Below are 144,179 nucleotides of genomic sequence, written 5' to 3' on the forward strand. Positions count from 1 at the left end.
TTAGAAATACATTTTTTTTCAAACAGATTCTTCCTTACAAATTTTAATATATAATTGTAGTTAATTTTCAAATAACATAAGAAGATAATGTTTATAGATCACTTACTGGTTTCCCAATGCTTATATACAATATGTTCTGTATAGAACATGTATGCTCATCCTATTTTATAAAGGAGGAACCCAAAGTTTAGGGATATTTTTAAAATATGAGTCTGAACCACATGGCCTGACCCAGAGCCTTGTCACTAAATACTATTTCCATTATACCCATATAGAGAGAGTAAAATACACTCAAATTTTTTCCTTTGAATTTTAAGTTAATCTATCAATGTCCCTTTTTAACTTTTTATTTTGTATTAGAGTTTAGCTGATTAGCAATGCTGTGATTGTTTCAGGTAGAGAACAAAAGGACTCAACTATATATATATTCATGTGTCCGTTCTTTCTCAAACTCCCTCCATCCAGGTTGCTACATAACATTGAGCAGAGTTCCTTGTGCCATACAGTAGGAACTTGGTTATCCATTTTAAATATAGTGGTGCGTACATGTCTTTCCTGTTGTTATCGATGGAGAACGAAGGCATTTATACAGTTAAATGAGTTGAGTGTGCATATGTTATAGTTGCTGTGGTGGATACAAAAATTCACAGAAACTTCACAGTTTAGTTGATAAGAAAGAACATGAACATAAAAAAAAGCCCACTGAAAAATGCCATTAAGTTTTGAGTGACACAGATAAGAGATTTAGGAATTTAGACAGCTGAAGAGCTGTGAGCCTATTGTTGCAATAACCGCATGGAGGAGGGCAACTCTTAGAGTTTGTCTTGAAGGTCAGAGCCTCCGATAAAGGAGAATAAAGGTGAAGCAACTCGGATGGAGGCACTGCAGAGGCACAAAAGTACCTGGTGTGTCCAGGCATCAGCACATAAGCATCAAAAGTTTCTTTTTTGATCTTTAACTTAGTTTAATGTCTTTGAAAGTTGTGACCTTTTATTATTCATATATTTTAAAGAGCAAGAACTAATCTGAGCTGTTCCTACAGTGTAATTTGAATGGAATAACCAACACAATACTTGGCACCCAAATATCACACCCCACACCGATCTTTATCATTGCTTATTCATCTATTTGTTAGAGTCCTTGATTGCTCTAATAAATGCCAATTCTCTTTGAAATGCATCTGCCTCAATACACTGTCTTAAATTAACAGCTTATTTTGAGCTAGTTTATGTATTTCCTCCATACTTTGTTTTAGAGTATAGGATATGCAGGAATATGGGAAAAAAGGGAAAGAATCCCATGAGAGACATAAAAACACACAATGACCAGACCGTGCGTAACATCGACATCTTCTGAAATTGGCCCAGAGCATCAGGACTTGGTCAATGAATGCCAGCTTCTCTTTTTTTGCCACTAATAATTCAGGACTAGCACAAGGAAGCCAAATGTGCCTCCCAAACCAATGCCATGTATGCTCTGCTTTTAGATAGCCTATGTCTAGCTGTCCCATACCAACAACCATCAATCAGAGTATAATGAAATCTTTTCTTTTTTTCACTATTAAACTATCCCACTCCCTTCAAAACCTCTGCATCTTTGCCAGACACAATGGATGGTGGCTGACTCCCCAGCTATAGCACACACTGAATAAATAGACTCTGGTTTTTTTCTAATGTGGATGAGCTTAATAATTCATTTCCATATGGGATCTATGGTAAGGCTAATGGGACCCTCTTTCAAGAGGATTTATGCCAACATGCTACACCTCCCAGGACAGCTGCTGCCAGTGCCCCTGACCCCACAGCAGGCCACTGTTGGCCCTCGCCTCTGCTGGAGAATCCCAAACACTCACAGAAGAAGATAAGCATATGTCCTTCTACTCCGCCATCTGGCTGGCCAGAATTGAGGAAACTTCATCCTCCCTTATCCACTAGGAAAGGGACAGGAAGTTGGATCACAACCTGTGTAACTCAATGAAACATTTCCATATAGGCTGATGAGAGGCAAACGACATGTTTATTGAGATTTTAGGTGCTGAATACTCTGTACTGTGCTAGAATCTGAGGAGTGATGATGAAAGGTCTAGAAATAGTTCCTGTCCTCATGAGTGGAGCCACAGTCTATTGGAGAGACAAGACTCCCACACACATACAAGGAAAGAGAAGGTAAAGTGATGTAATGACATAGGAAAATCCTGAATTGTGGTAGTTAAATAAAAGGGTGTTTGCAGTGGAGAGAGGAGTGGCTTCTTAGGCATGCTGGTCTGGAAAGATCTCTCCAGAAGTATGCTTTTGGCTGAGACTTGATGGAGAAAAAGGGAAGACTCCTAGAATAGAGCTGGAGAGGCAAACCGGTGAGGATGAACTGGGAGGGACTGCGTGTGGTGGGCTCCAGGTATGAGGGAGAATTTTGAAACAAGTGTTCTTCCATTTTACAGATGGAAAAAGTGAAACTCTGAACCACTGAGATGTCCAGAGTCTCAAAGCTTGTGTCAGGTTTCCCTTTAGGCTTTTCCTCCAGTTCCTGCCCCTTCAGGGCTCCTGGGGCAGCTCACCTGGCTGTAGGTTAATAAAGGGATTTTCACTACTGAAGAGGCTTCTCAACTGCCGGAAAGTTCAACACTTGACTCTGGAAGGAAAGGAAGCCAAGGGCTCTTAAAAGTGTACAGAAAAAAAGTGATGAAAGTTGAAGAAAGGAGCCCTGCAGGCAAATGCCACAGACTTCATGATTTTGCCTTAAGGCAGCTTTGAATGAATAAGGAAAGAGAAAAAAAAATTAATGGAAGCCAGTGTCTGATGTTGCAGAGTAGAAAGGTTTGACTGAAGCATTTTCAGGTTTGACAAGTCTGAAAACTTTTTTTCAAATGTGTTGTTGAGCATGAGGAAGTAGTAAAAGAATTTTGTAAACGGATTTAATTAAGCCTGAAGCCAGGATTAGGTACTGTGCTATTTCTGTCGTCATTACTCAACACAAACAAAATTATTTTCATGAAATTTATAAATTTATTTTGGACTGTTTTGACCAAGTTTCATCAGCTTGAGGCCAAAAAAAAAATATATGAAATGGAATTATGGATGTTCCCTTTCTGGGGGTGGCGAGAACAATATCCCTGTTGGTCTCAGGGGGCTGTGAGGAGCAAGCCACAGGAAGAACCAGGCCATTCTGAAAACAGGATTGTCCCATGGCCACCTGCCAGTGGGTCTTTTGGGGGCATTGCTGCCATTAGAGATATCTAAGGATATTAAAATGCTGACAGGATCCATTAAGGGAGAAAATAAAGACTTCTTAGAGCATTGCAAGACTCCCCAGGAGATGTGGTCTTCAGAATCCCACGCTGCGGACTGCCTTTACACTCTATTTAGGGAGCTGTCTATTTTTAGTTTTCCTTAGTTGGTTCCTGGAAGTGTGTATCATTTATTTAACTTTCCTCTCTTCCCCGCCTGCACCTGAATTAAAAATAAAAAAGAAAGAAATGACAAACCATACAACTACTCTCCCTCTTCTTTTACCTTGGTGTCATGCCTGTGACAAATCCATGTTCTGAGAATGTCTTTGTTATCCATGGAGGACCTGTTGTTATCTGCTAGTTCCCCAAGCAACACTTATCATCAGTTGACACCATTACCCTCCCTTTGATTCAGATGTCCACAATCTTGGGGGACACCCTTGGCTGAGAATCCACACTAAGGTCATAATATTTAGGTCACACTAAAGTGAACACAAGTTTTTATAGAGTTGATTTTGTTTTTGTTGTTTTTGTGAGTATCTCCTGCTAATTCAGTGATTCACTGATCTCAGGGTTTCCTTGATTATAACATTTCCTTAAAATTATAAATACCCACAGAGTCTGCTGTCTCATAAACCTGCTTCAGCAGCCCAGCAAAGCTGCAGAAGGAAGAGTGGCCTCAATTCTCTGCTTGAATGGAAGAATCATCAGCTGTCATCATGTTTCTCGGAAGTGTCCTCTGATGCAAGTGAGGAGCTTTAAAGACAAGCTTGAGGGTCCCATCGCCCCCACTGATAAAGAATATACACAAGAACAACATTTTTGCAGTGAGTTGTCATATGGGTCAGAGTACACTGTCAAACTCCTGGAGTGTGGGTGTGGGTGGAGGGGTGGTACTTGAGGGTGAAGGACCACATCTTTTCTCTGTGTGGAGCACAGTAGCTAGCTCTGTGGTTGTTCTATGATGTTATGTTAACATGGAGTGAAGCAGAAGTGGAATTATGACAAGATTGACTCTCATAATGCCTGTTACAAGTTTATTAAGCAGCTATTTATCTCTGGCCAACTCACAACACGTTATATAATAATACTGTTATATACTGGGAGAGTAAATTTTAAGAATTTAAAATACTTTGAAATATCAAGTCTACTGAATGTTAGATATAATGGGTATGGGACTGTGTAAATGGTTTTGGGGATTCCTCATAGGGAGTCAGAAGTGGAAAGCCTTGGACCCTTTGAGAAGTTAGAAGATGTCTTAAGAGGCACATAAGAATTAATGCAACTCTTGGAAGTATCAGCGCCCAAGACATAGCTGTAACTCTGGGATTGCTGGCCTCCAACATCCTTTATTTTTGACAGCTGGTTGAATAATAGGAGTACACATCTCATTAAGAGGCTGGGAACTCTAGGTCCTAAAGGGTAAACACTTTGACCAAGGTCAAAAAATTAAATAACATCTCTTTCTATATGTAACAATACTGGACAAAACTGATGCCTTGATTCTTCTGAATTGTCAACATTTTAGAGTTTCCTCTGAGAACCCTGGAACAAGTAGGTCTTTTTGCTTCATGTTTTTCCTTGAGAATCAAAATGATTAGCTCTTCTGGCTACAGTGATTTAACCACATTCCCAAAGACAATAGATTTAGTGGCACATACTACCTTTCTTCAGATTTCAAAACTTAACCTCTCTTTACATTTAACTATAGGCTCCCATTGTGTCATGCTGGTGGAGACATTTATTGTTTCTACCTGTACAGAATTTCTTTTTCTTTCATTGATAACAAATCCCTTCCCTTTTCCTTTTGTAAATTGCCCCTTCACCTCCCAGTGGAATTGTCAATCATAGTCTCATGAATGACTAATAACCATATTCCAGACCAAGGGCATAGTTATTGGTTTAGGGTCGGTATGTGACCTGAGTGAGGCCAATCAGTCCTTCAACATAATCATTTTGGATGCTCAAACAAAGGAGATGCACTCTCCTTCTGACACGTGAACCCGGAGGTACTTGAGTCTATTTTTGCAACCATATGGAGGGATCCTGCTTAACAATAACACCAACTCATAGGAAATGGGAGAGCAGACAGAGAGGGACAGAGAGAGGAGAGAAGGAAGAGAAGGAAGAGAGAAAGAAAGATGCTCTGATGGCATGTTTTTAATTCCTGAAACATGCAGCCACTTGAAGCCACTAACCTATCTACCTATCCATCTATCTATCTAATTTTGGCACAGTTTGAGTTGGATTTTGCTAATGTAAACAAACATGTCTTGACTAAAATATATGTCTGCTATAACAGACAAATATCCATGTTGAATTCTCAAAATAACATACACTAAATAACATGTTGAATACACATATTTTTTCAACATATATTGAAAAACGTGATAAATAATAGAGCATCTAATATATACGTGACAGGTACTCAGTAAAGCTGTGTTGAATGAATGAATGAAGCCTACTCAGTGCAGAGATGATTGTTATAAGTTTCTTCAGAGTTTAGTGAATTGGACTGAGAAAGGCCATCCTCTGAAATGGAAGCTACTAAAACCCAGCCTGCTGTGTATAGAATGCAACACATACTAACATATGTTTTAAAAGTGTAACTGATGAGATTAGGTGTACTGAATACAGCGACGAAGACAGCGCATTTTCATGAAAACCTGCTAGCAGAACAACAGGATTGTAACATAATGGAGATTATGTTACAACCTGCCTTCCTCTTACAGAAGAGAAATGAACTAAATAAGGAAGGAAAGACAGCAGGAAGTGCTAATGTGTTCCCACATACTTTGTTACAGTTGAAAAGAGAAATTTAACCAGCATTCTCAGGAATACAGGTGTATGACCAGATCCCTGTCTCTAACTCTATACTCACAAGCAATCTTTGGTAGATATACGAGTTTAATCAGGGTTAGCTTCATGGGCTTGTGACCTGTGCAGTTATGCAAGGCCCTCACTGTTAGGTGGGCCCTGAGCTTGGCTTAATGCTGTACTGTTGCTGCCTTGACGTTCTTCATTATTTTGAAAAAAGGCTCTGCATTTTCATTTTGCACTTGGGCTTCCCCGGTAGCTCAAATGGTAAAGAATTTGCCTGCAGTTCAGGAGAGTCAGGTTCAGTTCTTGGGTTGAGAAGCTTCCCTGGAGAAGGGAATGGCAACCCATTCCAGTATTCTTGCCTGGGGAGTTCCATGGACAAGAGGATCCTGGTGGGTCACTGTCCATGGGGTCGCAAAGAGTCAGACATGACTAAGATACTAACACACTTGTCGATTATGTAGTTCATCCTGAGTCTAATTTGTGGCTATGTTTCTCATTGAAAATTAATAAAATGGAATTTAGTATTATCAGTAGTCTTCAGTTTATTTAATTAAAGGTGGTTTGCCACCAAATATTAAAAATCACAAGATAGGTTTATACAATTGTTTCTGAACCTTTAGAACTGAGAATCAGAACTCAACATGTGGCAGTGTAATATGTCCATAGTACGTACAGTTACAAGAAAGTCCTATGCAAAAAGGCTAAACCTTTAGTAGCTGTTTAGCCTCAAAGTAAAGTATAAATATAGGTACCACTAGCTTATGATGAACAGAGAGATAAAAATTATCCCTTCAAAACAGCAGAGTGATTGCAAATAGATATGTTGTCTTCCATAGCTTTATATTATTTTATTTTAAATTTTATAAATATAGCTATTTCTTAGGACTTTAGGTTATTTCTAGATTATTTGCAAACAACAAACAAACTAAAAGCAAAAGCTCTCCTAAGAAGATGCTTCAGGAAACCAAACATTTGTAGACAATATCACGGTTTCTTCAAAAAAAATGAGCTCACTGATAGAGGGTCTCTATCAAGAAAATGTTTTGACTCAACACTGATTAGATTTTAAAGGTTTCTTTATAGCTTTGTTCTATACAGTAAGGAAATCATCACACTTTTGGTTCAAGATGAGAACCTGACCAACAACTATAACCTCAACTATTGAAATACATTTTTAAAGATGTATATGCATTATTCAGTAAGCTACCTTGAATCAAACATGTAAAAGCCTGTGAAACAAAAAATATAATATATATCCAATGTTATCATCAGATGGTAGACTTTATTTGTTATCCTAATTCCATTTTACATTTAGAAAATAAATATCAGCATGAATATTTAATACATTTGCTATAACAGAGGCAAAAGGCCAACATTATTATTGTAGGAATGTAAAGCTCAGAACTATTTAACTTTAATGGAGCTGTTGTTTTTATATTGCTGCACCATCTTTTTTCATTGGAATGGGCTAAAATGTTAGCAGATTGTTGCCAAGAGTCTGAGATACAACTCTGTTTCTCTTTGAATATACTGTTCTTAAGTCCAATACATTTGTTTGAAAACTAGATTCTCCAATTTTTGTGGATTGCTTGGTCATTATGCATGTTGTTCATTCCTTAGAAAGGATTAATGTGTTCACATATGGAAATAGCAAATCTTCAGCTTTTTAAAGTAAAACGCAAGCTAAAAACAAATATGCAACACAAGATTTACCTCAGTTCACTTCCCAGTAGTTCATTTATTTAGTCTTACAGTTTTTAAAATATTAACGAATGTCTACTTACTCTGCAAGTATTTAAAGGAGATATCAATGTGTTCCAAGCGAACGTGTGAGTCACTCAGTCGTGTCCGACTTTTTGAGACCCCGTAGACTGTAGCCTGCCACACTCCTCTGTCCATGGAATTCTCCAGGCAAGATTACTGCAGTGGGTAGCCATTCCCTTCTCCAAGGGATCTTCCAGACTCAAGGATAGAAACCAGAGACCACAAATTGATGCATTAGGAACTGATGTTTATTTGTTTCCTTGTGTTCTTATACGCATTTGAAAGGAGAACTGACCTCATTAGAGGCCTAGCTATCTTGTTGTGCCTTCAGGAGCAGGTTTCTGTAGAAGATGAAGGAATTTTAGCCCATAGATTATTAGCCATGGGAGCCATGGTGAAGAATTTTACTATGGGGGGTTATATTTGGGGAATCAAAGGAAACTAATCTGGTATAGATTTCCTAGCTTGTTTTGCTGGTTCTTATTGTAGGATTTAAAAGGGCATTGATTTTGTTTGCTTTTTTTATATGCTTCTGTTTAAGAAAACATAATCATCCATTAGTTTATGCAATATATATAAACATTGAGTTCTTGTCCCAAAGGATGCCAGTGATAATGAGGAGAAATAAATGCTCTTCTGGCCAGCATAGTTCAATCCAAACTATCTTGGAGAAGTATGATTTCAAAAAGCCCAGTAGAAGCATGGGTGTGACATTGTATTCTATAGCATATCTGAGTATGAAATAGAATGAGAAGTTTCCTCATTTCTAATGTGAGAACATAATTACTTATTTCATAGTATTATTATAAATATAATAAAATAATTAATAAAAACAGAATAAGCAAAACAATTCAATGAATTGAGCAAATATTTGTGTTATATAGGATTTCCCAGTGGCTCAGACAGTAAAGAATCTGCCTGAAGTTCGGGAGACCTGGGTTTGATCTCCTGGTGAGGAAGACACCCTGAAAAAGGGTACGGCAATCCACTCCAGTATCCTTGCCTGGTGAATTCCATGGACAGAGGAGCCTGATGGGTTACAGTCCATGGGGTATCAAGGAGTCAGATAGGACTGAGTGACTAACACAAACGCACACACTCATTCAGTTCAGTTCAGTCGCTCAGTTGTGTCCGACTCTTTGCGACCCCATGAATCACAGCACGCCAGGCCTCCCTGTCTATCATCAACTCCCGGAGTTCACTCAGACTCATGTCCATTGAGTCAGTGATGCCATCCAGCCATCTCATTCTCTGTCGTCCCCTTCTCCTCCTGCACCCAAACCTTCCCAGCATCAGAGTCTTTTCCAGTGAGTCAACTCGTCGCATGAGGTGGCCAAAGTATTGGAGTTTCAGCTTTAGCATCAGTCCTTCCAGTGAACACCCAGGATTGATCTCCTTTAGAATGGACTGGTTGGATCTCCTTGTAGTCCAAGTCTTCTCCAACACCACAGTTCAAAAGCATTAATTCTTTGGCGCTCAGCTTTCTTCACATCCAACTCTCACATCCATTCATGACCACTGGAAAAACCATAGACTTGACTAGATGGACCTTTGTTGGCAAAGTAATGTCTCTGCTTTTTAATATGCTATCTAGGTGTGTCATAACTTTCCTTCCAAAGAGTAAGTGTTTTTTAATTTCATGGCTGCAATCACCATCTGCAGTGATTTTGGAGCCCCCCAAAATGAAGTCTGACATTGTTTCCACTGTTTCCCCATCTATTTCCTATGAAGTGATGGGACCAGATGCCATGATCTTAGTTTTCTGAATGTTGAGCTTCAAGCCAACTTTTTCACTCTCCTCTTTCACTTTCATCAAGAGGCTTTTGAGTTCCTCCTCACTTTCTGCCATAAGGGTGGTGTCATCTGCATATCTGAGGTTATTGACATTTCTGCCGGCAATCTTGATTCCAGCTTGTGCTTCTTCCAGCCCAGCGTTCCTCATGATGTACTCTGCGTATAAGTTAAATAAGCAAGGTGACAATATACAGCCTTGACGTACTCCTTTTCCTATTTGGAACCAGTCTGTTGTTTCATGTCCAGTTCTAACTGTTGCTTCCTGACCTGAGTACAGGTTTCTCAAGAGGCAGGTCAAGTAGTCTGGTATTCCCATTTCTTTCAGAATGTTCCACAGTTTATTGTGATCCACAGAGTCAAAGGCTTTGTCACAGTCAATGAAGCAGAAATAGATGTTTTTCTGGAACTCTCTTGCATAAAGACATTTATATCCACCGATCAACAAAATCAAGCTATCTCTGAATAACAATATACTATAATGTGTGTTTTGGAGACCTCACAATTGAAGACTACCAAAATTTCAGTCCTGCTGAGCCAATCCATGATTTTGAGAACTCAAAGAATTTCATGAGAACAGTAAGTACCCAGAGCCCAGGGAACCAAGCTTTGTTTGAGTTTAATGCTAAGTCCATTCTTCAGCCACATAAAAATAAGGAAGGCATTTTTTCGCTTGCTAATGCCCAGAGAATGGTGAATGCCCTGTAGCACATACAGAAAGACAGGGACCCACTTAAACTCATCACCATCATTGGGACCCTAACTCAGGGTTTCCATAGAGACACGTGTACCCTGAGCAAGGCCATGGTATTAGCAACTGCAAATCATGCAAACAGTAGAGGAGTTGAGAAATAAGTTTCATTCTCAGCTTTATTGGGGAATACTTGACAGATAAAATTGTAAGATATTTAAAGTGTGCAATGTGATATTCTCTTTCTCTCTCTCTCTCTCTCTCTCTCTCTATATATATATATATATGTAATTCCTGCTGCTGCTGCTAAGTCACTTCAGTCGTGTCTGATTCTTTGCAACCCCATAGACTGCAGCTGACCAGGCTCTGCCATCCCTGGGATTCTCCAGGCAAGAACACTGGAGTGGGTTGCCATCTCCTTCTCCAATGCTTGAAAGTGAGAAGTGAAAGTGAAGTCGCTCAGTCGTGTCCGACTAGTAGTTAATCAATACTTTCACCATTTCATGTATTTTCCTTTTTTTGTGTGAGAACATTTCTCTTAGCAAATTTCAGTTATACAATATAGTATTATCATTTGTAGCCACCATGTTATATATCATATCCTCAGACTTTATTCATCTTTCACTAAAAGATTTTACCTTTTTAATAAACTCTCCCTATTCCCCCCACCATTCCTACTCTCAAAACCACTTTTGCACTCTCTGTTTCTATGAGTTTGACTTTTAAAAAAGTACTTTTTAGATTCCACAAATAAGTGATACCATGCCCACATTCACCCATGCTCTTATAAATGACAGGGTTTCCTTTTCTTTTAAGGCTAAGTAATATATATATATTGGAGAAGGAAATGGCAACCCACTCCAGTGTTCTTGCCTGGAGAATCCCAGGGACGGGGGAGCCTGGTGGGCTTCCGTCTATGGGGTCACACAGAGTTGGACACGACTGAAGTGACTTAGCAGCAATATATATATATATAATATATTTATGTATAATATGTATATGCATATATATAGCACATATATATATATGTATATGAGGATGAGCTGGCTGGACAACATCACCAATGCCAAGTACATGAACTTAGGCAAACTCAAGGAGATGGTGATGGACAGGGAGGCCTGGCATGCTGTAGCCCATGGGATTGCAAAGAGTCAAACACAACTGGGTCATTGAACAGCAACTATATATATATATATATATAAAACATTTCCTCTATCTATTTATCTGTCAATGAATACCTAGGTTGTTTCCATTTCTTTGCTATCGTAGATAATGCTGTTATGAACATGGGAGTACAGATACCTCTTTGAGAACATTTCATTCGTTTGCATATATACCCAGAAGTAGGATTGCTGGATCACATAGTAGGTTTATTTTTAAATTCTCAAGGAACCTCTGTACTATTTTTAGTTGTGGCTGTCCAGTTTAACTTCCCACCAGTAGTGCACCAGTAGTCTCTTTTCTCCACATCTTCTCCAGCATTTTTATCTCTAGTCTTTTTGACATGATATTTTATTCATGTTGTGATTTGTGGTTCCCTGATGATTAGTGAGTCAACTCTTCACATGAGGTGGCCAGAGTATTGGAGTTTCAGCTTTACCATCAGTCCTTCCAATGAACACCCAAGACTGATCTCCTTTAGAGTGGACTGGTTGGATCTCCTTACAGTCCAAGGGACTCTCAAGAGTCTTCTCTAGCACCACAGTTCAAAAGCATCAATTCTTCGGCTCTCAGCTTTCTTCACAGTCCAACTCTCACATCCATACATGACCACTGGAAAAACCATAGCCTTGACTAGACGGACCTTGTTGGAGGGATTGGGGGCAGGAGGAGAAGGGGACGACAGAGGATGAGATGGCTGGATGGCATCACCGACTCGAAGGATATGAGTTTGAGTGAACTCTGGGAGTTGGTGATGGACAGGGAGGCCTGGTGTGCTGCGATTCATGGGGTCGCAAAGAGTCGGACAGGACTGAGCAACTGAACTGAACTGATGATTTACTGATGTTGAAATAATTTCATGTTACTGTTGACCTGTTGTATGTCTTCTTTGTAAAAAATAAGTCTCTTCAGGTCTTTTGCCCATTTATTTTATTTTATTTTTATTTTTTTGGTAATTAATTTATTTTTTATTGGAGGCAAATTATTTTACAATATTATATTGGTTGGTTTTGCCATGCATTGATATGAATTCGCCCCTGGTTTACATAAGTTCCCCCTCCTGAACCCCCCTCCCACCTCCCTCCTCCCTTTATCCTCCCTCTGGGTCATCCCCGCATGCCAGCCTCGAGCATCCTATAACATGCATTGACCCTGAACTAGTGATTCGTTTCACATATGACAACATACGTGTTTCAATGCCATTCTCCCAAATCATCCCACCCTCACCCTCTCCCATAGAGTCTCATAGCCTTTGCCCATTTTTTAATTGTTTTTTTTTTTATTTTTTGCTATAGATTTGTATCAGTTTTTAATCTTCATACTAAAATTATACGTGGTTTATCTACTACTATTACAACAGCAGAAAATTTTGAATTTAAATATATATTTACCTTGACCAATGAGTTTCATACTTTCATATGTTTTCCTATTAGTAACTAGTGTCATTTCATTTCAGCTTGAAAAAAATCCCATTAATATTTTTGACAGCTGGTCTAGTGACAATGTATTCTTCTTGCTTTCGTTTGACTGGAAAGCTCTCTACTTTTTCTTTAATTCTTTCTTTAACTCTTAAGGATTATTTGCCAGATAGAATATTCTTAATTGGTTTATTTTTTCTTTCAATATTATGCCACTTTCTTTGGACTGTAAAGTGTGATTAAAAAAACTGCTCGTACCAAAAAAGAAAACTACAGGCCAATATCACTGATGAACATAGATGCAAAAATCCTTAACAAAATTCTAGCAATCAGAATCCAACAACACATTAAGAAGATCATACATCATGACCAAGTGGGCTTTATCCCAGGAGTGAAAGGATTCTTCAATATCCGCAAATCAATCAACGTAATACACCACATTAACAAACTGAAAAATAAAAATCATATGATTATCTCAATAGATGCAGAGAAAGCCTTTGACAAAGTTCAACATCCATTTATGATAAAAACCCTCCAGAGTAGTGGGAATTCAGACTTAAATTGAAGAAAGTAGGGAAAACCACTAGACCATTCAGATATGACCTCAATCAAATCCCTTATAATTATACAGTGGAAGTGAGAAATAGATTTAAGGGACTAGATCTGATAGATAGAGTGCCTGATGAACTCTGGATGGAGGTTCGTGACATTGTACAGGAGACAGGGACCAAGACCATCCCCATGGAAAAGAAATGCAAAAAAGCAAAATGGCTGTCTGAGAAGGCCTTACAAATAGCTGTGAAAAGAAGAGAGGTGAAAAGCAAAGGAGAAAAGGAAAGATATAAGCATCTGAATGCAGAGTTCCAAAGAATAGCAAGGAGAGATAAGAAAGCCTTCCTCAGTGATCAATGCAAAGAAATAGAGGAAAACAACAGAAAAAGAAGAGATCACTTCAAGAAATTTAGAGATTCCAAGGGAACATTTCATGCAAAGATGGGCTCGATAAAGGAAAGAAATGGTATGGACTTAACAGAAGCAGGATATTAAGAAGAGGTGGCAAGAATACACAGAAGAACTGTACAAAAAAGATCGTCACTACCCAGATAATCACAATGATGTGATCGCTCACCTCGACCAAGACATCCTGGAATGTGAAGTCAAGTGGGCCTTCGAGAGCATCACTACGAACAAAGCTAGTGGAGGTGATGGAATTCCAGTTGAGCTATTTCAGATCCTGAAAGATGATGCTGTGAAAGTGCTGTACTCAATATGCCAGCAAATTTGGAAAACTCAGCAGTGGCCACAGGACTGGAAAAGCTCAGTCTTCATTCCAATCCCAAAGAAAGGCAATGCCAAAGAATGCTCAAACTACTGCACAATTTCACTCATCTCACACGCTAGTAAAGTCATGCTCAAAATTCTCCAAGCCAGGCTTCAGCAGTATGTGAACCGTGAACTCCCAGATGTTCAAGCTGGTTTTAGAAAAGGCAGAGGCACCAGAGATCAAATTGCCAACATCTGCTGGATCATGGAAAAAGCAAGAGAGTTCCAGAAAAACATCTATTTCTGCTTCATTGACTATGCTAAAGCCTTTGACTGTGTGGATCACAATAAACTGTGGAACATTCTGAAAGAGATGGGAATACCAGACCACCTGACCTGCCTCTTGAGAAACCTGTACTCAGGTCAGGAAGCAACAGTCAGAACTGTACATGGGACAACAGACTGGTTCCAAATAGGAAAAGGAGTATGTCAAGGTTGTATATTGTCACCCTGCTTATTTAACTTATATGCAGAGTACATCATGAGGAACGCTGGGCTGGAAGAAGCACAAGCTGGAATCAAGATTGCTGGGAGAAATATCAATAACCTCAGATATGCAGATGACACCACCCTTATGGCAGAAAGTGAGGAGGAACTAAAAAGCCTCTTGATGAAAGTGAAAGAGGAGAGTGAAAAAGTTGGCTTGAAGCTCAACATTCAGAAAACAAAGATCATGGCATCTGGTCCCATCACTTCATGGGAAATAGATGGAAAAACAGTGGCAGCAGTGTCAGACTTTATTTTTTTGGGCTCCAAAATCACTGCAGATGCTTGTAGCAGCCATGAAATTAAAAGACACTTACTCCTTGGAAGGAAAGCTATGACCAACCTAGATAGCATATTAAAAAGCAGAGACATTACTTTGCCAACCAAGGTCCGTCTAGTCAAGACTGGGGTTTTTCCCATGGTCATGTATGGATGTGAGAGTTGGACTGTGAAGAAAGCAAATTGCCAAAGAATTAATGCTTTTGAACTGTGGTGTTGGAGAAGACTCTTGAGAGTCCCTTGGACTGCAAGGAGATCCAACCAGTCCATTCTAAAGGAGATCAATCCTGGGTGTTCATTGGAAGGACTGATGCTAAAGCTGAAACTGCAATACTTTGGCCACCTCATGCGACGAGTTGACTCACAGGAAAAGTCTCTGATGCTAGGAAAGGATGGGGTGGGAGGAGAAGGGGACGACAGAGAATGAGATGGCTGGATGGCATCACCAACTCTGTGGACATGAGTTTGAGTGAACTCCGGGAGTTGGTGATGGACAGGGAGGCCTGGCGTGCTGTGATTCATGGGGTCACAGAGAGTCAGACACAATTGAGCGACTGAACTGAACTGAACTGAATCTCAACATAAAAGCTATATATGACAAACCCACAGCAAACATTATCTTCAATGGTGAAAAACTGAAGGCATTTCCCCTAAAGTCAGGAACAAGACAAGTGTGCCCACTCTCACCACTACTATTCAACATAGTTCTGGAAGCTGTGGCTACAGCAGTCAGAGCAGAAAAAGACATAAAAAGAATACAAATTCGAAAATAAGAATTAAAACTTTCACTGTTTGCTGATGACATGATCCTCTACACAGAAAACCCTAAAGACTGTATCAGAAAACTACTAGAGCTAATCAATGATTACAGTAAAGTGGCAGGATATAAAATCAACACACAGAAATCCCTTGCATTCCTATACATTAATAATGAGAAAATAGAAAGAGAAATTAAGGAAACTATTCCATTCACTGTTGCAATGAAAAGAATTAAATACTTAGGAATATATATACCTAAGGAAACAAAAGACTTATACATAGAAAACTATAAAACACTAGTGAAATTAATCAAATTGGACACTAATAGATGGAGAAATATACCATGTTCATGGATTGGAAGAATAAATATTGCAAAAATGACTATACTACCCAAAGTAATTTATACATTCAATGCAATCCCTATCAAGCTACCAACGATATTTTTCACAGAACTAGAACATATAATCTCACAATTTGTATGGAAATACAAAAAACCTCAAATAGCCAAAGCAATCTTGAGGAAGAAGAATGGAACTGGCGAAATCAACCTGCTGGACTTCAGGCTCTACTACAAAGCCACAGTCATCAAGACAGTATGGTACTGGCATAAAGACAGAAATATAAATCAATGGAACAAAATAGAAAGCCCAGAGATAAATCCACACACCTATGGACACCTTATCTTTGACAAAGGAGGCAAGAATATAAAATGGAGAAAAGACAGTCTCTTTAACAAATGGTGCTGGGAAAATTGGTCAGCCACTTGTAAAAGAATGAAACTAGAACACTTCCTAACACCATACACCAAAATAAACTCAAAATGGATTAGAGAGCTAAATGTAAGACCAGAAACTATAAAACTCCTCTAGGAGAATGTAGGCAAAACACTCTCTGACATAAATCACAGCAGGATCCTCCAAGACCCACCTCCCAGAATATTGGAAATAAAAGCAAAAATCAACAAATGGCACCTAATTAAAATCAAAATTTTCTCCACAGTAAAGGAAACTATAAAAAGGGGAAAAGACAGCCTTCAGAATGGGAGAAAATAATAGCAAATGAAGCAACTGATAAAGGATTAATCTCCAAAATATACAAGCAGCTCCTGCAGCTCAATTCCAGAAAAATAAATGACCCAATCAAAAAATGGGCCAAAGAACTAAACAGACATTTCTCCAAAGAAGACATAAAGATGGCTAACAAACACATGGAAAAATGCTCAACATCCCTCATAATCAGAGAAATGCAAATCAAAACCACAATGAGATACCATTTCACGCCAGTCAGAATGGCTGCTATCCAAAAGCCTACATGCAATAAATGCTGGAGAGGGTGTGGAGAGAAGGAAACCCTCTTACACTGTTGGTGGGAATGCAAACTAGTACAGCCACTACGGAGAACAGTGTGGAGATTCCTCAAAAAACTGGAAATAGAACTGCCATATGATCCAGCAATCGCACTCCTGGGCATACACACCGAGGAAACCAGAATTGAAAGAGACACATGTACTCCAATGTTCACTGAAGCACTGTTTATAATAGCCAGGACATGGAAGCAACCTAGATGTCCATCTGCAGACAAATGGATAAGAAAGCTTTGGTACATGTACACAATGGAGTATTACTCAGCCATTAAAAAGAATGCATTTGAATCACTTCTAATGAGGTGGAGGAAACTGGAGCCTATTATACAGAGTGAAGTAAGCCAGAAAGAGAAACACCAATACAGTATACTAACGCATATATATGGAATTTAGAATGATGCAAATGATAACCCTGTATACAAGACAGCAATAGAGACACAGATGTATAGAACAGTCTTTGGGACTCTGTGGGAGAGGGTAAGGGTGGGATGACTCAGGAGAATGGCATTGAAACATGTATGTTTTCATATGTGAAACGAATCACCAGTTCAGGGTCGATGCATGTTACAGGATGCTCGGGGCTGGTATGCGGGGATGACCCAGAGGGAGGATAAAGGGAGGAGGGAGGTGGGAGGGGGGTTCAGGAGGGGGAACACATATACACCCGGGGTGGATTCATGTCAATGTATGGCAAAACCAACCAATATAATATTGTAAAATAATTAGCCTCCAATAAAAATAAATTAATTAAAAAAAACTGCTCATAGTCTTATTGGTTTCCCAGGCAAATAATGTTGTTTTTCTTTTGCTGTTTTTAATATTCCCATTTGTCTTTAATTTTTGACCATTTCATTATAATATTTCTAAGTGTGGATCCTTTGGATTCTTTCTTTTTGCAGTCTTATGAATTTCATATCTTTTTCTTTTCCCAGATTAAAGGAGTTTTGAATCATTATTACTTTAAATAAGCTTTCTGCCTCTTTCTCTTTTTGTTTTCCTCTGAGACCATTGTAATGCATATATGGGACCATTTGATGAGTCTCATGAGTCCCTTACTATCTTTATTTTAATAGCTTCTTCTTTTTGCTATTCTAATTGGATAAATTCCACTGCCTTGTTTTTGAGTTTGCCAAACCCTTTATTCCATTTGATCTAAACTGTTTTTGAATCCTTCCACTGAATCTTCAGTTCAGTGACTGTATTTTTCAGCTCTATGATTAACTTTTGGTTTAATATTTTCTGTTTATACATTGAAATTTTCACTTGGTTCATGCATTGCTCTCCTGACTAATGTGAACATCTTTATGTCCATTATTCTAAAGTGTTAGGTAAAGTGCTTATCTATATTTTATTAAGATTCTGTTGTTGTTCAGCCACTCAGTCGCGCCCAACTCTCTGTGAATCCATGTACTGCAGCACACCAGGTTTCACCGTCCTTCACCATCTTCAGGAGCTATCTCAAGTTCATATCCATGGAGTTGATGATGCCATCCAACCATCTCATCTTCTGTTGTCCCCTCTTCCTCCCGCCTTCAATCTTTCCCAGCATCAGGGTCTGTTCAAATGAGTCAGTTCTTCCCATCAGGTGGCCAAAGTATTGGAGCTTCAGCTTCAGCATCAGTCCTTCCAGTGAATATTCAGGATTGATTCCCTTTAGGACTGACTGGCTTGATCTCCTTGCTGTCCAAGGGACTCTCAAAGATTCTTCTCCAACACCACAGTTCAAAAGCATCAATTTTTCAGTGCTCAGCCTTCTTTATGGTCCAAGTCTCACATTTATACATGACTACTAAAAAAAACATAGCTTTGACTACGCAGACTTTTATGACAAAGTAATGTCTCTGCTTTTTAATATTCTGTCTAGGTTTGTCATAGCTTTTCTTCAAAGGAGCAAGCAGCTTTTAATTTCATGGCTGCAGTCACCATCTGCAGTGATTTTGGAGCCTCCCAAAATAAAGTCTCTCATGGTTGCCATTGTTTCCCCATCTATTTGCCATGAAGTGATGGGACCAGATGCCATGATCTTCAATTTTTTAATGTTGAGTTTTAAGCCAACTTTTTCACTCTCATCTTTCACCTTCATCAAGAGGCTCTTTAGTTCCTCTTTGCTTTCTGCCATAGGGGTGGTGTCATCTGCATATCTGAGGTTATTGATATTTTTCCAGGCAGTCTTGAATCTTATTAAGATCTATTTCTGGATATTTATCTTGCTATTTTGTTTGAAACATATTATTCTGTTAATTTTTGTTGACACTTCGTATTGGTTAATGCACATTATATAAAACACATATCTTTCCCAATCTTGACAGAATAGTCTTGTGTAGAAGATGATGAACTTTGTTGATCAGCCTAGTCCAAGCTTCTAGTTATCTCTCAAACTCTTATACTGTTCAAGCCTTTTTCTTTGTTCTCTGTGAATCCAGTAGCTGTGATTATGCTAAGGCACATCAGTATCCCAAAGGAGGACTGCAGTCAGTATGTAGATAAAGCTGACTAGAAGCTGAACTATAAGGCAGCAGCTGGGAAAGTGTATAGTTAAGCCCCTTCCTGGAAGAAACTGGGAGATGCATATTTTTTGCTATAGTGGGAGGGGTTTTCTAACACCTACTAAGAACTGTTTCTTTGTTTGACACAGTGAATGCAATCTCCATTGGTTATTAGAGCCAGACTACTTGGGGCACCCATTTTTGAGTGGCTGCTGCAAAAACTGTGTTGCCGGATGGGTTGCAAATTACTTCAGGGAGATATTGGTGACTTGGTTTCATTATTGGAGCAAGCAAGAGAGATAAATTGTTAGAGTTGTCCACCAGTTTCCCTATTCATGGGAAAGATCTTACCCTATCCAGAGATGACAATTAAATTAGAAGCCTAACCCTTGGAGCAAATTTTATGGTATACAGATAAGCTTCTTTCAGGGAAACATTGGAAGATAGTTGACTTTTCCTCTTCCTTCTCCACAAGCCCTGGCTGAAGAACTGGTTAAGAATTGCTTCTACATTCACTACTCTCCTGTGGGACTCATGAATGCAAATCCCTTTGGCTATCAGAGTCAGGCCATCTGGGAACTCACTTCTGGGAAAGCAGCCATAAAACCTGGGGCACAGTCCTGTGCTCATTCCAGGGAGATGCTGGTGTTTGGGGTAGGTTATAAGGAGAAGGCAGTTGTGTTCTCTGGCTTCCCTGGTCTCTGAGGAGCACCTAGTGCCTGCCATTGCAATGTGTGCATTTTCTCATTTGTCCAACATGTAGGAGAAGCTCAGCTAGTTTCTGGATCTCTGTTAGAGAAATAGCTCTGTGTGTAGCTATATGTTCCTTGTATCCACAGGAGGAGGAGAACTTAGAAACTTCCCAAGTTTTTTCCTGATTAATTCCCCCACTGGAATAATTCTTAAAGAGAATGAAATCACCACTATATAATTATTGTTCAGTCACTAAGTCATGTACGATTCTTTTTGAACCTGTGAACCACAGCACACAGACTTCCCTGTCCTTTATTTTCTCCCGGGGTTTGCTCAAACCCAGCCCACTGAGTCAGTGACATCATCCAAACATTTCATCCTCTGTCATCCCCTTCTCCTCCTGCCCTCAATCTTTCCCAGCATCAGGGTCTTTTCCAGTCGGTCAACTCTGCATTGGCAATAGTCTAATTAAACATCTAGTTAGATTTTCTGACATTGAATTTCTTCTCTGTGAAGTTTACCTTGAGAAACAGGATAAACCAATTTCTTCCTTCAGTGAAGACAATTTGGTGCTTAAATTTATTTTAATTTAGAAATTTATTGAGTGCTTACCCTATGCCAGGCACTTCCCACAGTATATCTATGACTAGTACAATAGCTGATTATCATGTTCAAGGTTTGTTCCTACCCAACATTGTATTTAATGTGCCTATTCAGTTACATGACTTCTAGCCTGTGTAAATGTCCATACATGCATTTCAGATTTTTGCATGCACTACCAAGTTGGTAGGGTAGCTAAGATCTATTGAGGCTAGATCATACTTCCTTCTAATCATTGGCCTGTATTTACTGAGTTCTATTGTAGTCATGCTCTGTAAGTACCAAAGTTTAAACTAAAAATTATCTGAGCATTGTTCTTGCAGAAATTATGTCAGAAAAAAAAAAAACTGAATAGAGAATTAAAAAGGGGTGATGTTGGTGACATTTTGAAGTGCAGTGGTGACTTGGGCAACAGATTAGGCCGGAGGTGTGCTGGGTATCTATCAATGACATCCACTTGTCATAGGTGGCCATGGAGAAATGTTGTAGATGTGAAATACACATCAGATTTTCCATTAAAAAATTACTTGATATCTCATAATGTACTGGAGAAGACTCTTGAGAGTCCCTTGGACTGCAAGGAGATCCAACCAGTCCAGTCTAAAGGAGATCAATCCTGGGTGTTCATTGGAAGGACTGATACTAAAGCTGAAACTCCAATATTTTGGCCACCTCATGCGACAAGTTGACTCACTGGAAGACTCTGATACTGGGAAGTATTGGGGGCAGGAGGAGAAGGGAATGACAGAGAATGAGATGGCTGGATGGCATCACCGACTCAATGGACATGAGTTTGAACTCCGGGATTTGGTGATGGAAAGGGAGGCCTGGCGTGCTGTGATTCATGGGGTCGCAAAGAGTCGGACACAACTGAGTGACTGAACTGAACTGAACTGAATAATACATTATATTTTAAAAGTTGAAATAATATAATGGGTAAAATAAATATTTAAAACTGACTTCCTATATTCACCAGGAAAAAGTAATGAAAAAAGCAAAACGGCTGTCTGAGGAGGCATTACAAATAGCTGTGAAAAGAAGAGAAAAGAAAACAAGGAAAGATAGGAAAAGAAGAAGGAAAGATATACCCATTTGAATGTAGAGTTCCAAAGAAGAGCAAGGAGAGATAAGAAAGCCTTCCTCAGTGATCAGTGCAAAGACATGGAGGAAAATAATAGACTGGGAAAATTAGAATCTCTTCAAGATAATTAGAGATACCAAGGAAACATTTCATGAAAAGATGGGCTCAATAAAGAATAGAAATGGTATGGACTTAATAGAAGCAAAAGCTATTAAGAAGAGATGGCAAGAATACACAGAAGAACTGTACAAAAAAGATTGTCACTACCCAGATAATCACAATGATGTGATTGCTCACCTAGACCAAGACATCCTGGAATGTGAAGTCAAGTGGGCCTTAGGAAGCATCACTACAAACAAAGCTAGTGGAGGGGATGGAATTCAGGTTGAGCTATTTCTAATCCTGAAAGATGATGCTGTGAAAGTGCTGCACTCAATATGCCAGCAAATTTGGAAAACTCAGCAGTGGCCACAGGACTGGAAAAGCTCAGTTTTCATTCTAATCCCAAAGAAAAGCAATGCCAAAGAATGCTCAAACTACTGCACAACTGCACTCATCTCACACACTAGTAAAGTACTGCTCAAAATTCTCCAAATCAGGCTTCAGCAATACGTGAACCATGAACTTCCAGATGTTCAAACTGGTTTCAGAAAAGGCAGAGGCACCAGAGATCAAATTGCCAACATCTGTTGGATCATCAAGAAAGCAAGAGAGTTCCAGAAAAACATCAATTTCAGTCTTATTGACTATGCCAAAGCCTTTGACTGTGTGGATCACAATAAACTGTAGAAAATTCTGAAAGAGATGGGAATACCAGACCACCTGACCTGCCTCTTGAGAAACCTGTATGCGGGTCAGGAAGCAACAGTTAGAACTGGAGATGGAACAACAGACTCGTTCCAAATAGGAAAAGGAGTACATCAAGGCTGAGAAACACGGGGCTGGAGGAAGCACAAGCTGGAATCAAGATTGCCGGGAGAACTATCAATAACCTCAGCTATACAGATGACACCACCCTTAAGGTAGAAAGTGAAGAACTAAAAAGCCTCTTGATGAAAGTGAAAGAGGACAGTGAAAAAGTTGGCTTGAAGCTCAACATTCAGAAAACTAAGATGATGGCATCCGGTCCATCACTTCATGGGAAATAGATGGGGAAACAGTGGAAACATGGCTTACTTTGTTTTTTTGGGCTCAAAAATTACTGCAGTTGGTGACTGCAGTCATGAAATTAAAAGATGCTTACTCCTTGGAAGGAAAGTTAAGACCAACCTAGACATAATATTAAAAAGCAGAGACATTACTTTGTCAAAAAAGGTCCATCTAGTTAAGGCTATGGTTTTTCCAGTGATCATGTATGGATATGAGAGTTGGACTATAAAGAAAGCTGAGCACCAAAGAATTGATGCTTTTGAACTGTGGTGTTGGAGAAGACTCTTGAGAGTCCCTTGGACTGCAAGGAATTTCAACCAGTCCATCCTAAAGGAGATCAGTCCTGAGTGTTCATTGGAAGGACTGATGCTGAAGCTGAAACTCCAATACTTTGAGCACCAGATGCAAAGACCTGATTCATCTGAAAAGACCCTAATGCTGGGAATTATTGAGGGCAGGAGTAGAAAGGGACAAGAGAGGATGAGATGGTTGGATGGCCTCACTGACTCAATGAACATGAGTTTGGATAAATTCCGTCAGTTGGTGATGGACAGGGAGGCCTGGCATGCTGCAGTCCATGAGGTCACAAAGAGTCAGACATGACTGAGTGACTGAACTGAACTGAACTTTATGTATTTCTTTTTTAACATGGTCATTACAATACAGAATACAAAGTGTTAGTCATTCAATACGAAGTGTTAGTGACCTCATGAATATAGGCCACCAGGCTCCTCTGTCCATGGAATTCTCCAGGATAGAATACTGGAGTGGGTTGCAATTTCCTTCTCTGGGGATCTTCCTGACCCTGGTATTGAGTGCCGGTCTCCTGAATTGCAGGCAGGATCTTTACTGCCTGAGCCACCAGGAAAGACAACGCGGTCGTTAGAAAATTTCAATTGCTCACATTATGCTTCTAACAGACAAAGTTGAATCCCTTCATGAGTCTTACCTGCCCTGGAATCTTCCAAGGGTCATGACATCATTTCATATGGATTTTTGGGGAAAAAGTGAAATATATTCAATCGATATTTTTTTCTTACTCACAAAAGATGCTTTGGGGATGAGCTGCTGCTGCTAAGTTGCTTCAGTCGTGTCAGACTCTGTGCGACCCCATAGATGGCAGCCCACCAGGCTCCACCATCCCTGGGATTCTTCAGGCAAGAACACTGGAGTGGGTTGCCATTGGGGATGAGATTAACCATCAATTGTCCTTAAGCTTTAAATGTACTTGAATAAGTTTGGATTCCTTATATTTTTATTTTTTAGTATCAGATTTATTTGAAAATTGACATTAAAATGCTTTGACACTCAAACAGTTTCCTGTACAGCCACAAGGGAGAAAACAAGATCACAAAACTGAATGGAAAATTCAAAAGTACTAAACTATAATTCAGAAAGATACATGCACTCTAGTGTTCACAGTAGCACTGTTTAGCCAAGACATGGAAGCAACATAAGTGTCCATCGATAGATGAATGGATAAAGAAGATGTGGTATATAACCACAATAGAATATTACTCAGCCATAAAAAGAATGAAATAATGCCATATGTAGCAACATGAATGGGCATAGAGAGGATCATACTAAGTGAAGTAAATCAAACAGAGAAAGACAAATATATGATGTTGCTTTTATGTGGGATCTTAAAAAAATGATACAAATGAACTTACTTATAAGACAGAAATAGACTCACAGACATAGAAAACAGACTGACAGTCATCAAAGGGGAAAGGGAGAGAGGGGATAAATCGGGAGTTTGAGATTAAAATATGCACACTACTATATATAAAATAGATAACCAACAATGTCAAACTGTATAACACAAGGAACTGTGCTCAATATCTTGCAATAAACTATAATGGAAAAGAACCTTCAAAAGGTTCTTTTCAATATAACTGAATCAATTTGCTATCATCTGAAACTAACACAACATAGTAAATTAACTATATTTCAATAAAAATTTAAAAAGTGAATAAGCAAAACAGCAGCTAAAATGAATCATGGATATCAGGATATTGAGCAGAATCCCTGCTACTGCTCTGGAATGAGTGGAGTGTAGAGCTGAAGACAAATTGACACCAAATATCACAGGTTTAAACAGAATGAATAATTGGGATGCTATTTCCTTGTGTAATTACTAAGAGGTTACCAAACAGGTTTTGTTGTCTGCAGACATTTTATTCCTTCTCTTCCCTCACTCTTTAAAGAGGAGGAAACATGGAAGAACGAGAGAGGAATCATAGAAGCATTAGGTGTAAGCCAACTGAAGTGAACTTGGCCTTTCTTTCCTTTCTTGTGGTAGAAGGGAGCTTGCTACTTCTCCAGGAGAAGCCAAATGGAGAAGACTCTCATAGAATCACTTCCACAGAGACATAGAAACAATGACAAGAAGGGAACACCGGCATCTCGTGTCCCATCAGAATTTTGTATCTGCCTCTCACCTATTTGCACAGAAGTAAAAAGAGGAAGTAGGGGGAGGTGGCAAGGCCAAGAGTGGCTGCTAAGAACAGATAATTGCATCCATTTTTGTTAAATGTATGATTCTTACCTGTACTCAACAGAAATGGTTTCCTCCTATGTTGGAGTCAGTTGCAAGAGGAGGTGCCTTGTACAGTGGTAGTGGACCGGAAAGTCTGAAATCAGGGTATTATTCCAGGGGCCTCTGTTCCCTATTAGTCTCCCCTTAAATGCCCAGCAACACACACACACACACACACACATACTTCACTAGTGATCCATATCCTTATAGCTTGCCAATTACCAGTCAACACTGGCCAGGAAGTAGGTACATCCAAGACAGTATTAAAATGTGATCTCAATTTAATTAAAAAGACTCCATGCCTTTCTCCTAGACCGCAAGACCAGAAGAGCTTAAAACAGCAGGAGGAAAGAAGTGAAGAAGCAACTTGGACCATATCCTTACCCTTATGTTCATCATGTTCAATATTGGCTGGGACTTGGAAAGGCAAGAAAATAAATATAAACTAGACATGAGATTGACAATTTTACCTGGACTAATCTGGTCTAGAATTTTTCATAAATGAAAGTCACCGGAAAGCTGTAGGACAAGTGGCAAATATCATAAAATTTCAGGAAAAAAGTTCTTACAGAGCTGATGCAAAGGCAGTGAGAAAAATAAAGCAATTTTAATTTAGAATCTGACTGACTTCAATGAACAAGCTGCAAATAAATCATAAATGTCTGCTTCCCATTAGCTAAGGCCCTGGACCACAAAGTGACAGAGACGTTAAGTAGCTACTCTCCAATTCAAGGAAATTGTAACAGAACAAAGGATCCTAAGAAAGATGAATTTAAGTAACCACTATTCCCAAGGACTTTCATCATAGAAGGACCATCTTCTTCCTCCCTTTCAATTTCCATCCTTCTCCCTTTCTGTTCACTGTTTCATATGTACTCATCAAGGCATTCTTCTCAAATATATATGCATATATATATATATAATTTTACAACCAAATAATTTTTCAGTTAGTAAAGATGATCTTAGGTGGAAATTAGTATGAAATGTAGGAAAAAAGAAAAAACCCTTTATGGTTACCAAAGGGGAAACGAGGCAGGGGATAGATTGGGGGATTGGGATTGACAAACACACTGAATGTGTTTGTGCTCAGTTGTTTCAGTTGTATCCAACTATTTGCCACCCAATGGACTGTAGACTGAGAGGCTTCTCTGTCCATGGAATTTCACAGGCAAGAATACTGGAGTGGGTTGCCATGCCCTCCTCCAGGGGATCTTCCTGACCCAGAGATCAAATACATGTATCCAGCATCTCCAACATTCCCTGCATTGCAGATGGATTCTTTACCCACTGAGCCACCTGGGAAGCCAGACATATATACACTACTGTATATAAAAAAGATAGCTAATAAGAATCTACTGTATAGCATGGGGGGCTCTCCCTGATACTCTGTAATGATTTACAAGGGAATAGAATCTGAAAAAGAGATGTGTACATGAATTATACGTGTAATGTATATCAGTTCAGTTCAGTCACTCAGTCGTGTCTGACTCTTTGTGACCCCATGGCCTCCCTGTCCTCACCAACCCCCAGAATTTACTCAAACTCATGTCCATTGTGTTGGTGATGCCATCCAACCATCTTAACCTCCATCGTCCCCTTCTCTGTCTGCTCTCAATCATTCCCAGCATCAGAGTCTTTTCCAGTGAGTCAGCTCTTCACATCAGGTGGCCAAAGTACTGGAGTTTCAGTTTCAACATCAGTCCTTCCAATGAACACTCAGGATTGATCTCCTTTAGAATAGACTGGTTGGATCTCCTTGCAGTCCAAGGGACTCTCAAGAGTCTTCTCCAGCACCACACTTCAAAAGCATCAATTCTTTGGCGATCAGCTTTCTTCACAGTCCAACTATCACATCCACACATGACTACTGGAAAAACCATAGCCTGAACTAGATGGACCTTTGCTGGCAAAGTAATGTCTCTGCTTTTTAATACGCTGTCTAGGTTGGTCATAACTTTCCTTCCAAGGAATATATATATACACACACATGTATTATATATGTATAATTGATTCACTTTGCTGTAGAGCAGAAACTAACCTAACATTATAAATTAACTATATTCAGATAAAAATTAATTTTAAAAAAACAAGGAAGAGGGACAGAAATCAAACTAAATAAGACAATTGGATATATAGTTTTTCTGATAGTGGTGAAAAATTATATTTTTATTAGAATTGAAGTAATTAGAATGATCCTATATTCTCAGGGGTGGAAAAAATATATTGCAACCTTAGTCAGTATGAGGGCTTCACAGATGGCATTAGTTGTAAAGAATCCATCTGACAAAGCAAGAGACTCAAGGAACTCAGGTTGGATCCCTGGGTCAGGAAGATGCCCTGGAGTAGGAAACAGCAACCAGATCCAGTATTCTTGCCTGGAAAATTCCATGGACAGAGGAGTCTGGCAGGCTACAATGCATGGTGCTGCAGAGTCAGACATGACTGAGTGAGCACACACACACAGACAGTATGACTTGTGCTGTTCAGTTACTGATTCATGTCTCTGTGGCCCCTTGGACTGTACCACACCAGGCTCCTTTGTCCTCCACTATCTCCTGGAGTTTGCATGAGTTGGTGATGCTATCTAACCATCATCAGTATGACTAAAATGGATCTTTTCTGTTGAACTCATTCTAAAGTAATGGATCCTCTAAATTTAGGAAGTATAGGAACTACAAAAAGTAAAACACAAGTGATTTTAGAAGTTAACTATTAAATCGGGGAAGCAGAAGTGCTTTTAATCATATTAATATTTGATCAATAACTGCTTTGTACTAAGTGAACATATGATGGGTCAGGGTACAATTTAAATAAGTAATTAATTGTGCTATGAATGAATACTTTTATAAGAGAATCCATTTGGAGTCTTTCAGGGGAAAACTAACTCATTCTTTCTGAATTTGCACGCAAAGGATATATATTGTATATATATATTATATATAATCTCCGGGGTGATACTGACTCATTGGATAATTGGATCTCATGTCATAATAAGAAAGAGTAATTCCCTTGAGGCAATGATGCACTTCAACAAAATAGGTCAGAGATATGAATAACAGAAGAGGCAGTTACAAAAAGTCAGAGTCAGCTTAGAGACTGTTTGAAAACAATTTCTGTCTCTGGAGACAGTTTTGTTTTCATTAATAGCCAAATATTCCTAAACAAATGAAGGAAGAATGAAGCCAGATAATGTATTAAGACTTAAAGAAGGATACCAACATCTTACCCACATGATACTGAGTATACCAGCAGAACAGTACAGTGCAATCAGAAATGTGGGCTAATGGCTAATTTGTAATTCTCTTCTTGGTTTAGGAACAACTGATCTTTCTTTTGCAAACTGATTTTGCACTTGGCATCATTCTGGGACAACTGTATCCATACTGCTGATCTCAGTTGGCTGGTTCATTCCCACCAAGGCTGCCCTCACTCTCATCCCCATGCATGGACTCAATATCAGCATCTAAGCATGACTGTGAGAGACTGCTGATAAAGAATTTTGTGGTGTAGACATTGCCAAAGGGACTTGAAAATAAAGATGTTGTTTCATTTATGTCTTCCTGCTCTTGGTTCTATTTTGATTCTGTCTTGGAAAGACTTTATTGACAACGTTCTGGATAGCTTATATTTCTTGTCTCCTGGTTGAAGTTATCAGTATCTGATATAAAATCATATATAGGGTCTGAATTTATCCAGATGTTCTACAACATAAAACATTTTAAAACAAAGATCATGCATGCTCTTACTGCCAGTTCTCTTAACCTCATTTTCCTTTCTCTCTTTTTCTTTGTTTCTGAGAGTTAAACTGACCACCGTTCTCATTTTTCAAATAGGAAGACTATGATGTAAATGAGAAAGTTGGTAGGGAAGTACAAATTCGGATAACAGGGATCTAATTATTAGTCTTCGCATCATTTGGGGAAAGCCAAAGACCAAAGCTATAGAAACATCCATTATGAACATGAAACTATGGATAAGCATGTACTAGATTGTAGATTCAGTCTGTGATTCTTTACTGTTTCTCAACCCCTCCTCTTTCCCCTAGTTTATAAAATGGAATCATGGTAAAAGTGCCTTTGGGACTGCTTATGTGACTATATGCCACATTATACACAATTCTGACCATGAGGTCAGGTAAAAATTGCATTAAGCTATTTGAGGTTAGATACACTAGTTTACTCTAAATATAAGTACAACAAAATTATATCGTTTGTGACTAACCAAAGTGGGCACCTTAACCTTTGTCCTGGGGGAACATCAAGTTGGCAGGTGGTTAAGGAATCCTACTCAGTACTAAGAATTGTTGTCCACTATAGAATTTAGGTTCAAAGAGCAGTAAATATATAAAGATTGGATATAAGGCTGTGATCTTGGTTGACCATAACACTGAAGTGTAAATAATACAAAGGATTTATTGAGGCTAAGTTAATATTCCCTATTTTGAGTCAAAAGTTTAAGGACATCAGCAAAAATGAATTTGCAATCATCTACATAAAAAGAAGCTCAGATGGTAAAGAAACCACCTGACAGTGCAGGAGACATAAGAGACATGGATTAGATGGGTTGGGAAGATCCCCTGGAGTTGGGAAGATCCCCTGGATAAGGGAATTACAACGGGGAGCCTGGTGGGCTTCCGTCTATGGCGTCACACAGAGTCAGACAAGACTGAAGTGACTTAGCAGCAACAGCAGCAGTATTTTTGCCTAGAGAATCCCATGCACAGAGCAGCCTGGTAGGCTAGAGTCCATGGGATTGTAAAGAATCAGACACAACTGAGTGACTAACATGTTCACTTTCAAGTATAAAGTAGAGTTAGTTAATCGTGAATTTAATATGTCAGCAGCAATATCATGCTGCATTAATAGATTTCGTGAATTAAAAAGAGCTTTGAATAGGGAGACAAAGCATCTGGGTTTGAGCCCAGGCTCAGTGACCACTTGACCCACAACAACTCGGCGGTGCTTAGTTTTCACATCAATACACTGACACAGTTGGATTAAACTCTCAGTTTATACTAAATCCTGAATGTAGAGTCAAGCAGGCAAGAAGAGCAAGAAAGGAAGAAATGAAAAATTGATTGATTCTATAGAAGGAGAGATTTGCACTAAGTCAATAGGAAAACCTTGGGATATAAGATTATGTAGAGTATTGTTGATGTTAGTGCTAAATCAGACAGGAATTATAGAATCAAAAACAAAAACCATAAGTAAGCTAATATGGTGCAAGTGCTGGCAGAAGGAGATGTGACACACAAATAAGAATACTTTGAAGAATTTCCCGGTAACCCAATTATGATATTCTGTATAATTGTAACAACATCTCACGTTTTGGCTGGCATGGCTGTTAAGTATTTTATGTGTGCTATCTCATTTAAGAAGTTAATGTGAAGGACTTCTCAGTAGAAAACATTAAGACAGAAGGATCTGCTCAACAATCCAAAAGCTAATGTAAAAACTAGAGGCTTCCCAGATGGCTCAGTGGTAAAGAATCTGCCTGCCAATGCAGGAGATGCAGGTTTAATCCCCGGGTCAAGAAGGTGTCCTGGAGAAGGAAATTGCCAGTATTCTTGCCTGGAAAATCCCACGGACAGAGGAGCTTGGTGGGCTACAGTCCTTGGGGTCACAAAAGACTTGGACACAACTTACAGACTAAAACGATGACTTAGCAACTAAAACAGCAGAGGAGTAAAAACTAGTGAATCATGATACACAGTTTTCAGTCTGAGTTCTGCCCCAGTGATGACTGGCTGTTAAGTTCAGAAGAGCCAACTAATTTGGGAAGACCAATTCGGTGATAACTTGAGAAATAATTTGGTTATGTTCAATTTGAGAGAATTTCTCTAGGAAAATATGGAACACAGGAATAGCTATTTCTGAGCTACGCTATATAGAGATGACTATTCACATCCTGAAAGTAGATTAAATTTCTAAAGGAGCAAAAATAGAGGTAGAGAACCTGATCTAAAGACTTAGTCTTCAGGAAGAGACAATCATAGTTTGATGAAATAGAACCAAAGAAAGAAAAAAGGGAGAATGGAAGATAATCATCATAAATGCTAAGAGAAGGAAGAATTTCAAGATTGGAGGAAATATGGCTAGGGTAGAGGTCAGCAATGAAAATGCTATAGAAGTCAAGGAGGTTGGCTTGAGGTCTGGCACAAAACAGCTGGACTCAGCTAGAAGAACTAAATTGAAATTCCTTCTTCAATATCCACCAAGATATGGACAGTAGGCATTAATTTCCCTAGCAAGTGAACTGGGGCCTCACCTCTATTCAGTTCAGTTCAGTTCAGTTCAGTCACTCAGTCGTGTCCAACTCTTTGCGACCCCATGAATCACAGCACGCCAGGCCTCCCTGTCCATCACCAACTCCCGGAGCTAACTCACCTCTGTTGTGTTCAATAAAAGTAGACAAAATATTTACAGAAGTTGAACATTTTATAGCTCAAAATCTTTCAAAAGAAAAATGCAACTTTTTTTTTAAATATAATGAGAAATACAGAACCGATACTGGAGACCTAAAATCCAACTACTATTCCCTACCCCCACCTGCCTTGTTCATGCTGGCAGAGCCCTAAAAGTATTTAGATTTTCCTCCTCCTCTGCTCAGTCTTTAGTTTCATTAGGAAGTTGGCTCTATTGGCAGCCGCTGGGAAATTTCCTAATATACTCCTGGTGGTCCTACTTTGACTAATCACTGTTCCAGAAATACATATGTGACACAAATCTAGCCAGGGAGAAATAAAGAGAAGTTGGTTAGGGGCCTTCTAGAAAATGTTTTCCTGACTGATTGAAAAAAAAAAACAATAAAAAAAATAGACTTTGTCTTTCTTCCATAGATCTGGATGGGATGCCTGGAACTGCTGCAACCATTTTATAACCATGAGGAAAGTAGCCTCTGAGGGCAAATGGCTGAATAGAGAGTTGAAAGGAACTTGAGTCCTTGAGAACACTATTGAGCCATGCATCATACCATGCTGCATCTCCAGGATTTCCCTTTATTTAAGGTGCTAGAGTTTTCTGTTATTTGCAGCTAAACACAATCTATTGTAAAACTGTGAAGATTACTATCTGGCATTTTCCCCCTCACTCTTAATTTTCTATTATTATCTTTTATTCAGCTCTTTGTATTTCATGCCTGTGGAATTCTTTTTTATAGAAAATACAACTACTCTGTAAAAGTCCAAATTCTAATTCCTAGTTTTGCAATTACTGCTGCAGTTGAATTCTTAGCTGATGAGGTTGGGTGGTGCCAGGGTGCAAGGAGGTATAGAGAGTGTGTGAATAAAAGAATAGTCTATTATTTCCCAATTTTGCTCTCTTTAGTCATGGCATGGGTTTAAAAGGCACTGTGTATACCGTTATTTCAGGGGGATTACAATAAAAACTAAAATCTTTATATAACTTTCTCAAGCCTTTTGTTTTGGGCTCCCATTTTATGGCTTTTTACAGGCATGGCACTTTCATTAACATGTGCAAGCAAAGTCCCATTGTTCAATATGGCTCTCTAATGAGAAAGAATACGACTAAGTATTCAGAATGAACATTGTACATTTTTATGTGGTGGTTTATAGACTATTACTTTAATTGAAATTTGAAGTTCGCCTTTACAGTTAAGGTGAAAGCAGAAAATCACACATTATGTCCCCCTCTGACATAACAGACTCCAAACTGGAGTGAAAACTAGTCTTTGACAAAAGGTAATGCTTAAATATCAAAAGAAACATAGAGCTGGCACTGTCCTCAAAGGTTAAATTTGAATTAAGTCCAATGTCCATAAAGAGGCCATCTGTTGAAGTTAAGGACTTATGGCTATTGGAAATTTTTTGAGAGTGCTAAAAATGGAGGTTGAGGGGAAAAATCTATTAGAGAGCTTGTCCAGATAATGTCAGTGTTAAAGGATCCAGTTTTCAGATTGTTTCTTCTTCCCAACCTGAGAACTCTGCTGTGCAATTTTTTTTTGAAATGCTACAGAACAGAACTGGAGTGCTTATTTCAATCATTTTAACAACTATATTGGACAAAATTTATAGTAATTGAGCTTTATAAAGCAATATTACATTAGAATGCTCTGAATTCTGCTGTTTCAATCTGCTACTTTATCTCACGCCCTCTCAGTAGGTCCAATACTGTCCACATGTGTGTGTGTGTGTGTGTGTGTGTGTGCACACAGTCATGTCCTACTCTTCGCAAACCCCTAGACTATAACCTGCCAAGCTCTTCTGCCCATGGAATTTTCCAGGCAAAAGTAGTTCAGTGGGTTGCCACTTCCTATTCCAAAGGGATCTTCAAGACCCAGGGATTTAACCCATGTCTTTTGCATCTTCTGCATTGGCAGGTGTATTCTTTACCATTGCACTACCCAGGAAGCCCAATATTGCCCATGCATACTTCATGCTAAGTTGCTTCATTTGTTACCAACTCTGTTCAACACTATGGACTGTGGCCCTCAAGGCTCCTCTGTCCATGGGATATCCCAGATGAGAATACTTGAGTGGATAGTCATTCTGTTCTCCAGGGGATCTTTCTGACCCAGGGATCAAACCCAGGCCTTCTGCACTGCAAGTAGATTATTTACCAGCATAGAAGAAGCTAAGAGGATTTCAAAAGAGATCAAAACAGAGCATCCCTCCAATAGAGGGCTTTGAAGCAAAGATGTCACCCAATGGGCCTCTTATAGAAATCACTTATGTTCCTTCAAAACAGAAAGCAGGTATGGAGTTTATTGCCACCCAGAGGGGCATTGATGGCCACAGGAAGATCACAACATCCACTCGAAAATAGTTTTGTCCTTTTAATCTTTCCCACCATTCTTCCTAACCCTGAGAAGTTAAAAAAATAAGAGAATGAGAAAAGGGGAAGGGCAACTACAACCCTTTCCAAAACCAGAGACCAGGAGGAGGCAGGCCAAAAAAAAAGGAAAAAATGAATTTGCAGTTCAAGTTTTAAGCTGGCCCAGCTTCCATAATACCTAGACTTCCCTAGCAAGCTCTGAGCTCTGCCACAGAGATTAGAGAACGGAAATTTGACAGGGCATATTTGAAGACAAAAATGAAAGAGAGCAGTAATACAATTCCTCTTCACCCACCTTTTGCCCCTTACCCCAGTTTAGACCGTTCAAGAAATAGATTATGAAGGTCACTCTCCATCAGACTGAGGAGCAAATTTGACTCTACACAGAAACTTTTAGATTTAAAAAATGCTTGATTAGAATTTGGTGGCTTTCCTCTATATTTTATAGTTTCTCTTTCAACATGCTCTAAACCTTAGTTTATTATCAAAATCTTTGCCTAAGGATTTGTCCCCATATCATTAGACACATTCAACCACTAAGAATGGCAGTGTCCTTTATACAGCCAGAGAGTCATGTTCATTCTTCTGTACTGCTTCCCAGACTTCGCAGGGTTTCAGAATTATACAGAACTTTGGATGTTATTAAAATATATTCCTAGGGGTGTTACGAAATGAACGTCATTCCCTCAAAATTCATATATTGTTGTTGTTCAGTCAATAATTCATATCCAACTTTTTGTGACCCCATGGACTGCAGCACACCAGGCTTCCCTGTCATTCACCATCTCCCGGAGCTTGCTCAAACTCACATCCACTGAGCTGGTGATGCCATCCAACCATCTCATCCTCTTCCCTTTATCTTTCCCAGCATCAGGGTCCTTTCCAGTGAGTCAGCTCTTTGCACCAGGTGGCCAAAGAATTGGAGCTTCAGCTTCAGAATCGGTCTTTCCAGTGAAAATTCAAAGTTGATTTCCTTTAGGATTCACTGGTTTGATCTCCTCTCAAGAGTCTTCTCTAACCCACAATGTGATTGTATTTGGAGATGGGGACTTTAGAGAAGCAAATTAAGGCTAAATGAGACATAAAGGTGGAACCGTAAGCTGGTAGGACTGAGGTCCATGTAAGAAGAGGAAGAGACACAAAAGATTTCTCTATCTTCCCAGCCAATAGGAGAGGTCATGTGAGGACACAGCAAGGAGGCAGCCTTCTGCTAGCCAGGAAGAAAGCAGGCATCTTCATTAGGCACTTCTAGCCTCCAGAAAATAAATGCCTGTTGTTTGAGACACCCGGCCTGTGGCATTTGCTATGGCAGCCTGAGCAGATTAAGGGAGAGTTATTCTCTGAAGTTCCTAAGTTACTAAGTCTGAGATGAGTCCCAAGAATCTGTGTGCAAGGGTATGTGTGTGGGTGTGTATGCATATTTTCAGCATTTGAAATGATTATTATGATCTGGTGGATTTGGGAGGCACTACATTTAAGTTATTATCCTTATGAATATTCCTGTGTATACCTCTTTCTTTCAGAGTTCTCTTTCTTCTACTCTTTATGGACATTTCTCTATTTCGAGAAATATATATTGATCTACTGTAATTCAAGGTGGTGAAAATATAGCAGTGAATTAAAACAAAAAACAAAAAAAAACCCCACAGATATGGTTCTTCCTTTCAGAACTTGACATTCTAATAGAGATAAAGACAATATTGAATGGCACATACATTTATTACTTAGATGTCTAGTACTGATAAGTGCTGTAAAGTAAAAAGAATTGATAAGCTGTTAGAGAGTGAGTCAGGGTATAGCTCTTTCTTTAGGTAGTCAAGTAAAGCATCTTTGAGAAAATAACAACTGGGCCAGGACTTAAATGAAATAAAAAGAAGTCATGAGAAAGTGTTTGAGGAATAGTATTTCAGACAGAGGAAAAGAAAGTGCAGAAGAGCTTGCTATCTGTTAGGGACAGCTCAGGGTCAGGATGAATGAAGCCCAGGGTTTGAGGAGGAGGGGCCTGGGAGATTAGCTTGGAGAGGAAAGCAGGGGGCAGATCAGCCACAAGACTCAGTTAAGGAAGCTGGGTGATGCTAAGTAGTAGAAAGTGATGGTCTATTTCCAGGTGGAAAGAAATATTTTCTTGAGATAGGAGGTTACTGCAATTCACAGTGTGGCTTAATTGTGAATTAAGCAGGGTGTCCATAAGCAGTGAATTTAATAGGATGCCATGGTTTGGCCAAAAAGTTCATTTGGGTTTGCACACCATCTTACAGAAAACCTGAAAAAAATTTTTGGCCAACTCAATATTTAATAGGCAAAACCAGGTCCAAAACAAATCAGGATAACTGAGGCCTCCTAATACTACCTGGAGTATCTTATAATTTTGTTGTTGTTCTATTTAGCTTGAGATAAAATTTTTAACCTTTGAATAATTCTTCTCCTTCAGTAGGAGACCCCAGATTTATGGCTGTTTTTTATGCAAAAAGACACTTGGATCTTCCAGCCCTGCCTTCTGTTTCTGCGATCAAGGAAACATATAAACAACTGATTTGATTTTCATAATATGTTTTAGTAATAATGAGAACAGATGCATGGAACACATCCCGACCCAGTTCATACAAACTCTTTCAACATTTTCTAGTCAACTATTTAGGAGTTAGAAATAACTTCATTTGCATACAATGGAATTGCATCTTTAAAAAATTTACCTATCTACCAGCAGAATTTACCAAATATCTCAAACACAGAACTTTCAAATGTCTGTCCTTGAAGGGCTCATATCCTTTGCACAGAACCACATAATTTGAAGAAAGTGTTATTGTGTTTTAGATTGAGGTTTTAAAGTGATTTAATTATGGCCATAGAATGTTGGGTTTTATGTATCATACTGACAAATTCAAAACCATACTTCTGAATCTAACATTCTCTAAGGAGGCGTTAAGAGCATGCCGCCTGCTCTTTCTTTTGGCAAAAGCTTCACACTAGGTAAAAATGCTTCCAATGATATTTTTGAATGATTCTATTTTTGACCCTAATCCTTTCCTTTGCTGTGGTTATGGCCCCGAGTCCCTAAATTACAGGCTATCCTGCAATTTCAAAAAGCTAATTCACACCACCATGCACATTACGAAGGTGGTGTATATAATATTCCACTAAGGGAGACCCGGTGAACATTAAACCCCCACTAGTAACTGGTCATGAGTCAGGCTACAACGGACGCTACTCATTTTTCTTCACTGACAAGTTTTCATTATGTGGCTTTCCCAGAACAATTTAGAAATTGATCCACAGCTGAAGGAAGTTGGATGAATTGGGCCCAAACCTTCAGAGTAAAGTCAAAGCCAATGCCAAGACTCCAGCACTGAAACAAGAAGAGCAAGTCCCCCACCCTAATTTTCCAACCTCCCCTCCCCCACCTCCTGCACTCACAGCTGTTTGGCTCCTCAAAGAAGCTTCTAGCTCTGGGCTGTCCCCCAGGCCTGGAGAGGCGTGCAGACTTTTCTTTCATCATTTGTTTACTTACCTCCTGCCTAAATAGGTCAGAGGTTCACACCCTTGAGAAAACAATTCCCTACTTATGTGTCTGTTGATCCTAAAGAAAAGGTCTTTTGTTTTCAACAAAATTGCATATATCTGAGTGAAAATCTAGGACACTGATCTAATCTTGCTCTGTGTCATTCTAACGTGGATGGGGTCAGTGGGATTACCCAACAGAATGTGCAAAGGTGATGTCCTGCAAATCCGGGGACACTTTGGATCCAGAGATATATTATGGCTGCAAGGACAGTTAAGGGAGATACCTGAGACAGAAGCTGATGGAGTTTAGCCAGGTAAGCAGTTGTTGTCTGTGGTGGGGTGTGTGTGTGTGTGTTTGTGTGTGTGTGTGTGTGTTATAAGATGAACATAGGGGGCAAATTGTCTGGACTCAAGAAAGATGGAGATCAAAAAATAAACTTAGATCTACCATACAAATAGGAATACATTAAAGCCTAACTGGATTACCCATTTTCCCCCATACCATCCACTTTTTGTGAGCCAGCACCCACCCAATTCCCTGGAACTTGTGAAGACATCCCCTGGTGTGTCTCTTCCTATAACAATAAGGAGAGCAGCAGTCATTATTGTAGAGCTGTTTTGGGCAAGACAAAGTGCCAGAGACTTTTGTGATATAGTTAGGAGACTGCAGCTGCTGAACATTGACTTAGTGCCATCTCATTTTTACATTGTGAGGTAACTCGAAGTAAATAATGGGGGGTTTCACTCAAAATTTTTCTTGATGGAAGGTCACCCTTCTACAAAGAAACTTCTTGGAAGTGCTTCAGGGCACCCCGGCAAACCAACAGCATCCAGCTTTCAGGATGATCTATCCAGGCTGCCTCCATCTTGGGCAGGTGGTCAGCCAGTGTCTACAGCCCCTGTCTTTTTCTTTTAATTAGTTTATTTATTTTAGTTAGAGGCTAATTACTTTATAATATTGTGGTGGTTTTGCCATACATCAACATGAATCAGCCATGGATATACATGTGTCCCCCCATCTTGAACCCCCCTCCCATCTCCCTCCCCACCCTATCCCTCTGGGTTGTCCCAGAGCACCGGCTTTGAGTGCCTTCATACATCAAACTTGTACTGGTCATCTATTTTACATATGGTAATATACATGTTTTGACGCTATTCTCTCAACTCATCCCACCCTCACCTTCTCTCACATAGTCCATAAGTCTGTTCTGTAGATCTGTATCTCTTTTGCTGGGTCATCATTACCGTCTTTCTATATTCCATATATATGCGTTAATATAGTGTACCAGTGTTTCTCTTACTGACTTACTTCACTCTGTATAATAGGTTCCAGTTTCACTCACCTCATTAGGACTGACTCAAATGTGTTCATTTTTATAACTGAGTAATACTCCATTGTGTATATGCACCACAGCTTTCTTATCCATTCATCTGCCAGTAGACATCTAGGTTGCTTCCAGGCCCTTGCTATTGTAAGCAGTGCTGCAGTAAACATTGGGGTACATGTGTCTCTTTCAATTCTGATTTCCTCGACGTGTATGTCCAGCGGTGGGATTGCTGGGTTATATGGCAGTTCTATTTCCAGTTTCTTAAGGAATCTCCACACTGTTAGCCATAGTGGCTGTACTGGTTTGCATTTTCACCAATAGTGTAAGAGGATTCTCTTTTCTCTTATTGTTTGTAGACTTTTGGATGGTAACCATTCTGACTGGCATCTGATAATACCTTATCATGATTTTGATTTGCATTTCTCTGATAATGAGCATCTTATCATGTGTTTGTTAGCCATCTGTATGTCTTCTTTGGAGAAATGTCTGTTTAGTTCTTTGGTCCACTTTTTGATTGGGTCATTTATTTTTCTGGCATTAAGCTGCATGAGCTGCTTGTATGTTTAGGAGATTAATTCTTTGTCAGTTGTTTCATCTGTTATTATTTTCTCCCATTCTGGAGGCTGCCTTTTCACCTTGCTTATAGTTTCTTTCATTGTGCAAAAGCTTTTAAGTATAATTAGGTTCCATTTGTTTATTTTTATTTCCATTACTCTGGAAGGTAGGTCATAGAGGTTCTTGCTGTGATTTATGTCAGAGTGTGTTCTCCCTATGTTTTCCTCTATGAGTTTTATAGTTACTGGTCTTATGTTTAGATCTTTAATCCATTTTGAGTTTACTTTTGTGTATGGTGTTAGAAAGTGCGCTAGTTTCATTCTTTTATGGGTGGTTGACCAGTTTTCCCACCACAACTTGTTAAAGAGATTGTCTTTTCTCCATTGTATATTTTTGCCTCCTTTGTTAATGATAAGGTGTACACAGCTGTGTGGATTTATCTCTGGCCTTTCTATTCAGTTCCATTGATCTATATTTCTGTCTTTGTGCCAGTACCATACTGCCTTGATGACTGTATTGTTGTAGTAGTCTTATGACAGGTAGGTTGATTCCTCCAGTTCTATTCTTCTTGGAGAATTGCTATGGCCATTTGAAGATTTTTGTGTTTCCATACAAATTTTGAAATTATTTGTTCTAGTTCTGTAAAAAATACCATTGATAGCTTGATAGGGATTGTGTTAAATCTATAGGTTGCTTTGGTAGTATACTCATTTTCACTATATTGATTCTTCCAATCCATGAACATGGTATATTTCTCCATCTGTTTGTATTCTCTTTGATTTCTGTCATCAGTGTTGTATAGTTTTTTTACATAGCTCTTTTGTTTCTTTCAGTTCAGTTCAGTTCACTTCAGTCACTCAGTCGTGTCCGACTTTTTGCAACCCCATGAATCACAGCACGGAAGGCCTCCCTGTCCATCACCAACCCCCAGAGTACACTCAAACTCATGTCTATCGAGTCGCTGATGCCATCCAGCCATCTCATTCTCTGTCGTCCCCTTCTCCTCCTGCCCCCAATCCCTCCCAGCATCAGAGTCTTTTCCAGAGAGTCAACATTTTGCATGAGGTGGCCAAAGTATTGCAGTTTCAGCTTTAGCATCAGTCCTTCCAAAGAACACCCAGGAAGAATGGACTAGTTGGATCTCCTTGCAGTCCAAGCAACTCTCAAGAGTCTTCTCCAATACCACAGTTCAAAAGCATCATTTCTTTGGCACTCAGCTTTCTTCACAGTCCAACTCTCACATCCATATATGACCATTGGAAAAACCAGAGACTTGACTAGATGAACCTTTGTTGGCAAAGTAATGTCTCTGCTTTTTAATATATTATCAAGGTTGGTCATAACTTTCCTTCCAAGGAGTAAGCGTCTTTTAATTTCATCTCTACAATCAGCATCCACAGTGATTTTGGAGCCCCGAAAACAAAGTCTGATACTGTTTCCACTGTTTTTCCATCTATTTGCCATGAAGTGATGGGACCAGATGCCATGATCTTAGTTTTCTGAATGTTCAGCTTTAAGTCAACTTTTTCACTCTCCTCTTTCACTTTCATCAAGAGGCTTTTGAGTTCCTCTTCACTTTCTGCCATAAGGGTGCTGTCATCTGCATATCTGAGGTTATTGATATTTCTCCCAGCAATCTTGATTCCAGCTTGTGCTTCTACCAGCCCAGCCTTCCTCATGATGTACTTTGTATATAAGTTAAATAAGCAGGGTGACAATATACAGCCTTGACGTACTCCTTTTCCTATTTGGAACCAGTCTGTTGTTCCATGTCCAGTTCTAACTGTTGTTTACTGACCTGCATACAGGTTTCTCAAGAGGCAGGTCAGGTGGTCTGGGATTCCCATCTCTTTCAGAATTTTCCACACTTTATTGTGATCCACACAGTCAAAGGCTTTGGCATAGTCAATAAAGAAGAAATAGATGTTTTTCTGAAACTCTGTTGCTTTTTCCATGGTCCAGCAGATGTTTGCAATTTGATCTCTGGTGCCTCTGCCTTTTCTAAAATCAGCTTGAACATCTGGATGTTCACGGTTCCTGTATTGCTGAAGCCTGGCTTGAAGAATTTTGAGCATGACTTTACTAGCGTGTGAGATGAATGCAATTGTGTGGTAGTTTGAGCATTCTTTGGCATTGCCTTTCTTTTGGATTGGAATGAAAACTGACTTGTGTTTCTTTAGGTAAATTTATTTGTAAGTATTTTATTCTTTTTGTTGCAGTGGTGAATGGGATGTTTCCAATGAACAAATTCTTAGAAAAGTGTAGCCTTCCAAAACTGAGCCAGGAAGAAATAGAAAATCTTAACAGACCCATCACAAGCACAGAAATCAAAACTGTAATAAAATCTTCCAACAAACAAAAGCTCAGGACCAGATGGCTTCACAGGTGAACTTTACCAAAAATTTTCAGTTCAGTTCAGTCTCTCAGTCGTGTCTGACTCTTTGAGTCCCCATGAATCACAGCACACCTCCCTGTCCATCACCAATTCCTGGAGTCCACTCAAACTCATGTCCATTGAGCTGGTGATGCCATCCAGCCATCTCATCCTCTGTTGTCCCCTTCTCCCTCTGCCCCCAAACCCTCCCATCATCAGAGTCTTTTCCAATGAGTCAAGTCTTCACATGAGGTGGCCAAAGTATTAGATTTTCAGCTTTAGCATCAGTCCTTCCAAAGAACATCCAGGACTGATCTCTTTTAGAATGGACTAGTTGGATCTCCTTGCAGTCCAAGGGACTCTCAAGAGTCTTCTCCAACCAAAGGCTAATGCCTACTTAAACTCTTCCAGAAAATTGCAGAGGAAGGTAAACTCCAAAACTCATTCTGTAAGGCCATCATCACCCTAATAACAAAACCAGACAAAAATGCCACACAAAAAAGAAAACTACCAGCCAGTATCACTGGTGAACATAGATGCAAAAATTCTCGACAAAATTCTAGCAAACCAGAATCCAACAACATATTAAAAAGATCATCCATCATGACCAAATGGGCTCTATCCCAGGTATGTAAGAATTTTTCAGTATTCACAAATCAATCAATGTGGTACACCATATTAACAAATTGAAAGATAAAAACTATATGATTATCTCAGTAGATGCAGGGAAAGCCTTTGACATAATTCAATACCCATTTATGAATATAACTCTCCAGGAAGCAGGCATAGAAAGAATGTACCTCAACATAATAAAAGCCATATTCAACAAACCCATAGCAAACATTATCCTCAATGGTGAAAAATTGAAAACATTTCCTCTACAATCAGGAACAAGGTAAGGGTGCCCACTTTCACCACTACTATTCAACATATTCAACTTCAATTTTGGAAGTCCGAGCCACAGCAATCAGAGAAGAAAAAGAAATAAGAAGAATTCAAATTGGAAAAGAAGAAGTAAAATTCTCACCATTTGCAGATGACATGATTGTCTACATTGAAAACCCTAAAGACACCACCAGAAAATTACTAGAGCTGTTCAATGAATATAGAAAGTTACAGGATATAAAATTAGCACAGATATACCTTGTATTCCTATACATTTGCAATATAGCCCCAGTTTTGACATGTCTGGAGCCCACACGTATCCCAAAGTCTTCATTCCTCCAGATACAGAAGTGCAGGAGGTCAGCAGTGGCTGTGAAGAAAGTAGCTCAGAAAGATCTGAGAAATGAAGTACCTTGGTGTGAGGTCACTTACTATATAAATACTGCTTTTGAGGTTTATACTTGTCATATCACCATGTCATTTTAATAAACACTTTTGAGGTTTAATAATGAACACTTAATTTCCATTACAGAGTTCAAAGACAAACTTCCATATCTGGCTTAAGCTGAGTGGTGGGTATGTAATAGGCAATCATTCTGGTACTTAAATTTATAGCAATTATATCAAGAAATTGAGGGCTGCAGGAGAAACTTTGTTTCCCTAACCTGCAGAAAATATAACAGATTGAGATAATTAATGCAAAAATAAAGAAACTGGGTAAAAGGTTTATCTTCATTGAGCTTTTCACATATTAAATACCCAACTACAATATTTTATTTTAAATAATAAAAGACATTTGAATCTAAAGGCAATATTTTTTTTTTCCCTTGGAAGATTGGGATTGACATATACACACTGCTGCTGCTGCTGCTGCTGCTAAGTCACTTCAGTTGTGTCCGACTCTGTGTGACCCCATAGACGGAAGCCCACCAGGCTCCCCCATCCCTGGGATTCTCCAGGCAAGAACACTGGAGTGGGTTGCCATTTCCTTCTCCAGTATTTATAAAACAGATAACTAATTGGAGCCTACTGTATAACACAGAAAAATCTACTCAAGTCTCTCTAATGACCTACCTGTGTGTTTGTGTGTGTGTGTTACTTGCTTAGTCATGTCCAGCTCTTTGCGATCCCATGGACTGTAGCCCTCCATGCTCCTCTGTCCATGGAATTTTACAGGCAAGAATACTGGAGTGGGTTGTCATTTCCTTCTCCAGACCTACATGGGAAAAGAATGTAAAAAAAGAATATATGTATAATTGATTCACTTTGCTGTACGGCAAAAACTAATCCAACATTGTAAGTCAACTCTATTCCAATAAAAATTAATTTTAAAAAGTTTCCTTCCACCTCATAATCACGTTGGTAGTTGGCTAACTGCACAGTAGGACGAGATGGTTGACAGTATGTTCACAGTGTGAGATTAGGAAGTATCCCCATAATCTTCTTTGGAATGATCAAAAGGGAGGTAGAAGGAGAGATGATGAAAGCCTCTAGGAGAGTGGAGAAATCTGAAACACACCAAGTCAGTTTCATCTTCAACAGAACATTATGCCTCAACCAAAGTCTTTGCTTTCTTCTCAAGTCTGAAGTTTTGGATATGGGCAAGTAAGATGTCTATAGAGTGGGATGGTTCTGTCTTAATCCAGCTTTAGCCTGTATGACTTAAAAGGTAGTCTTCACTATACTGATGTGTCTTGGAAGATTCAGAAGCCAAAAAACAATTTGTTTGTCAGTCGTGAAGAGTGATGTTAGTCATGGTGATGGCAAATCTTTGGTAACATTCAGTACTGACAACCACTAGTAAGTTCTTTCAAAGCACTTTTCAGCTTTCATCTACTTAATCTTCCAGGACACAAGAGATGACCAAGAAAGACTGTAACAATTATTTTGATGTCATGAATCAAAATAATCAATTTTGTTTCAATTTTGATCAATTTCTTACCAATTCTATGTGGTGGAAATGATTTCTTCTTGGAATGTAAAATTAAGAAACCTTGGTTTTAATGGGGAAACATTATTATTTCTCCTTATTTCTAGCTTAGCCTATTTTGTTCAGGTACTAACATTTATCTCTTAATTAAAAAAGACTACATCTTGTACTTTTTATAATATATATGAAAAAAATTATATATATATATGAGAAAAATAATATTGTTGTTAAAACCACATCAACTGCTGCCGTATATCTCTGTTTATCTCATCAATCAAAGCATTTACAAATATTTACAAAGGTAAAAACTACCAAAACAGTGGAGCAAACAGGAAAAATTCCCACAGTCTTCCTTTGGACATTATTTTTTTCATTTGAAAAGGAAAATGAGCCAGTGTGGTTGACCACATTGTCCAAATTTGTCATCAAGTGAGACAATGGATGTAAGGACATTTTGAAAAAATATGAAACTTCAAAAATATATACAATATTATAATTATTAGTAAGTTGTTACTTGATTTTGTGTCTTATGAAACTGTTTTAAATTGTGTACTTGCAGGATTTTATTTCTTTAGAGATAATCTGATTCTGTGTGCAACAATGTGAACATCTAGCTCACAGTTTTGTGTCCACACACAGGCAATCTTTGGGGCAGAAAATGAACCGCGAAGAAAGTTGTAAATGAAACCATTAAGATGTAAGAAACATTTCTAGCCTCTTTGTTCTTAATCTCTAGTTACCCTTTTGTATAACAAACAAGAGAACTTCTTCAAGTGAAAATAAATCTCTACAAGTGATACCTGAAAGCTGCTTAATGTCTATATCACAACATTTCATTGAAATTCACTTTTTTCCCCTAAAATCATGTGTTAGAAATGTTTTCATTTACCTCAGTCTATAACATTTAATCATCTAAAACTATTGGTTCCACTCTCTCACTGCATCATTAATCATGTCTTCAGCAGGTATACAGTAACAGAGATTGGACTAGATAAAGCCAGAAGTACAAATAAAACTCAATTGCAGGACTTTCTGTTTGAGTAAAACTTCTTCTATTCCTTCCTGGAATCTCTTCTTCTGCTGGACTTGGTGTTAGCATTGTGTGAGCAGAAACTCCCTGAACAGCTGCAGAGCCTGGGCTAAGAATACAAATGGAGGCGTACACTTCAGACATATTTTAAAGTTATACTTTGGCATAAATGGTTAAATGAAATATGTTATAGCCACCTATCCTGCCTAATATACTTTCATAATAATAACAATTTAAAACTACATTGTGTGCTACTGTTTTTACAGACTGGAATATAAAAAAAAACATTGTTTCAACTTATTCTCAATCAATGAAATGCAACTGTAATCAGACCACACTTTAATCAAAATATATTAAAGATATTTTATATACTTTGGTGAGTATATTTTCATCAAAAACATGGAGTAAATTTTCAAATTAGACAAATAGATAATTTTATTTTATTTTCCAAAATAATTTTTCTAAAATGTTCAAAGTATCCATCAATATTTACATGGTGGCTCAAACTGCAAAGCATCTGTCTGCAATGCGAGAGACTGGGGTTCGATTCCTGGGTGGGGAAGATCCCCTGGAGAAGAGAATGACTATCCACTTCAGTATTCTTGCCTGGAAAATTCCATCGACAGAGGAGCCTGGTGGGCTATACTCCATGGGGGTCACAAAGAGTCAGACACATCTGAGTGACTAATAGACCAATGGGTGTATTTAAATGAAGCTTTTACCCAACTTTGAAGCAATTAAATCTTATTAAATATGTTTATAAAAATAAAATTGTTTACTATTCCAACAGTTAATGTCCATTTAGTTGCCAATGTAAAAATTTTATATCATGCTTTATTCTGTTTGGCCTCAATCTAGGTACAAAATTAAGAATAAGTTAATTGGTTAATGTTGCAAAATATCTGTCAGTCACTATGTCCAGCTATCATAAATATTGTAATTCACATATTCTTCCAGAACCATGGATTGGGATTTAAATAGAAGCAATAAAATGAATACTTAGCACCACTTGAAGCTATTGCATTCCTGCTGTCTGAGAGGATCTGACACGTTAATGATTTTTTTTTTTTCTCTCACCAAGTACTTCCACTGCTCAAAGAGTCCTGCCCTCTAAGGCAATGCCCACTTCCTGTGCCATCAGCATCTCCCAGCTTACAAATGTCACAGCCTTTGGAAACAACTGCTAATAATTTAGAGGTGATGAGGGAAAGCATTTCCCTGGCGTGCAAAGAGATTTAGACAAAGGAGAGATGTTTAGGTTATAGAGTGCACTGTGGCAGATCTCTGTTCAGAACTGCAAATGACAGAAGCATCTCTGTGTCTTTAATGAAGTTAAAATTTCTCATGTCTGTGATATTTAGGTCCACAAAACATGCTTGCAGGACAGGATCACAGCTTGCCTATGTCTAAGGAAAATATTCCATGTGAGCCTGAGAATCTTTATGTAAAGCTCTAAGAGAAAGCCAACAGCCGAAGGCAGAGGGGATGGATGGTGAGAAACTGAACCATGATGAAAATGTATTAACTCCAAATCCCAGGGCACCTGAGGGTGCCATTCCAGATATACACCTGGAATCTTCATTTGGTGGGATAATATATTGTCTTTCTTTTCTTAAGCCATTTTAAGATGGAACACTGTCATGTGCAACCAAGAAGAGTAACAACTGATCTAGCTGGAAACTATTCTCTTTCCAGAACACTAATTGCCAGAAGTGTCATGCCAGCTTGGACTTCCTTTTGTAGGATTGTAATAAGAACTAGTGAAAACCCACTGGATTTAGACTCAAATTCTGGGCCATCTCTGGGTGGCAACTTTTTTCACTACCACCACTCAGTCACCCATCCCTGTTTTGGCCTTCTGGTTTCAACTGGCCTATCTCTGAATATCAAAGATCTTTTTGAACAACCAAAAGTGACTGACAAGAAGATTATGAAGAGGTCTGAATATGTAAAGGAGTCTTGAAAGTGCTCTTCTTATAAGCATCATAATTGTACCACTGACACAGCCATTCATTACATGTGGAATTTGTTAAAAGGGATAAATACCTAATTCTGTAGTAGTCCACTATAGAAGAGAGTATTGCATTTCTGAAATCTAAACAACCACCCATTAATGCTTAATTCCCATGATTTGAAAATCTTTTCTAATCTCATTTTTCTTTCCGTCTCCAGCTGAGTACTTTTATTTTCCCATCTATATTTAATCATTAACATAGCATCAGTGTTGGTTGTAAGGTGATCCCACCAAGAAGCCCGCCTGGATGCTAATGGCTTAGTCGGAGGCTACACATTCCTAATGACTATACATTCATTGAAAGCTTTCACTGCACAGTAGCAAAGTCAACCTGAAGTAAATCATAAACTTCATTTTAGTCAGTGTATCACATATCAAGATTTTTATAAGTACATGTTGACTTTTTGGTAAAGACCCAAGTCCCTAATCAGTCTTCCAAGAAAGAAAAAAAGAAAAAAAAAAAACAACTAAAAAATACAGTGGGTGGAATCATTCCCTACATTAATAATCTATTTCAAAGAATACCTTCTTTCAGACTACACAAAAATATATTGCTTACATTTTTACAAACCCACAGTTTATGTAGAAATTATTTTATGTTTAGATATCACTCACTAGTAACTGGTATTCAGCCAGCCCGAGAGCTACATAAACACCAGATTTTACACATTACATAGCTCACACAACATTTTGCTCTAAGCTGGTTAGTTAGTTATAAATCTACATGCAGTTTACAGTCTAACCCCACCCAGATAGCTCCCCTGATCCCGCCATTTTTTTTTGCCAAGAAAAGCAGTAGGGGGCATATATATATATATACTAAAAGAAATCAAATCATACATGTGCACTTTTGTAAACTAGGAATTCCTGTTTCTGTTACTGTAAATCACTACCAGATGTCAAATCACAAAATGTTCATTACTCCCCCATATAATAGAGTTGATTAATGAGGTACATTTACATTGTGGAATCTTGGTCTCTGTCATAACTGGACAGGGTTTAAGAAGTTTTTAAAAAATCATGCAGATGGGGAAATAACTTTAACTATTATGCTTCAAAGGCAAAGTAAATATAAGGCATCTTGGGGCAAGATTTGGTCATCTAAGGGGTAATAACTTCCAAATGAAACAAAGCTTTCTTCTTTGAAAGAGAAGAAATGGTAGCCATGTCACAAGACAGAAAGATAGATATGTTTCTGGCCAGTCTATGGGTTATAACTATTCAGTATAGGAAATCTATTTGAGGAAAAATTCAGTGCAATGCACAAACTGTTTAAGGAAGTCTGATTGCCCTTTTCTAGTTACCCAAGTAATCAACTCTTGGGCTGGGGACTTGTGTGATGATAGTATTCATGCAGAAGTACTGTTCTAAAGAAAATTCCCTTTTCTATTGGATAGGCAGGGAGTCTTCTTTGGAAAATGAACGTCTATTTGAGTGAAGTCACCTGATTGTAGATAAAATTGATTACTAACAGCTATCAACTCTCTCATAGTGATACTTTTCATGTTCTGACCACCATTCTACTTTATACTGGTTTCTATGCATGGCAGTCATTTTCAAAATGGACTAAATGCATTTCTTACCTCTGTATTTGTGTTGTACTGCATGGAGGTAAAGGGTGTGAAAAAATAACCCAGGAAGGAAACTTGACATTGGCAGCTAATCAGAAGTTTGTATTTTGTCAGCGAAGCTGACCTGGAATGACTCATTGGCAGCTGGTGGCCAGGTTTTTGATCATAAAAGTTGGTTCAGACACTTTGAAACCAGTGAGAGGCATGATTAACCATAGCAACATTGTCACCTGTATGTGTCTATTCAATTCATTTCTTCATCAAGCATTTATTTATTTTTATGCTGAGAAACTAAGAATACACACACTTTCTATGGCACACATTTGTGTGTGTGTGTGTGTGCACATGCACACATGCTTGTGTGGGCCATTCAGTTTCTTGGTAAGCAGTATTAGGTGATCATGAAGAACAATAACTTTGGAATCAGTCACATACAAGTTTAAACCCTAGACCCATCACTCATTAGCAGTGTGGCTGTTGTCAAGTAATCTAAATTCTCTGAGTCTGTTTCCCTATACGTAAGAATGTAAGAGGGAAACATTAATAAGCACATCAGAGACTTATCTGAACAACTAAACGAGGGTGGAATGTAATAGGCTTCCTGGGTAGCATGTATAGTAGATGAAATCCCTAACATTGTGTTTCACACATACTGTCACCCCATCCCAGCCACACTTAACAGTAATGAGATTTTTCCAACCAAAGATCTTTTCTTAACCAAGGCACACCCTGTTGGAATGCCCTGATTTCCCCTTTTTTATTGCTCCAGTTGGAGTGACATGGACTCCAAGGACTCCCAAGTGGTGCTGGGGCTAGAATTCAGGTGTTTTCCCAGCTCCAGTCCCTGGTGCCATCTGCCCTGGTCTTGGGCTCTGCCGCTTCTCGGAGTTTAGGACTGGAGCCAAACACCAGCTCTTCTGAAATCACTAACCTAAGAAAAATGTGACAGGCAGCACTTGGGTCAGCTTTGTCCCTAAAAGTGTGAGAACTCAGGGCGAGAATCATAGGGCATAACCTAGGCTAATAAACTGGGTTATAAGGTTCTGTGAGAATGAAAATCTGATAATGTAAGTGATAGCAAAGTATAAGAAAGTTTTATGTAATAATGAGGGTTACTATCATGTACTTCTCCTATAATTAATGCACCCTTGTTAAATTGAATTGGATAGAGGGTGAGATTAACGGAGAGAGTAGTATGGAAGCATTTACACTACCATATGTAGAATAGATAACAAGTGGAAATTTGCTGTGTGACTCAGGAAACTCAAACCATGGCTCTGTAACAGCTTAGAGGGGTGGCAAAGGGTGGGAGGTGGGAGGGAGGTGCAAGATGGAGGGAACGTGTATACTCCTATGGCTAATTCATATTGATGTATGGCAGAAATCAAATCAATATAGTAAAGCAATTATCTTTTGATTAAAAATAAATATTTTTTTTTAAAAAATTAAAAATTGACTTGGATAGCTATTTGCTGAGCATACTTGGTGTTAAACAACATATATGCTATGGTGGAAGAAGATTTCCGTTATGAAGAGGAGTGAAGCAGCAGGAAAGAGTCATGTCCTAAGATCTCTTACCACAAAATGAATTACTATCCCCTACCTTTATAAGTGAAGCTTATAAGCTTAACCTTTGGTATGAATGAAATAACTGAAGCCTAGGGTGATAAAGTGATTGTTTTAAAATATAAACTAAATCCAGGTCAAAGTTAAAATCCAAACCTAATGCTGATGGGGGACTCTCCTTAGAGGGAAAAAAAGAAAAAGCATATTAGCAACTGAATGTTGGAAACTGAATGCAGTTTAGGGGAAAAAAATGGTTAGGCTGGAATGGCTAAGCATTTTTTAACTCTCAGGAAGACAGTTAAAACTTTAACTAAAATCCGTATTTTATTTTTGAAAGGAATATTTGGTTATATTTCTTCTTACAGAGAGATACAACTTTTGTTAGACTCGTGGCTATCAGTCATTCATTCTCTCATCCTCTAACTTTTAGAGATCGTCTATTAGAAACTCATTCTTCCATTCAGCATGCCCAAGAGTTCTTAAAGAGGGCACAATGAGTTGTGTTTGAAGAACTCACTGGTTTCCTCTAAGGGAGGATAAAAGTGTGCTCAAGTTTCAAGGCAGATTTCAAGGATGCCAAGGAAGAGTTATTCTTTCCATTTTTAACTAAAAGAAAAATCCATAATCTCTGAGTGGTCTGGCAATGGTCTCAGTAGACTTCCCAGCTTCAGAGTCTGGCATCTCACATAGCCTCTAGACAGCCAACTCTGAGAGTATGTTCAATATGGACAAAAGGAACCCAGAAAGTAGACAGTGGTTCCTCAATAGTGTAGCTTGACTGAAGCCAAGGATAAGGGCAAATTGGCATCTCTTACTGTCCTGTAGTGTGATGGATTCCTTGGGGTCCCACTGGAATTTACTTTCTTAGTTATCTTCTTAGAATTCCAACTTTCCCTTTTGGGGTAATTTCAAGGACTCAACTGGCTGTGCTAGGATGCAACTTTGAGCATCTCGATACTGCAGATGTTGAAACACTGGCACTTTGCCATCCTCTCCATCTAACTATTCACCCACACCCAAAACTATTCTTTGCACTGATTAAAGGTTTTATATTGCTAGAGGAGTTTATTTTGCCTTGTTTTTAGCAGGCATTTGCTATGGTGGCATTCTGCAATGGGAGTATTAGAAGCTAGGTGCTGTGGGTTGAATGAATTATTCTATGTGTGTAAGGTCAACATGTGTAAAATGAAAAGACAAAGGGGCATCCATACTGTCCATTTTTGCCATCTTTACAATGAATATTGATCACCACGTATCAGTACAGCTGGAGCAATTAGTGGTAATCATGGAAATGGCCAGAATGAATTGATTGACTGTTATTTTGTCTTGTTTCCCAGCTGTGTAACCAGCTGCATAGCCACAGTCCAAGATAAATCCTGTTTATGGGGTCCTAAGGCGCTTTGATCATGAGAACACTTGGGCAAGATTTCAAGTAGGTACTTGAAGATTCCATAGCAGTTAGAGCACCTTTGAGGATGTCTAACTCATGGAGGAAGTAACTATTCATTCATCAGGATCCCAGCCAATGACATTGCCACTAAACGATAAGCATCAAGCCCAAAGCAGATTTAACACACTGGAAAATACTCCAAATCAAGTAACCAATTGAATTTTGGAATTGTTTTATGTCTCCACCCTGTTGTCAGTTGGAATTGTTTTATCCCCCCACCCTGTTGTCAAGTGGAATTTACAAATAAATGTATAGCTTACAACAAATGTATACTTGTTCATTTCCAGTCAGACTCAAGACAATCACACATGCACACATACACATACGTGTTATTGAGAAAAACATGCGACAATTTTTCACTTCTACTCATATTGGTTATGACGTGCGTGGCTGAATAGTATTTAAAGTCATGTGAACTGCTAGATGAGAGTCTTACCACTGACAAGTTCTGTTATTTATTAAAGAAGTTTTGTTAGTTTAACATCAGTTCCACATGAACAATAGTTTTGTGTTTTTCTGAGTCATCTTTTTCACTTGCATGAAAATAGGACAGCCTGAGCCCGATGGCAACCGACTTTGACCTCTCTTATGTTTTCCATCTGTACTACATTCATCACACCAAAGAGTTTGGAATCTATGGCCTTTTTTTGCAATTTAAGTAGGAAAGGGAGGGAGGGAAGCCCTAATAAGCCTCCCTTATGGGGACCCAAGTGACTTCTAGCACCATCCCAGGGATTAGGGTCAGTGAAAGACCAAAGCTGTACTGACAACTTTACCTTTGGACAAGGGCAAACTTTGGCTTGAAAATGGCTCTGTGTCTGCTCTTCTTACCCTGTGGAATTCTGAGTTTCTAAGGTTGTTACAGTTTGAAATGAATGCCTCATATTTCTCCCATATAGAATAGAATGTTCAGGTTGCCCTCCTCCCTGTCCTAGGGGAAAGCATCTGAGCTTTGGAAGAAACTCTGCTTGAGTGGACTTCCAAGAGAGGAAAACAGGAATGGTGACCTATTATCAGAACAACTTAACTGGGATCTGAGTGAATATTTTCCTATCAAAAATGGTTGAAAATTCATGGAACATATGCCCTAATAACAGGACAGGATATTGGCAATCAGGACTGCCCTAGAAGTCAGAACTCTTCTTGAAAATCCAAAACACATGGCCCTGATAGTAATAACCCAAGTTGATTTCCAAATGGTACCATGGTAATTGCAAAATATTTGTAATTATGACACATCAAAAAGTTAGATAAAAACAATTATTTGCAGTAAAAATTTATATTGCTATATCTAAAATTGAATCTTTAAAATGTATTTTCTTTTTTAAAGCACTTGGATATAGAAGGGTAAAAATGAGTATTTACATGACTTTTTTTGGTGAAATGTAATTGTAGCTTTCTATAATTCCTACCTTTCAATGAGTTAGCATTTAAGTGTGCTTTTTGCAACAAAAGATGGGAAGAATTTATTTTAACATGTGATTATTTCCCTTCAGCTAATTCTAACATGAGTCTTTGAACATTAGTGTTAATGAGGAGGAACAATGTGAGACTAACCCCAAAATAGTTCAAAGGGCATGTATACTTGACTTAGCAATGTTTTCTATTTATTTTTGGAATGTGGATATGTCTGCAGTTATTGGCATTCTCATGACTTTGGATAGCATAATTAAGTCATATTACAAAGTAGTAGCTCACAGTGAGTGATACAATATTTCAGAGCATATTTTATTTGAAATTTAATGCATCAGCTTGAATATAGGCAATGCTAGTGCATTTTGAAAAGTATTAATAGATAATTTTTGCAACCAGCCCATTTTCTCACTTTAGGTTCTATGTCCCCATTCCATCACTCTGTACTTCCATCACTCCATCACATTATTGTCTCCTTAAAATCTAAATCCATGATACTTGATACTCTAATGGTTCACTGAGATCTGCTCTGATTTGCTAGATACACTTAACTAATTAGTAAATAGTCTCTGTCAGCCTTACATCTTGATTTGAGGAAGGAAGAGAACTGAAAACAAATAAAATGCATAGTTTTTATATCCATGACTTAATACTAAAAAAAGCCAGGAATTTTTTGTTTTCAATTGGTGGAAAATTGCTTTACAATGTTGTGTTGGTTGCTACTGTACAACAATGCAAACCAGTCATAATTATATATATATATATATATTCCCTCCCTCTTGAGTCTTCCTCCCCTCCCCTACCCCAGCCCTCTAGGTCATTACAGAGCACCAGACTGGGCTCCCAGTGTTATATAGCAATTTCCCATAATCTATACATACATGATAGTGTATATATGTCAATGTCACTTTCTCAAATCATCCTACCCTCACCTTCCCCCTTTGGGTCCACAAGTCCATTCTCCACTAGGTTCATCAGTACCATTTTTCTAAATTCTATATATGTGCATCAATATATGATATTTGTTTTTTCTTTTTCTGACTTACTTCACTCTATATAAGAGGATCTAGGTTTATCCACCTCACTACCACTGACTCGAATTTGTTCATTTTCATGGCCAAGTAATATTCCATTGTATATATGTGCCGCATCTTCGCTATTCATTCACTTGTTGATGGATGTCTAGTTCGCTTCCATGTCCTGAAAAGCCAGGATTTGGTATTAGAAACCCTGAGTCAAAGTCTTGGTTTTAATTGGTCACTATTTCTGTGTTGTTGCATAAATCAGTTTGCTTCTTTGGATCTCAGTTTCTTCATTAGTAAAATGAGTGTTGAAACAGGTTAGTTCTTCCTAGGGGAAGTCCCAGGTTCCCTCAGAATTGCCTTAGAATGCAAGGAAGTCCTTGATAAATGAGGATGAGGATGTTGAGGCTGAATGGACAGAGTTTTAGAACTTTCCTCCTGGTTCAGAAAAAGCAATGGTACATTTATCTGTTTATATATTGGTTGCATTGACATTTCATGCAATATTGTGTGGGGAGAAAAGAAGGGAGAAGAAAAATTGAAAACTAGACAAGGCTCTTCAGTTCTAACATACGTCGTAAGCTGATTCATTGGGACAGCCTTGAAACCCTTGGGAGAATTTACAAAGTGGTGCAGAGTAAGTTAGACATCTCATGACAACTATGATTGGAGATCTAAGGGTGAGTGATGTCACATTTTATGAATAAATTAGGTTTGAGAGAGCTTGGTTAAACTGGAAACTTTGAAAATTTGTACATTAATAGATGGATAAATAGATATGAGAGAGAATTTTTACACTCCAAATCCAGATTTAAAAATAAAGAGCATTAAGATAATATCAATGGCATCCTTTACATTTTAAATGAGTATTAAATATACCACAATTGATTTTCATAGGTCTTTGTCTTGAGACAATGTGGATTCCTGGCTGTTCTGGTGCTAATGCAGAGTGAAGACAAAGAAAGGGGTTTTGTTACAGAGAAAAAGAGGCTCTTGATCCCTCCCCCTCCATTCCATGAGTTTCTGCACTGTCTTAGACAACCAAGTTAGGTTATTAAATTGTATTACTATTGACCCATGTTTGACCGTTTTATTATTTTGCAAAGGATTTTTTTTTCTGTCCTTTTGAAAAGCTCAAGGAAATGTAAAAAGAACAACTAAGTTTTGAATACCCATTTCCACCTCCTTATATATTTGCCACAAATCATTCTAGCCCTTCCTAAAGGGATCCATTTCCTTCTCTTTATGAGAATACTTCAAAAATAGAGTAAGAAATGGCTGGAGGATTAAGAGACAGCTTCATTGTTTGTCCTCAATCTTTCTGTTTCTCTTCATCATCCCAGAATGATCACAAGGTCTTCTGATAGACTATGAGAGCAAAAATAAAGCTGTTTGGCAATCACTTGACTCAATGTGTTTGAATCTCCTGGTAACCAAATGTTTTACAGATGCTTTGTTTAAAAAAAGTATACATGTATATACTGGGGAAGAAGGATAAGAGAGAATGCAAAACAAGTCAGAACTGGAAGAGAAGTCTTCACTGGGGAATACAGGCAGAATTCTTCCTCCCCTTTCTCTGAGTTCTTTTCTTTCACTGAGGACTCGGTTTCTTTCTTCAAACTATTTTTCTGGCAATGGCTCCCTTGGAGTTGTTTCTGGGGGAAAAAAATTGAAGGATGCTAGACTTCCTACATAAATCATTAGTTGAGCAGGGGTGGGGGGAATTTTAAAAAACAGGTTCATGTTCTTTTTGTTAAAAAAAAAAAACCTCACAGAAGTATCTCTCTTTACTAGTTATGGATGCCTCTTCCTTTTTCTAATTTCATGCCTTTCGTATATTCTCCTTAGCAAAAAAAAAAAAAAAAGACAAGTAAAATAAAGAGACGAGTTATCCATTGAGGAAAAGGTAAATAATAAAAATTAGATATTTCAAAGTTAAAATAACTTAATAAATTTCCTGTTTGACCCTTAAACTCTGCATTGCAGTCTCCAAACTCTATAGCAGGGCTTTACAAGTTCCTTTGTATCTGCCCTCTCCTTATCAGTTTGATATCAGTTTCTTAGAATAACTCCTTCTAGATATGGCTTTCAACCTTGCCTGCTACTGCTACTGCTAAGTCACTTTAGTCGTGTCCGACTCTGTGTGACCCCATAGATGGAAGCCCACCAGGCTCCCCCATCCCTGGGATTCTCCAGGCAAGAACACTGGAGTGGGTTGCCATTTCCTTCTCCAATGTGTGAAAAGTGAAAAGTGAAAGTGAAGTCGCTCAGTCATATCCGACCCTTAGCGACCCCACGGACTGCAGCCTACCAGGGTCCTCCATCCATGGGATTTTCTAGGCAAGAGTACTGGAGTGGCTTGCCAGTGCCTTCTTCAAACTTGCCTAAATATGTCCATTTAGAGATTTCCAATTCCTCTCTCACTTCTTGGCCTGAACAAAGGGCATCAGCTCTGTCTTGATCACCTGCCCATGTATCTCTCCCTAGTCTTATTTGGTTTTAACAAAAATATACCTTCCCCAAAGAAGTTTTCTCTCCTAGAACCACATACGCCATCTTCCAAATAGTTTTCATACACTTTATTATGATTATATGGGAAGTGGATGTAATAGTTTCACAATTCACAGACTCAGATAATAGCACTCAGTTTTTAAGTTATTGAAAACAAATTCCTACCACTCATTTTAATATCTACCTCTGGTACAAATACTAAGAGCTGAAAATGCCATTTCTTCACTTCTAGGTAAAGTCAGCCAAAGTAGTGATTAGTTCACTATTCAGTGTTAGAATCTCAGCAAGCAAGCTATTCGGCTCAGGTCTGAATCCAGCTCCAGCCTTAGAGATTGTCTAAATTTGGAGGGGGATTTGCGGTAACAGTTCCAATTAGAACAGCTAACTCACAACAGGCCCTGCTAAATGCTTCTATATATTTATTCAGTCCTCAAAACAGCCCACAAAGTTAGTACTATTATTATTTGCACAGCTTATAGGCAGCTCAACCTGGGTTTGAACCTGGATACCCTGGGTCCAGAGCTCTTACAAACCCAACTATATTATCTCCATGAAGCATGAGTTCCAAATCAACTGAACCAGAATCTCTCCTCCCTAGTAAGCATGCTGCTGCTGCTACTGCTGCTGCTAAGTCACTTCAGTAGGTGATCATTCTACATCAAATGAATAGAAAGAAAGAAAAACAGAAAAAAAAAAAAGAAAAGGAGAAGTCAATATAGAGTCAGCAACCTGCTGTGAAGAGGGAACCGGAAATGTGTTTCCCTTTCCCAAATGTCTCTCATCCATTGGACTATCTGTGGCTACATTGTGGCTATCTATTGGAGCAATCTGCAGATTCAGTGAGGTGCTGTCAGTCATTACCTACATGTGTCTGCCTGCTGGACAAGCAGAGGGTATAAATCTATATATGCTTAATGTCTGCATTTTTTAAAGGAATTACTTTGTCATTGAGTTCATAAATTCTCAGTTCTTGAGAGTCTGGCAGAGGTAAAAGCAGAAGCAGAGCAGGGTGGGACTGACCCAGGGGACTGCCTGCTGGAAAGATTTGCTGGCTTGGATCTGGGAAGGTGTGAGAGGGTGTTAGAAGAGCAGTCGTATATGGAGACACCTGGGGAATTCAGGGTAGCTGTTGACTGCCGTGCATTGCAGGGAATACTGGAAAGTAAAGGGGTTTCTCCTTGCTAGCTGCTTTAATACTAACTTGCTTGTGACTTTGAGCAATATTCTGCATGTATACTAAGCTGCTTCAGTTGAGGTTGATTCTATGCGACCCTATGGACTGCAACCTGCCAGGCTCCTCTGTCCATGGGACGCTCCAGGCAAGAATAGTGGGTTTCCATTTCCTCCTTCAGGAGATCTTCCTGACCCAGGGATGGAACTGTGTCTCTCTACGTATACCTGCATGAGCAGGTTAGCTCTTTACCACTAGTGCCACCTGGGAAGTGCGGTCCTTTTTCTGTCTCACTTCAGTTAAAGTTCATGTTCTGAGTAATTGCTTTGGTCTTTACTAGGCTCAATGGTGTATGCCTGTGATCTGTGCCGCCTTGTGTTTCTAAGTCCCCACTCCCTTCTCAGGTTATGGCTCAGAGCTATTGCTCAATGTCTTTCCCATCCTCTCTCAGGAAAAAAAAAAAAATAGTACTGTTGAAAGGGTGAGGATAGGGAGGGTGAATTTTGCAAGTTATTTGAATCTGCTCCTCCCTGATTAGTTCTTAGGTTTTCCTAATCTTAGGAAGAATAATTCCCACACTTTTCCATTAGCTCTTCTATATTCTTATGTATTATCTTTAAAACCCTTTTTTTCAGACCTGAATGCACAGTGGGTAATTCCAAGATATCAAGAAATGTGGCACTATAAGAATATTCTAATTGTTTCTATTGTATTGATATTTCAATTAACAAAAGCAAACTGCACAATCAAAGTAGGAAGTTATTTTTTTCTCTTTTGTATTGAGCTGCACTCAAGGAATTGTTTAAAAATTTGAAGAAAAAAAAGCTATAATATAAAAAGAAAGAAAGTAATGTGTTCTCTTTTGTTCCTTGATATTTTTAATATAATACATCAAACATTTCCACATAATTAATAACTACAAATACTTTTAACAGTAAATTTCCATCTATTCATCTTACTGGGTATCCCTGGGTATTTGAGATTTTTACTAAATCATGTAAAGGATTTTAAAAACATAAGCTAAAGTCACTAATTAATATTGATATTATCAATATAATATGTTAGTTGTGGATTTTTGTCTTCAACAACATACACTGATAAATGTGAACAAATATTGGTTTTGCAGGTAAATGTGGATGGGAAACTAATTATGGTACATGACAGGTTTTTCTTCAGATTTAGGATGCCAAGCCACTTCCCTTTTGTTTCTTTGACCTTCAAATTACTGTCAACCATTTATGATGGATTATTACAGTCAGAATTTGACTGTGTGGATCACAACAAACTGTGGAAAATTCTTAAAGAGATGGGAATACCAGACTACCTCTTGAGATGCAAGTCAAGAAGCAACAGTTAGAACTGGACAAAGAACAACGGACTGGTTCCAAATCGGGAAAGGAGTACATCAAGGCTGTATATTGTCACCCTGCTTATTTAACTCATATGCAGAGTATATCTTGAGAAATGCTGGACTGGATGAACCACAAGTTAGAATCAAGATTGCCAGGAGAAATATCAATAACCTCAGATATGCAGATGACACCACCCCTATGACAGAAAGTTAAGAAGAACTAAAGAGCTTCTTGATGAAAGTGAAAGAAGAGAGTGAAAAAGTTGGCTTAAAGCTCAACTTCAGAAAACAAAGATCATGGCATCTGGTTCCATCATTTCATGGCAAATAGATGGGGAAACAGTGGCTGACTTTACTTTTGGTTGCTCCAAAATCACTACAGATGGTGACTGCAGCCACGAAATTAAAAGATGCTTACTCCTTGGAAGAAAAGTTACGACCAACCTAGACAGTATATTAAAAAGCAGAAATATTACTTTGCCAACAAAGGTCCGTCTAGTCAAAGCTATGGTTTTTCCAGTGGTCATGTATGGATGTGAGAGTTCGACTGTGAAGAAGGCTGAGCGCTGAAGAATTGATGCTTTTGAACTGTGGTGTTGGAGAAGAGTCCCGTGGACTGCAAGGAGATCCAACCAGTCCATCCTAAAGGAAATCAGTCCTGAATTTTCACTGGAAGGACTGATACTAAAGCTGAAACTCCAATAATTTGGCCATCTATTGTGAAAGACTGACTCATTTGAAAAAACCCTGATGATGTGAAAGATTGAAGGTGGGAGAAGGGAACAACAGAGGATGAGATAGTTGGATGACATCACCAACTAAATGGACCTGAGTTTGGGTAAACTCCGGGGGTCAGTGATGGACAGGGAGGCCTGGCGTGCCACAGTCCATGGAGTCGCAAAGAGTCGGACATGACTGAATGACTGAATTGAACTTAACTGATTACATCAGAAAACTGATTTCTTCTGTTCCCATATTTCTGAGTCTAAAGCTATATAGAACATTGCTGTCTAAAATCCATCAACAAAGTCATGGTTAGATGAAATGGCAATGTTGAGAGAATATTCACATCCATCTCACTTTTTTTGCTATATGCTCTGAAATGCTTGTATCCCTTCCTTGGTGCATGTGGTTGTGCCAGCATCCCAGTGGAAAATAAAATTGGGCTAATTGCTGTTGCTGTTGAGTCACCCTATCATGTCTAACGCTTTGAGACCCCATATATTGCACCATGTCAGGTTTCTATGTCCCTCACCATCTCCTGAAGTTTGCCCACATTCATGTCCATTGCACAAGGGATGCCATCCAGCCATTTCATCCCCTGATGCCCTCTTATCCTTCTATTCTCAGTCTTCCCAGCATCAGAGAGTTTTCTAATGAGTTGGCTGTTCATATCACATGACCAAAATACTGAAGTTTCAGCTTCAGCATTGGTACTTCCAATGAAAATTAAGGGTCAGTTTCCTTTAGGATTGACTGGTTTGATCTCCTCACTGTCCAAGGGACTCTCAGGAGTCTTCTCCAGCACCACATTTTGAAGATGTCAATTCTATGGCACTCTGTATTCTTTATAGTCCAGGTCTCAACAATCATACGTGACCACTGGTAAGACCATAGCCTTGACTATACGGACCTCTGTCAATAGAGTGATGTCTGCCTTTCAATATGTTGTCTAGGTTTGTAGTAGCTTTCCTGTCAAGAGGCAATCATCTTCTGATTTCATGTCTACAGTGACCATCCACAGTAATTTTAAACCAAAGAAGAAGAAATCTGTTACTGCTTCTACTTTTTCCACATCTAGTTGCCATGATATAATGGGATTGGATTGCATGATCATAGTTTTTTTAATATTTAGTTTTAAGCTGGCTTTTTCACTCTCTTCCTTCACCCTCATCAAGAGGCTCTTTAGTTCCTCTTTGCTTTCTGCCTTTAGAGTGGTATCTTCTGCATATCTGAGGTTGCTGATGTTTCTCCTGCTCATCTTGCTTCCAGTTTGTAACTCATCCAGCCCAGCATTTCTCATGATGTGACCAGGCTAATATACAGGTAGAAGAACTATGAATATAAATACTGGTTAATTACTAGAAATTTCTAAAGTAAAATCTTTAAATTCTCATTTTATTTGTTAAGCTGTGAAACTAAACAGTGACAGAGATGGCCAGTAGCCTCCTTTGTTCAATGATCTGCAAAGATGGATGCAGCTATTTCTTCGAAGTATTTACATTTCCTTAAGTTTAGATTAAAATGGTATGGACCTAACAGAAGCAGAAGATATTAAGAAGAGGTGGTAAGAATACACAGAAGAACTGTAAAAAAAAAAGATCTTCACAACCCAGATGATCATAATGGTGTGATCACTCACTTAGAGTCAGACATATAGGAATGTGAAGTCAAGTGGGCCTTAAGCATCACTACAAACAAAGCTAGTGGAGGTGATGGAATTCCAGTTGAGCTATTTCAAACCATAAAAGATGATGCTGTGAAAGTGCTGCACTCAATATGGCAGCAAATTTGGAAAATTCAGCATTGGCCACAGGACTGGAAAAGGTCAGTTTTCATTCCAATCCAAAAGAAAGCAATGCCAAAGAATGCTCAAACTACTGCACAATTACACTCATATCACATGCTAGTAAAGTCATGCTCAAAAGTCTCCAAGCCAGGCTTCAACAGTACGTGAACCACGAAATTCCAGATGTTCAAGCAGAGGAACAAGAGATCAAACTGTCAACATCCACTGGGTCATTGGAAAAGCAAGAGAGTTCCAGAAAAACACTTATTTCTGCTTCATTGATTATGCCAAAGCCTTTGACTGTGTGAATCACAATAAACTGTGGAGAATTCTGAAAGAGATAAGAATACCAGACCACCTGACCTGCCTTTTGAGAAATCTGTACGCAGGTCAGGAAGCAACAGTTAGAACTGGACATGGAACAGACTGGTTCCAAATAGGAAAAGGAGAATGTCAAGGCTGTATATTGTCACCCTGCTTATTTAACTTATATGTAGAGTACATCATGAGAAATACTGGGCTGGAGGAAGCACACGCTGGAATCAAGATTGCCAGGAGAAATATCAATAACCTCAGATATGCACATGACATCACCCTTACGACAAAAAGCAAAGAAGAACTAAAGAGCCTCTTGATGAAAGTGAAAGAGGAGAGGGAAAAAGTTGGCTTTAAAGCTCAACATTCAGAAAACGAAGATCATGGCATTTGGTCCCATCACTTCATGGCAAATAGATGGGGAAACAGTGGCAGACTTTATTTTTGGTTGCTCGAAAGTCACTGCAGATGGTGACTGAAGCCACAAAATTAAAAGATGTTACTCCTTGGAAGAAAAGTTATGACCAACCTAGATAGCATAGTAAAAAGTAGAGACATTACTTAGTCAACAAAGGTCCATCTAGTCAAGGCTATGGTTTTTCCAGTGGTCATGTATGGGTGTAAGAGTAAGACTATAAAGAAAGCTGAGCACTGAAGAATTGATGCTTTTGCACTGTGGTGTTGGAGAAGACTCTTGAGAGTCCCGTGGACAGCAAGGAGATCCAACCAGTTCATTCTAAAGGAGATCAATCCTGAGTGTTCATTGGAAGGACTGATGTTGAAACTGAAATGCCAAACTTTGGCCACCTGATGGGAAGAACTGACTCATTTGAAAAGACCCTGATGCTGGGAAAAAAGAAATGAGATGGTTGGATGGCATCACCAACTCAAAGGACACGAGTTTGAGTAAACTCTGGGAGTTGGAGACGGACAGGGAGGCCTGGGGTGTTGCAGTTCATGGGATGGCAAGAAGTCGGACATGACAGATTGACTGAACTGAACTGAAGTTTAGATTTATCCTGTGATTTGCATTGGTCAGTAAAATGTGGCAGAAATAATAGTATGTGGCTTTCAAACTTTGATCTCAAGAGAGCTTGTGGTTTTTTCTCTTGCCCTTTAGGAATCCTGCAACCACGATGTGAAGAAGCCCAATTAGCCTCTTGGAGAGAGGCCACTTGGAGAGAGTGGCTCAGCCAAAAACCAGTCCCAACTGCCAAGTGTAGCCATGAGATTGTCTTAGTCCATGCTCATGTATCTTCTGTTCCTCCCCTTTTTATGCAAGTGTTTATTATGCTTAATCTGTCACTACGTCACTAAGATTGTTGGCTCTATGACTGGCAAGTAATTTGCCTTTTTAATTATTAAGTCTTTGGATTAAGTGCAGGATAGTCACGATAATGTGATCACTGACCTAGAGCCAGACATCTTGGAATGTGAAGTCAAGTGGGCCTTAGAGAGCATCACTATGAACAAAGTAAGTGGGTCTTAGAGAGCATCACTACGAACAAAGCTAGAGGAGGTGATGGAATTCCAGTTGAGCTATTTCAAGTCTTGAAAGATGTTGCTGTGAAAGTGCTGCACTCAATATGCCAGCAAATATGGAAAACTCAGCAGTGGCCACAGGACTGGAAAAGGTCAGTCTTCTTCCAATCCCAAAGAAAGGCAATGCCAAAGAATGCTCAAACTACCGCACAATTGCACTCATCTCATGGCAAGCCACTCCAGTACTCTTGCCTGGAAAATCCAATGGATGGAGGAACCTGGTGGGCTGTAGTCCATGGGGTCGCTAGGGGTTGGACACGACTGAGCGACTTCAATTTCACTTTTCACATTCACACATTGGAGAAGGAAATGGCAACCCACTCCAAGTTCTTGCCTGGAGAATCCCAGGGACAGGGGAGCCTGGTGGGCTTCTGTCTATGGGGTCACACAGAGTCGGACACGACTGAAGTGACTTAGCAGCAGCAGCACACGCTAGTAAAGCCATACTCAAAATGCTCCAAGCCAGGCTTCAGCAATATGTGAACTCCCAGATGTTCAAGCAGGTTTTAGAAAAGGCAGAGGCACCAGAGATCAAATTGCTAACATCCGCTGGATCATGGAGAAAGCAAGAGAGTTCCAGAAAAATATCTATTTCTGCTTCATTGACTATGCCAAAGCCTTTGACTGTGTGGATCACAATAAACTGTGGAAAATTCTGAAAGAGATGGGAATCCCAGACCACCTGACCTGCCTCTTGAGAAACCTGTATGCAGGTCAGGAAGCAACAGTTAGAACTGGACATGGAACAACAGACTGGTTCCAAATAGGAAAAGGAGTACGTCAAGGCTGTATACTGTCACCTTGCTTATTTAACTTATATGCAGAGTACATAATGAGGAATGCTGGGCTGGAAGAAGCACAAGCTGGAATCAAGATTGCTGGGAGAAATATCAATAACCTCAGATATGCAGATGACACTACCCTTATGGCAGAAAGTGAAGAGGAACTCAAAAGCCTCTTGATGAAAGTGAAAGAGGAGAGTGAAAAGGTTGGCTTGAAGCTCAACATTCAGAAAACAAAGATCATGGCATCTGGTCCCATCACTTCATGGGAAATAGATGGAAAAACAGTGGAAACAGTGTCAGACTTTACTTTTTTGGGCTCCAAAATCACTGCGGATGCTGATTGCAGCCATGAAATTAAAAGACGCTTGCTCCTTGGAAGGAAAGTTATGACCAATCTTGATAGTATATTAAAAAGCAGAGACATTACTTTGCCAACCAAGGTCCGTCTAGTCAAGGCTATGGTTTTTCCCGTGGTCATGTATGGATGTGAGAGTTGGACTGTGAAGAAAGCTGATCGCCGAAGAATTGATGCTTTTGAACTGTGGTGTTGGAGAAGACTCTTGAGAGTCCCTTATACTGCAAGGAGATCCAACCTGTCCATTCTAAAGGAGATCAATCCTGGGTGTTCATTGGAGGGACTGATGCTAAAGCTGAAACTACAATACTTTGGCCACCTCATGCGACGAGTTGACTCACTGGAAAAGACTCTGATGCTGGGAAATGTTGGGGGCAGGAGGAGAAGGGGAAGACCAAGAATGAGATGGCTGGATGACATCACTGACTCTGTTGTCATGAGTTTGAGTGAACTCCGGGAGTTGGTGATGGACAGGGAGGCCTGGTGTGCTGTGATTCATGGGGTCGCGGAGAGTCGGACACGACTGAGCAACTAAACTAAACTAAACTAAACTGAGAAAGGGTGAATATGTTTTATATGTGAAAGAAATATAAAATATTGCAACTAGGGAAAAGAGTGTGAAAGTTAATTTCATGGCCAGAAGTTTCCCATTTCAATGGAAATAGGGACTTTTTCTCGACTTCTTGAAAGGTTGACCACATGACTGTGTTTGACCAGTAGGATGCTGCAGAAGTGGCATTATGAGAGTCCTGAGCCTAAATCCCAAGTGTCCTTGTGGTTTCTACTCTCACCTGGGTGAAACACCGACCCTCATGAGACTAGCACAGGAAGAAGTTCAGTCTAGTCTACAAGTATATGAATAGAATCATGAGGGGGAAAGATTAACTGTAGCAGCTAACACTCCCTAGACAAAATAGGTGGCAGCCAACTCCAAAAATGAAATGTGTTAGTAAAGTCACCTTAGACAAGAAATGTAATGAATAACTAAAAAAAAAAAAAAGTCTACATAAGGATAATAAGATTTGTACCAAATCTAATTCCTAAGTAAAATGCACTGGAAAGACGAAATGATAGAGCAATATTTTATCTCACATACATTGTATTAATAGTGAAAGTGTGCTAAGTCACTTAAGTTGTGTCCATCTGTTTGCAACCCTATGGACTGTAGCTCACCAGGCTTCTCTGTCCATGGGATTCTCCAGGCAAGAATACAGGAGTGGGTTGCCATCTCCTTCTCTAGGGGATCTTCCTGACCCAGGGATTGAACCAGAGTCTCCTGCAGCTACCACATTGCAGGGGGATTCTTTACCACTGAGCCACCGGGAAAGTGTAGGCAGCATCTGAGAAGCCCCTCAAGGATCCCTTCCTCCCATTATTTACACCCTATGTAATCCTCTCTCCTTGACTATACGCTGAACTTATTGCATCCTTCTCAGAAATAGAATACGGCAGAAGGGATGGGAAGCCAATGCTTTTTTTTTTAATTTTAATTTTTGGCTTCAATATTTGGCAGTGGGATCTTAGTTCCCCAACCAAGAATTGAACACGTGCTCCCTGCATTGGGAACATGGAGTCTTAACCACTGGACTGCCAGGGAGTCCCAAAAAGTCAATTCTGATAAGAGGTTATGAAAAGAAATAAACTGTAGCTCCTCTCTCCATCTCTTTCTCTCCCTCTCTTTGTCTTCCCTCTATTTTCCCTCTCTACCTAGCTCCCTCCATCACTCTCCCTCTTGGTCTCATTTTTTTCTCCTGGGTCATGTATATTGAGGAAAGTGAACTGTCCTACATGGCAGATGAGAAACTGAGGTCCTCAAGTCCAACAGAAGCTTTCCAATAACCACGTGAGTGAGCTTGAAAGCATATCCTTTTGCTTCTTTTGAGTCTCAAGATGACTGCCGCCTTGTAAGACAGCTGGATTGCAACATCATTGGGAACCTTGAAACACAAGAACCTAATCATCGATCTAGTTTCCTGACCCAAAGAAGCTGTGAGTTAATGTTGGTTGTTTTAAGCTGCTAAATTGGGGTATAATTTGTTATGCAGCACCACATAGCTAATACATACATATAGTAATTTATATATCCATTCATTCAGAAGATACTAAATCAAGCATTTGCTGTGAGCTACTGTAAAGAGAATGATGGATATTGTTCTTTATCTTAACCTGTCTTCAACTCGAAAAATGGATATTTTTAGCATGCAAAACATCTTCACTGGAATTAAGCTGGAAGGCAGGAAAACAGATTACCTCTTGGATATACAGTGAAGGGGGTGAATGATTACAAGAACTCACACTAATTCTTGTGTTTGATAAATCCCCCTGATGGCTAGTTCAATAAAGAGTAGCCTGTGTTATTATTTATAACTTTCCACTGAATGAATTTTAATGGAACTCTTGGAGTTATGTAGGAATGTGTTGACTCGGAAAACCAGACTAAATGGGGTTGGGGAAGCACAATTCTCCATGTGCACATCGACAATTATAATCTAGCAAAACAGATAAGACAGTTGTATAAATAATCATGAAATAAAATGCACTAAGTGAGATTGTGAGAGGAATTAATTTTGAAAACAAAATATGAAGATTTAACAGAAGTTCAGGAAGCAGAAATAATTGAGCCTAAGGTCCAGATTTTTGTTGTTTGTTGGTTTTAACTTTACTATTGACGGCATTGAGTGGCATGTCACTCTCAGTGCCAGGCAGGAAGTGGTTGTGAAGCAGTGATATTTGACTGAACATACGTGAGGTCAGTAGTAAACAGAGGTGACTTTCCTTCTCTGGTCACCTTAATGAGGTTTTGGGTACTAGTGGCTCCACTTGCATTTGAATTTTCGCTAAAGTTTATAATTCAGTTTTTCAAATAAAATCTTTTTTTAAATACAATACACTATAGATCAAAATGAAGATGAATTGTGTACTCAGAAGATTCCCTGAAATTATAGACAGTAGAAACTGCTAGAACTCTTCTACAAGTCATAGAACGCTCAAAGCTGGGAGAAGCTGATATCATCTGTTCTTGAGTTTTAAAAACTTAAAGGAGTTGAACATCTGTTAATATCTTCTGGCTGACTTTTAAAAGACTTTGTATCATATGGCAGTTCTATTTCCAGTTTTTTGAGGAATCTCCACACTGTTCTCCATAGTGGCTGTACTACTTTGCGTTCCCACCAACAGTGTAAGAGGGTTCCCTTCTCTCCACACCCTCTCCAGCATTTATTGCATGTAGACTTTTGGATAACAGCCATTCTGACTGGTGTGAAATGGTATCTCATTGTGGCTTTGATTTGCATTTCTCTGATTATGAGGGATGTTGAGCATTTTTCCATGTGTTTGTTAGCCGTCTTTATGTCTTCTTTGGAGAAATGTCTGTTTAGTTCTTTGGCCCATTTTTTGATTGGGTCATTTATTTTTCTGGAATTGAGCTGCAGGAACTGCTTGTATATTTTGGAGTTTAATCCTTTATCAGTTGCTTCATTTGCTATTATTTTCTCCCATTCTGAAGGCTGTCTTTTCACCTTACTTATAGTTTCCTTTGCTGTGGAGAAGATTTTGATTTTAATTAGGTCCCATTTGTTGATTTTTGCTTTTATTTCCAATATTCTGGGAGGTGGGACTTGGAGGATCCTGCTGTGATTTATGTCAGAGAGTGTTTTGCCTACGTTCTCCTCTAGGAGTTTTATAGTTTCTGGTCTTACATTTAGCTCTCTCTAATCCATTTTGAGTTTATTTTTGTGTATGGTGTTAGGAAGTGTTCTAGTTTCATTCTTTTACAAGTGGCTGACCAGTTTTCCCAGCACCACTTGTTAAAGAGACTGTCTTTTCTCCATTTTATATTCTTGCCTCCTTTGTCAAAGATAAGGTGTCCATAGGTGCATGGATTTATCTCTAGGCTTTCTATTTTGTTCCATTGATCTATATTGCTGTCTTTATGCCAGTACCATACTGTCTTGATGATTGTGGCTTTGTAGTAGAGCCTGAAGTCCGGCAGGTTGATTCCCCTAGTTCCATTTTTCTTCCTCAAGATTGCTTTGGCTATTCAAGGTTTTTTGTATTTCCATACAAATTGTGAGATTATTTGTTCTAGTTCTGTGAAAAATATTGTTGGTAGCTTGATAGGGATTGCATTGAATGTATAAATTACTTTGGGTAGTATACTCATTTTCACAATATTTATTCTTCCAATCCACGAACACGGTATATTTCTCCATCTATTAGTGTCCTCTTTGATTACTTTCACTAGTGTTTTATAGTTTTCTATGTACAAGTCTTTTGTTTCCTTAGGTAGATATATTCCTAAGTATTTAATTCTTTTCGTTGCAACAGTGAATGGAATAGTTTCCTTAATTTCTCTTTCTATTTTCTCATTATTAATGTATAGGAATGCAAGGGATTTCTGTGTGTTGATTTGATATCCTGCCACTTTACTGTATTCATTGACTAGCTCTAGTAGTTTTCTGGTAGAGTCTTTAGGGTTTTCTGTGTAGAGGATCATGTCATCAACGAACAGTGAAAGTTTTAATTCTTCTTGTCCAATTTGCATTCCTTTTATGTCTTTTTCTGCTCTGATTGCTGTAGCCAAAACTTCCAGAACTATGTTGAATAGTAGTGGTGAGAGTGGGCACCCTTGTCTTGCCGAGGAAACCAGGATTGAAAGAGACACATGTACTCCAATGTTCATTGCAGCACTGTTATAATAGCCAGGACATGGAAGCAACCTAGATGTCTATCTGCAGACGAATGGATAAGAAAGCTTTGGTACATATACACAATGGAGTATTACTCAGCCGTTAAAAAGAATGCATTTGAACCAGTTCTAATGAGGTGGATGAAACTAGAGCCTATTATACAGAGTGAAGTAAGCCAGAAAGAAAAACACCAATTCAATATACTAATGCATATATATGGAATTTAGAAAGATGCAAATGATAACCCTGTATACGAGACAGCAAAAGAGACACAGATGTATAAAACAGTCTTTGGGACTCTGTGGGAGAGGGTGAAGGTGGGATGGTTTGGGAGAATGGCATTGAAACATGTATATTATCATATGTGAAACGAATCGCCAGTTCAGGGTCGATGCATGTTACAGGATGCTCGGGGCTTTTATGCGGGGATGACCCAGAGGGAGGATAAGGGGAGGAGGGAGGTGGGAGGGGGGTTCGGGAGGGGGAATTCATGTATACCGGGGGCGGATTCATGTCAGTGTATGGCAAAACCAACCAATATAATATTGTAAAATAATTAGCCTCCAATAAAAATAAAAGTTAAAAAAAAAATAAAAGACTTCGTATAACTTCTGTTGTTTTCAGTCACTAAGCCATGTCAGACTCTTTGTGACCCCACGGACTGCAGCACAACAGGCTTCCCTGTCCTTCACTATCTCCCTAAGTTTGTTCAAATTCATGTCTATTGAGTTGATGATCCCAGACTATCATCTCATCCTCTGCTGACCCCTTCTCCTCCTGCCCACAATCTTTCCGAGCATCAGGGTCTTTTCCAATGAGTCAGCTCTTCACAGCAGGTGGCTTGGGCTGGAGAAAGTATTGTGCTTCAGCTTCAGGATCAGTCCTTCTAATGAATATTCAGGGTTGGTTTCCTTTAGGATTGACTTGTTTGATCTCCTTGTTGTCCAAGGGACTTTCAAGAGTCTTCACAAGCACCACAGTTTCAAAGCATCAATTCTTTGGCGTTCAGCTTTCTTTGTGGTTCAACTCTCCCATCTGTTTATGACTACTGGAAAAACCATATAGCTTTGAATATGCAGACCTTTGTTGGCAAAGTGATGCCTCTGCTTTTTAATGCAGTATAATATAATGCATAATAAATAATACAAATCTAAAAGCAAATAAATAAATTCAGAACACAAAATCTAAAGCTCTAATACAGTTTCCCAAGTAGAAGGGCAAAGTATATATCTTAGTATATTTTTATATATTTTGAAATTATATATTAATTTTAAGAATGCTAAGTATGAAAATAGCATGTGTTAAGAGGAAAAGTATTGTTTTGAAGCTATGCATAATGACAAAACCCAAAATGATTCAATAAAGTTTAATATTTGAATGTGAAATATTATTAAACTCAAATGTACTATAAAAGAAAATAGGTTATATAATAATAGACATAAATATTTATTATCATGTTAAAAGTGAGTTTTTAATATGATATTTCTCATTTGTTCCAGAAATTTGTTATTAAAACTGGTGATTCATTTTACAGTTGAAGACAACTAGTCTTAAAAATGCATTTGGTACAACAAAAAAATATTAAAAGAAAAATCAGAGAAAATTTCCTAACCAAAATATAGGTGATAAGAAATATTCCAAGAACATTGATCTTTTGTTATATTATTTGCTTTGTTATTTCAGAGTTGTTTCACTTTATATATACACACCTATATTTTAAATAAATTGCCTTTTAGCATCTGCAATATATTAGGTACAGATACCTATTAGTAATCAAATCCAAGTACTTTTGATTTCTTTTATGGAATACTATTATAAAGACAAATTATTAAAATGAATATAATTATCTATGCTTGATTTATCTTTTGCAAGGCAGAATTTTATTAATCTTGATTTTCTAAGTCTATTAGGCAAATTCTCAGAACTCAAATTAATAGAATTTTGGCTTTCAGAGATTCTAATAACACTCATTGTAAGAGGAAAAAGCATTTAAAATGCCAACAAATAGTGGTCAGCTAATGATCTAGGACTTAAAATTGAATTCAGCATTGTTGAATTGAATACAATTATATTCTATCCTCTATTACCCACACCAATGAAGAGACAAAATATGCATAACCCCAAACTTATGCAGGTATAGTATAGGAATAACAATGTCTAATTTTTTCTCATTGTTTCTGAGTTTCATTCCATGCTGTAATTTCTGGAGCATGAGGTATCTATCAAATACCAAGATCTGATAGATATTTTTTTCCTACAAGACAGTAAATACTTTCATTTAGAAGGAACAATAACAAAAAAATAAAATTTGAAGTAATATATGATATATACTTTTTACACAGTAAGCTGTTTTTCTTGTAAATGACATGGAAACTGATCTTAATGATTCATACAACCACGATGGTGTGATCACTCACCCAGAGCCAGTCATCCTAGTGTCCAAAGTCAAGTAGGCCTTAGGAAGCATCACTATGAACAAAGCTGGTGGAGGTGAGGGAATTCCAGCTGAGCTATTTCAAATCCTAAACAATGATGCCGTGAAAGTGTAGCACTCAATATGCCAGCAAATTTGAACAATTCAGCAGTGGCCACAGGACTGGAAAAGGTCAGTTTTCATTCCAATCCCAAAGAAAGGCAATGACAAAGAAGGTTCAAACTACCACACAGTTGCACTCACCTCTCACGCTAGCAGAGTCATGCTCAAAATTCTCCAAGTCAGGCTTCAACAATAGGTGAACAGAGACTTTCCAGATGTACAATCTGAATTTAGAAATGGCATAGGAACCAGAGATCAAATTGGGGACATCCACTGGATCATCAAAAAAGCAAGAGAATTCCAGAAAAACATCTATTTCTGCTTCATTGACTACAATAAAGCCTCTGACTGCGTGGATCACAGCAAGCAGTGGAAAATTCTGAGAGATGGGAATACCAGACCACCTTACCTGCCTCCTGAGAAATCTTTATGCAGGTCAAGAAGCAACCGTTAGAACCAGATATGGAACAACTGACTGGTTCCATATTGGGAAAGGAGTACATCAAGGCTACATATCATCTCCCTGCTTATTTAACTTATATGCACAGTACATCCTGCAAAATGCCAGGCTGGATGAAGCACAAGATGGAATTAAGTTTTCCAAGAGAAATATCAGTAACGTCAGATATGCAGATGACACCACACTTATGGCAGAAAGTGAAGAGGAACTGAAGAACCTCTTGATGAACATGAAAGAAAAGAGTGAAAAAGCTGGAGAACTGCCATATGATCCAGCAATCGCACTCCTGGGCATACACACCGAGGAAACCAGAATTGAAAGAGACACATGTACTCCAATGTTCACTGCAGCACTGTTTATAATAGCCAGGACATGGAAGCAACCTAGATGTCCATCTGCAGACAAATGGATAAGAAAGCTTTGGTACATATACACAATGGAGTATTATTCAGCCATTAAAAAGAATACATTTGAACCAGTTCTAATGAGGTGGATGAAACTGGAGCCTATTATACAGAGAGAAGTAAGCCAGAAAGAAGAACATCAATACTGTATATTAACGCATATATATGGAATTTAGAAAAATGGTAACCTGAACTCTGTATAAGAGATTGCAAAAGAGACATAGGCATTTAGAACAGTCTTTGGGACTCTGTGGGAGAGGGTGAAGGTGGAATGATTGGGGAGAATGGAATTGTAGCATGTATATTATCATAAGTGACCAGTCCAGGTTCGATGCATAAATTTTCCTCTGTTCATTTCTTTGCATTTGTGCTTTTTTAATAAAAATACTTTTAACTGTAAAAAAAATAAAAAAAAAAAAAAGAATACATTTGAACCAGTTCTAATGAGGTGGATGAAACTGGAGCCTATTATACAGAGTGAAGTAAGCCAGAAAGAAAAACACCAATACAGTATACTAACGCATATATATGGAATTTAGAAAGATGCAAATGATAACCCTGTACACGAGACAGCAAAAGAGACACAGATGTATAGAACAGTCTTTGGGACTCTGGGAGAGGGTGAGGGTGGGATGGTTTGGGAGAATGGCATTGAAACATGTATGTTGTCATATGTGAAACGAATCACCAGTTCAGGGTCGATGCATGTTATAGGATGCTCGAGGCTGGCGTGCGGGGATGACCCAGAGGGAGGATAAAGGGAGAAGGGAGGTGGGAGGGGGGTTCAGGAGGGGGAACTCATGTACACCCAGGGCGGATTCATGTCAATGTATGGCAAAACCAACCAATATAATATTGTAAAATAATTAGCCTCCAATAAAAAATAAATTAATTTAAAAAAAACCTCAACATTAAAAAAACAAAGATCATGGCACATGGCATCTGGTCTCATCACTTCTTGGCAAATAGGTGGGGAAACAGTGAAAACAGTGAGAGATTTTTCTTTTCTTGCCTCCAAAGTCACTGCAGATGGTGACTGCAGTCATGAAATTAAAAGACGCTTGCTCCTTGGAAGAAAAGCTATGACCAACCTAGACAGCATATTAAAAAACAGAGACATCATTTTGCTGACAAAGGTCCATCTAGTCAAACCTATGGTTTTTCCAGTAGTTATGGATTTGAGAGTTGGGCTATAAAGAAAGTTGAGTGCTGAAGAATTGATGTTTTTGAACTGTGGCATTGGAGACCCTTGAGAGTCCCTTGGACTGCAAGGAGATCAAACTAGTTAATCCTAAAGAAAATCAGTCCTGAATATTCATTGGAACAACTGATGCTGAAGCTGAAACTAATACTTTGGCCACCTGATGCCAAGAACTGACTCACTGGAAATGACCCTAATGCTGGGAAAGGTTGAAGGCAGGAAGAGAAGAGGATGACAGAGGATGAGATGGTTGGATGACATCACCAACTCCATGCATATGAGTTTGAGGAAATTCTGAGAGTTGGTTAAGGACAGGGAACCCTGGTGTGCTGCAGTCCATGGGGTGGCAAAGAGTCAGTCACGACTGAGCAACTGAGCTGAACAGAGGAATAAAATTATGTTTTACATATACTAACGACTATTCGAGTACACTGTTTCATACAGCAAGGCTTTCAAATTGGATTCAGTTACAACTTTGCTCATTTTTTTTTCTTTTTTCTTTTTTTTAAATCATGGCCACTCTTAATGAAAAGGAAAAATAAACTGTGAACTTTGAAGTGTATTTCCTCATATTTGAAAAATCTCAGAGCATAAAAAAAAAAAAAATGTGGCACTGAGGTTGTTTTTCCAAATTTTTAGAAGGATCTTCTCGAGAAGTCTATTTTCATTTCTGACATAATAATTCTTCTTTTGGGAGGCTGGTTCTAACTTATCTTAGAACAATTAACTAGGACATTTTAAAAAGTCTTAGTCAATGTTTTCTCATGCCTTCATCTCTCAGAAGCAGACGGGACCATTAATAATGCAGTTATAAACATTATCACAAGTCAGTCTGGTTTTTTTGTCATGTCCAGGGAAGCCATCATGGTCAGAGAGCCAGAGCTGGAATGAAGGACAGCAGGTTAAAATGACATTATATAAGCTCCTCTAAAGTTACTATTTTAACATAAAAGGCCTGAAAGTAGCAGTCCTCTATAATATAATATTATTCTTAGCACATGGAGGTAGCTTTATGACAAGTTTTTGAAAGAATTGCGTTCCCTTCATTTCCTCAGCACCTCTTTTATCTTCTTTTAAGGTGTTCCCTGTCTGACCTTCCCTACAAAGGAAAAGGCAGCCCAGGTTTTCTGGGAAATTAGGGTAAGGTCACACAAGACTATCTAAAGATTTGCTCAGACAAAGCTCTTTTCACAGCTGCCTACAAGCCAGAGCCCTCAGTAATGGACCCGGAATAGGACCATTCATATCTATATTCTTTAAAAAAAGTATCTTAAATGACCTTTACCACCTCCCTTATCAATGCACACTCTGAAGTTTAATGATTATTAATGCAGATATGTCAATTATGAATGCTTCTTGCATACTTCATTTTTGTCTTATGTTTTCAGAACTTACCTAAATTATCAAGCGCCATGTTAAATAATTAGTGGAAACACTATTGCGTATCTCAGACTCTGTGGTGCTAAGTCTGTAATTGTCAAACAACTTCCAAGAACATCTCTGAAAGTTAGGCTGCAAGAAAGCTCTGATAGTTTTTTTTCCCCCTTCCTTACTAAAATATGAAGATCCTAGGACTTCAGATTCTGCTCAATAAAATTCTCAGTGATGAAAGCTGTTATATATGACATATTCTGCCCATCTGAATATCTCAGTGGAAAAATAATTCTTTAGAGCATATTTCTAGGAAATTCCCTGGTATTCCAGTGATTAGGGCTCCACTCTTCCACCGCAGTGGGCACAGGTCAGGGTCAGGGAACTTACATCCTACATGCTGTGCATGACACAGTCAGGAAAAAAAAAAGTATGTGTATATATTATATAATACATTTTTGCACAGTAGCAAATTTCTCATAAAATCTCAAAGGTAATATAATTTGTTTGATTACATATTTTATCAAACAACATTCTAGGAACTGTGGGATTCTGGAGGAATATTTCTGCCAAAACAAGTAGTTGTTAGCCCAGCTAATATTGATATGTTCTACTTAAGTATTCACTTCCTAGTTTTCCCTATAGAGAATGAGAACCAATGTGGAGGACTGCACTGAGAAGCTGTGTAATTTTGGACCAGGTGTTATACCTCTTTGTGCTTCTGCTTTTAGTCTATACAGTGGGGATAGTAAGATTAATAGTATCCACCTAATAATGGTCAGGGGAGAATGAAGTCAGTTCATCCATGTGCCTTCAATGAATGTCAGCTCTTACCATGTGCTTTCTTGTCTGTCCAGAAAGACATTCAGACTTCTTTCAGTTTCCTTTTCCTTTAAAATTCAGTTTTGATTCTTCTACTAATGATGTACACTTAGATCTTTCATTTATTGAAATTTACTTTATGTTATTTTTCCTTCCAAATATATTTACATTTAAACTTACATTAAAAACCCCTAAGTGTATATTAATAACCTAGATTTTAGACTTAGATTTTGTTCCTTAAACTTCCTGTGTGGTCTTGGGCCAGGTAGTTAACTTAGTTTTTCATCTGAGTCTTAAAGTTTTAATTTGTTAAATGAAGATAATATTTATCTTATATATTAACATGAGAAAACTAATGGAACTTTAGTAAAGATGTACACTTTCAGTTGAAAGAGAGAAAATCTAACGCTAACCTGCTTAGGCAAAGAAAGGGATTTATTAACGCACTTTTATGAAAAATCCAAGGAAGATCTGGCTTCAGGGACACCTGCACCCAGCTGCTAAACAATGTCCTCAGGAATTAAGTTTTTTTTTTTTTTTAACTCTGCTTTACTCTGAGTCAGCTTCATTCTTGGGTGACTCTCTGCTGAAGGCGCCCCTTGTCAGCAACAGACAAGCATCCTCACAAATGCGAGTTTAATGAGACAGATGTCTTCTTCTCCCACAGATACTAGTGAACCTGTGTGAATGCATCTCACATGGAGATGTAGTTTGGTTCACACGTCCATCCCCAGACCAAGTGACTGTGGGTGGTAGAGACCGTGCAACCTGGCTTCTGTGAACATTCTGACATGAGGTTAAGTCTCACTGAGAATGAAAGAAAGAACCTCTTTCATTTCCTCAATAGTTGGAAGCATTGTAATTATTTTACATATATACACACATCATATATAACGTGTGCATGTTCAGTCGTGTCCGACTCTTTGTGACCCAATGGACTGTAACCCTGCCAGTCTCCTCTGTCGTTGGATTTTCCAGGCAGGAATACTGGAGAGGGTAGCCATTTCCTCTTTCAGGAGATCTTCCCAACCCAGGGATAGATAGAACCTGAGTCTTTTGTGTCTCCTGCATTGGCTATACATGATTAATATGCATCATATACCTTTTAAACTCATTTTTTTGAAGTAAGATGCCACCTTTGAACACTGGTATTTGAGAGCAGTAACAGTGAATGGTTAAAGTGGATGGAAAGTTTTACAGGCTAATTTTACATCTGGCACCACAGGTTTATTGGATCAAATACGAAACTCATATGAATGTGGTTAATACTGAGCATTGCATTTGGTAAGGCATTTTGTTCATTTTATGCCCCCTTTAAAGTGCCTATCTGTGCATGTCACTTTCACACTGGCACCAGGGGCTTTATAAATATTATAGTACCGCCGTACAAAACTGCCAAATGAGTGTTTTGAAATTTAACTACAATACATCTGGCCACAAATATAGAAGTAGTTAGGACCAAAAAAAAAAGAAAAAGGAGAGGAAGAAAAAGAAACAACAGGTCTGGTATCTTTATTAGTGGGGCCAGGTACAGGCATTTGTTCAGAGGGGCCAGCCTGATTGTCAACGATTGTTCGCTGAATTTTCCTTTTGTCTCATACCACAGAAGATGTCTCTAGGGCACACTGTAGAAGTGGGTTTCACTTCTAAGGAAAGTCAGAAGGTTCTCATTATGATTATTCCTCAACTACCTAGGGAGAAAGAAAACGACCCGGCCTTTCCCCCAAAGGGCTTTGATGTGGCCCAAAGGACCAGCAGCTTGTGGGGATTGCTAAGAATTCAATAGCCCAGGGGAGGATGAAGGGAATCTTTCCTTATGAAAACATAGGTCAGACATAAACATTCGCAAGGATGAAACTTGTGTGGCGATTGCTTTAAAGCCATTCTTCTTACTACTTATATTGAATAATATTTCTGTTCTAACTCCTCTTTAAAAAATATTTTTGACCCTTCGAAATTTGACACTGAGTTGTGGTTTTGTTGTTCGAAGGCAGAGCCTTTCTTTCAGGGTTTCGCCTTCTTGCCATCTATATTTCCCAGAAAGACAAAATTGCAAGCTCTTCTATCATATTCCAGAGTCAGAGAATCTTCCCTTGGCCCCACTGGCTGCCACCCAAGGCCTGGTGATGTGCAGGGCGAGCATTATTTGTTCCACCCACACTTCTGACAGCATTGAAAACTGAAAGTGAAGTCGCTCAGTTGTGTCTGACTCTTTGCGACCCTGTGGACTGTAGAGTACCAGGTTCCTCCATCCATGGGATTCTCTAGGCAAGAATAGTGGAGTGGGTTGCAATTTTCTTCTCCAGGGGATCTTTCCGACCCCGGAATCAAATCCCGGTCTCCTGCATTGCAGGCAGATGCTTTAACCTCTGAGCCACCAGGGAAGCCCATTAAGGGTCTGACAGCATTAGGCACCACATACAGTTCCAGCCAAATCCTGTCACAACCTCATCAACTTCTCTCTCTTCTTTTGGTGGTAGCTCTGGCCTGCTGACCCCATTGATCCTCTGATGTGCTGACTCAAAGGGAAGAGGAAAATCTATAGAGGAAGGTGCCGAGCTCTCGGGGAGTTCTAGGAGAGCATGTCTTGCTCTGTGTCAGCAGGACAGTGGTCCAGACCAAATTTCAGTGAAAGCTACTCTGGGCCTAGCTGGAGATGACCCCTGATAGCTGGTAGGAAGTTGTCTACAACCAAAGTTTTGTCAGGCTCTGACTTTGAGGCCAAGTGGAGGCATTAACTTACCCCCAAACAGATAAGCTTTTCATTATAGGGCTTCCTTGGAAAGCACATTTGACAAGTTTGATATTTATACTGGGATCGTGAAGTTTACTGGCAAGTTCAAAGGCATAATCCATTACTTCAAGCAGCTGCAAGTGAAAAGATGTTTAGCTATATTTTCACATGAGTGATGGAAATACTCAAGAAAGCATGCTTTTTTTTCAAGGAAAAGGCCAAGGTTAGGTAGGCAACACTTGGATTCTATCAACTACTATTATACTGTGCAAAACTGCAAAATAGGGAAATGTGTGCTTTGATACTTAGTCCTGTTTTGGGCTATATTTCTGCCCTTCTGCCGTATGCCTATGACAAACTCAGAAACCTAGACCAATAAGCATTTTATATCTATATACACACACTCCAACTATTTGCACGTGCATACATGCACAAACATTCACACATGAAAGCAAAGATGTTCACTCCTAGAGACCCATTGTATTCTGCCTCTCCCTTAGAGGAAAAGGATAAGTCATGTCAATAATTTTAGAGCCACAGTATGATCTCTTATCTTTATTGGGATTATTTGCATTTTAAGTCTTAAAAAAATCTGAAGAATCGACTTTCATACAGTTTATGGAGAGACAGAGGGGACAACAAGTGATGACAAAATGGGGCCTATGCAGAGGGATATAGATATTCTGACACCAGGTAATTGTTGACTTTGAACAAATGATATACTCTCTCTGACCTCAGTTTCTTCATCTGCAAACTGAGGAGACTGGTGTAGTGTTTCAAATTTTTCTAAACATATACCCTGAATGATAGCATGTTTAAGATAGCATGTTTATTTAACTCCAAAAGGCCAATACAAGCAAGGTTTTCCTTTTGTAATCTTATTTTTCTTGCAGAATCCAGCCAAATGCTGTGACCTACTCCATATTTGGGTGCTGATATAAAAATGTGGACTTCCCTGGTGGCTCAGATGGTTTGAGACTGCAATTCAGGAGGCCCAGGATCAATCCCTGGGTCGGGAAGATTCCTTGAGATGGAAATGGGAACCCACTCCAGTATTCTTTGCTGGTGAATTTCATGGGCAGAGGAGCCTCGTGGGCTATAGTTCGTGGGGTCACAAAGAGTTGGACGTGACTGAGGGAGCTTCACTTTCATAAAAATGTATTTTGCCTTCACAAGTTTCAGGCAAGTTTGATGTTGCAGAAAACCGTGCAATATTTAAATCCTGTGAACTTATAGGGGGCTTCCCAGGTGATGCTAGTGGTAAAGAACTGGCCTGAAGATTCAAGATACATAAAAGATGCAGATTTGATCCCCAGGTCTGAATGATCCCTTGGAGGAGAGTATGGCAACCCACTCCAGTATTCTTGCCTGGAGTATCCCATGGACAGAGGAGCCACATTGGCTAAAATCCATAGGGTCACATAGAGTCGGATGTGATAGAAATAGCAGCACACGCACACACATGGACTTAGAGAGCCCCCTGACACACTATCAGTTAGTCCTGGAGATACACATAATCCAGTTTGAGAAGCAGTGGATTTTCTTGGATTTAGTATTCTCTGAGGTCTCACAGGTCTGCAGTTTGCAGTGATGGATAGTTAAAATGGCACATGGAAGTTTTCAGATACCATTTTTAGGAAAGGGGCACAGTACTATAGAGATAAAGATTCTGAGGTAGTGGCCATCCCAAGATGCCCTTTTGGGCTCAAGAGGACTCTGTTGGGGTTACCCAGAGGGACTAAAACACCAGAGACCCTTGTGCAAAGGGTAAGTCCTTGGGCTCTTAGGATATGTGACTTGTTTTGGAGATACACAGATACTATAGCAAGGCAATTCCCTTGGAGCTGTGATACCTCGCCTTAGCAAGTCTCAGACCATGTTGCACCTACAGTAGGTTTGGAAGCACTCAGAACTGGATGCTGTTTGCATCTGAAGCAGAGCCATCATGAACTCTGTTGCAGCTATTATCTGGGTATTTCAATAGGTCTCAGTTTCAGATGCACTAAGTCAGACCTGGTCTCTATCCTAGAGGTGGGTCTAAAGTTTGTGAAGATTGACCAAGGGCCCTACTTTGAGAACAGGTACTTTCACGAGGAAGAGAGATGAAATCACAGGCTGCAAAACACTCTTTGGGGCAACATTTAGCCAGCTGATCACATTGACTATTGTTGGGTCTTGAAAATAAATTGGTTAACTTTCCATGTATTATTGCAAGTTCAAGAGGCAGAAAACCTCAACCTAAAAGTCTGCTACCATTTTTTCTTTTTTATAAAATGAGATCTTGCTGAACCCATTGGAAGCTTTGCTAATGTTCTGTTTACATCAATTCCCTATTTTTTTAAAAAGAAATCTCATGTACCCAGTGAGACTTTCTCTCACATCCCTGGTAAGTCTGTTCTCAGCCACATGTATAATATCCTTGGAACTCCTGATGGGCCTGTCCAACTCTACAGAAAACATAAAAATCAACTTTCAGTGACAGCCAGAAACTGTTCACCCAATAATCAATTCTAAAGGGACATAGAAAGATAGTAAATAAAAACCTCAAGTCAAGAGAAGCACATGATTAAGCAGATTAGGTTTCAAACATACAGGTTCTGGACTTTTGTCTGAGTAAAGAGGAATAAACTTAAGGTGATGTATTTTCAAGATGTTGTGGCATTTATTTAACTTTATAAGCTAAATCACAAAGTATTAGGGAGTATAAGCTTTTTGGTTCTTCTAATCTTCATTACATGAGACCGTCAAGCCAAGGTTATTATCATAAATTGAAATCTATTGGGACATGGAAATAGTTTGGGGGCTGTTTTATAGATCATTAGTATTATAAAGGATGAATATTAAAATAATCTGTGGACTCATGCAAAAGAATTTCTAGTGTGTGTTTATTAAAATGAAGATTCTTGGACTATCTACCGCCTTTGACCAAGTGAATTCTTGGAAAACCCAGGAATTGATATTTTTAATACATCTCCAGCTGATTTTTTTAACCCTAAATATTGAGCACCACTTCATTAGGAAATAAAAGTTTTCTGGATTTGGGGAGAATAATGATAATTGGCTTCTTTCTTCAGAAGAACATTAGTTAGATATTTTCCCAGTTGGATACTAAATCAAGAATCAGGCAAAAGATGAGCTTGGTAGGATAACAACAGGTTGGAGGCAGACTGTATTAAATTGATTTCTGAATATGACTCAACTATGTGATTTACGAAATGAACTCTGTGAGAAATATTCCCCTATAAATGAATGCTTGTGAAAATTGTAAAGTAACGCTTGAAAGTCTAAGAAACAAGATTGTGCTTTGGACTCTCTTTCCTGCTTACATGTCAAATTAACCACGTAATTGCTGTATCCTGAGTTCCTAAACAGAAATTTGTTCTTTGTACTTCAGATGGTTTAGTGCTATGTTTAATTGACCTTCCTTAATTAGGTTAGCTTGGTGATTCTTTCATTAAAAATACCAATATTGTGATTACTTACTTTTACTCTTTTACATGGAAACTGAACCTGGAGCTGGCAACAGATAGAGTTTGTTTAGAGTCAGCAAATATATTAGAGAACCTTGTTTAGAATGAGTGTTTGTCAAACATGGTAAAGTGAAAGCATTTTGGAAATGAAAAAGAAAATGGCATTACATGATAGAAAGTATTAGAGGTCCTAGTGTATTCCCAGCCCTGCAATTAATTTCTCTCTGGCAAGTCACATATCATTTCCGTGTGTCAATTCTTACATAGGTCATGAAAATGACCTTATCTATGACAAGGTTGACCTATCAGTGTTCAGTAGCCAAAACCCCTTAGGAGACTGCAGGAGATCAGCCCAGCCAACTTAGATGCTAACTGCCGAGATAAATTATTTTAGGTAGGCCTGGTATTCTAGAAATAGTATACTCATGGCTGATCAAGAACTGTCTTAAGATGTGAGACCAATGCTGAGAAGAAACACTAAGAATTAAAAATAAAATCAGAGTTTAGAGTGGGTAAGTTTTCCTGCCACAGTAAGTAGGCTATTTATACATAAGCATTGAGACCTGCATCCTCAGCTTAGATCCAGTACTGGCACAAATCGAAGTCTAACTTGAGATGCTGCTGCTGCTGCTGCTAAGTTGCTTCAGTTGTGTCTGACTCTGTGCAACCCCATAGACGGCAGCCCACCAGGCTCCCCCGTCCCTGGGATTCTCCAGGCAAGAACACTGCAGTGGGTTGCTATTTCCTTCTCCAACTGGAGATGCTAGTAAGACTTAATTCTCCATATCTTTATGTCATTGGTTTGTAGCTTTCTCCACTAACCTTCATTAATCTTGGGCATGTATCCATCTGCTTTGGCTTTTCTTTTGTATTATTCTCAATGCCAAGTAACATTTGACTGATGCTATCTGTTACTAGCAATTCCCCTCTTAGGACCTGAATATGCTCTGTGAACTACAGACCTCAGACCAGGGCCCTATTTCAGCCCAAATGGACCTCTGACAATTTGCAATTGCAAAAGAACTGTCTTTTGTGTCCAAAGATTCCTGCTGTAGGGTCCCTGCCTATGTGTCAGATCAAGGATATCTGGTCAGATCGGGTCAAATCATATATTAGATCTTAGACAGAGAAACTGGGATCATTGTGTCTTCTGCTCAGGAGTGAAATCTACTACAAGGCTAGTTCTCTTACCCCTTTCCTTGCACACTTATTGCCAGTTTGCTATGACGCTCCAGCTGGTCTCATGGGTAAACTTGTATTAATCATATCACTCAGACCCCAGGGCTGGGGAAGAGGCGAACTTCTATCAAGATCACGTTATTGGTCATTTTCTTTCCACACAGATGGCTTGTTTCATCTGGATAATCTAGTTGCATTTACCCTTTTAAAGGCCCCTCAAATCTGAATTTATTCTATTGAAAGAAGAAGAGAATTAAAGAGATGGTTCATGTATTTTAGGGCCAAAATATAAGAAATTCTAAAAATAAGTACATTTGTTGAGTACACTTCACTAATATTCATGAAGCATTAAGATATAAACACAATATATGCAGCTAATCTTTAGTTGAAGGATATACAATACCTGCCTCAATAAGATTCGTTTTAACTGAGACCACGACACATTTACTTTGATAATACATTATCTTTATGGATTATTGTGAGCATCTTGGGAAAAAAGGCTCCATGTTCCTGAAAATATTTTGTACTGAATTTCACTTAAAAACTAGTTAACTCAATGAAAGTTTATATTTACTAAAGCAATCTATTCTACCTACAGCTCCTCTACCTTAAATTATTAGTAGCAATCACTCTTCAAGATTCTTGAAATAGTGATAACCCGAGGCATGTATGTGACTATTTTTTAATTCACTTATTCCTCTCATATTTCATGAGCATCTATAGTAGTTTTCCCCTATGTCAGGTGTCAGAGAAAAACATGACAAAATGCTCAAGAGATTTATAATCCAATTGGGAAGATCAGGCATAGAGACAATCTTGGTATAAAGAAAGAATAAAATGAGCACCATAATAAGTTATGAGTTAATAAAAGTATGAGTTAATTATAACAAGACTTCAAAAGTGGAGATAATTATGGGGTATTATTGAAGAACTTCTGACCTCATTGAAACTGTTTTCCTTCAATATTTAGGGTAATAACAGTGTCAGGTCTTAACAGTTTTCCCATGGAAATATTGGACATTGACTAAAATATTCTGGAAACATGCCTAAATTGGATGGTGCAGAGCCACTGTGGAAAGAGCTTCTTTATGCTATGAATTTACTTATTCCAGTGCAAACCACCAAACATTTTATCCCAGAGCGGTGTGAAAGCCCTCAGCTAAAAGAATCAGGTCCTTCGCCAAATAAAACCACTGATTTTTCTCTTTCTCTCTCATAGGGAAGTTTAGGTTCCTGAATAGATTTTGCCCTGAGGATTATGTTCATGTTTCTATAACCAATATGAAGAAGAAAAGTTAAAATGTAGTTTAGATTTCCAGGTCCAAAACACCTCCAAATCATTTATTGGCATATTTATAAGACTGTCCCTAGCGTCTGTTGAAAAGCGTTTCCCAGGTTATCAGTGCTAAACATTCCCTCTCAGGAACTGATCATATGGTCAGATTAAATATGCAAAGAGCAAAAGTGAGATCATCTCTTCTTCACTGACATGGAAGATGTAAAGATTGAGAGAAGGAAATGAAGTGGAGGATGGTTCTGATAAACCAGTTCTGCAAGCATTATCTGGGTGTTCTTTCTTTAACAATTACCAAAGGACAGAAAATGTCTTGATTTTGACAAATGAGGAAATGATCAGAGATAAGCTATCAGAGCCCTGTTTCTATTTATGCCTTCACTCTGGCCTTGCCCCCTGATATACAACAAACTATCTCATCTTGGTTAAACAGCTTGGGGCCAGTCAACCAAAGTAGTTCTATTTACTGGAGCCAACCCCTTGCTAGAGTCAGCTGATAACATGGCTTGCTAGCTAGAGGCCCATAAGAGGCACTGAGGTCTGAAACTTATTTGGAGGCCATTTTTTGATGCCTGTTCAAGGATTCTAATCAGCAAAATATAATGTAGAATAAAAATGTGCTGCTTATCTGGCTATACTGTTTATCTTCATCAGTCAAAAAACATTAGAATTATTAGCAAGCATGTAAGATTTCTGTAAGAGACCCTGATGCTGGGAAACATTGAGGGCAAGAGGAGAAGAGGGCAGAGGATGAGATGATTGGATAGCATCACCAACTCAGTGGACATGAGTTTGAACAAACTCAAGGAGATGGTGAAAGACAGGGAAGCCTGGTGTGCGGAAGTTCATGGGGTTGCAAAGAGTCAGACATGAGTTAGCGACTGAACAGCAGTGTAATATATCTGTAAGAGGCAAAAGAGTAGCTCAAACATACAAGAGGATTATATGAAATAGATTTTAAAGCTATGGGAAGTTTATTTTAAGTTGAATTTTTCATAGCATAGCCTAGTATTTTTATCCTACTATCTTGGTCAATTGTACTAAAATGAGAAAGGACAAATTTATAATGTATATCCGAAGGGCATAACAACTATGCCACATGAATTTATTTCCAAAAAAATCATGAACATATATATGTGGAGAGAATACACAAAATGCATCATTTCTCCACAAGCACAGCCCATAAATTGTTCAAGTCTAAATTACCAATGAAGTGTTTCCTAGGGTTTTCTAGCAAAGTGAATGGAACCTTTGGGTGTATTTTATATTACAGAACTTCATCTATGTTTTAATTATTATTTTAAATAACTCTTTAGGCAAAGAGAAAATTTTTCTTGTGTGCATTGGACGGGCAAGACCTTTGGCCTCCTGCTGGTCTTTCCTGGCTGAATCAGTCACCACCAGGAAATTCACCTTCAAGTCTGAAAGACAACCATGGATGCTCTCATTGTGGAGCTCCTGTGTTCTGTTCTACCCCCAGCCCTGGGATAAAATGCATACATCGTGGGAGGACAGATACGCTGTGCAGTCCAAGCTGTGCCAGAGACCTTGTGCACTAGGAGAGCTGTGAAGATGTGGATATCACAGTAGCTCTGCTTTTAGTTAGGAAAACAATGTGTCTGGGTGTGTGTGTGTTCATGGTGGATACTTTAGCTTCAAGGCTTTTGCACTTGATATTTCTGCTTACTGTTTCTCAACAAGGATGCTACTGGCATTTTTGTTGGCCTCATCTTCATTGTCTGTGTCTGTCCTGTGCATGGCAGATAATGGAGCTTCCTTGGGTCCCTCAGCTAATTACCCACAGCAGTGCTCCTCATCTCTTCACCCACCACACGATCACTGTGACAACCAACACACTTCCACACAATTGCAAGTGGCACCCTGGGTAGAGGAGTACCAATATAGGTTGTGGTTTCAGTTCAGTTCAGTCACTCAGTCGTGTCCGACTCTTTGCGACCCCATGAATCACAGCATGCCAGGCCTCCCTGTCCATCACCAACTCCCGGAGTTCACTCAAACTCATGTCCATCGAGTCGGTGATGCCATCCAGCCATCTCATCCTCTGTCGTATGGTGCTCTTATACCAGCTTTGCATATAATTGCTCCTCACCTCCTTCAGGTCTTTACTCTAATGACACCCTTCCTGTGAAGCTGCCCATGAAAAATGAATCTCAAGTGGGCAGTCTGCTTCCCCTACTCTGCTTCCCCTTCTTCCCGACTCTGTTTTCCTCCAGAGCACTTATCACCATCTGGGATGTAATTTTTGCTTGTTTATTTTCTGTCCCTACTCCTCACCCACCATAATTGGTGCTTGATAAATATTTGTCAAATAAAAAGATCTAAATAGAGTGGGATAAATCGTTCTTCCTTTGCCTTCTGAACTTTAATGTAAATCAAGCTAGGGTAACATGCTATTCCAAAATAGCATGAAGAGACATGCTATTCCAAAATACCCCACAGGCTTATTAACCTGTGCAGTGCCACACAGTAACCATATTGAACCTGTCCATGACCTGAGGCAGACCACTGAAGGCTTCCTTTTCTTCTCCTCTGCTGCTTCTCACCTTGCTGGATCCCAGGATGAAAATAAATGACTGGCAAGCATAGGAAACAGATGGTGCACCCAAAGTATATCTATGCAGGGATATTTTTGTTAAGATATTTTTATCAGGCATGATGGACTTCCCTCGTGGTTCAGTGGCAAAGAATCAGCTTGTAATGTAGGAGATGAAGAAGATGCAGGTTCAATCCTTGGGTCAGAAACATCCCCTGGAGGAGGGCATGGCAACCCACTCTAGCATTCTTGCCTGGAGAATCCAATGGACAGAGGAGCCAGGCAGGCTACAGTCTGTAGGGTCACAAAGACTCAGACATGATTGAAGTGACTTCGCACTCCAGTCCCCACCAGGCAGGGTAGGGAGTGGTTGTGCCGTGCTGGGCTTACTCGCTCAGTCGTGTCAAAAGGAGTGGTTACTGGGACTCCCAACATGAGAGTCATATGGAGAAGGCTAGCATAAGGAAGCCTTAAACTTTGAGGATTAACCAGTTAGAGGTGACTCTTTCCAGAAGGAGCTGGGGTGATAAATATCCTGACCTCATTATCGTCCCCTCCTCTGTCTCCATAGTGACTGTGGTAAAGGCAAAGCTAGGGCACTGGGGTGCTCACTGTTGCGATGCACAGAAAAAGCTGGGTAGAAGAGAGCAGAGAAATAAGCTTATTTCTCGAAGAAAAAAGCTTCGAGAGAAACTGGGGAAAGAAAGTGAAGTGGGCAGAGAAGTTTCTACCAAACTTTCAACCACCCGATGGACTCTGCAAAATCTGTTTTTGATTTAGTAAAATCAGGCCAATGTCAAATACCCCAAATTCATTAAAAACCCCAGATTACTTTTCATCACCTTTTAGGTCTTGGTGTACCTGTGCCAATCTGTGCTGGCATTTTTATCTTCCTTGGTCCTGATAAGGTTGGAAACTTGGTGGTCCTTGACTAAAAAGGAGAATTTCTGGGTATGTTGTTATCTCTGGTGTTGAGGGATTGTGAGAGAACAGAGAAAGATGACCCCATCCAGCCTGGAGTGGGATCTGCTAGTATCCAACTAGCTACCTAACACTCTTTCAGGATGAGGGTATAGGGCCAGGGTTCCATAAGTATAGATATTAGAACTGTGAAGTATTCCTCCCTTTATATCCGTTGCTTATTAGAAAATGAGTATTACTTTTAATGAAATGGATGAGATTCTTCAGAAAATAATTGTATTCTCCATTAAGAATGAGCCCCACAAAATCTGTTCTTGATTTAGTAAAATCAGGCCAATGTCAAATACTCCAAATTCACTTACAGGAAAAAATAAAATAACATTTCATCCATTAAATGGCAAGCACGATCGTCCATCCTACAGAGCACATGGTATTTACAGAAACTGTAGAAGAGGGAATTCCCTGTAGATCCCATTAATGTTATGAAAGTGAAAAAAATGAAAGTGTTAGTCAATCACCCATGTCCAATTCTCAGTGACCCTGTGGACTGTAGTCTATCAGGTTCCTCTGTCTATAGGATTCTCCTGCAAGAATACTAGAGTCGGGGGTCATGCCTTTGTCCAGTGGATTGTCCTGACCCAGGGATTGAGTCTGCATTTCTTTTGTCTCCTGCATTGACAGGCAGGTTCTTTACCACTAGTGCCACCTAGGAAGACCCACAGGCACGTGTGCATATACATATATCAAGAAAGCATTTACTTACCCTTTAGCTCTGGGTAGACAAGAAACTACAAATGTGTGTGTGTATGTGTGCGTGTTATGTGTAGTTGGGAAAAAGGATGGTGGATTGAAATAAGACTAAAGTGGGTTGCTCTGCTAATTGTCAGAAAAATTAGAGTAAAACATACAAGTCTACAAGCAAACTAGACATTAGGTTTTCAGATAGTTTAAAACACAAGTCCTCTGCAGTGGCACATGACAGCCTGTTCCCAGCTGGGTTTTGGCTGAGGCCATTCTAATTCCTCCGCTAAACCCCTTCCAAGTGCCTTGTGGACCAGCTGGGGCCCAGCAGATGACTGGGTGAGGCCACCATTCTCCAGAACAGAGCAGCCAGCTCTCACTGGCGACAAGCCCCTAAGGACAGAGCAGAAAGAGCTCTGCAACAGTCAGCACTCAGTTCCTATAATCACCTATGACTGTGGGTTATGACATGTTTCTGGTATTAGCAAGAACATTTAAAAAGGAGTTTATTGGTGAGATTTCTTGAGGGATTCTGAGGACAATGAGAGGCCAAGTGGGAATACTTTTGTAAAGAAAAGAAAACAGATGGAGAGATTTCTCCCAGAGAGACACAGAGCAGATTTTCTTTTCCCATTGTTCCATTCTGTGTCCCAGGCAGTGGCAGGAACACAGCTGGGACTCAGCAAAGACTTCTTGGCCTTGTATGTAACTAAGAAGCAGCAGATCCCTTTGCTGTCAAGGGACCTCCACATCCCTGAACAAGGAGGATGCCAGCAGTCACTGTGATCTGTGGAGCCCAGAATGCTTGCCCCTGATTTCTGAGTATCACATAAATATCCTATTATTTAGTCTGAACTGATCAGGAGTCAGGTCAAGGGAATGGGTACAGGAATAACGATGTCTATAATTGACTATCTCATTTCCCAGCAAGGAGGGAGACATAATTATTTTTATTTATTTAAAGAAGAAAAATGGACATGTCTTACATGTCTTTTTTTGTGTACTTGAGACTTATACTACTAAACATGGATCTTTTGAAAATTACTATATTTGTAAACAAAACCAAGTAAACTGGTTTCCCTTATCTTTCTTTTGCTGGATTTTTTTTTATTTAGAGCAATACACAGCTTTTTAGTAATTCATCAGCAAACTTGCAAGATACAGAACAACATAAATCAATTGTATCTCTAAATATTAGCAATGAACAATTAAGGGTCTGATTATAGTTAATACACAGACAAAAGAAGTACAAATGCTAAGTTACTGGCCATTCCTCCAACAGTATAGATGAAGAGCCATTTGTGGGAGAACCCAGACGGATGAGGGAAAATGGAGCAGAGAGATGAATGTATCAGTTAAGTATGAATACCATAAAGATACTTACAAGTGTCTCTAGAATAGAGATTCTGGAAAACAACCAAACATGAGAGAGGGAAAAATAAAAATTATACAATTATATAACATTTATATATTATACAATTATATAATATTTATATGTTAAATAATACTTATAATATATAACACATATATAATATGTGACAAGTACATAATATTTAATATTTCATTTATTTTATACAATATTTATTTTATATAGTCTATATAATATTTATCTTAGGCTACTTTATAATTTGCTTTCTTTTACTGGAGCATAATTGCTTTACAATGTTGTGATAGTCTCTGCCATAAATGAAGTGACTCAGCTATATATATACATATATCCCTTCCCTCTTGAGCCTCCCTGCAATGCCCCATCCACCCATCTAGATTATCACAGAGCACTAAGCTGAGCTCACTGTGGTATAAGTAGCTTCCCAGTTGCTATCTGTTTTACAAATGGTATTGGATATATGTCAGTCCCAAACTCCCAATTTGTTCTACCTTCCTGTTCCCCGCCTTGTGTCCACATGGACATTTATCTTTATCTACAGTTGAGCTATTTCAAATCCAGAAAGATGATGCTGTGAAAGTGCTTAACTCAATATGCCAGCAAATTTGGAAAACTCAGCAGTGGCCACAGGACTGGAAAAGGTCAGTCTTCATTCCAATCCCAAAAAAGGCAACGCCAGAGAATGCTCAAACTACCGCACAATTGCACTCATCTCACACGCTAGTAAAGTCATGCTCAAAATTCTCCAAGCCAGGCTTCAGCAATACATGAACTGCGAAATTCTAGATGTTCAAGTTGGATTTAGAAAAGGCAGAGGAACCAGAGAACAAATTGCCAACATCCGCTGGATCATGGGAAAAGCAAGAGAGTTCCAGAAAACCATCTATTTCTGCTTTATTGACTATGCCAAAGCCTTTGACTGTGTGGATCACAGTAAACTGTGGAACATTCTGAAGGAGATGGGAATACCAGACCACCTGACCTGCCTCTTGAGAAACCTGTATGCAGGTCAGGAAGCAATAGTTAGAACTGAACATGGAACAATAGACTGGTTCCAAATAGGAAAAGGAGTATGTCAAGGCTGTATATTGTCACCCTGCTTATTTAACTTCTATGCAGAGTACATCATGAGGAACGCTGGGCTGGAAGAAGCACAAGCTGGAATCAAGATTGCTGGGAGAAATATCAATAACTTCAGATGACACCACCCTTATGGCAGAAAGTGAAGAGGAACTCAAAAGCCTCTTGATGAAAGTGAAAAAGGAGAGTGAAAAAGTTGGCTTGAAGCTCAACATTCAGAAAACTAAGATCATGGCATCTGGTCCCATCACTTCACAGGAAATAGATGGAGAAACAGTGGAAACAGTGTCAGACTTTATTTTGGGGGGCTCCAAAATCATTGTGGATTCTGATTGCAGCCATGAAATTAAAAAGCGTTTACTCCTTGGAAGGAAAGTTATGACCAACCTAGATAGCATATTAAAAACAGAGACATTACTTTGCCAACAAAGGTCTGTCTAGTCAAGGCTATGGTTTTTCCAGCAGTCATGTATGGATGTGAGAGTTGGACTGTGAAGAAAGCTGATCACCGAAGAATTGATGCTTTTGAACTGTGGTATTGGAGAAGACCCTTGAGAGTCTCTTGGACTGCAAGGAGACCCAACCCGTCCATTCTAAAGGAGATCAGACCTGGGTATTCTTCAGAAGGACTGATGCTAAAGCTGAAACTCCAATACTTTGGCCACCTCATGAGAAGAGTTGACTCACTAGAAAAGACTCTGATGCTGGGAAGGATTGACGGCAGGAGGAGAAGGGGACGACAGAGAATGAGATGGCTGGATGGCATCACCGACTCGATGGACATGAGTTTGAGTGAACTCCTGGAGTTGGTGATGGACAGGGAGGCTTGGCGTGCTGTGATTCATGGGGTCACAAATAGTTGGACACGACTGAGCGACTGAACTGAACTGAACTGAACATCTGCATCTCTATTCCTGCCCTGCAAATAGGTTATCTGTATCATTTTTCTAGATTCCATATATATGCATTAATATACAATATTTTTTCTTTCTTTCTGACTTACTTTACTTTTTATGACAGACTCTAGGTCCATCCGCATGTATATAAGTGAGCCAATTTTGCTCCTTTTTATGACTGAGTAATATCCCATCATAAAAACTATGAGGTATCACCTCACAAAAGTCAGAATGGCCATGATCCAAAAATCTATAAGCAATAAATGCCAAACAGTGTGTGGAGTAAAGGGAATCCTTATGGTGGGAAAAGGAAACCTTATTGGTGGGAATGTAAATTGATAGAGCTGCTGTGAAGAACATTATGGAGGTTCCTCATAAAATGAAAAAATAGAACTACCATGTGATCCAGCAATCCCACTATTGGGTATATACCCTTAGAAAACCATGATTCAAAAAGATACATGTACCTCAGTGTTCACTGCAGCACTATTTACAACAGCCAGGACATGGAAGCCACCTAGATGCCCACTGGCAGACAAATGGATAAAGAAGATATGATACATATCTAATTTTCTATTCACCACCCTGATTTCCTGGGGTCCCTGAATGGGCCTTAGAAATAAGTACACTCTGAATGTACCTTGTGAGAAATCGCCAAGCCTGTTCCATTTCGCTACAATGGCTGGTTTTGCTGCCTCACATACTGGAGTCTTCATATAGCAGATCTACATCTTGACCAGTCATCCTTAAGTCATAAAGGATATGCCCCACCTAGACCGTGGCTATGTCTGACCCCTGAATCCTCCATGCTTGGGTTCTGCACTTTATTTCTCACTCACTTACATCCTCGATCTTGCCTTTCTGATCCTTCCACTCCCTTATCCAGCTGCCAAATCCCAGGTGCACCCACACCCTTCCTCTCGCTCATCCCATCCTCAGCTATTGATCCCTGACATTTAAATAATTTGTGGGTCATTCTGGTTAGAAGGCTGAGGTATGTCCTATATGAAGTCATAGAAAAATGTAAAAAGGGACAGGAGAAAATGCTAACTAATACCTAGGTAAAGCAGTATCTATCTTAAGGGAATTCCCAAATAAGAAAAACTGAAATATGTACATTGATACCAAAATATATTCTCTCCTACTTGATCCTCTTGAAGACCTCAAACTGGGATGTATTTGTCTTTTTCGCTTTTTTCCATTTTTTTCTGTGTCACTTTTCCCTTGAGGCGATACTTTCTTCTATTTCCTCAACATCAACTCTCAGTTTCACATCAGCTTTATTTAAACATTTTAAGACAAATTGAGTGAATTTGGCTGTAAATAATTCAGGCCACTCCCCCTATTGGAATCTACATCTCTAGCCATGTACTGCCTGCATTATAAGCATCCTGAAGCAAGCCTACCTAGGAGCTCATTTCATTAATTGAGTAGATTAAGAAGAGTTGCATTTATTCTGCCAGAGGCTAAGGCCAGTCATTAATTTATCAAGAGAATTAAATATACTCCTGGGGGAACAGTCCAAACATTATTTTTAACTCTGGCAGAAAGAATTGATAAAATGTCGATCATCCAAGATGGCAACATCTTTTTTGATTTCTGTATTTTATAGGATGAAAACAAAAATGCCAAACAGTGACATATTCTGAAATGGTCCACGAGAGATTGTAGTAACATTAAAAACTCTTGTGGAAAGGTGCAGGAAATGTCACCAGTCAATCATAAGCCTCTAGAGGTGGTTCAAAGGCCTCCCAATCCGATCATTTCTAAGTGAATTTGCTTGTTTGAAAACAGTCTTTGATTAAGGCTTATTTAAAATGATGCAAATAGTTTGGATAATTGTCCCTTCACATTTCGATTGTGGGCAGGTCAGAAAGCACCCTCACCAGCCAGCACTGTGCTTATCAGAATCACATAGTCAATGAATATATCCAGTAGAGATTTTTTTAGGGCCTCATAAGTGTCAGGTACAGTGCTAGCTCTGAGATAAACAGTGGCGAGGTAAACCCTATCTCTAGTCCCTTGGAGCCTCTGATCCAGGAAAAAAAAAGATCATAAACAAATCAACTGAGTTTCTAGTTATTTCAGAGAATAATAAGTGATACAAAAACCATAATAGAATAGAGAGTTAGAGAGTAACTGGAAATGGTCACATCCTATAAGGTGATTAGGGAAGATATTTCTGAGAGACTAGACATGATTTATGAGAAGGAGCCAAACTTGAAAGAATGTAGGAGAAACCTTCCAACAGAGTGAATAACATGTATGGTGGCTCGACATTGGGAACGATTTTGGAGTATCTGAAGAAAAGGAGGCAGGCCAACATGGATGAATCACAGAGAAAAGAGAGGAGAGTGGTATGCAATCTGAGCAGAGAAGTAAAATAGACCCAATGAATGATACAAGTGTTATTTCAACACACTAGAAGGTCACTGATCTGTGAAGAGGTAAGATAGGATTTACATTCTTTAAGTATTCCTCTGGCTGCTACAAGGAGAACAGACATTAATGGGACAAGAGAGAAAGCTGGGAGCCAAATTGAGAGGCAATTTCGGAATTTAGGCAAGAGATGATGATGATTTGGACTGAGATTTTTGCAAAGATAGTGGGAAATGAATGGGTTTGAGAAACAGTTTGGTAGTTGAATTGGAAGATGAAGTGATAAATAAGATGTGGGGAGAGCAATAGAAACAGAGAGGATGAGCTAACTCTTTGGCTTTTGACTTGAACAACCTATTTGATTATGTTTCTGGTTATTTCCCTGCCTAATTAAACAAAGGCTATTACAGTGAAAACAGATATACTTTCTTTAGTAATCAACAACACGAAAGTAGAATGTATTGACCCAAACAGTACTACTGTTTGTTTGTGTGTGTGTGTTAACCAATACCTTTGTAGTTATCACTGAACTGTCCCTATTTACTCTGGTGAATTTTCTCAATTTAGCAATACATTATTTTGACTCAAGCAGCACCTGTTTTCAAAATGGTGATAAACGTATCAGCCATAGGTGTTATGGATTAGATGTGATTCTTCCTAGGAAATAAAAATTTGAGTGAGTAGAATATTTGAGTTTTTGCCAAGGTGTGCTTGGATTTCTCTTGATTCCTTTCCTCGTTTTAAAGGTCAAGACAAGCCATGTGGATGACACAGAATTTATGCCAAATGCTGATTCTCATCTAGGATGAACATATCTTGAGTTCTATTCAGCAAAGTTATTTTTCCTTGAGATTTCTCCTAAAATTTTTTTATTACATAATGAGGTAAATTAATGCCCTGCAAATGTAAAGTGTTTCTGTGATATACAGAGTATTTTGGATTTTCTACACTTAGTAAAGCATTTATCCTATTATCACATAATCACTTCCAGCCTAAATAAAGAATCTGGCACTTAATGCACAATGAATTCTATCTTTTAGCAGCTTTATTGCTGTATCAGTTATTAATTTAAATTTGTGTCATTTTTAGTTAACAAGAAAGATAGCGTAAAGATTTGTTTGTATTAGATTATATTGAATATCCTTACATTGGGGTATTTAACATTGCAGGAATAAGCTATCATATTATTATTGCAATCTAGACAATCTTATAGTATGTTTAATCCTCCAGCATCCAAAAGTGCTTTTTAAAACCATAAATATAGGGAGCTCGTTTAACTTTCAAGTGGAAAAGCAGTCTAGGAGATAGGTGTCTGAGTCACAGGAGCGGTGAGGCTCTCAGTACTTAATGATCCAATAGCTTTAGATCATGCTTTAGCCCATGACACCTTCATAAGAGTGTGTGTGTGTGTGTGTGTGTGTGTGTGTGTGTGTGTGTGTGTGTGTGCGCACGCGCACACGCGCACGAGCATACATGCTCAGTCATGTCCAACTCTTTGCAATCCCATGGACTGTAGCCCTCCAGGCCCTGCTGTCTATGGGATTTTCCAGGCAAGAATACTGGAGTGGGTTGCCATTTCCTCCAGGGAATCTTCATAATCTGTGCATCATATCTGCGTCTCCTGCATCTCCTGTATTGGCAGGCAGATTCTTTACCACTGAATCACCTGGGAAGCCCATAAGTATGTTGTGCAGTCGCTAAGTCATGTCCAACTCTTTGTGACCCCATGGACTGCAGTATGCCAGGCTCCTCTCTCCTTCACTGTCTCCTGCAGTTTGCTCAAATCCATGTCCACTGAGTGTGATGCTATCTAGTCATTTCATCTTCAAGAACTTAGAGCTTTATGATGAAGACCCAAAAACATACCACGTGTGCTGGATTTTTCTTGCTTTTGTAAACCTACTTCCTGAAATGGATTACAGAATCCCTTGGCCCTTAACTTTGTTTTCCCTTGAGCCTGTCTCTTCATGTTAATATTAATGGCCACCATTCCCAGTCATCTACAACATGGTGTATGTTCTATAGACATCTCTTTATGAGAGCTTCATGTACTCATGGATCCTCACAGAGAGAATGCTTAATTACATTTTATAGATGAAATGCATTAGGCTCTTAAGGTTTCAGTATTTACTCATTTATAACTTCAAAATAGCTTCATATTTCTGAGGTGGTGGGAGGAAGCATTTGAGAAGAACTTTTAACACTGAGTATGTGGCAAGTTATCTTGAGATATTATTCTCATCTTGATAGTTTATATGATTTCTTTTTCACTCTATTCCCTACCAGGAAATAAACTTTTAGGCCAAAATTGAGGAGCTGCTTTATGCCAATTAAAGTGTAGATTCTGGACTGAAGCCCATTGCATATGAATAGTCTTCAGTGAGATAAGTACAGATACCAAGAGGGAGCATTGAGAAATATCTATAACAACTTGACAGTAATTTTATGTCTCTTGACTCTGATATAATAAAGCAAATTGGCTTCACTACTTAAAATTTAACTTTGACTTCATCTTTGTGTATAAAGTATTAAACCATAACAAAGCAGGGAGCTGAGAAAATGATGCTTCATCACAGATACTTTGAGAAGCCCTGGACTAGACATTGGGTGTGCAAAAAATATATGGACAATTAGTGACCCCCAGATAATGAGACCCTGTCTCCACGCTTTTGGGAGCCAGGATATCATGAAGACAAACATACCCCAGGAAAGAGTAAGCTCAAGATGAACTGAGCTAGTTGGAATCCTAGACTAACTGGTAGAAGTTTCTATGCCCCAACAAGTCATGGAAACCACAGACCGTAAGCCTCAAAGCAAGTTAGAGACAGAATTGAATGAGACACTGGCCACATAATGATTAGTTGAAAAACAGTGAAGACCATTCCAGCAGCCACCTAGATAGAACCTCAGAATATGATTGACAACTCAGTGACCACCTGGAAAGAAAGCCTGAAGTCCAAAAATGTTTCCTCTCCCTCTTTTTTTATTTTTTCGTCCTTAAACACTAAAAATTAATGCATGATACCTAGGTAAAGAATCTTGATACAAAAATGTGAGTTTATAATTTTGCTACCATGGTTTAGGTGAACTAAAAATAAAAGTTAAACTGAAATATTGTTATACATTTCTTAGTTTGTTAATCAGTGATAACTGTCCCAAACATCTACTCAGAGCCAACCACCAGATGATATAAGGTATTAGCAGCAACAGGCTAAATTCCTTTATCTGCCCCAAGGGAATAGATCATCTTAAAACCCAAGAGCATTAACTTTCCCCAGAAGGGAATGGGCTCCCAAGTTGCCATGATTTCATGATGATTTTGACTCCAAAAAATCTGATGGTGTCATTAATTCTGTTTTCTTTATTCACTTCTATTCCTAATCAGTTATAGGATTCTACCATTTGTTTGATATGTTTCTCAGTTTGTTCTTACTTTTTACTTCCACTGCAATCAAACTAATTTGTGTTATCATTTCCTCAAGCTTTAATTAGCAAAATATCTAATTTCTCAGATTCTAGTCTGTCCTATCTTCCATACAATGTTTTTTATACCCTAAAACTAAAACATCCTTTGATCATGACAGGACCCTGCTCAAAATCCATTGGTTCTTATTGTTAATAGAATAAAATCTAAGTTCCTGGATTTGACCACAATCAGCCTTTCCATGCTTACATCATACTTTCCCTACCCCTACATCACTTGTCCCCATTAGCCAGGGCTTCCTGCTCTCTTCTTAACATATTAGGCTCAGTTTTGCCTGGTTTCCTTTCTTGTTGTTTTTTCCCCTTGAAACACCTTTCTTCTACTTAAACATATTCTCCCCATTCCTAAAATCCTAGATTTCTACCTACTCCAGGAGATCTTCTGCCTCGCCTGGATGCTTACTCAGTATTATGTAACATTCAGTATAATTCCTGACTGATATTTATAGTGACTGACTCATTCCTGTTTTCCCAGATATCTTCCAGTTTTAGCACCTTTGTCCTGGGAAATTCCTTAATCCTGGGGTACTATCATTATGTTCTGGAGGTCTCATTCTCTGTTCTCACTTAAATTGGAATCTTGTTGTCCTGCTCATCTGTATGTTGAGGACTTCATTTTACATTTACCCTACAGAAATTTACCCAATACACCACTTATAATGAGATGCTCGATTAGAGCCAAGAAGTTAATGAACTCTTTCCTGGGAATTCCTCTTGTCTTCCACCTTATTGTTAGACTATGATAGAAAAAGTTTGGGGTGTTATAGAGTTAGACAGAAATAGTCAAACCTGGCAGGGCTCCTGAAAAGAAATTCACAATCAGGCCTGTGAAACCAGTCTTACTTGGGGAATCCAGAGTATTTTGGAAGTTTTAAAATAAACTTGGGATGGCTTTTCAGGTGGAAACCATCTCTAGGTCTTCTAAGCCAGAAAGCTCCCACTTTTCTCTCTCCTTTCTTCTTCCTAAGAGTTCAGCAATAGTCAAAGTGTGGTAGAAGAGAACTGGGGGAGGTGTATGGAAGGACAGCACTTCTCAGTAAATTCTGGGAAGCTTATGCAAGCAACATAAGCAGAGTTGCACCTAGGAGGTTCTCTTTCCAGAATTGAGGGAAAAGTTCACAAAAATTTCAAAGGAGAGCCTGTTACATGCTTTATACCATACCCTCATCCCCACAGAGAACCTCCACAGCCTACTTACAAAATGCTATCTCTAATGTGCAAGATTTGGGGTAAACAAGATTATATATACTTTGAAAATATGTTTTAGATAGATTACAGCCAACAATCCTTTTGTAATAAATGTTTCCCTTGAGCCATAGAGAAATGCTTCTTGCCTTTAGCTGCTCGGCTACTTTTTATTCCCTTGTGATGCCTGCTGTCCTTAAGGGCAACAATAGTTTTTCATTTACAAAAAATAAAGTGATTCTCTCCATACAAGGACAAAATAGAAATTAATATATCAATACATTGATTGTTGGATTAAGAAAGTGTGTTTGAGGAAAGTTCCTTGATAAATAGGGTCTTAAGGGGGAATTTAGAAATGATTGGAGGTGAATAGGTCAGAGTGGGTGTATTAGGCAGGGTTTTCCACAGAAATAGAACCAATATGATACACACACACACACACATATAGATATTAATTTACTTAAAAAATTGTAAATTGATAGTGGGGCTTATAAACCCAAAATCCACAAGACAGTCTGTAAATTCAGCAAACATTAAAATTTCAATCTGGAATCAAAAGACTGGAAGTTGTTTTTCTGTCATTCAGTCATGTCCAACTCTTCATGACCCCATAGGCTGCAGCATGCCAGCTTCCCTGTTCTTCACTATCACCCTGAGTTTGCTCAAACTCATATCCATTAAGTCATTGATGACACCTAACCATCTCATCCTCTGTCACCCCCTTCTCCTCCTGCCCTCAATCTTTCCCAGCATCAGGATCTTTTCCAATGAGTTGGCTCTTCACATCCAGGTGGTCAAAGTACTGGGGCTTCAGCATCAGTCCTTCCACTGAATATTCAGGCTCGAAACTGAGGTATAATTTCTAAGAGGAAATCTAGAGGCAGAATTCTTGCAAGGGGCCTCTATAAAAGACCTTTTAAGACCTTTAACTGATTAGATGAGGCCCATCTTTATTATGGAGGGTAATCTGCTTTACTCAAAGTCAATTGATTTAAATATTAGTCACATATGGAGGATAACTTCACAGCAATAACTAGACTAATGTTTGACTAAAGAACTAGCCACCAGAGCCTATAAGTTGACACATAAAATTAGCCATCACAGTGGACATATTCAATGTCAAAAAATAAATTTTTATTAAGTATAAGCAAGATATACCTTCAAGATAAGAGTTATATTTTAAGGTCTGCATTAGTGTAAGGATGACAGAAACTCTAAAATTTCCCAAGTGCATATTCTTAAAGTTGAATCATGTCTGAACATAAAGGAGGATTAATTTTAATGTTTTACCTGTCCCTTCCAACAATAAGAAAGTCATATGTGAATCTAAGGTTCACCACTTTGCCTGGTTTAACACAATAGGCCAAGGGAAGGCATGATCTGCAGCACTGGTAAAGCTAACAGAAACACACTGCAGGGGAAGGTCTCAAAACCACAGAGTATGGTAAAGACTAGGTTGTAATCTAATTAGCAAATGATAATAGAAGCCAATGGAAAACAGGCCTCATGCCCAAGAACTACAATTCCCTTGGGAAATAAATGATTGATCACTTGGAGACAGGAAACAGATAGGGGAAAGCATGTTCTTGCCTTTGACCTGAAACACAGATCACAACTTCCACCCTGAGTGAAAGCATTTATAAGAAACCACGTGCTTTACATTCCAGCAGTCTGTCATTTACAGGGAAGACAGGTGAAGTCCTCCAGCAGAATACCAGTGACTCTTGCTATAAAATTCCTCACTTCCCTAAGAAATTTTGCTACATGCAGAATTGCATTAGTAAAGTGGTATTTTTCTCAATTTGAAAATTTTAAAATGACCTAGTTTCTTAGGCCCCCCTTTACCCATCTCACTGCCATCAGCTGTTCATGCGGAGAGTCCAGACTCATGCTGCTCATCATCCATGCTAAGTCACTTGAATTGTGTCCAACTCTTTGCGACCCTTTGAACTGTAGCCTGCCAGTCTCCTTTGTTCCTGGGATTCTCCAGGCAAGAGTACTCAAGTCGGTTGTCAAGCCCTCCTCCAGGGGATCTTCCTGACCCAGGGTTTAAACCCAGGTCTCTTAAGTCTCCTGTATTGGCAAGCAGATTCACGACAGGCTGATAAATCAAGAGACAAGTAGCTAGGGCAATCAATAGTGACTTTACTTAGACAGTCAGGAGACTGAAAAGGTGGTAAACTAGTGTCCCCCAAAACAATCTTCCCCAAGTAAGAATTTAGGTTCCTTTTACACTGAAAGGGGAGGCTGTGTGGTTGGTTGCTGCAAACTTCTTGATGTCAGAATCCTTTGTTCTTTCAGCTCTCCTTGTAGGTCAGGTCATAATGTTCTTGTAAACCTCCAACAAGACAAATGGTCTATTCTGTAACTTTTAATTTCTATATGAATGGAAAAGTTGTTATACCTTTAAAGATCAGAGTCTTGAGAAAGGCGACTACCCAGTATATTTCAGGCTACAGGCAACATTTTTAACTTGCACCAAAAACAATAGAATATAAAGGTTAAACTGAAAGAAACAGATCCAATACAGAGTCAGATTTGATCTTTCCTATTAAAAAATGTTAAAGAGTAGCCATGGTCACCCATCTTCTTGGTCACTTTTTAGCAGGTTCTTCTTAGAGAAAGTCACCCTTGCAAAATTAGTGCTTTACCAAAGTCTTTATATCTTTGCCTCTAGAAGGGATGTTCTGCTTCCAGAAGGACTCAGCTCCATTTCACAAAGAGAAAATTTTGTCAGACAGAACAATGTGAACAATATTGTAGCACAGGTTAAAGGAATCGCACTGGAAGATTGTGGAATGGTGGCATTGGACAATCCTTTGAGTATATCATTCTCAGGTCACTGTTTAGATAAGGCCATTTAGCATGACCCACAAGTACTCAAAAGTGTCTATGTGCAAATGAACTGAGAGAATTTGGCTGGGCAAGAAAACAGATCCTCAAGACAGAGTATAGGGCACAAAAAATGTTTAGAAAACAGATGAAAGAAACCAAATACTAGGAAAGTAAAAAAGAAGACTGTATCTTTGCTCAGATAACATGAATGTTTGCACCAGAACAATGGGAATTGAGATCTAAACTCCCTTTAGATTTGTCAATACAAGGAATGTAAGGAAGAAAGGCACGGAAGACTTTCTATACCAGAGGAAGGCCTGGCTTGTTTGCTGTGGTCAGAAAAGTAAAATTCAAAGTTGTATATGATTCAATCAAGGGAAAAAATAACTCCTCAAAGTAGTCATTTCTAAAATATCACTCCTCTCCTTTAAAATTTGCCTTTAATTACTTTCCATTATCTTTAGTTAAAATGTCTCACAAATAAATATTGACTCCCAGACCTTCCCTGGTAGCTCAGCTGGTAAAGAATCCTCCTGCAATGCAGCAGATCCCTGTCTGATTCCTGGGTCACGAATATCCCCTAGAGGAGGGATAGGCTACCCACTCCAGGATTCTTGGACTTCCTTGGTGGCTCAGACAGTAAAGAATCTGCCTGTAATGCTGGACACCTGGGTTCAATCCCTGGGTTGGGAAGATCCTCTGGAGAGGGGAATGGCTACCCACGCCAGTATTCTTGCCTGGAGAATCCCATGGACAGAGGAGTGTGACAGGCTGCAGTCCACGCGGCCACAGAGTCGGACACGACTGAACAGCTGAACAACAACAACCAGTAAAAGTCTTTACATTTTGTTTGAAAATGGAGGACAGTCATGTGTAACGAGGCCCACAAACGTGTAGTCTTTGATCCACGGATTCTGGATCCATGATTCTATTCTAGGAAAAGAAATCAGTTAAAAACGCATACAACTTCATGTTCCTTCATGTTCTCTGTCAGATGCGTGCAATTCATACTCTTGGAAATAGTCGAATTATCCCCATTAGGAAAATGGTCAAATAAATTATGCTATTGTCATTTAGTAGACTATCATATAGTTATTAGAATTTTTTTGAGAGTTTTTAGTTAAATAGGAAATGCTTACAGTAAAAGTCTGAAGAAAGTAAAGCAGCATGGAAAAATACATTATGATTTTGACTCTTAAAGGATAGAGAAGGAAAAGAGCTGGATAGATGTATTACTTTAAAAATGTTAATGGGGGCTAGTTTGGACAACTTTATTATGATTAGCATGACATTGTAAGTCATTCTTTTTTTACTAGAATTTTCTACATTTTTCTAAATATTATATTTGGGAAGAAGAGTATCAACAAACTAGTAAAAGAAGATAGCCAAAAAGAGGTAAAGATGGTAACAAAAGTATAGATTTTCCAAGGTGGGAAGAGGGAGGCCTTTACATCTAGATGGGTAATAATGCCCAAATTTCAGAAATTGTTGGAGTGCAAGCAACTCATATGTGGTTGAGATTGAATCACATACTATAAATGTCAAGATTACAGTCTAGCCAGCCATCTAACACCTCTGTGACTTCACAGTTTTATTTTCTGATGTCTCAGGTCAGATATCAATGAGGAACTTCTCAAAGAATAGTAGCTTGGAAAAAGGAACAACAGAAAAGCAAATCCAAGAATGAAAAGTACAAAATAAGAATGAATGGACAGGGTTACTATTTAAAACTTGCGTGTTCCTTTTTCTAACTTTAAAATCTAATGATAAAGGTGTGGGGTCTGACCAAATTCTCCTTTGGAAAGCATTAGTTTTACCCACATTTGGGGACAGTGTTTTCTCTCTCCACACATAGGGGATATGCTACAACATGGCCTCCAAGGAGAACTCCACTGGTAAATGCCAAAGTGGAGCAGGACTGGGGAGTGGACAGGACTAGAACCAAGGAATGTACTAACCATTTGTTCTTCAGGGATCTCACAGAGTAAAATTATATGTGTATTAAAAAACAAATATTAATGAGCACAGCAAATAGAAACAGAATTTGCTTTTCTGTTTGCTTTTCTCTCTCTTTCTACTCTACATGTGCAGATGTATAGAAATGTCATTACTTTTGTGGGTGGCAATGATCTATTCCCATTGTTATGCTTGTATACTTTGTAAGTAAGCCATGTTCTTCCGGCATCATGCATTTACAATGATTATCTCCCTTAAATTTAATATGTTTAATATTATAAGCAAAATATTTCCATTTTGAAAAGCAGAAATGTTGATATTGATTTGTGCTTGAAATGTAAACATGTAGTATAATGAAAAAAGTAAGGATAAAGAGAAGCAGAAATGTATAGACTTTAGAATAAAGTAGAATTATTAGAGTCTTAGCAAATCATGTAATTTGGACCTGTACTGTGTAACACTCACTTGAGTAAACTTCCCTAGAAAGCCGTAATGGTATTTTTACAAACTTGAGAGAAAACTATTTGTAGTCCACTAACACTTTTTTTCCCTGGTGGCTCAGAGGTTAAAGCGTCTGCCTCCAATGCGGGAGACCCGGGTTCGATCCCTGGGTCGGGAAGATCCCCTGGAGAAGGAAACGGTAACCCACTCCAGTATTCTTGCCTGGAGAATCCCATGGACTGAGAAGTCTGGTAGGCTACAGTCCACGGGGTCGCATAGAGTCGGACACGACTGAGCGACGGAACCGAACGGAACACTTTTTTTGGGCTCCAAAATCACTGCAGATGCTGATTGCAGCCATGAAATTAAAAGACGCTTACTCCTTGGAAGGAAAGTTATGATCAACCTTGATAATATATTAAAAAGCAGAGACATTACTTTGCCAACAAAGGTCCATCTAGTCAAGGCTATGGTTTTTCCCGTGGTCATGTGTGGATGTGAGAGTTGAACTGTGAAGAAAGCTGATCGCCGAAGAATTGATGCTTTTAAACTGTGGTGTTGGAGAAGACTCTTGAGAGTCCCTTGTACAGCAAGAAGATCCAACCAGTCCATTCTAAGGGAGATCGATCCTGGGTGTTCATTGGAAGGAGTGATGCTAAAGCTGAAACTGCAATACTTTGGCCACCTCATGCGACGAGTTGACTCACTGGAAAAGACTCTGATGCTGGGAAGGATTGGGGGCGGGAGGAGAAGGGGACGACGGAGAATTAGATGGCTGGATGGCATCACCGACTCTGTGGACATGAGTTTGAGTGAACTCCGGGAGTTGGTGATGGACAGGGAGGCCTGGCGTGCTGTGATTCATGGGGTCGCGGAGAGTCGGACACGACTGAGTGACTGAACTGAACTGAACACAGAGAAGGAAACGGTAACCCACTCCAGTATTCTTGCCTGGAGAATCCCATGGACAGAGAAGCCTGGTAGGCTACAGTCCATGGGGTCGCAAAGAGTCGGACACGACTGAGTGATGGAACGGAACGGAACACAAAATGAGGTATCAGTTCATTGTGAAGGGAGAAATTTGGTGAATGCTCTTTAACCCACTGAAAATAAGTAAATTCAACATGGACTCCTGTTAAGTTGGGTGAAGAGAGGGCTGCAGAAAATGCTGTAAGTCATGATGAAGGATCCAGATGTAGTGGCCTTAAAATGGGTACGCTTTCATCCTTCTTTAAAAAAATTATCTGCTTCTATACAGTGTTGTATAGTTCAGTGGTCCCCAAACCTGGATGCAAATTAGATTCCTGGATGCAAGGAGTTTCCATTTTTTAATATACATTCTGCAGGTCCCATCCCTGAAGTTCTGTTTCAGTAGGACCAGGGGACTAATGTAAATCCAGGGAACCTGGAAAACAATATTTTTAAAATTTTGACACAAGTTGTACAGGGGCTACAATTTGAGAAACAAGCAGTGAGTGGGGGTAGAAGAAGGGCAAGTATTGGGGTCACAAAGAAAAGTATTTCCCAACTACAAACTCCTACCTAACCTTCCCATTCTTCACTGTCTTCAATGGGAAGGGAGACAAGTTTGAGGTCCATAGCAAGAAGAGTTGAAACCAGCGGGGAGGTGTATCTGGGGAAAGTCAGAGTTAGCAAATGAGTTTCAATGAGAACCAACTGATGACCCATCATCAAAACTAGGAATGAGGACATTAGAAGTGTGTGTGTGTGTGTGTGTGTGGTGTGTGTGTGTGTGAGTGTTGGGGGCACAATGCTGGTGGGAGTGAAGAAGTCCACAGTGTCAAATGTATAATAATGATGAGGGAAATATAGAAAGGCAACTTGATACTTGTAGACAAAAATGATTTTTCAGAACTCTAGCACTGGACTGCAAGAAGATACAATCAGTCCATTCTAAAGAAGATCGGTCCTGGGTGTTCATTGGAAGGACTGATGTTGAAGCTGAAACTCCAATACTTTGGCCAACTCATGCGAAGAGTTGACTCACTGGAAAAGACTCTGATGCTGGGAGAGGTTGCAGGTGGGAGAAGAAGGGGACGACAGAGAATGAGATGGCTGGATGGCATCACCAACTCGATGGACATGAGTTTGAATGACCTCCGGGAGTTGGTGATGGACAGGGAGGCCTGGAGTGCTGTGATTCATGGGGTCACAAAGAGTCGGACACGACTGAGCGACTGAACTGAAATGAACTGATGTTGCAAAATGATTCCCATAATAAGTTAACATGAATTTACCCAAACTCATGTCCATTGAGTCACTAATGCCATCCAACTATCTCATATTCTGTCGTCCCCTTCTCCTCCTGCCCTCAATCTCTCCCAGCATCAGGGTCTTTTCAAATGAGTCAGCTCTTCGTGTCAGGTGGCCAAAGTATTGGAGTTTCTGCTTTAACATCAGTCCTTCCAATGAGCACTCAAGACTGATCTCTTAGCAACTTTCAAATATATAGTATTTCTAACTATAGTCATTATGCTGGACTTTACTTCCGAAAGAATATATTTATCTTATAAATTGGAAGTTGCACTGTTTGACCACCTTCACTTTCAAATATTAGAGATTTGTGGATGATTGAAAGCAAGGGAAAATTGCCTAGAAAGGAAATTCAAACACTTAAGATAGGAGAAAAAATAAATAATGAAAACAAAAGTCTCTTTGGAAGTGGAATGGATGAAATAAGAATAAAATGTTAGACTTAGAAAGAGACATGGTCTACTCTTCCTTTGGGACAAAATTAATGAAGAGAGAACATGCTGGAAACAGAATAAAGAAGAGACAAAACACTATAGCTATTTCAAATATACACCTGTTGAACAGAGGCTTAGAGACATTAGTGAAAGTTTAAGCCATATTAAAAGATAAACAGTATTGACTTATATATTTGTTACAATTAAAGTCCAATGTCTAAATTTACTAATAATCAATTACCACATGAACAATGAATAAATGAGAATTTGCATAATTTTTATTTTACTTTTTCTCATTATTAGTGTTTACTTTTCATTACTGTCTTTCTTGCTAGTGGCTTTTGTATAAAAATGAAATTTGATGAACCTTCCATCATGACAAATCTTTTAAAAAATTCAAACCAACACTCAAGGGGCCAACTTCAGACTTACCCACCGGATGCCCTTTTTAGACCCTAAATGCATTACATCAGTGATCCAGGACCATGAACTGCTGAGATGCTGAAAATGACAGATTATGACTCTTGGGAAGGGAGGTTCATTATCTAGGCAGACATTTGAATAAGATGGGTCCTAACACCAGTTTGAGTCCAGGAAGCTGCAACTAGATGGATTTTTACCTGTTTTCACACCATCCAACAAATCATGCTTGGTCAATCCAATCTGTTTGTCAGGATCTCTAAAATAGCTGGTTTGTCCAGGAAACAATAAGTTCAGTGCTACTCTGGTCCATTTGGTAGCTTGAAAAGAGACATTATAACCTCTTAAAACTCATTGCATCCCCTCAGAAAAAATAGCATTCTTTTCAGTAGCTGCAGCTGGGCTTTGTCTTTGTAACGCTCTTTGGCATTCAGCAAGATGGCCATATTGTAGCTGCAAGCTATTATAACAACACACTGACTTCCAGATTTACAACTGTGTGCTTGTCATTTCCAGATGTAGTTTTACTAAGACAGTTGTGCAGGAAACATTGTGAGAAGCAGCAGATTTCCAGTAAAACATGCCTATAAACACTATGGTTTCTGGCAAAGTGGGGGAAAAGGTTTATACCCAGATGCCTTAGAAAAATATAGTCTATTCTTTGTTCATATTTACCCTGAGGGTTTAAGTGTAATCTACAGGTTTTGTTTATGCTTTGTTTGTCCCTCCCTGACACAGGAACAGCTTACATAGACTCCTGTGTCCAGTAAATGTTTTGAGCACTGAGATACATATTTTCTGCCTATTGTTCCACCAACAATTTAGGAAATTCCTAATAGAAATTCAGAATCTGAACTACAAAAACAATTACTCTGAGTATTTTGAAATGATCTCTATAATCTATAAGCCTCTGAGCATCACCTGGACAGGTTAATTGGAAAGCAGAAACCAAAACTTCTTACTGGAAGTCATGGACCTATGAGTTCATGAATATTTCTATACATCTCATTGAACAAGCTGCCTGATTTTTCCCTTAGCACAAGCCTACATGATTCAAAAGGCAAGATTTGGCAAGAAACAAATTAGCACATATGGGTGTAGGTGGCAGTTTCTTAATGCCCCAAATGGGTCCACCCTTATTTTCAGCAATGGCTATTGTCAGTGTAATAGCAAGTCAAGGAAGAAGTTGATTGCAACAGACCAATCCTTCCGAAAACTTAAGCAGTTGATAAAATTTATCTCTGACTCCACATCTGTTATTCTTACTTTTCTCTTAAACCAACCTCTTTTCTTTAGGGACCCCCTATAACGTTGCTGGCATATTAGGGCTCCCCTTAATTGTGTCGTCACCATCAACTGTATTCAGTATTCCAAATTGATCTATTCCATTCTTTCTTTCATCAATACTTACCTGCGTTCAGTTATTCATCCATCTTCTTCCTCCCCGACTCCTTTCTATATATTCCTATTACTGAAGAGAATGACTGCGAGAGTACTGATGCCCTAGGAATATGTTACATGAAATGATTGATCTTGAAAACATGATCCTTATACATTTAATAATTCAATGTCTTAATTTTTTAATTTCTAGCCTTTTTTTCAGTGGAGCATTATGCTTCCATTGAATAATCCTGGAACTCACATAGAGTTCAGATGTGAAGTTGCAGCAAAAAAAAAAAAAAAATACAAGCCGAATAAATACATAGAAGAGCTCTGGTTTGCTCTCCCAGCGCAGCTTCAATTCTTTGTAAACTATACGTTTGGACTTATATAAATTATGTAGTTCTAAAGGTGTTACCAAGGGAAAAGAAAAAAGAACGAATACTACTGCCTAAACCCAAAGAGATAAATCAGGTTATGACTGTGCCGTATCACATCAGTGATAAAGACAGATTGGGATGTCTTATAAAAAAATCTTAACATCATTTGTGTGTGTGACATATATTGTTCCTATTACCAGTGAGAACACCTGCCTTGTGGTTCAAGCCTGGGTTCTAAAGTGCAGCTCGTGCATCAAGCCACATTGGCAATCCTAATTTAAGCTCATGCTCCACAGCACACAAAATAGTGGGAAAAGCATAGAAAGCTGGTGAGTAAGCGTATCCTCCCATAGAAGTAGGACAGATTCTTGGCACCATAAGCAACTAGCTCGGCAGCCTCTATCCCTAACTGTGCTCCAGTTAATGAAATATCCTGCTTGGCCAGGTCTGTGTCACTTATCTGCCATTTGCGTAAGTAGAATTACTATGGAGTGAGGGAGAGCTGTATTTTCCCTACATGAAGGATGCTGGGTAGACGCGTACACACATTCAGTAGAGTAAGAGCTGGACATTCATAACAGATGACTCTGACCTCTGATGGAAGCACAATATCCTTTCCCCAAAGATCTTTTTTTAAATTAGCTGAAAATATGTGAGTATAATATTTTCCCTGGGTTTAAAACAATATGGTGAATAAAAGATACCTGTAGAGTTCACCTTCTTTCAAAAAAGTGTCTCATTTCTCTTGTCATGACTCCCCTTTCCTTGGTCAGAAACTTCAACCATTGGACCAGCAATAAAAAGAATGAGCAAATGGCCATATCAAGCTTGGAACTGGAATTTTTATTTTTTAAACTTTGCTGATGAAAGAGAATATCCATCAAGCAGAACTAATTAAATAAGAAGCATTATTATTAGAATTTGCATTTGCATTTCATAAGCCTCTAAAGTAAAATGATGCAAATGTATTGACTAGAGTTGGCAGTTATTATGGAGAATTATTGCCCTGTGTATTGCAAAGTGATTGACAGTGACGTATTCAACATAATAGACTCAGAGCAATATCATTTGTCAATGGTGAGATCCCTTTTCCCAAAACTGAAGGAAAGAGACATCTATTTAGCAGCTTGTGTGTAAACAGCTTCCGTCTCTATTTCTCTTTTCCTAGACCCAGATTTTCATTCTCTAGTTTTATTTTCATAAATTGAGATTTCTTTATAACTTATCGGTTACTAAACAATGCACTCTTCTAAAAAGAAAAGGTCTTTAAGTCAACATAAACCAGTTGAGGCAGATAACTTGTAACTCAAAGCAACAAGAAAATAAACCTAACCCACTTGTGTAATCTCCTGGGAGCTTTAACTGAAAAGATTGCCTCCAGAATGTAAAAGTGAATGGCTCACGAGGGGAGTCCTTGGGCAGAACAAGGAGGAGGAGGAGAAAGGAAAAAGAGGAAGGGGAAGAGGAGGAAACCAAAAAAGACAGTGGGGAAAAAGAGAAACAAAAGATACCTGTGTTTGAAATATGTGGAGAGAGAAGCAATTCAATCTGCATGCTTTATTTTCATGTGTTCAAGCTATTACATCACACAAGAGAGATATAATAAAGCATACAAGTGAATGGTTGGGTCACCCTAATGAATACAAATAAAATATCTTTTTCACCTAAAGAGGTGGAGCGTTTTATTAACTAGCATTTGGAGAGTGTTATTATTTTTTATGTCTAAGATTTTATGGATCCTATTTTTCTGGAAGGCTGTGGAGGCAGTGACAAATGTTGCAGAGACTACTAACCTCTTATTTCATGTTTGTAAAACAAAGCAGTGCATTCACAGAAGGGAAAAACGAATCAGTTAACCTTTGGCTTTATCTATGAAGTTAAGATGTCAGCATGTTTTGTAAAATCTGCCACCCCTATTGTGGTTAAAACAGCTCCAATGAACATAAGGAAAGTATTTTACCTTATGACAGTATGTGGGCATCATTCATGAATTCTGGATGTTGTGGGGATAAACAGAGGAATTTGCATTAACATGAGGCGTTTAGATGAGAAAATATACAGAGGTGATACCCTGGAAAAGTTAGACCCAAAAATCTCTAAAAGATTAGATTTTTAGAAAAAGAAAATTGATACTCCAAAAACAATATTGAACACGTTTGACTTTATATATAGTAGTGGGAGGAAGAGTATTTCATATTTTCTTTAATTAATCAAAATGCATAAAATTTCAATAAAGTCACTTATAGTTGATGCATAACAATATATCTAATAAATAATAGTGTACAATGTTTTGTAATATTTACATATACATATGTGTATGCAAATACATATATTGATATAAGTAAATATATATAAACATATGCATTCAAATATATAAATTTATATATCCACGTGTATAAGTATTGTATAGAATTTTTTTCTTTTTCAATCATTTCTCATTTGTGCAAAAGCACTACATATTCATAGAAATGGGAGTGTAGGGAATTATTTATGACATTTGGTATATTTGGTAAATCTTATCAAAATTCTGTATCAAACCTCCACATTTTGTTCTAACAGGAGAAATTCACATCACTATATACAGAGTCTCAACATTTGAGATTTCTAATAGATCTGTCAAATCTTTATATAAAGAGAAACCAAGTCCATTTTCTACTTATTTAAAAAAATTTTTTTCTATTAGAAAAAAAATGGAGAAAACCTTTCTAACCTTCAGCAAAGAACAGAGTTAGACGATGGAGAATGTTCACATTGTCAAGCTGCCTGGTGTTCCACCTTGTAAATATAACATTACATTTCATTGGTGATGGAATTATTTCAATTCGCCATGGTACTACTTTTCTGAAACTATCTATGGACCCATGTAGGTCAAGGGGAAGGAAAATTAAGGGTCATCCTAAGTTTATACCATATAGTGTTTTCATTTTCTATCCAGCTAAGTATATCCAGGTTCCCTGTTGGGCAAGTCTTTTTTTCCCCTTGTCTGTTATTTTCAGAAAAAAAGACTGCATATGACAGTCTCAGAATTTCACCAGCCTGAACACAGATGGTAAAGATTACAGCACGCTGTGTACTGACCTTTAGAGGCTGCCTTTCTTCTCAAGGTTCTTCTCTTTTGACAGTTACACTGGCTTTCCCTCAATTAATTTCATTACCAAAACTCATTTTGCCTTTTATTTTTCCTCTGGTGAGTGTTACCTGAAATTGTCAACAAAGTTCAGTGATGTTCGAAGCAGTTCTCAGGCCAAACTATTGCAAGTAGTTATCTTTCATCCTTCGGTATGCTGGCATCAAGAGTTTGGAGATAATATAAATATTAATTAAATGCTGATTTTCCTCTATCAACAGGTACATAAGCTAATGAATTTCAACTGGTCACCTGAGAAGAGCAATGAATGGGAACCAGGAGAAAGAAGTCAGGGACAGCAAGTGGGGGGCGGGGCGGTCCACCGTAAATCAAAAGATAAGGGGCATTTATGAGCTGGTTGTAAATTGTCAGTATAAGGCTACAAAGTGAGCCTGTGCTTTGATCATAAATACAGAAGAAAAAGAAGAAAATATGCACCAGGGTGACCAAACTAAATAGAGGATCCAACTGTACTGTTCATAGATCCAAAATTGACATTCAGTTCTTAAATATAAGAGATAAGACTGGAAAATTTGAAAAGAGATTAGAGTACAAATATTTTCTTTATCACTGAGCTAAAGTAATAACGCTATTAACCTGGAAAACTCACACGAGAACTAGATTTTTACGATCATCAAAATGTAGCAGCAGGTACAATTTTACATCATAAAACTTACGGGAGATATGAGAGTGTCTCCCTTTTTCATTACAGAGAAGCTATTTGCCAGATTCTTTTCTGATGGAAAGTTTAGACATATTAAGTTTTCAAGTGAAGAATCTGCTTCCAACTGTACTTCAAACAGTGATAAAATCACTATAATAATATCTTTGTACTATAAAACATGCTGAATGCAGCTTTTAGCCATTATCTGCATTGTTTTACTTTGCTCAAATAAATTAAAGCCCAGCCATTGATCCGAGATAAAAATTAGCATTTTAATATGCACTTAAAATTTGGTATAATTTTAGAAAGCAGTACAGTTAGACTTTTGATCTCAAATGAGCAGGTGATAAAAGTGCCATGTAAGATTTGCTTAATATTTTACAATTTCATTAAAAGAGGATTAACTTTTCAGAGAAAATATGAGAAAAAAACTAATTAAAATTGAGAGCCTCAATAAATTTACCTTAGCAGTGTCACATAACATTTTGCAAATGCAACAGAATTGTGGTAGCAAAGTGAGTCATTCTAGGAAGTCTTAAAACAAATATAGGAAAATCCATTCTTATACAAGCCAGAGCAATCACTCTGATTTGTCCGGCACACAGGGAAACAGTGAAAGAGACATAAGGAGTTGCCTCTATCAGTAGATGCTAAAATGACCAGGAGTGCCCATATTGCTAAAGAAATGTGAAAACATTCTTTAATTTCCTTTGACAGTTTTGCCCAAACCATAAATCAGACCTATTCCTTTCAATGTTTCTCAAAAAAGTAGGGCTAAAAACCAGAAGCTTAAGGCACAAGATATTTTAGAGATACAAAGCTGAGAAATTTTAGGTTTGAACAGAATCTTAGAAACAAGATTATCTTGTTGAACATACTCACACTAACAGTGACCTGTTCAGCCTAAAACACAAAACTATTTGGCAGGATTTAATTGGAACCCAACCACATTGGTTTCCACATGCGTTCCTTTATGGGTTGCTTGCTGGAAGTTTCTGATGTACACGCTTGTTACCTGTCTAGCCCCATTCCTCTCCTTGCTGTCTGTCTCTCCCTCTGTTCTCATTTTATTATTATTACATCTGGAGACTCCTATGATTCTAGAAAGTCCAATCCCACTCTTTGCTTTGGGAGTAGAACCTGACTTGCCCAAGCCATTTTGTTTATTTCATCCTATCAGCCATGGCGATACATTCAGAGACAGACACATGTTTCAATTTGGGAAAATAAAATTCTAGGAGCTATGTGCTGGGGATTACAGCAAAAATGTAGGAGGAACCTTCAAGACTGTTACATGAGCACAATCAGAAGACAAGATTGCTTCCTGCTGCAAATAAAAAGGACAAACCAAGGATATCCTCTATTTGCTTGTTGCCATTTTGCCACCATAAGCAGCGTTGGCTTGAGTTCAAGGACTGTACAGAAAAGAAGACAGAAATGAGAGGAATGCACAGAAATTGAGTTAAGATCCTGACCAAACTGTAACCAAACTCTCCTTGACCTCTAGATTTTCCATTTATATAAACTAATTCACCTTTACTACATAGCATTGTTTTGAGTTTTCTGCCTCCCAAGCACATTAATGCGAAGAGTTCTTTTTTCTCATCATGCTTCCTGACTTACAAAGCTATCTCTTGATCATAAAGGCCAGCTCCTATTTGATATTCTAGTTATACATTTAATTTTTTTGTTGTTCTGAAGATACTAACTGCCTAGAGTGATTATTAAAGATACCCTTTTAAGAGGTAGTTTTTCTATTTATGTTAACCAAGTCTTAACTTTGTTGAAGAGAATGATAATAATAAATGAATCTAAGTTTGTATCTTTGAATAAAAGCAAAAAGGCCAATAAGCAAACACTCAAATATCTAGAGAAGTATGATTGTGGTGGAATCATCCATTCTTTACTTTAAATCAGAGTTAAAAAGTAAATTGGGCAACTAGAATTAGTAAGAAGTGGGACTCTGTGGCACAGCAAGGAAATAAAAAAGTTTTCACATGGTTTTCTGTCTACTACATCACTTTTTTCCTGTCTGCTTCTTGACTTTCTAGGCTGTTTGTGATCTTATCAGACACTCTATTGTTTGCAGCTATTGTATTACTCCTGATCTCAATCACTTGTCCTCTCCTTTGAATATTAGAATCAGCTGAGGAGTTTGTCTGTGATTTTTTCAATAGTTTTGTTAGTCTTTTTATTTGTTGTTCTATTTTTATCTTTTTCATGAGGGCACCTTGTAGGACTTGATCAGGCCCTCATCAGTGAAACCCAGAGTCCTAACCACTGGACTGCTGGGGAATTCCCACCTGAGGAATTTTTTTAACTGATGCTCAGGCCACTAACCCAGACCAATTAAATTGGAAATTTTGGAGGTAGGGCCCAGGCATCTGATTTCAACGTGTTATCAAATTTGAAAGCCAATGACCTAGATGATTTGTCCTCTCCAATTCTGTAAGGCCAAGTGGAAAACATGGTCTGAAAGATGTACCAGAAAAGATCAGTGAAAGAGGGGCAACATATTCTCTAAGCCTGAGTTAAAGGGATCTTTCTGCTCCCTTTTGTGTGTCTCTTCTCACAATATGCAGAGATCCAAAGAGCCAATATTAGGTGCTGACCTGGGTAAAAGAAACAATGACAAAGGCCACTGAAATCTACCTCTGGACCAGAACTTTGAGTAAAAAGGCTAGGAGGCCCTTCTGGCTAAGTAGATTCATTCCAGCTTCTCAGAGGTAGGAGGTTCTAGAGGCATTTGAGCACAGAGTGCTATCTCATAATGAAGAATGTCCTTTTCCTTGCAGATGTCTCTATGCCTCTATCCTCCAGGCATCTAGCATAGGAAATAGGATGAGCATATGGATATCTGGTCCTGATCATCTCCATCACAACTGACCATGAGACCATTCCCACATCCCTTGTCCATGCTTGCTTCCCTCGTGCGTAACCCAGTAATGTTGTTCCTGAAGACACAAGGTTTCTGTGATTACCATGTTGTTAACAGCATAGCTCTTCTCTTCCAATGCACACATCATCTCTTCACACCAGGTTTAGTTTTCCAACATCTTTGCATGCATGTACCAATTTATTCTAATAGGCATAAGAATTATCATGCTTACTTTTATGCCTGTCTATCATTTTCTTTTTCCTTTTCGATAATAGTAAATTAAGGACTCCAGATTAATTTTCTATCTTTGTGTTTTATCCCCTAAAATTTTTACCCATGACCTAGGTTACTTAGACTTTTGCTGATCTGCCTTATAGTTATTTTCCATAATCACTAATAAGTTCTGCATATTAAAATTGTAGACTGTTCAACATTGCCATCATGTTGAAATACATCTCTATATGTCAATATAGCCAGCTGAGTAAACATTAAAGTATAATTGAATTTTTCAGCAATGACATTTTAATTAAGAAATGTTCTTGGGCTTTTAAGAGTTCAATATATTTCTTTGTAAGAATTTGTCCCCTCAGAATTTGCTTGAAAAATATACTTTAGCCTGCTACTGAAATCACTTACCACTGTTTTATCCCAGTTGTGTGGATAAAGCATATCAGTTAGAGTCAATGTAACCTAGATCATGGGTAAAAAATTTAGGAGATAAAACACAAAAATAGAAAATTAATCTGGGGTCCTTATTTTACTATTATGAAAAAGGAAAAAGAAAATAATAGGCAGGCATAAAAGTAAGCATGATAATACTTACTCCTATTAGAATAAATTGGTAAATGCATTGGTACCTCTAAAATTTTGTTGGTCAATATTTAATACAAAACAGCAAGCACAAAAATGGAGGCCATGAAGTAAACCAATATAGCATACTTTACAAGATCATTTTAGTTACTTTAGCTATCTAGATCTACGAGTTTAACTTATATGTGTCTAACAGAAGGTGAATCTATTTTTAGCCTGAGATAGCATCTTTTTCCTCTACTTATGCTCTTTGGGAGGGAAAAAAAAAAACGCTATATGTTATTAAGATAATTAAATATATTATAATGAGCAGATATTGTAGTTACACTGAGTATGTTTTTAAAGAAAAGAAACAAGTAGGCAAAATTCTGAGTCTTTAGTGGTTCTGATTTCCATTTATGTTTTCCTTGAATTTCAAAGAAAGAAGTCCATGAATCCTTTTCATGCCTACTGGATTCATTGCCACACTCTGAACTTATCCATGGCTTGATATACATAGTTTTCTTCATAGCTATTGGTTACTTCTCATATCCCAGCCATTTTCCTTTCTTGCTCATGAATTATTTAGTGTTCAAGGAGACATTGACAGAAAAAATCAATAAATCAATAATTACTTATCAGGGACATATTCTGTACAACATTTTCTGTTTGGAGTTTTAGAAGATGATTATAATTAGATTTATAAGGTATATTCTCTTCCCAATGGAACTTATAATGTTGTAAAGAATATATGTCAAGATAAATTTATAAAAGAGAAAAGAAGCATGAAAGATTCAAACCTAGTTAAATAAAAGAAGAATATACTGCTTTCCAGGCCCTTTTCAGAAAGCCTGGAATATATGTATACATATATACACATGCATATACCCTTATGTATTATTCTTTACAGCACTGGACTTTACTTTCACCACCAGACACATCCACAACTGGGCTTTGTTTTCACTTCGGTGCAGCCTCTTCATTCTTTCTGGAGCTATGTCTCTGCCCTTTGCAAATAGCATATTGGGCACCTACTGACCTGGGGAGTTCATCTTTCAGTGTCATATCTTTTTGTCTTTTTGCCTGGAATGTTAGGTCCATGAATCAAGATAAATTGAAAGTGGTCAAATAGGAGATGGTGAGAGTGAACATCAACATTTTAGGAATCAGTGAACTAAAATGGACTAGAACAGGCAAATTTAATTCAGAGGATCATTATATCTACTATTGAGAGCAAGAATCCCTTAGAAGAAATGGAGTAGCCCCCATAGTCAACAAAAGGGCCCGAAATTCAGTACTTCAGGGCAATCTCAAAAACAACAGAATGACTTCTGATGATTTCCGAGGCAAACCATTCAGTACCACAGTAATCCAAGTCTGTTCCCCAGCCACTAATGCCAAAAAAGCTAACACTGAATGGTTCTATGAAGACCTACAAGACCTTCTAGCACTAACACCATAAAAGGATGTCCTTTTCATCAAAGGGGACTGGAATAAAAAAGTAGGGAGTCAAGAGATACCTGGAGAAACAGACAAGTTTGGCCTTGGAGTACAAAATGAAGTGGATCAAAGGCTAACAGAGTTCTGCCAAGAGAACACACTGGTCATAGCAAACATCATCTTCTAACAACACAAGATACAATTCTACACATGGACACTACCAAATGGACAATACTGAAATCAGATTGATTATATTATTTGCAGCTGAAGATGGAGAAGCTCTATCCAGTCAGCAAAAACAAGACATGGGGCTGATTTGACTCACATCACGAACTCTTTATTGCAAAATTCAGATTTGAATTGAAGAAAGTAGGTCTTCCCTTGTGGTTGAAGAAAGTAGGGAAATTGAAGAAAGTAGGGAAAACCACTAGACCATCAAGGTATGACCTAAAGCAAATCCCCTATGATTATACAGTAGAAGTGACAAATAGATTCAAGGGATTAGATCTGATAGACAGAGTGCCTGAAGAACTATGGATGAAGGTTTGTGACATTTTACAGGAGATGGTAATCAAAACCATCCCCAAGAAAAAGAAATGTAAAAAAGCAAAATGGCTGTCTGAGGAGGCATTACAAATAACTGATAAATGAACAGAAGTAAAAGGCAAAGGAGAAAAGGAAAGATATACCCATCTGAATGCAGATTTCCAACAAATAGTAAGGAGAGATAAGAAAGCCTTCCTAAGTGATCAGTGCAAAGAAATAGAGTAAAACAATAGAATGGGAAAGACTAGAGATCTCTTCAAGAAAATTAGAGATACCAAGGGACAATATCGTGCAAAGATGGGCACAATAAAGGACAGAAACAGTATGGCTCTAACAGAAGCAGAAGATATTAAGACGTAAGAAGGAAAAGATATTAAGAAAAGGTGGCAAGAATACACAGAAAAACTGTACAAAAAAGATGTTAATGACCCAGATAATCACGATGGTGTGATCACCTACCTAGAGTCAGACATCTTGGAATGCAAAGCAAAGTGGACCTTAGGAAGCATCACTACAAACAAAGCTAGTGGAGGTGATGGAATTCCAACTGAACTATTTCAAATCCTAACGGATGATGCACAAATCTTTAAAGTGCTGCACTCAATCTGCCAACAAACATGCAAAACTGAGCAGTGGCCACAGGACTGGAAAAGATCAGTTTCATTCCAATCCCAAAAAGGGCAATGCAAAGAATGTTCAAACTACCACACAACTGCACTCAATTCAAATGCTAGCAAACTAATGCTCAAAATTCTCTAAGCTGGTCTTCAACAATACATGAACCAAGAACTTCCAGATGTTTAAACTGGATTTAGAAAAGGCAGAGGAACCAGAGATCAAATTGCCAACATCCGTTGGATCACAGAAACAGCAAGAGAATTCCAGAAAAACATCTGCTTCATTGACTACTCTAAAGCCTTTGATTGTGTGGAACAAAACAAACTGAGGAAAATTCTTAAAGAGATAGGAATAGCAGAGCACATTACTTGCTTCCTGAGAAATCTGTATGAAGGTCAAAAAGTAACAGTTAGAACCAGACATGGAACAACGGACTGGTTCAAAATTGGGAAAGAAGTACATCAAAGCTGTATATTGTTAACCTGCTTATTTAACTTATATACAGTGTACATCATGTGAAATGCTGGACTGGATAATCTGGAATTAAGATTGCAGAGAGAAACATCAATAACCTCAGATAAGCAAATGGCATCACCCTTATGTCAGAAAGTGAAGAGGAATTGAAGAGCCACTTTCTAAAGATGAAAGAGGAGAGTGAAAAAGTTGGCCTAAAACTCAACATTCAAAAAATGAAGACTATGGCATTACTTCATGGCAAATAGATGGGGAAACAATGGAAACAGTGACAGACTTTATTTTCTTGGGCTCCAAAATCACTGCAGATGGTTACTGCAGCCATGAAATTAAAAGATGTTTGCTCCTTGCGAGAAAAGCTATGCAAACCTAACAGTACATTAAAAAGCAGAGACATTACTTTGCAAACAAAGTTCTGTCTAGTCAAAGCTATGGTTTTTCCCGTAGTTATATATGAATATGAGAGTTGGACACTAAAGAAGGCTGAGCGCTGAAAAATTGATGCTTTTGAACTGTGATGTTGGAGAAGACTCTTGAGAGTCTCTTGGACTGCAAGGAGATCCAACCAGTCCATCCTAAAGGAAAGGAGTCCTGAATATTCACTGGAAGGACTGATGCTGAAGCTGAAGTGCCAATACTTTGGTCACTTGATGCGAAGAGCCAACTCATTGGAAAAGACCCTGATGCTGGGAGAGATTAAAGGCAGGAGTAGAAGTGGACGACAAAGGATGAGATGGTTCGATGGCATTACTGATTCGATGGGCATGAGTTTGAGCAAGATCCAGGAGATGGAGAAGCACAGGAAACCTGATGTGCTGGAGTCCATGGGGTCGCAAAGAGTTGGACACACTGAGCGACTAAACAACAACAACAAACTTTATATATGTGTATATATACCCTCATATATATATATACACCCTCATATGTATGTATATATCCCTATATATGTGTATTTATATACCCTTTTGTTGTATCTATTTACTACATAAAATTATTGTAGGTTGTGTAGTAGAAACCTGTCGTTTTGTTCCTGCAAGAATCTGAAATTTCTCAGGTATTTGTAGAATATTCACTGGCATCTCCAACTTTCCCAGATCCCTGGCCTCTAGAACAAATATGAAAAATTTGCTTTCAGACCCTCCAATGTTTTCACCTTGAACTTTAAGTTGAAATGCAGTGACACATGAATGCAGGGACTGAAAAATACTCTTTCTGTGACCAGTAGTTTTATCAGGAGTATTAGTGATAGTTAGTGGTCACTATCTAGTGGTGACAGTGGCAGTGATGGTCTTAGTCACCATGTAGGCATCCTTCTGGAGAAACTGTCATACCATTTTAAGCAGGTTTTTATATTTTGGGATGTTTTCAGCATTTTCTGGTGGCATTTGGTTTCTGCCCATTTTTAAAACTATGTTCTCCTATTTCTTGTTGATTCTATAAATTATCCAATCTATTTATACCTGGATTATGTTAGCCAGATTCAGTCGTTTGCAATTCTGGCCCTTAGTTGTTACAGATATTAGAACTAGGAGTTGGCAGTAGGCAGAAGAAAGCAGAAGTCAAGGACTGGAAGAAATCTGGGACTGATTCTCTAGTTTGATAGAAGCTAGAGGCACTGAATATCCAGTTAGTCAAGGATTTGGAAGAATAAGACTTTTGATTGCAAAATAGCTATTTAAGTTACTGCCTTGGTCATCTGAGATGAAATTTATACAGAAGGTAAGCATCTGGAAAAAAAGAGTTCTAGCTCCCATATGAAAATGAGAGGAAAGGAATTTAAGGTCTGTGCAGAGTAAATTGGATTCTTTTTTCTAACAGCAGTAGCAATATAAAGACTTCTTGTCTGAGTAAACCTTGGTTTAGTCTGATTCTGTTCAGTTCAGTCACTCAGTCCTATCTGACTCTTTGCTACCCCACGGCCTGCAACATGCCAGGCATCCCTGTCCTTCACCAACTCCCAGAGCCTACTCAAACTCATGTCCATCACATCGGTGATGCCATCCAACCATCTTATCCTCTATCATCCCCTTCTCCTCCAGCCTTCATTCTTTTCCAGCATCAGGGTCTCTTCAAATGAGTTGGTTCTTCATATCAGGTGGCCAAAGTATTGGAGTTTCAGCTTCAGCATCAATCCTTCCAGTGAATATTCAGGACTGCTTTCCTTTAGGATAGACTGGTTTGATCTCCTTGCAGTCCAAGGGACTCTCAGGAGTCTTCTCCAACACCACAGTTCAAAAGCATCAATTCTTCGATGCTCAGCTTTCTTTATAGTCCAACTCTCACATCCATACATGACTACTGGAACAAACATAGCTTTGACTAGATGGACCTTTGTTAGTAAAGTAATGTCTCTGCTGATTCTGTTAGGTATTATAACAAATGATTATCACATATACACCATTTTGCCCAACAAGTGTAAGCTACCACTATGAAAGGGACACAGGTGGACCTTCTGCTACATGAAACATAGCCAGGAGATTGTATGTGTGTGTTAGTCACTCAGTTGTGTCTAACTCTGTGACCCCATGGGTGGTATTCCATCAGGCTCCTCTTTCCTTAGGATTTTCCAGGCAAGAATACAAGATTAGGTAGCCAATTCCTCCTCCAGCAGGAATGCTGTCACTTCAGTCATGTCCAAGCAACCCCATGGGCTGTAGCCCACCAGGCTCCTCTGTCCATGGAATTCTCCAGGCAAGAATACTGGAGTGGGTTTTCATTTCCTTTTCCAGTGGATCTTCCCAATCCTGGGATCTCCCTAGCCAGGAGATTAGAGGTATAGAAAAAGACACCCATCAGTCATTGAAAAGGATCATTTTTTTTTTACATTAATGGCTTCTCCAACTCCAGACCATGCTTCCCATGGATCCACAATTCTCAGTATAAATGTGCTACAGATCTTATAACCTGAATACCCATTTCCCCTGGAAATCTAGTTCTAAAGCTAACATGTGTTAAAATGCCTCAGTAGTTTCAGCCCAGAAGTTGTCTCAAATATTTCCAGATTAATAGTACGATATCAGTTGTAGATAACTTCTTACTTAGACTTTTGAATTAAAACCTATGATCAGAATAACAGCCTTATATTTCTTATTTTATGTCTCTAGTTTCTTACTATTTCTTTTGTTGCTTCAACACATTAAATAGTTAAAGTGCCCATGTTATCTTTTTTCCTGTTTCATCTCTCTTATTTCTTATAAATCCTGACCTCCCTAATTGTCTTTTCCCAAAGACTTGAAGCAATCTTTTCAATGGTTGGATTTGCTATCTGGAATCAGGCTTCCTGGGTAGCATAGTAGTAAATAATCTGTCTGCCAATGCAGAAGATGCAAAAGATGTGGGTTTGATCCCTGAGTCAGGAAGATCCCCTGGAGGAGGGCACAGCTACCCACTCCAGTATTCTTCCCTGGAGAATTCCATGGACAGAGAAGCCTGGGGGGCTACAGTCAACAGGGTCACAAAGAGATGGACACAGCTAAGCACAAGCACCAGAGTCCTGTAATAAGAATTTATAGCCAGACATATAAGCCCAAATATAGCACACAGTAGTAATAGAACATTACCTGTTCTGTTCAATAGAGGAATGAATATCATTAATCCCAACATGTCTATGTGTCTTAACTAGACCTACGGTTAAATTATTTTCTCCTATGACTGTATAAAAGTGATTACATGATTCAACTTTTCCCAAAGTATTAGTCCACTTATAATGAGACCAATGAAATACAGATGATAATTTGTACCAGCCCTGGCATCATAAACCATATAAGGCTATTTTTCCTGAGAAATCAGATGCCCTCTTGTGTTCATCTTGTCAAAATTAAGCTAGTGCTTTACATATGACCATCTAACCCATTTGCAATGCAAACTGCCAGGTTTTGTACTTTATTAAGCTAAAACTGTCCTTTCCAGTGGTCATGTATGGATGTGAGAGTTGGACTGTGAAGAAAGTTGATCGCCAAAGAATTGATGCTTTTGAGCTGTGGTGTTGGAGAAGACTCTTGAGAGTCGCTTGGACTGCAAGGAGATCCAACCAGTCTATTCTAATGGAGATCAGTCCTGGGTGTTCGTTGGAAGGACTGATGTTAAAGCTGAAACTCCAATACTTTGGCAACTTCATGCAAATAGTTGACTCACTGGAAAAGACTCTGATGCTGGGAGGGATTGGGGGCAGGAGGAGAAGGGGACGACAGAGAATGAGATGGCTGGATGGCATCACCAACTCGATGGGCATGAGTTTGAGTGAACTCTGGGAGTTGGTGATGGACAGGGAGGCCTGGCGTGCTGTGATTCATGGGGTCGCAAAGAGTCGGACAGGACTGAGCGACTGAACTGAACTGAACTGAACTGAACTGAACCTTTCCTTTGTGCTTTCCTGGTGACTCAGATGGCAAAGAATCTGACTGCAATGTGGAGACCTGGGTTTGATCGCTGGGTTGGGAAGATACCCTGGAGAAGAAACTGCAATCCACTCCAGTATTCCTGCCTATAGAACTCCATGGACTGAGGAGTCTGGTGGACTATCTAAAGTCAGCCAAACTGCTCCTTGACTATTCTTTTGGGTGCTGCTGCTGCTGCTGCTGAGTCACTTCAGTCGTGTCCGACTCTGTGCGACCCCTTAGACGGAAGCCCACCAGGCTCCCCCATTCCTGGGATTCTCCAGGCAAGAACACTGGAGTGGGTTGCCATTTCCTTCTCCAGTGTGTGAAAGTGAAAAGTGAAAGTGAAGTCGCTCAGTCGTGTCTTCTTTTGGGTAGGCGAGTCCAATTAAGAGGACTGGCAACAAAGTGAGTTCTAAATGTTTCTTATGATACTGTGATGTTTCTCATACTTCTTGCTTCTCTCTACTATCTGATTTGTAGGTGCTTCAAGATACTGTTAAATCACTATTCTGAGTTGGTAATCCAGCTATTGAAACCCATTCAATTTAGCCCTCTGGAAGCTGAAATTGTCCAGAAGATGAGTTTGAGAGTCATAACAGGAGATTCATCTTAAGGTGAAACCATCCAAGGACCATACAAGCATTATACCCAGAACCATAGGATTCTTAGAAAACTCACATATAAATACACATTCTCTCTGGTAACACCTCCAGTCTGCTCAAGGGAAATTGTCCTCTTTGATATTTTTAGTTAGTCAGCTTACCCTAGGATAAAACAAAATAAAAGTCTCTGTTTCATAGACCATATGTGGATTTTGCCTTTTTAAAACTACACTTTTCTGAGAGACAATCTATAAATGACTGAGCTTGTTTTTACGCAAGTAAACGTCAGTGCATTCTAGCTAAATGTGTCTATGAGCCATTCTTTGGCAACCGTGAATTTAGTGGTTCCTTTGTTCAGTGTTTTATGTGTCTTAAATGCATTCAATCAGTTAATCCTCACAAGGACCCTTGGAAACTTAGTGCTCTTTTATGGATATTTTCCATGTGAAGAAACAAGCAGAATACAGGTAAATAACCTGCCCAAATTTACTTATGAAGTGAGGGAGCCATGAACTCAACCCAAGCACTTTGCCTCCTTTATTTATTTGCTTTTTAAATTGCAGAATAATAGTCATCCCTCAGTAGCCTAGGGGGATTAGTTCCAGGAGCCCCCACTGCCACCACTTCCCACTAAATCAATGACTCCAAAATCTGAAGATGCACAAATCCTTTATATAAAATGATGTAAGTAAGTAAGTGAAAGTTGCTCAGTCATGTCTGACTTTGAACATGGGTACAGTTCATGAAATTCTCCAGGCCAGAATAATGGAGTGGGTAACCTTTCCCTTCTCCAGGGGATCTTCCCAATCCAGGGATCGAACCCTGATCTCCCACATTGCAGGTGAATTCTTTAGCAGCTGAGCTACAAGGGAATCCCATAAAATGTAATAATTAAGATGTTACCTGCACACATCTTCCCATACACTTTAGATCACTTCTAGATTACTTATAATACCTAATGCGATATAAATGTAAATTCTATTAAACAATTGCCAGTGCACGGTAAATTCAAATTTTGCTTTCAGGAACTTCATGTATTTTTTAAAAAATAGTTTCAATCTGTTTTTGATTGAATCTGTGGATGCAGAAGACTGCTCACATACACAAAAAGCAGATATGTACCAAGTGCACAGCTTGACAGTTTCCACAAAATGAACCCACATGTGTAAGTAACCCTCAGAGAAATGTAATGCTATTAGTACCATCAAAGTACCCCGATGCTCCCTTTAAGTCCCTGTTCTTTGCTACTTATGCTATCCTGATATACCTTCTGCCCATATATTACCTTGGTACTGTTGGGCTCCTGAAATATATAGAAAAGTATAGTATCTATATGCTCTTTTAAAAATGATTCTTAGATTTATTCTTAGTTTTTGTCTGTTTAGAAAATTATTGGAGTATAGTTTCTTTACAATATTTGCTAGCATCTACTGTATTAGTAAAATGAATTAGTCATACATATACTTATACATCCCCTCCCTTTTGGACTTCTGATTCAGATCACCACTGTGCATGAAGTTTAATTCCCTCTGCTACACAGTATGTTCTCATTAGTTATCTATTTTATACATAGTATTAATAGCATCTATGTGTCCATAGTGTGTGCCCTTTTTTGTTTGGCTTTTTTGTTGTTGTGCAGCATGTTTATGAGATTCATTTATATTTTCCAGGTAGGGGTGCATTCTTCATGTTCATTGATGTGTAAGTCCATTGTATGAATATATGAGAATTTCCTCATCCTTTCTACTACTGATGAGGACTTGAGCAGTTTCCATTCTGGGTGTGCTAATCATATAGACTCTTGTCTCCTTCATATACACTTAGCAATGGAACTGATGCACCACAGGATCTGTGGATCTTCCTCTATAGAAGGCACTGTCAAATGGTTTCCAGAGAAGTTAACCACTAACATTCTCATGAATAGTGTACAGGGTTCTGTGGCTCCATGCTGTTGTTAGCACGATGTAGAATGTCTTTTTTACTTTGGCTACTCTGGTGTGTGTAGTTTTGTCACATTGTGGTTTTAATAACTATTTCCCTGATGAATAATAACTATGAGCAGATTTTCATAAGTTCATTAGTTGCTTAATATCTTCTACTTTTTAGAGTCTCTTCAATTTTTTTTTTAACTTTTTTTCACGTTGGGCAGTCTGTCTGTTTCTCACTAATTTGTTGGAATGTTTTTTTATATTCCGGATATGACTCATTGGCAAGTCTATGTATTGAGAATAACTTTTACTATTTTTTGAGTTGTATTTTTACTCTCATAATTCTTTTGATGAACACAAGTTCCTAATTTAAAAAAAAAAATCATCTTTAGTTTCCTCGTTTATAGTTGGGTACTTCTGTGTCCTGTTTATGAAATCTTTGCCAATGTCAAGGTCACAAGGATGTCCTTTTGTTGTTCTCTAAAACCTTTATTGTTTTTTTTTTCTTTTACGTTTAGATCTGCAATCCATCTGGAATTGTGTTTTGTGTATGGATTGAAGCAGAAGCCAAGGAACACATTCTTAGTCCATATGGATAACAACTTGACCCAGCATTGTTTATTGAAAAGATCAGTTTTTGTATTGTACTCAAGTATCCTTTAGGTATAAATCAGATGTTGGTATGTGTGGACTGATATCTGGACTCTATTCTGCACCATTAGTCAACTTCTCTTTCCTTGAACCAATATGGAACTGTCTTATTGATTGTACCTTGATTATGTCTTGATATATCTTACTGTAAGTCTCCCAGCTTTGTAGTTTCATATTGCCTTGGCCATCCTCAGCCTTTTTCATTTCCATGTGCATTTTAAAAGGAGTTTACAATGTTTTTTTAATAAGATTGTATTTAATTTATATAGTAATTTGGAAAGAATTAAATTATTTACAATATTGCTTTTCAATCTGTGAATATACCTTATACTCTAAGTCTTAAAACTTGTTCAACAATCTTTGAGTTTTTAGTGCAAGTGTTTTGAACACTTTCATTTCTAGGATGAAATTCTCTGTTTAATCCTGATGTATATGAGATCATAGATACAGACTTCAGGGAATCCATATACTCCCTTCTTCACCCTTTCCTTCCTTACACAAATATTTTTGAAGTCTTTTCACTTACCAATTATTGTAGTAGTACTTGAAGATATGATGCTGAGCAAAATCAGACATTATCCCTGCAGTTACAGAAGTATTGGGTTGGCCAAAATGTTCGTTTGGCCACCCCAATATAACACCTTTACTAATGTAGCTGAAAGTATGTTTTAAAGTAAGAAGGGGTATTTCATAATTACTAGAGGTAAAAAGGGACATTTTGAATATAGCATAAGTTTAATGTGAATATGGGGCTTCCCTGATAGCTCAGTTGGTAAAGAATCCTGCCTGTAATCCAGGAGACCCTGATTCAATTCCTGTGATGGGAAGATCCCCTGGAAAAGCAATAGACTACCCACTCCAGTGTTCTTGGGCTTTCCTTGTAGCTCAGCTGGTTAAGAATCTGCCTGCAATGAGGGAGACCTGGGTCTGATCCCTGAGTTGGGAAGATTCCCTAGAGAAGGGAAAGGCTACCCACTTCAGTATTCTGGCCTGGAGAATTACATGGGGTCACAAAGCGTTGGACACAACTGAGCCACTTTCACTTTCAATGTGAATATACCCAATGTAAAACTTCAAAATGCATATATGGAACTTACAAAACCACAACGATAGTAGAGGAATCTGCAAAAATGGTGAAAAATTTACCATGCCATTTCACTTTCTCACAGAACAGGAAGGTATAAAGTGAGCAAGAATATTGAAGATCTCAATAATTAACAAGGACCAGAAACATTTGGTGGACCTAATTCTTGTGTGTATGGAAGATATATTCTTTTGATGAGCACATAAAATATTTGTAAAATGTAACCATATACCTGTATTCAGGTCAGAAAGCAACAGTCAGAACTGTACATGGAACAACAGACTGGTTCCAAATAGGAAAAGGTGTATGTCAAGGTTATATATTGTCACCCTGCTTATTTAACTTATATGCAGAGTACATCATAAGGAATGCTGGGCTGGAAGAAGCACAAGCTGGAATCAAGATTGCTGGGAGAAATATCAATCACCTCAGATATGCAGATGACACCATCCTTATGGCAGAAAGTGAAGAGGAACTAAAAAGCCTCTTGATGAAAGTGAAAGAGGAGAGTGAAAAGGTTGGCTTGAAGCTCAACATTCAGAAGACAAAGATCATGGCATCTGGTCCCATCACTTCATGGGAAATAGCTGGGGAAACTGTGGAAACAGTGTCAGACTTTATTTTTTTGGGCTCCAAAATCACTGCAGATGCTGATTGCAGCCATGAAATTAAAAGACGCTTACTCCTTGGAAGGAAAGTTATGACCAACCTTGATAGTATATTAAAAAGCAGAGACATTACTTTGCCAACAAAGGTCCGTCTAGTCAAGGCTATGGTTTTACCCGTGGTCATGTATGGATGTGAGAGTTAGACTGTGAAGAAAGCTGATCACCAAAGAATTGATGCTTTTGAACTGTGGTGCTGGAGAAGACTCTTGAGAGTCCCTTGGACTGCAAGGAGATCCAACCAGTCCATTCTAAAGGAGATCAATCCTAGGTGTTCATTGGAAGGACAGATGATAAAGCTGAAACTGCAATACTTTGGCCACCTCATTCGACAAGCTGACTCACTGGAAAAGACTCTGATGCTGGGAAGGATTGGGGGCGGGAGGAGAAGGGGATGACAGAGAATGAGATGGCTGGATGGCATCACCGACTCTGTGGACATGAGTTTGAGTGAACTCCGGGAGTTGGTGATGGACAGGGAGGCCTGGCGTGCTGTGATTCATGGGGTCACAAAGAGTTGGACACAACTGAGCGACTGAACTGAACTGAACTGAACCATACACTTAGGCATAAATAAAGCTTTTTCTTTTTTTTTTTTTAAATTTCAGATAATTCACTGAGAATTCAGGGAGTTAGCTAGAACTAAATAATTAGAAATTCCCAATGGCCTGAGAATTAAATAAAACATTAAATAATAAATTAAATATTAATATGAGATGAAACACTATTTCTACTCAAAGTTAATGTATGAAGTATACTTTTAAAAAATAACATATCTGTTTCTAACTATATTATTTTATCAGTGGCACATCTCCTGGTTTTCATAAATTTGTCTGATTTTGCCTCCTATATCTCTTTGCATGTAGAAAACATGCTCCACTGGATTTTCAAGAAAGGGAAAAGATCTAGCAACCAGAGCTATAATTTCATCTTTCATCCAGAAATATCTGTGCAAAGCAAAAATCATCCTCATTGTATTTAAACCCCCATGGTTAAAGGGACCACCTTTAAAACTTGTTCATTCTTTTCAATGATGATTGCTAATATAAATTTAAGTTACAAAATGTTTTCAAAATTGTTTCTTTCTTTTTTTCTTTTTTTTTTGTTAACAGATTTACCTTAAGGTAATCAAACATATTCCAGGAATTCAGAACATTATAAGCATTATCATAAAAATCCATTTAAAATGTATCAAAGATGACTTAATTTTAAATTGTTTTTACTCAGTAGACATTAATCACTTTAATCAATTCCTATCTGTTGAAAAACCTCAGGAAATTGAATTAGCAATTAACCACTTTCTGTTTTGCATTAACAAGGGCTACTGAATGACTAGAATGTCCTCACGAATCTACACTTTTCTTTTCCTTTAAACCCAGATCAAAACTCACCTCTGGCCACTCCTAACTAATGACCCCCTCCCTTCATCACACATGCACTCACACCTAGCTTGGGTCATGCTGTGTCCTCTGAACATTTAAATTGTTTATGTGTTTCTTTTCTGGTGCATTTATGTCGTTTTCACATGTGTTGATTCTCTTAATGCTCAGTTGTAAATTAGGTACTTATGAAAGTTCCGTTCACTTTTTAAATACCCCAAGGCTGTATTTAACACACCAAAGTAGCCACATACTGAATAGCTCCCTAGCGATTTTAAGCAGTTAATGCAGCATCAGAAGTAGCCTAATTTATTATTAGGGAGTAGTTTAGGCACAGAAGAAATGGATTATGTCAGGATTTTTCATGACTATAAATCAAAATTTCAAAGTGACTTTAATTTTTGTATGTTCTCTCAAATTGCACAATGATTTATCTTTATGCTGGTATATCAGGGTTTCTCTACAGTGGCACTGAGACATTTTGGACATACCTTGTGTGGGAGCATGCTGTTTTATCCATGACAGTATGTCTAGAAGCATCCTTGGTCTCCCCCAACTAGATGCCTGGAACACCCCCTCCCTAGCTGTGACAACCAAAAATGTCTCCAAATGTTGCCACATGAGGAGTAAAACTGACTTCCTCTGAGAACCACTGGCCTATGCTTTAGAACTCTTTCTTAAGGAAACTAACAATTAACTTCTTTACAGGAAAATTCTCATTGAAGATCAATGCCATTAGCGTTAATTAAGTTAAATTCCTTGGCACTTAGAAGTTACCTGCTAAAAGGTCTTGAGCTTATTCAAGGACACAGATTTGAATAACCCACATACTTATTGGTTTAAAAACATTAATATGGTCAAAGCAGCAAATTCTGGCTAATCCAAAATCTCTTAGACATTGCTCTGATGCAGCTTAGAGACAGCTACAGAAAGCTTGGCAGTGTGCATAAGATAACTGAGATAAAAGAATTAACTATTCTTCTTGTCTTCAGGAGAGTACTCTCTGACCTCAGTGGGTAAAGACCACTCAACCTATTGTCAAATGATGTTTTACAAGAGGATTTAAATTTTAACTCTACTGAAGATATTTTAAAATGTTACCACAGCCTTGTCTAACTCAGTGAAACTAAGCCATGCCATGTGGGGCCACCCTTGGTGGAGAGGTCTGACAAAACGTGGTCCACTGGAGAAGGGAATGGCAAACCACTTCAGTATTCTTGCCTTGAGAACCCCATGAACAGTATGAAAAGGAAAAATATAGGACATTGAAAGATGAACTCCCCAGGTCGGTAGGTGCCCAATATGCTACTGGAGATCAGTGGAGAAATAACTCCAGAAAGAATGAAGGGATGCAGCCAAAGCAAAAATGACACCCAGTTGTGGATGTGACTGGTGATAGAAGCAAGGTCCAATGCTGTAAAGAGCAATATTGCATAGGAACCTGGAATGTTAGGTCCATGAATCAAGGCAAATTGGAAGTGGTCAAACAGGAGATGGCAAGAGTGAACATAGACATTCTAGGAATCAGTGAACTAAAATGGACTGGAATGGGTGAATTTGACTCAGATGACCATTATATCTACTATTATGGGCAGGAATCCCTTTGAAGCAATGGAGTTGCCATCATAGTCAACAAAAATTTTGAAATGCAGTACTTGGATGCAATCTCAAAATGACAGAATGATCTCTTCTTTTCCAAGGCAAACTATTCAATATTACACTAATCCAAGTCTATGCCCTGACCAGTAATGTTGAAGAAGCTGAAGTTGAACGGTTCTTTGAGACCTACAAGGCCTTTTAGAACTAACCCAAAAAAGATGTCCTTTTTATTATAGGGGACTGGAATGCAAATGTAAGAAGTTAAGAAACACCCAGAGTAACAGGAAAATTAGGCCTCGGAGTACAGAATGAAGTAGGGCAAAGGCTAATGGAGTTTTGCCAAGAACTCACTGGTCATAGCAAACATCCTCTTCCAACAACATAAGAGAAGACTCTATTCATGGACATCACCAGATGGTCAATACCAAAATCAGATTGAATATATTCCTTGCAGTCAAAGATGGAGAAATTCTTTACAGTCAGCGAAAACCAGACCAGGAGCTGACTGTTGCTCAGATCAAGAACTCTTTATAGCCAAATTCAGACTTAAATTGAAGAAAGTAGGGAAAACCACAAGACCATTCAGGTATGACCTAAATCAAATCCATTATGATTATACAGTGGAAGTGAGAAATAGATTTAAAGGATTAGATCTGATAGACATAGTGCCTGATGAACTATGGATAGGGGTTCGTGACATTGTACAGGAGACAGGGATCAAGAACATCCCCAAGAAAAAGAAATGCAAAAAAGCAAAATGGCTGTCTGGGGAGGCCTTACAAATAGTTGTGAACAGAAGAAAAGTGAAAAGCAAAGGGAAAAAGGAAAGATATGAGCATCTTAATGTAGAGTTCCAAAGAATAGAAAGGAGAGATAAGAAAGCCTTCCTCAGTGATCAATGCAAAGAAATAGAGGAAAACAATAGAATGGGGAAAACTAGAAATCTCTTCAAGAAAATGAGAGATACCAAGGGAACATCTCATGCAAGGATGAGCTCAATAAAGGACAGAAATGGTATGGACCTAACAGAAGCAAAAAGATATTAAGAGGATGTGGCAAGAATACACAGAAAAACTATACAAAAAAGATGTTCACAACCCAGAAATCATGATGGTGTGATTGCTCACCGAGAGCCAGACATACTGGAATGTGAAGTCAAGTGGGCCTTAGGAAGCATCACTACAAACAAAGCTAGTGGAGGTGATGGAATTCCAGTTGAGCTATTTCAAATCCTGAAAGATGATGCTGTGAAAGTGCTGCACTCAATATGCCAGCAAATTTGGAAAATTCAGCAGCGGCCACAGAACTGGAAAAGGTCAGTTTTCATTCCAATACCAAAGAAAGGCAATGCCAAAGACTGCTATAACTACTGCACAATTGCACTCACCTCACACGCTAGTAAAGTAATGCTTAAAATTCTCCAAGGCAGACTTTAGCAATAAGTGAACTGTGAACAGACAGATGTTCAAGCAGGTTTTAAAAAAGGCAGAGGAACCAGAGAACAAATTGCCAACATCCACTGGATCATCGGAAAAGCAAGAGAGTTCCAGAAAAACATCTATTTCTGCTTTATTGTCTATGCCAAAGCCTTTGACTGTGTCGATCACAATAAACTGTGGAAAATTCTGAAAGAGATGGAAATACCAGACCACCTGACCTGCCTCTTGAGAAACCTGTATGCAGGTCAGGAAGCAACAGTGAGAACTGGACATGGAACAACAGACTGGTTCCAAATAGGAAAAGGAGTATGTCAAGGCTGTATATTGTCACCCTGCTTATTTAACTTATATGCAGAGTATATCATGAGAAACGCTGGGCTGGAAGAAGCACAAGCTGGAATCAAGATTGCCAGGAGAAATATCAATAACCTCAGTTATGCAGATGACACCACTTTTATGGCAGAAAGTGAAGAAGTACTAAAAAGCCTCTTGATGAAAGTGAAAGAGGAGAGTGAAAAAGTTGGCTTAAAACTCAACATTCAGAAAATGAAGATCATGGCATCCAGTCCCATTACTTCATGGCAAGTAGACAGGGAAATAGTGGAAAGAGTGGCAGATTCTATTTTGGGGGGCTCCAAAATTCACTGCACATGGTGATTGCAGCCATGAAATTTAAAGACACTTAAACCCCTTGGAAGGAAAGTTATGACAAACCTAGATAGCATATTGAAAAGTAGAGATATTACTTTCCCAACAAAGGTCCATCTAGTCAAGGGTATGGTTTTTCCAGTGGTCATGTATGGATGTGAGAGTTGGAATATAATGAAAACTGAGTGCCAAAGAATTGATGCTTTTGAAATCTGGTGTTGGAGAAGACTCTTGGGAGTCCTTTGGACTACAAGGAGATTCAACCAAGTCATCCTAAAGTAGATCAGTCCTGAGTGTTCATTGAAAGGACTAATGTTGAAGCTGAGACTCCATTACCTTGGGCACTTGATGTGAAGAGCTGACTCATTTGATGCTGGGAAAGATTGAGGGCCGGAAGAAAAGGGGACAAGAGAGGATCATATGGTTGGATGGCTCACCATCTCAAAGGATATGAGTTCTGTTGAACTCTGGGAGTTGGTGATGATCAGGGAGGCCTGGTGTGCTGCAGTTCATGGGGTCACAAAGAATTGGCCATGACTGAGTGACTGAACTGAGCTGAACTGAACTTCATCAAGAATTTCTGGAATGACCCCTGCCATTAATGACTCACTCCTTGTCTCTTATTGGGTGCCCACATTGCATAACTAAGGGAAAGGTATTTTTCTCTTCTTAGAACTCTTTTTAAATGTTTTCACTTATTAGACATTTATTTGTGCTATTTGAATACTTGTTAAAATTCCCTTTAGTACTTCTTTTGTTAATTTGCCAAATATTGACGGAATGTTTCCTATGTAATATGGTAACTCCCACTGTCACACTAAGTACATTGTCATGAGAGTACTTAGTTAATAAGATAAAGTCATGGTTTTCATGGCATGAGCTTCTATATGGGCCTTGGAAACCAAAGAAGCTTTAAAGAGTAAATATGAAACGCATGTTCTACATTTTAAAGAATTGTCACATACAATAAGACAACAATGATGGATAGAAGTCAATTAAAGCTATAATCCAAAATTACATTTTTAAATGATCAGTTCATTATGTTATTGGAGTATTTAGTCAGTACTTCATTAAAATATCCTTATTTTATCAATTCAATGTTCCTGATGTTTGTCAATCTTTTTTCCTAGAAAGTAATTTACTAGGGTTGTTAAAATACACAAAACATATTTAACAAAGTGTTTTCATATCCTCTTCATTATGAAAGATATTTGGGGTATAACCAGGAAGAGAGTGAACAGTATTTCAAGAATGTTGTTTTCATAGGGACTTTAGGAAAATAATGAGAATTCATTTTTCCCCTTCCTTGGAGACTATGATTTAGCATTGTCACTCCTGTTCTCCTTGACCTACTGAGGCAAGTTTGCACATACCTCCATTTAAGAGGGTTTAGAAAAAAAAGCTTTATGATTGTGTTCTTATCTGGAGCAGCTAAGACTCCACCATCTTTATTGCCTGCATCAGCTCAGCCAAGAGTTCACCACTAACATATACCAGAGCTCTAATTTTGGTCTCTCTTCATCCTTCCTCCCACAGTCCTTAACACCAGATTTCCATCTACCCTGCTCTTAATACCTCTTTTTTCAGTCACTATTTTCTTATTATTTCTGCTCTTCACTCTTAAGTTTCATATACATGAGGCTTATGCAGACATGGGTCACTGAATGACTGAGTCATTCATGGGTCATTGAATTGACCTGCTTCAATTCAACTCTATTTCTCACAGTTTATAGAACGCTCTACCTGACTGAAATCTGAAAACACCATGAAGGATAGAGAGAGCTGGTGGTTGCTGACAGCCTTCAGAACAACTCCAAAGTGGAGACTGAATGACAGTTTATCTTCTGGACTCAGCAGATGGAGACTTGAAGAGAGGGATGTTCATGGCCTGACACTCTTCCACAAGATGGGGACACTGGAGAATAATAGGAACAGGAAGCCAATTTAACTACTTTACAAATCTGTCATTGCCATCTACTTAAAACTGTGCTTCTTATACTGCATATGACACTCTTGACCCATCCTTGTAAATATCAACTTGTTCTACATAGTTCAGACTTCTGAACTAAGAGAGGTATGTCAAGGAAGCAAATTATCCTTCAGCCTAGGATGTCCCCTTAAGTCTCTCAATTTCTAAGTAAGACCAAGGAATCCTCTTTTAGACATTCCTAGGGAGTATTATATGGCTTCCCCTTCCTGTTAGATCCATTTCTTCACCCATTAGAGTAGGTATCCAGATGTGCCTGTCACATACGAATGGGGACAATTTGTAACCAAGAGAGAAAAAGAGGAATAAAGCACAGAACACAGTTCCCCTATTAATTTGCACATATGCAGGCCTTGTCCAGATACCTTAAAAGTAATAGTTTCCCTTCTTGAAATCTCCAGGGCTATTGTGGTTGACCATGAGGTCAGAGGAAAGGCTAATTGCAAGAGCAGCTGTCATCGACCCAAAAAGTTAGCTGAAGAATCAAGTACAAAGGCCAACTGATTCTCAAAACATTTCTCCAGGCACTCATAGGCATCTTGCCACTCAGTGTTACAGAGATTAGGGATGGATGAACTACAAATATACTTAGGTACATTTTCCTCCTTACATTTAACAAAACGGACAGTCAATGTGGATTTTCACATCATTTTAGAGATATCTAATAGTACTAATATGTATTAGAAAGTTGCGTGTAATTCAATACCTCCCACACAAAAAATCAATTTTAAACTATCTGACTGCCAAATCTATCTATCTAAACTATTTGAGTTGTCAAATCAAAGACTGGCAACTCAGTCCTTTTGGTTGTAGTGAGATAGCCAAGAGTCTCTTTTATTTCGACATGACCTTAGTATTGAACATCTATCACTATGTTAGAGCTGTATTTATTGTCTGAATTATTATTTATCTGTAAATAAATGCCACACACTTTTTTAAATCAGGGAGGGAGGAACTGTCAGTTCTAAAATATGAATTCTTCATTAAAATTTTAAATCTAAAAATTATATCAGAAACATAGGAAAAGATTATGATGGGGAAGAAGTAAAATAGATGATAGCTGTAGCTATGAAAACATATATTAATTTGGACAATGATGACAAATATATTTGGTGTTGTTAAGGTTTAGGAATGCTGAGACTTATATCTGAATTTTCTTTAATATGATAGAGATATCACGATTTATTTTAGAAAATTTAAATGGTAACTTTCAGAAATGTAGGAGTTTGAATTGAGCTCCCACATTTAAAGATGATCAGAAAAAATGGAGAGAGATAATAGATTAAAAATACACTTTTCTTTTTCAGCTCAGCTCAAAAAATGCATAACATAATTATTTGCCATGTAACAGCATTCATAAAGGTTATATCTGGTTCTAAGTACAGCTGTAGTTACCCTATACACACTGGTATGTGTGTGCACGATATATGGATAATAATGTACACATATGTTGAAATTTGGCTATTTTCATATGTATTTCACTATGAATAAGGTAATATGCCTCTTAAGGTTGATAAACTCCCTCCAACGATCAGAAATAAGGCCCTTGAGAAGAGTGGGAATCACATTCCTGTTTAGTTACTAAGTCATGTCTGACTCTTTGCGACCCCATGGACTATAGCCCATCAGGCTCCTCTGTTCATGGGGATTCTCCAGGCAAGAATACTGGATTGGATAGTCAATCCCTCCAGGGAATCTTCCCAATCTAGGGACTGAACCCAGGTGCCCCACCTTGTAGATTCTTTAATATCTGAGCCACCAGGGAAGCCCATGACAGTTATCCAGTTGGTACGTCTGGTCTGAATGTACATTTCTCAAAACAGCCTAGACTTTTACACTGACCACTCTGATCTTTATGGCACCACGTTTCCAGAGGGTAGAGGGAATGATGTTTTTTTTCCTACAATTTGCTACTCTCCTCCTCCCCAGCACAAATATGGAATTTTACCCTGATAGTGTTAACAAATGTCAGCCCTCTGTTAATCAGTGAATTAAAACCAGGCATCCATTCCTACAATATCTGACTTAAAGTGAATGCTATAATTGAGGAAAGATGGAGAAATAAAATCTCATAGTCAGTCAATTATTGTTAAAAACAATACAAATAATAATATCTACTATTGGCTCAGTGATAAAGAATCCACCTGCCAATGCAAGAACCACAGGAGATGAGAGTTTGATCCCTGGGTCAGGAAGATCCCCTAGAGGAGGAAATGGCAACTAACCCCAGTATTATTGCTGGAAAATCACATGGACAGAGGAGCCTGGTGGACTACAGTCCATAGGGCTGTAAAGAGTCAGACACAACTGAGCAACTGAGTACACATGCAATGCATACTTGCTCTGGTATCGCTAATATTATTTTTCCTCTGATCCCTTCAGATTTTTGACCCTTTGGGTTCTTCTTCCAGTGTTCAACACTCCTTCATACCTCTGCTATGGACTGAGTCCCATTGGTCTTCACATTTTTTTATTTGAGGAAGTTAGGCAAGTTTTTCAACATTGGACAAGCAACTAGCTTAAGAATAGTGGTGCCAGAAGTATGTCTCTGCTTTTTAATATGCTCTCTAGGTTGGAGAAGACTCTACACATGGACATCACCAAATGGTCAACACCAAAATCAGATTGATTATATTCTTTGCAACCAAAGATGGAGAAGCTGTATACAGTTAGCGAAAACAAGCCCAGGAGCTGACTGTGGCTCAGATCATGAACTCCTTATTGCCAAATTCAGACTGAAATTGAAGAAAGTAGGGAAAACCACTAGACCATTCAAATATGACCTCAATCAAATCCCTTATGATTATACAGTGGAAGTGAGAAATAGATTTATGGGACTAGATCTGATTGATAGAGTGCCTGATGAACTCTGGACGGAGGTTCGTGACATTGTACATGAGACAGGGACCAAGACCATCCCCATGGAAAAGAAATGCAAAAGAGCGAAATGGCTGTCTGAGGAGGCCTTACAAATAGCTGTGAAAAGAAGAGAGGCGAAAAGCAAAGGAGAAAAGGAAAGATATAGGCATCTGAATGCGGATTTCCAAAGAATAGCAAGGAGAGATAAGAAAGACTTCCTCAGTGATCAATGCAAAGAAATAGAGGAAAACAACAGAATAGGAAAAACAAGAGACCTCTTCAAGAAAATTAGAGATTCCAAGGGAACATTTCATGCAAAGATGGGCTCGATAAAGGACAGAAATTGTATGGACCTAACAGAAGCAGAAGATATTAAGAAGAGGTGGCAGGAATACACAGAAGAACTGTACAAAAAAGATCTTCACGACCAAGATAGTCACAATAACGTGATCACTGACCTAGAGCCAGACATCTTGGAATGTGAAGTCAAGTGGGCCTTAGAAAGCATCACTACTAACAAAGCTAGTGGTGGTGATGGAATTCCAGTGGAGCTATTTCAAGCCTTGAAAGATGATGCTGTGAAAGTGCTGCACTCAATATGCCAGCAGATTTGGAAAACTCAGCAGTGGCCACAGGACTGGAAGAGGTCAGTCTTCATTCCAATCCCAAAGAAAGGCAATGCCAAAGAATGCTCAAACTACCACACAATTGCACTCATCTCACACGCTAGCAAAGTTATGCTCAAAATTCTCCAAGCCAGGCTTTAGCAGTATGTAAACCGTGAACTCCCAGACGTTCAAGCAGGTTTTAGAAAAGGCAGAGGCACCAGAGATCAAATTGCCAACATCCACTGGATCATGGAGAAAGCAAGAGAGTTTCAGAAACACATCTATTTCTGCTTCATTGACTATGCCAAAGCCTTTGACTGTGTCAATCACAATAAACTGTGGAACATTCTGAAAGAGATGGGAATCCCAGACCACCTGACCTGCCTCTTGAGAAACCTGTATGCAGGTCAGGAAGCAACAGTTAGAACTGGACATGGAACAACAGACTGGTTCCAAATAGGAAAAGGTGTACGTCAAGGCTGTATACTGTCACCTTGCTTATTTAACTTATATGCAGAGTACATCATGAGTAACGCTGGGCTGGAAGAAGCACAAGCTGGAATCAAGATTGCTGGGAGGAATATCAATAACCTCAGATATGCAGATGACACTACCCTTATGGCAGAAAGTGAAGAGGAACTCAAAAGCCTCTTGATGAAAGTAATAGAGGAGAGTGAAAAGGTTGGCTTGAAGCTCAACATTCAGAAGACAAAGATCATGACATCTGGTCCCATCACTTCATGGGAAATAGATGGAAAAACAGTGGAAACAGTGTCAGACTTTATTTTTTTGGGCTCCAAAATCACTGCAGATGCTGATTGCAGCCATGAAATTAAAAGACGCTTGCTCCTTGGAAGGAAAGTTATGACCAACCTTGATAGTATATTAAAAAGCAGAGACATTACTTTGCCAACCAAGGTCTGTCTAGTCAAGGCAATGGTTTTTCCCGTGGTCATGTATGGATGTGAGTTGGACTGTGAAGAAAGCTGATCACCGAAGAATCGACGCTTTTGAACTGTGGTGTTGGAGAAGACTCTTGAGAGTCCCTTATACTGCAAGGAGATCCAACAAGTCCATTTAGAGGAGATCAATTCTGGATGTTCATTGGAGGGACTGATGCTAAAGCTGAAACTGCAATACTTTGGCCACCTCATGGGACGAGTTGACTCACTGGAAAAGACTCTGATGCTGGGAAAGGTTGAGGGCGGGAGGAGAAGGGGACGATTGAGAATGAGATGGCTGGATGGCATCACCGACTCTGTGGACGTGAGTTTGAGTGTACTCCGGGAGTTGGTGATGGACAGGGAGGCCTGGCGTGCTGTGATTCATGGGGTCGCGGAGAGTCGGACACGACTGAGCAACTGAACTGAACTGAACTGAACTAGGTTGGTGATAACTTTTCTTCTAAGGTGCATGCATCTTTTAATTTCATGGCTGCAGTCACCATCTGCAGTGACTTTGGAGACCAAGAAAACAAAGTCTGTCACCGTTTCCATTGTTTCCCCATCTATTTGCCATGAAGTGATGGGACTGGATGCCATAATCTTAGTTTTCTGATTGTTGATTTTAAGCCAAGTTTTTCACTCTCCTCTTTCAGTTTCATCAAGAGGCTCTTTAGTTCTTCTTCACTTTCTGCCATAAGGGTGGTGTCACCTGCATATCAGAGGTTATTGATATTTCTCCCAGTAATCTTGATCCCAGTTTGTGCTTCATCCAGCCCGGCATTTTGCATGATGTGTTCTGCATATAAGTTAAATAAGCAAGATGACAATATACAGCCTTGATGTTCCTTTTTCCCGATTCTCTTGTGGTTCAGCTAGTAAAGAATTCACCTGCAATGCTGGAGACCTTGGTTTGATCCCTGGGTTGGGAAAATGCCCTGGAGAAGGGGAAGGATTCCTGTTCCAGTATTCTGGCCTGGAGAATTCCATGGATTGTATAGTCCATGGGATCGCAGAGTTGGACACAACTGAGCAACTTTCAATTTCACTTGTGGTAAAACAACGTTAAACATTAAATTGGTAGATCACACAGGAATATCAAGACAATCTGCAAAGAACTGGTCTCTCAAGAAACATCAAGATTACCACTTGTCACCAGAGAGGACGGAGACCCAGATATTCCCAGTATACCATCTTGTGGTCTGTGTACCACGTCTTCTTCTCTTTACTGGGGTCTCTACTTTTTGCCCTGGATCACTTCTCCAGCCTTTTCTCTAAGCTGGTGATTTCATCATTCTCATTTCTTTTTATAAATGACAACTTATTTTTATTTACCATAGGAGAATGAATAATCTATGTAGAACAGTATCTGTCATCACCTCAGAGCTGAGCTGTCTCTTTTATTCCCATTTGCTAGACAGAAAATTAGACACTGGCTCATGCCCTGAAAGCACAGGACTTCTCAGAGGTCACAAACCTGTGATGGTTTTCTTGGTCACAGTTGTTTTATGGAGGTAAATCTCACAATATTGCGGGAGTGGAGCACTCTCATGATTGGGTTCCCCTGGAGGTTTTAACACTTAGATTTGTTCTCATTGTGCCTCTGAGAATTTGTTGATTAGCGCTCCAGTTTTCCTTCTCAACATTGGTCCTCGTTGCTGTTTCATCTTCTCCTCAGTCTCTGCTCCAGGAGAATGCTCCTGCATTCCCCACTCTATATCTCTACTCTTGGGGGTGGCGGTTTCTCCCATATCCACCCCTCACTCAATGATCCAAGAAAAGTTGTTGATTTTTCAGTCTCTTCAACTGTTTGCCAGTTGTCAAGACTAGTGGAGATGTCCAAGCTTTTTCCATGTGGAAGCTGAAACAGGAAGTTCACAGTCACTGTGTACTTAAATGGCAGTATTTCTGTAAAATGGCCAGGGTTTTCCTGTCTGCCCTTTTCTGCTATCCTTTTTCTCACTAAATTAACTTTTCTCTTCTTTGAAATTATCTTTGAGATATAAATGAACTTCGTCTTTAAATATATCTTTGTCAACCACTGTATTCTTTAATGCTTCTCTTCTTCAGTGGAAAAATACTAGAATTTTTAGTATTTTTTTTTTTTATGTGTGAGGCTCAGAAAAACTTAAAGCTTTTCATAGAGAATTAAATTAATGGGCTAATATGTAATATTAATTACTCTATGGATAGCAGATGCACATTGCTCTTAAATATATAGACTACATGAGCTATTATAGTTCATGTTGTTTAGTGTAACTTGAGGCATAGTCATTAACACAGTGGGATATTTGGTTAGCATTTAACATTTGTTTTACTCATATTGACCTCAAAATTCCCAGAATGGAACCAACTCTTCACATCCTC

Source organism: Moschus berezovskii, chromosome 2 (assembly GCF_049115385.1).
Source record: "Moschus berezovskii isolate FMDL1 chromosome 2, NW_MosBer_1.0, whole genome shotgun sequence".
NCBI classification, from domain to species: Eukaryota; Metazoa; Chordata; class Mammalia; order Artiodactyla; family Moschidae; genus Moschus; species Moschus berezovskii.